Source organism: Elgaria multicarinata, chromosome 13, assembly GCF_023053635.1.
Source record: "Elgaria multicarinata webbii isolate HBS135686 ecotype San Diego chromosome 13, rElgMul1.1.pri, whole genome shotgun sequence".
NCBI lineage: Eukaryota > Metazoa > Chordata > Lepidosauria > Squamata > Anguidae > Elgaria > Elgaria multicarinata.
In genome coordinates, this window is record NC_086183.1 from 10,618,041 (window position 1) to 10,742,656 (window position 124,616).

The 124,616-nt window shown below is 46.8% G+C and overlaps 2 protein-coding genes across 2 annotated transcripts; one reads left to right on the forward strand and one right to left on the reverse strand.

Moving 5' to 3' along the window:
* The first annotated feature begins 23,540 nt into the window (after positions 1-23,540).
* EXTL1 (exostosin like glycosyltransferase 1) lies at positions 23,541-91,913 on the forward strand. Its single transcript, XM_063140703.1, has 11 exons — positions 23,541-25,267; positions 67,292-67,385; positions 68,577-68,684; positions 70,338-70,457; positions 71,270-71,402; positions 73,675-73,793; positions 81,528-81,623; positions 84,133-84,219; positions 86,602-86,762; positions 88,238-88,409; positions 91,430-91,913. Exons 1-11 carry the CDS (start codon positions 24,330-24,332, stop codon positions 91,616-91,618), a joined length of 2,217 nt encoding a protein of 738 aa, XP_062996773.1. The 5' UTR covers positions 23,541-24,329; the 3' UTR covers positions 91,619-91,913.
* Positions 91,914-101,712: 9,799 nt separating this feature from the next.
* SLC30A2 (solute carrier family 30 member 2) lies at positions 101,713-119,758 on the reverse strand. Its single transcript, XM_063140576.1, has 8 exons — positions 119,700-119,758; positions 115,304-115,518; positions 113,312-113,458; positions 108,307-108,460; positions 106,714-106,864; positions 105,658-105,763; positions 102,765-102,899; positions 101,713-101,911 (listed from the first exon to the last, which is right to left on the reverse strand). Exons 1-8 carry the CDS (start codon positions 119,756-119,758, stop codon positions 101,766-101,768), a joined length of 1,113 nt encoding a protein of 370 aa, XP_062996646.1. The 3' UTR covers positions 101,713-101,765.
* Between the last annotated feature and the right edge of the window lie 4,858 nt (positions 119,759-124,616).

The following is a 124,616-nucleotide window of genomic DNA, read 5'->3' on the forward strand; positions in this document are numbered from 1 at the left end:
GCCATATGGTTTGAATTGAATATTTCCTCTCTCTGCATACTGCATTTACTTCAATGAAGTAGTGCCATCAAGTGGTGGAATTATAGTGCAATGTGAACTTTACACAGGGCTGATTTTTCTTTTTCTTTCTTTCTTTCTTTTTTTTTTTAAAAAGCTGATTATCTCCATGTTATTTTAAGGCAGAATAATGGGGGGAAGTGCGGGAGACGTACTGGAGGTTGACAAGATAATCTAAAGGACCTGCAAACATCCATGAGTGGCCAATCATGAGCATGCAATAAACTGCTCATGTAGAAATGCTCATTATGTGTTCTACGAGGTATAAATGCGCAGGAGGGAATATAGCATTACCATGATGAGATCATAATGATTTGCCTTTTTCTGCCCCCTTTCCAGCAATACAATGTTATTTTTCTGATGCGGCCACCAGAAGTGAACACAGTACTCAAAAAGTTGTTGCAGCGTGGATCTCCATAAGGGCATTGCTATGCTATTGGCAGACCAATCTTTGATCCCTTTTCTAATTATTCCTAACACCTTTCAGGGACCCTTCTCCGCCATGGCTGATCTTCTAATGGCAGAACTCCCCTAATAATAAGATCATTTGAAAACCATAGGCAAATTGGAGTTGTTAATCTAAACCCCCGCCCAGCCCCCGAGACAGAGTTAGAAGTCTGTGTGGGCGTTTTTGTGTGTGCGAGGGAGAGAACAGGAGACAGACACAGATGCACATAAAAGCTATTAAATAAATAACTGGAATGAAATCAGACTTTCTAATCAACACTAAAGAATGCGCCTGTAGTGGAATAAAAAGCTTCAATTAAAACACGTAGCGCTCCCTGACTACAAAGGGATTCCACACTCATAAACACATTCCCCATGCCCCAACAAAAAGAGCACCACATTCATCTCTTTTAAGAGAAAGGATAATGGGACTACCAACGTTGCAGCCATGCCTTTGACAGAGGCCTGAGACTGGATCCAGACTTAGTCAGAGTAGACTCATTGAAATCAGTGGGATTTAAATCTGGATCCATTAAAGATGCAGGAGTCCTGTTCAAGGGAGGCTTCGGCACCTGGCACCTTGGGCAAATGCCTTGGTAGGGCCAAAAAGGGTTGAGGTCTCCCTCCTTGTGCGCCAGGTATGTGAGCCACTGCTTTTACCTTCCCACAATGCCTCTGACATAGTGCCACTCCAGTCCATTGTGCCACTTACACAGCTTGGGACCACAATACCTGTCGGAACGCCTCTCCTGACGTGAATATACCCGGTCACTACGTTCAACATCTAAGGTCCTCCTCCGGGTGCCTACTCTGAGAGAGGCTTGGAGTGTGGCAACGAGGGACAGGGCCTTTTCGGTGGTGGCCCCAGACTATGGAATGATCTCCCTGACGAGGCTCGCCTGGCGCCAACGCTGCTATCTTTCCGGCGCCAAGTTAAGACTTTCCTTTTTGCCCAGGCATATGGCAGCACATCTTAATCATCCACATGTTTATTTTTAACAGTTTTTAATGCTTCATGTATGTATGTTCTCTGTTTTAGAATTTTAAATTTTGTATACTTGTTTTTATATCATTTTAGAATTTCTGATGATCCCTCCATTTCCCCGGGATTTTGCCCTACCCTTCTAGCCAGGTTTTTCCGTGGTCGCGGGCTGATCCCGAGACCGCGGAACATGTGGCCAGGCATCGCGGTTTGTCCCGGCTCCTCGTGAGTAACCAGGAGCCGGGCACAGGGCACAGAGCTCCTCAGGAGATCCATGCCCATCGAAGATGGGGTGGGGGGGAGTGGAGAAATTATTATTATTTTTAAAAAACTTACTGTTTCGCAGACGAGCGCTCGTGCGCTCCTTCTCCTTTAAAAACTAAATCAAAATGGCAGCCGCGATGCCGCACGCCATGTGTAAACGAGGGCAATGATCTCGCAATCATAAAATCGCAAGATCGTCGCCCTTTCACCCCCTCGTCTAGCTGAGGCCATAGAGAGACAAATGCTGATGCCTGTGAAGTCCGGAGGGCCAATTGGGACTGACATTAGTTGCCGAAGTTCCTTTTTTCTTTTCCAAACTTTTTGGGCCCTTGGGCGGCAGGGGCTGGTAGTGCTTAGAAATGAAGGGCCGTCGTGGGTCTGCAGCAGTCTGCCACCTTCATTTCTGTGTGCTGCCAGCCCTGCCCGCCAAGTTAAAAAAGGGTTTTAAAAAGAAAAGAAGAAGGGGAGGGGGGGGAAGGATGTTGGTTCCCACTGCTGCAAGTCATCACTTGGAGTAGGGTGACCCTATGGAAAGGGGAACAGGGCTCCTGCCGCTTTAACAGTTGTACAGAAAAGGGGATTCCAGTAGGTGTCCCTTGTAGGCATGCAGCACCTGGCAAAATTCCCTTTTTATCACAAGAGTTAAAGCTGTGGGAGACTTGCCCTCTTTTGTATCTGGTCAGGAGGGCAGGGCTCCTGCAGTTTTAACTGTTGTGATGAAGGGGGAATTTCTCCAGGGGCTGCATGTGTACAAATGACACCTGCTGAAATTCCCCTTTCTGTACAACTGTCAAAGATGCAGGAGCCCGGCCCTCCTTTCCATAGAGTCACCCTAACCGGGAGGGCTTACAGGGTCACCTGAAAAGGTGACCAGTCAGGGGGGCATTGGTGGGGAGGGGCTAGAGGGCATCTTTCCCAGGGCCCCCTTAAACCTGGGAGGGGCATTGGCCGATTCCACCAGCCGCTGCCTCCTGAAGCCATCTTCCTTGGCTTTTGGTCACCCCTACAAAGCAGTCACGAGCAGGAGAGCATCAGGGGACTCCTAGGAGCAATTCAAGGCCAAGGGCTGCAGCACCAGGTTCTTCCAGGCCTCTTCCATCTCTGTCTCCTGCCCTGCTATTGTTTCCTCCCTAAGGTGGGGTGCTTTTCCCTATCCCTCCCCGGCTGCGAGTATTTATGTGGCTGGCACACACCGAAGTCATGGCGGTGTCTCCATAGATCATCCCCACAAGCCATAAAAGCTGGCAGAATGAAATGAGTTTAGTGCTCGGGAGAGGGCGGGTGGGGAGAAAAAGACGAGAAATGATTGAAAATGTTGCAGAGCAGTCCAAGGCCTCGTCTCACTTTCGCAGGGAGAGAACGACTCCCGTCTCCCATCCGCCCATCCCGGGGTGGCTTTGCTGCCTCCTCTCTGCTCTTGATTAAATCGGGCTCTGCAGCTTTTTACATATTTATTGGACCACTGAGGAAATGCTGGGGCAGGGAAGGTGTGTGTGTGTGTGTGTGTGTGTGTGTGTGTGTGTGTGGCGTTCCCTGGATAGCCCTCTAAACATCCCAAGGACATCACCGTTCGTCCTGCTGCTGAGGTTGGAAAGACGGGCAAAGCTCTTTCCTATAAACACCTGATTTCAGACAGACAAACAAACAAACAGTTCCTTTCCCCCAATCCAGGGACTAATCTGATGAATGCCCATGCTGTTTGTGGATGATGGGAGTTGTAATTCAATGCATAAGAAAAGCATAAGGAGAGCCCTGCTGGGTCAGACCAAGGGTCTAGTCCAGCACTCTGTTCACACTGTGGCCAAGCAGCCGTCGGCCAGGGACCCACAAGCAGAACACAGATGTGGGGGAAGACTGGGTTAGATCCACAGATCTTCAAAGACCTCATACTGACCCATCCAATTCCAGTTTAAAGAAAAGAACCATCAGCACTGTTGTCCATCACCAGTTAGCACCTGGACAGCAGACTGAAGAGGCAGGTAGACCAGTCCCCTGATCTTGAGATGTATTGTAGTTCTATTTACATTCTAATAATTACTTCTAAATCTGCCTCTGGACATATGGATTAGCATGTGCAAATATTATGTATACCTGTGTCTTCTTTTGTCCTCTTTTTTGGTGATGCATTTCCCTCCTCCTCCTCCTCCTCCTCCTCCTCCTCCTCCTCCTCCTCCTCCTCCTCCTTCTTGTGATTCATATGTGGTCACTCTACTTGCATTGCTCCCAAACTCTGGAATGCTCTCTCTTTGGAGTTGGGACTGGTCCCCAGTCTTTCTGAATTCAGGAAGGGGGCCAAGACACATATTTTTCACTTTTAACATTGTTGTTATGGTTCTTAAGGATGCTTTTAGTGTTTTACAATGTAAAGAACAAATGTAGAATCAGTAAGCCTGTATATACCAGTTGCTGGGGAACATGGGTGGGAGGGTGCTATTGTACTGGTGGGTTCCTGGTCGACAGCTGTTGGGCCACTGTGTGAACAGAGTGCTGGACTCGGATGGACCCTTGGTCTGATCTAGCAGGGGTCTTAAAGGCCCATCAGAACTCTTTCCCATCCACAGGTAGCACCTTGACAGCAGGCTGGACAGGTAGGCACACAGCTCACCTGGTTACAATCATACACACTGTGGTGAGATAGACTATTTTTCATATTTATTTTTTTATTTATGAATATGTTTACATGTTTATTCATTTATTAAAACAGTTAGGCCGCCTTTAAGGGTAAAACCCTCTCATAGCAATTAGCATAGTACAGTTCATTTAGTATATGCAAATCACTGCCCACTTTTGTCCACCTTTTTTGCTGCTGCTTTTCCTCATTTTTGGCAATTTGTAAGCAGGCCACCCTAGACCAGCTCCTTACTTAGGATAGTTCATGTTTCAACGTTTCCTAGTTGGACAGACTCTGTTTTCCTTATCCTAAGTCTGATAAGTTACTCTCCCTGTGCCATTTATTTTCAAGGCATGAGCCTACCCCCCCCCTTTTGCACAATGTCCCCAAGGTGGATTACAGTAAAAACATAAAATACACCTTCCCCCACCCAAAAGGACAATAAAACTACAAAAGCTGCAGAATAAAAAGCAGCAGAGTAAACCACAGAAAACAAGCCAATAAAACCGGCAGTCAAAAATGGAGTTTTTAAATGTGCATCCATCATGTCATGATTCAGCTTCAGTTTATTATTTAGCTTCAGGCCATCCAGCATATCTCTGAATCCAGGGACCAGTTCATCATCTGCATAGCCTTCTGGGAATTATTGGGCATCTAATAAATGTCTAAGGCTGCAGTCCTATCCGGATGCTGGTCAGCTCCAAACTCAGAGTCTGATGGGCATTCTATGCCGAGTAGGAGCAGCATGGAGGCGATTGTCACCTCCGTGCTTTTCCTGATGAGCGTTTTTGCTAGATGGGCATTTTTGCCTGTCTAGCTAGGGCTCTGCCGAGGGGGAGGGAAGGAGGCTGGGGATAGCTCATATCCTCACTTCCCCAGTCCCCTCCCCTCCCTCAGAACTGCTCCCTTTCCATTCTCTCTGAGCTCACTTTTGCTGGCTGGAAGGGGGAGGAGGAGCGGGTGGGGTGTTTGGATTCCTTGGTCTGAGGTCAGAGCGCTGTCTCCAACCTCGGATCCAGGAATCCGAACTATCCACACTGTCTAGGGGCCATGGTATAACTCTCTATATCTCTGTAGGTCAGGGGCCAGATGCATCTCAATGCTAGTGCAAATGTGTATTCATGTGCAAACATGGGCACAAATATAAAAATTCGGCTTCCTTTCTACCCCCACTCTCCCACATATGCTTGGACAAATCGTAAGTGCTTCTGACGGTATGTGGAATCCATTTGTGAGATTACGCACTCTATTAAAATTACTTGTGTTTTTACAGGCAGTTTAATTTACAGCAGGTGGAAAAGAAACTTCAACAATGTGCAACGGAATGTGGGAGTTAGTTTCCAAGTCACAAGAAGAAATAATTCCACTTCATTCTGTTCCAGTCTCTTGCAGGGGGTGGCAGATGGCAGGTCAGGATGTGCTGGGAGAGCCCTGGGTGGTTTGAAGTAGATTAGCAAAGACTGCTGACTCCCAATTGTTTAACAATGGGCCTATTCAGACAACACATTAAGCCATGGTTAGGGCGCTAACCCTTTTGCAGCAAATGTAAGGTGACCCTGTGAAAAGGAGGACAGGGCTCCTGTATCTTTAACAGTTGCATTGAAAAGGGAATTTCAGCAGATGTCATTTGTATGCGTTCAGCACCTGGTGAAATTCCCTCTTCATCACACCAGTTAAAGCTGCAGGAGCTATAGTCAAGTTACCAGATTTAAAAGAGGGCAGGGCACCTGCAGCTTTAACTGTTGTGATGAAGAGGGAATTTCACCAGGTGCTGCATGCATGCAAATGACACCTGCTGAAATTTCCTTTTCTATACAACTGTTAAAGACACAGGAGCCCTGTCCTCCTTTCCATATAGTCACCCTAAGCAAACGGTTAGTGAGTATGTTTAAACTGGGGTTATGTAGACTGCATGGTTAGGAATGGTTCACACGACACGCTAAGTCAGGGTTCACGCGACACCCTAAACCATAATCTTTGGGCCTGTTCAGACGACCGCGAAGCCATAGCTAGGCCACTAACCTTTTTGCAGCAAATGGTAATTAGTGAGCATATTTAAGCTGTGGTTATGTAGCCACCATGGTTAGGCATGGTTCACACGACATGCTAAGTCACGGTTAACACAACATGCTAAGCCACAATGTTTATGTCAAAATGCTTGCCCATTCTGGCTTAGCGTGTCATCTGAACCCGGTTGTAAGCAGCAACAAAATGACTCCCTGCCCACCCAAAATTATATGACCTAAATGAAGAAAGCTTGGGGTAACCAAGAGTGGATTTGTGTGTGGAAGAACAGTGAGTTCCATTCAGTTCTGGTACTCAGAACAAATTCCTGGCTTAGAATTCTTCAGTTCCAAATGGATGCGTTTTGTTCCAGATACCATTTGGTGGATCCAGTGGAGGCTGGTGGCTCTGATTTCAGTGGGGTGGTGAATCCACTCCGGGTTTCAGTTGGAACCGGTTAGAACTCTAAAGGAGCCACCAGCCTCCACTGGTATAGACAAACTGGAATGAGTTCAGAGTAGGGCAAAAAAGATGACTAGGCATGTGGAAAACAAGTCCTATGAGGAACTATTGAAGGAACGGAGTGTCTTCATTTATTTAAGAATTTATGCCCTGCCTTTCAATACAAAGTTTTCTCAAGACAGCCTACGGTAATTACAATAAGATATTCTTTTAATTTTTTTTAAACTAAAAGTAGCAGCATAAAACAATTTCAGCTGGACCAATAGAATAGAAAACATACTATCATTAAAAGCTGAGGGAAATGACATTGAAAATCCAACTTATTATTTCAATAAAAAGCAGAATGAGAGAAAAAGATCTTTAAAGCCTGCTTAAAAGCAAAGAAGGAAGGGGGGCAAGTGTACGTCTTTCAGAGATGTGGTGCCACCACTAAAAAGGCTGTGCATGCGGACCATTAAAATCCCCCCCCCATTACCCACCTCTGGTATGCTTCTCTTCCAGGTTCAGTGGTTATAGCTGGGTAATTTCCCTCCTCTGGAGTAGACCCCGCATGAGAAGGTCATGTGGCAGCCAGGTGGGCCCTCTCAATGATGAATCTGAGCCCGTTCAGAAGACACCTGGCTTTAACCATGGTGGTTAAGCCAAAAAGCCAGGCTGTGTTCAGAAGACACCCTAAACCACAGCTTTAACCACTGTGAATAAGGCTTTTTCCTTTATTCACCATGATTAAAGCCAGGTGTCTACTGAACACAGCCTGGCTTTCTGGCTTAACCACCATGGTTAAAGCCATGGTTCGAGGTGTCTTCTGAACTGGGCCTCTGAATCTTGTACCTGTTCTGCCCCCAGCCATGCTGTGGAGAGCCGCTGTGGGTGAAGGGCAAGGGGAGAGTCTGCAACCATGGCAGGGCGAGGGGTGGGGGTCCAAAGGGCTTCCCCGGAGCCACCCCCATCGAAATAGCCCTGCGATGGGATTCCGCAGGCTGCCCCATGTCTGCCATGGGAATGGGGTTTGCTGTGGCATTCCAACCCTGCTCCTCCGAAGACGTGCCCTCACGGAGCTCGGGTCGTCCGGAAACCTGACACTGCAGTGCAAGGCCTCTGAGGGTTTAGGCCGGAGTTTTGAATCACCCGAGCCAAAACGCCGGCGTCTCCATAAAACAAGGGAAAGCTTCATTCGTGGTTAAAAGAAGAGAGCCTAAACTCAAGCACTGAAAAATGTAAACACAAGGGTGGCGGGCTAGCCGCAGGAGTTGCAAAAAGTTCTTCATTGGTTTCAGGCGGCTCCTTGTTCCCACTTAGCCGAACGCAAACAGCGCCCCACCCAGCGTGGGCATGCCGGGAGCTCACATTTCTGCTTCTAGCAAGGCAGGAGCCAGGGCTGGGGCTGAGGAGAAGCACCTTCTTGTCTAAGAGATGCTCTTCAATGAGTGAAGTGTTTCTGGAAACTGATCCCAAAAAAGTCGGCTGCATTTCAAAGTAGTCAAAGAGTTGAGTGGCTGGGTGCTTTCAGGAGAGGCCACAATTGTGCCATCACCCCTCCCTGATCACAGAATTTGATGTGTGTGTGTAGCCAAAGCAGTGGAAGCTGGTGGCTGTGATGTCAGAGCTTTATCACACCAGCGTTATACTGTGCAATCACTGCGAATTGCGTGCAAACGACTCCGAAGATTTCCAGCTTGTAATCTGCTTTAATTGTGAAGTACTCCCATGCATCCTGCTTTAATTGCACTTCTTAATCAAAAGAAGTGCAATATTTTGCTACTAGTTTTCGAGCGTATCATTTGTTGTTTCCCGAGCGGCCACTGGGGCGCAGGAGCAGGATTTGAAGAAAAATTAAACAAATGCTTACATCTGCGTAAGCTTTAAAGATAAAGACATCAAAATCGGCACAGTAATAGATATTAAGGAGAGCTTTAAGCATACCAAATTTGAATCGGATTGGGTCATCCGTTGATTTTTTAATGATTTTTTTACATCCCCCCCAAACCCATTCCCTGGTATGCAAAGGATCTAGCCGCCCGGTAGCAACAACAACGGTGACAGCTTAGCGCTGTAGGGGATAATTCGAGGGAAACAGGTACATGGGATGAAGCTGTCAGTGGGCTGATGAATCTGCTCCGTGGAAGTGCCTTGTAGAGTTGTGAATGGTTCCATCTGAAACCCGGAGCGGATTCACTACCCCACTGACATTGGAGCCCCCAGCCTCCACTGTACCACAGGACTTCATCGTTGTCTTCCGCTCATAACCCTCCCATGTTTCATCACCATGTGAAGGTGTGAGACCTACAAAGGCAAGGTAATAGAGTCAGGCTTGGAAGCTTGGGTTTTTTCTGTTGGGAGGGGGTATCCCTGACAGCTTAGCGCTGTAGGGGATAATTCGAGGGAAACAGGTACATGGGATGAAGCTGTCAGTGGGCTGATGAATCTGCTCCGTGGAAGTGCCTTGTAGAGTTGTGAATGGTTCCATCTGAAACCCGGAGCGGATTCACTACCCCACTGACATTGGAGCCCCCAGCCTCCACTGTACCACAGGACTTCATCATTGTCTTCCGCTCATAACCCTCCCATGTTTCATCACCATGTGAAGGTGTGAGACCTACAAAGGCAAGGTAATAGAGTCAGGCTTGGAAGCTTGGGTTTTTTCTGTTGGGAGGGGGTATCCCTGAGAGGAATAGTTTCATTTCTCCGATTACATTTCATTTTTTCAAAGTGGGAACAGTACTTTCTGTTTTGGGGGAAGAGGGATAAAAGAGTGGAAGGAGCAGAAAGAAGCAGCTTGAAGAAGTCTAGGTGCAACTTAAGGCAAAAGAACATGCATTTCTGCAATTTTTATTTTCTTTTAATGACTAAATACCTGTAATTGTAATTTGCTCATTTCAATATCTTAGTAAACTGTTGAGTTAAACCTTAAGTTTCTGGTGTGCCAATTGCCCTATGTTTACAGCCTAAACCCCACAGTACAGGGAAGGGGAAGGTAAAAAGAAGGAAGATGGGACTCTTAAGGAGATGGAGATCCCTTAGGAGTTGCTCAAGGGGTCTACAAGATAGAAGGAACCCTGACATACTACTTTGTTAACCTCTATTTCATCTTCCTGCAAAAAAAGTCCATTAAGGAAGGAAAGATGATAGCGTATGATGCTTTTTGATTGGTCACGTGAAGAGTCCTCTATCTGGAAGCACCCACTTGAGTCCAGGAAGAAGGTAGCAAAGTGAGGCCAGTTCTACCATTAGGCAGAGTGAGGCAGCTGGTTTTGGGGGGATCATGAAAGCAAAGCTGGGGTGACCATATGAAAAGGAGGGCAGGGCTCCTGTATCTTTAACAGTTGTATTGAAAAGGGAATTTTAGCAGGTGTCATCTGTATATATGAAGAACCCGGTGAAATTTCCTCTTCATCACCACAGTTAAAGCTGCAGGTGCCCTGCCCTCTTTTAAATCTGCTCACTCTAGTATAGCTCCTGCAGCTTTAACTGTGGTGATGAAGAGGGAGCTTCACCAGGTTCTCCATATATACAAATGACACCTGCTGAAATTCCCTTTTCTATGCAACTGTTAAAGATACAGCAGCCCTGTTCTCCTTTTCATATGGTCCCCCTAAGCAAAGCAAAAGGTCCTTTACTTCATTTGTATATTCCAGGAGAGGGAAAGATGCTAGTGGGATCCCCACCCCCCATGGGTGCCAAAATAATTTGGTTGATCTTCGGTGCTAACTAATCATCCAGGCTTGAAGGGGTGGGGTGCCATTTGTCCTTCTGTCTCAGGCAGCAAAATATCTTTTCCCAGCTCATAGCAAAGGAACTACGGCTGATTGCAGTGGTAATGGTCCCAGTTCTCACATTATATTTGACTAGCTAGGGAATGCTGGGAGTTGTAAGATCCACCCCCCTCTCTAAACATGCATAGGATTGTGCCCTAAATAGACTTATTGGTTAAGGAAGCAAAACAAGTTCACATGAAGACAGATTTATGGGAAGTTAGACTGTATTTGTCACATTTTGGAACAATAGATTTGGCGATTCAGTACTTCCTTTTGGTCTGCTTGCTCCTTGCCCAGTTGTAGGATAATGTTAAGATTATACTCTTTATTTGATTACCATGGATAAAGGGAATCTATTATGAAAAGTAAATAAATAGTAAATGGACTTCGATATAATGTCGTTGAAAATAGCAGTAAATGCCGACTTTATTGTCCTCTCGGTGCCAAGCAAAGGCCTTTCTATTTTCCCGAGACTTTTAGATGCAATTTTAATCCTGCCGACTGTTTTAAGCTGCTTTTATCATTTTATGGCTTTTAGCCTATTTTATTTTGGGGGGTATTTACATTTTGATTGTTTCATTCTTTTGGTTAAGCCATTTTGGGAATATGATTGCAGGGCAGAATAAACACGTTTATAATAAATTAATAAATATAAACGTCAGAGAGTGATGATCTGGTCTCTCTTTACTAGGCACTTGGGGGTGTTTCTATTGCCTCTGTTTCCCATCCTGGACCATTCTACTCATTTCTGACTGTGCTTTGAAGTACAGCAAAGATCAGTCCAGCTGAGTGAACTGCTTCTTCTCCTGGCTAAACTTCATGGCTGGGAAAGTGGTCATCTCTCACCCAGGATGGTGCTGAATTTTAAGTAGTGGTGGTGAAGGATTCCATCCATATCTTTGCATTTCATAGTCATATTTCTTTTTCCTAAGGTCACCTTTAGTCTTAAAGCTATGTTGCAATTCTTTTCTCCTCGAATTTAGGAGCTAGGTGGAGTTCTAGGGTGCTTCCAGATGAGCCTTTTCTCTTGCCTCATTCACAGAATTTACAGGGCATCAAGGTGAGGTTGCCTCCCATGTTGTCCCATGGCTTCTTCTTTTCTTCTCGTAAAAAATATTTTCTTTAGAAAAAGATGGCTGGGATCAAACAACACACCAAACTACACTCAGTGGTTAAGGGTGGGTTGTCATTGAACTGTCGGTTATTGTGTTGATTGAACACAGTGTGTTTTCTGCAAGCTGGGTAATTGAGTTGTCTGAACACAGCACATTTTCCGCAGGGGGGCTTGTTAACCACGCAGTGTGGCTTGTTGACCATCTTGAACAACCCAATAACAAACCATGGTTGCTCAAGGTGGCTTGTTTGAGAAAAATAAGTCATGCTGCATGGCAAACAAGCTGGCTGGGGTATACTGGGAGGGCACTGATTTGGGAGAAAGCTGTGGTAGTGGCATATCAAATTATTCATAGTTTGAAGGAAATGGATAGGGAGACATCTCTCTCCCTTTCTCTCCTATAATACTAGAACCCAGGGTCGTCCAATGAAGGTGAATAGTAGGAGATTCAGGACAGCGCCCTGTTAAACTATGAAATTTGCTGCCACAAGATGTAGTGATGGCCACCAATTTGGACAGCTCTAAAAGGGGGTTAGACATTGTTACTAGTCAAGATGGCTATATAACACTTCTACTCTCAGATGCAGTATGCTTCTTAATACCAGTTCCTGGGGGACATGACTGGGAGGGTGTCCTTGCATTCACATTCCGCTCGTGGGGTTCTCATGGTCATCTGGTTGGCCACTGTGGAATCAGAATGCTGGACTAGATGGGCGTCTGCTCTGCTGCAGCACAGTTCTTACGTTCTATCGTTCCTTTCAAAGCAAATGTAAATCCAACGACAGGTGAAAAAAAAAACGCAACAGACTAAATCCATCCAAGAGCCTTCTTGAAGCTGACATCAATTCTCGACTATTTAAAATGTCTTTATTGAGCCTGAGGCTCTCTACTCGCACAAGGAGGCCATAATGCACAACTTGGCTGATACAGTCTTTTAAAATAAATCTCTTGTGAAAGTGAATTGCCCCCAGAGTGTAGTTAAGAGAATGAGAGCTTGCCAACATGCCAACAGCTTGATTATTTGAAGCATTTCAAAGATCCCCTTCCTCTTGTTCATCATGGTCTGGGGAGGAGCCAACCTGGGCTGGTGTTCACCTTTAAAGCCTTAAACGGCTTGGAGCCAGGTTACCTGAGGAAACACCTCCTGAATGTCATGTTCTCTGGTTATGAAGCTCCATATTATTCTGAGGAGGACTCTGATTCAGACAGGTCACAGGTCACCCCCACTTCAGGGACCCTTGGGCACCTCCTTCTGTAACGTTCCAGTCTGAGGATGTAGCGCTCCTGTCACCTGAGGGTAACTCCCCTGCAGCTTCTCCTTTACCTCATCCATGTGGGAGTATAAAACTGTAAAAACAGGCACCAGCAGAAGTGGAGCCAACACAAGACCAATACCAGCCTTTTTAAGGGCTCAGTTGACTGCAGTCTTTTGCTGAGACAACAGCTCCTTTTGAGAGAATACTCCAGCCACCATTTCCTGCAGTGCGCTATCCAAGGTCCTGATGTGACTCTGGCCTGGCCAGACATGACCCAGAACAAACAGTGAGTGCAATGTTACTGTCTGCTTCCCCCGGGCTTCACACCTAGTCAGGGCCCAAGACATTTGGCTGCCTGAGATGAAAAACAAGGTGGCACCAACACATTCCATCTACAAAACCAGGAGCGGACTAGACTGGCAATAGAATCTTACCTCAGCACTTGCAATGGGACCATATCCTCCATCATGGCTGACAGCAGAAGGCTACCTTGCAGGGCAGACCATAGGGCACAGAAGAGCTCCATCATCCCAACACTTTTGTGATACTTTCTGTTCACCCTCCTAACATCTACCATTTGCCTCACTCTGCCTAATGGCAGGGCCAGCCTTAACCTGGACCCTGTATATAAAAACAAAGGTAGGCTGGCTGTTAATATCTCCCTCCTGGGCAAGGTGCGAGGTGCTTGCTGATAATGCCAGGCACTCTTGGATGAAACTGGTTTTCTAGATCCATTTCAATTCAATTTCAGGCCCAGGGAGGTGGAAAACGGGTTAAAATCACCCACTTACCTGTGGGTTTCCCAGTCATGCTGCAGTGGAAGCCCCTTTGGGGGGGTTCCCACTCATGGCCCCCACTCCCTTCGACACCCCCTCTGTCCTATTTTTAAAAAAGCTTCATCCCCAGTTGTTGTTGGGTTTTTTTGGGGGGGGGAAACCTTTCCCCCAAACTGGGGATGAAACTTTAAATCCCAATGCATAGGGTTGCATTGGAATTTAAAGTGCCCCATCCTGAAAATTGTATGGGTGAGTCCACCCCCTCCCACCATGGGCCCTTGGGGGAGCAGGACCCATGGTGTGGGGGTATTCCCCCCCATCTGATTTTCAGATGGGGGGAATTTTTAAAAAATCAAATCAAATCCCAGCCCTATTTATATGCAAAACAGGCCTGGGATTATTATTATTTTTTAAAAAGGGCTCCGACCACGATGAAGATTGCGTTTAGAGCCAGGAAGAGCCAGACCCGTTTGGGCACCATTGGAGGGGCCGTCACAGGCAAGGGCAGCGACTTGGTTGAGAGGGCAAATGGTGATGGCAGCCCTGGTCGGCAAGAGTGGCAGAGGTTTCTGCTGGTCTTGCTGAATGGCTTGTTGCCAGTGAGAGCCAGTGTGGTGTAGGGCTAAAGTGTTGGACTAGGAGTCGGGAGATCCGGGTTCTAGTCCCCACTCAGCCATGGAAGCTCTAGTCCCCACTCAGTCACACACTCTCAGCCCAACCCACCTCACAGGGTTGTTGTTGTGAGGATAAAATGGAGAGGTGGAGGAGGATTATATACGCCGCTTTGGGTTCCTTGGAGGAAAAAACCGTGGGCTATAAATGCAATAATAAAAATAAAAAAATAAATAAAAAAATAAATTTATTTTTAAATAAATAAACATTTACCCATGATGACATGCCAAGGCATCATGGGTAAAACAACCCCTACTACAGATTGCTCTTTTTCAGGGTGGGTTGTTCGGGAAAAGCAACCCACCCTGATAAGAACAATCTGGGTTCGCACCACAAACTAACCCATCATGATGTGTGTGTCCTGTGAATGCAGTCTGTGAGTGTGGATCCTTATATAGCTAAACCAACACCATCCATGCCTAAGGGGAAGGTATCAGTAGGCCAAGGGGGAACCCCAAGGTTTGTAGAAGCATTACAAAAAATCTTTAAGGGGAAAACACACACCTAAGGAAGCACACCCACCCACCCCACACCCACACGATTAACAGCCCAATGAGGACTGAGCATCCATCAAGAAATGTGGATGAACTGTAGGGGTGAGGGATAGAAAACTGGGGGGTGGTTTTCTATCCCTCAGGTCCTCTGGGAAGAATCTACTTCAGTCAGCCAAAACTAGGCTGACAGGTATTACCCAGAGGACCTTCTCTTCTGCTGCTCCCAGACTGTGGAATGGCCTGCTAGAGGAGACTCGTCAAGTCTTTTAGCATTTAAAAAAGCAATAAAGACTGATCTATTCCGGCAGGCCTATCCAGTGAAATTTTAGAATGATTTTAGGATGCTTTTAGGATGTTTTAATCATGTATACTATGTTTTTAATAAGTTTTTATGTGTTTTATATTCACTGTTGTTCCCCGCCTCGATCCAAATGGGGAGGCAGATAAGAAATAGATTATTATTATTATTATTATTATTATTATTATTATTATTATTATTATTGATCTTGGAAGAGGATATGGCTGGCTACAATCCTGAACAGGAGCATTCCACGCTGCAACTTTTTGTTGCAGGGCTCACTGACATGTTTGTATTGTCCATTTCATCATCAAGCCTATTTTACTTTGGCAGATCAACAGCTTAAAGATGGAGAGCTTTATGGACAGAGAGGTGGACGTCCACCAGCAACAGGCGAGTAAATGGGCAGGCAGAAGAAGGATGGATTTCTCTATCTCTCCTCTGCTAGACTTCTAAGCAGAAGGGCATTTTTTTCTTTTCCCCCAGCCTGCTAAGGGGAGGGGGTTCCCTTCCGCTGTGGCTAGCATGGAAATGCCGGCTACTAGTCTCTTCGTTGATCCAGGCTAATAACATTTGTGGGCTTATTTAGAAGACTGGCTCAAAATGTAACATTTGCCGTGGCATATAAACCTGAGCATTGATGATGCCTTGGTACGCATGAGCATGGACACGCCATGGGTCTGATGCGACAACACAGGTTTGCTTTCTCCACCAGTGGCTCCTGCACATTTGGAATGATAATGTGAGCAGACTGCTAGTATGGCTGGCTTAGTCCTGGCTAGACGGGGCTGCCACAATTCAAACACAGGACACACAATTCGGTGTTGGCAGCTGCAGTTGGAAGCACGCTGATTTGGTAGCATGTCTCTTGATTTTAGTGAGGCTTCCAAGTAAACGTCCCCAGGATCAAGCTGCACAAGACTTGCAGAGGAATGGGAAGTTCAGCAAACACAATTTTCCCCACCACTGCAGCGTAACAAGGAGAAAAGCTGCAGAGACTGAGATTCTCCCTTCTCTGCAGTTATTCAAGGTGCAAGGGTTGTGTTTTTCATGGACTCCAGCGCTGAGCGATCCTCATTGTTGTGAAACAACCGATGCACAATTCTCCTCTCATGGCACCCCCCCACCCCCGCAACAGCCTTATTTTAGGTCCCTTAAAAACAACCAAACGCTGGTTTTGATAACGGCGTGATGCCAATTGGCAAGGATGTGCCATGTAACTCCCCTACAAATCAGGTCAATCGTGTTGCCATGGTGAAAAGGCTGTGATCTCATAAAGAATGGTATTATCAGATTATATGCAGAACTAAGAGATTTCAGGAAGAGAGAGGGGGTGGAGACGGTTTCTAGGCAGGGGCGGCAGGTCGGATGGGATGGTTTGCCCCATGCTGCTATGCTCGGCAGGAACAAAAAGGAACTCTCCCTTTCACACACACCCATCGACACCCACTTCCCTTGTCCGAGAAATCCCTTAACTGACTGATCCCTGGAATGACACACTTTTGCCTTTTCCATCAGCCAGAGAACAAAGGGCGACTGGGAGAACATAATGGCAAGGAGGAGACCGACCTATACCCATCCATCAGCCAAAGAGGGGACAGCTGCAGTAGCTGGCATGGCCCTTCCCTGCCAGAAAGAACACCTGAAAGAACTTTGAAAGTAAGAACTGGTACCCAAGTCTTGATTTTCTTTTTCCTCCTCCCTCCCAGTTCTTTTTCCTTTTGTGTCATGTCTTTTAAATTATAAGTGTGAGGGCAGAGACTGTCTCATTAGAATCATAGAACCATAGAAGAGTTGGAAGGGGCCTATAAGGCCATCGTGTCCAACCCCCTGCTGAATGCTGGAATCCACATTAAAGCATTCCTGACAGATGGCTGTCCAGCTGCTTCTTGAAGGCCTCTAGTGTGGGAGAGCCCACCACCTCCCTAGGTAATTGGTTCCATTGTCATACTGCTCTAACAGTCAGGAAGTTTTTCCTAATGTCCAGGCAGAATCTGGCTTCCTGTAATTTGATCCCATTATTCCATGTCCTGAACTCTGGAATGATTGAGAAGAGTTCCCGGCTGTCCTCTTTTTAAGCTGCTCTGCCCGCCCTTTTTTTTTTTTGCCAGAAGAGGGAAGTAAAAATACTGTAAATAAATAAATAAATAAATAAATAAACTGCTCAAAGAGCGCAAGGATAGAGACAGACCTTGCTTCTGATGGTGTTGTTAGGAAAATGCAAAGTGAGTTTACCAGTGGAGGCAGGCAATTCTGATGTCAGTGAGACAGTGAATCCACTCTAGGTTACAGTCAGGACCTTGGATAGCTCCTATAGAATTCTGACTGGTTCTGACTGAAACCTGGAGTGGATTTACTGGAAATTACCTCTAGGCTTTTGTTCACCTTGATAGTGCAGGATGCTTCACAATTGGCACAGCAGTTTAGAGAAGGCAGGTGCTCCAATGTGCATTGAGGCCTTTTGCTGACTGGTGGCTACTGGCTATTAAACACACAGCACCTACTTGGATGCAAGCTGGAAAGAAACAAGACACCTCTTGGGACCAGGATACCTGAAAGACCCCTTCTCCCATATGAGCCTGCCCAGTTCCTAAGATCTTCTGGAAAGGCCCCTTTTTCAAGCCCGCCAGCTGCAGAGGTGTGTTCGGTGGTGACACAAGAGAGGGCCTTATCGGTGGCCGCTCCCAGGCTGTTGAACTTCCTTCCAAGGCAGGTTGGTTTGCTCCTCTCTGCTCTCCTTCGAACCACAGGCAAACACCACTTTATTCAAGAAGGCCTTTGGCCTGAAAGTGGATTTATTGGGTTGGGTGCTGTTTTTATTCTGTCGTTGTTATATTTTTAATTGCATTTTAATGTATTATTTAACCAATTTTAATTGTCTTTGTAAGCTGCATTGAGTGCATTTTTTTGGTAAAAAGGCAGGGTCCAAATCAAATGAATAAATAAATAATTTTGGCAGGTTTGAATGCAGCCAGCAAAGGCGATGGGCAGTCCCGGTTTGCTTTTGGGAGAAATGCTGCTGCTTTAAAAAGTAGCGCTTCTTGTCTGGCCATTCAAATGGTTACCACAAGAACACCATCAACATTTCATTCACTTTTTGCAGAGGACACATATGACAAAAAAAAAACTGCAGTCCAGTGTATTCTCAGCCATCCCCCTGCCTGTTTTCAGATTTGGTTAGTAGCATTTTTAATTTATTTATGCAATTCCAGCACCACCCGTGGTCAATGGGGACAGGCAAAGCACTCCTGAGACTTCCTGGAGCTCCTGGGCTTTTCAGATCCTGCCTGTTCTATTTCTTCCCATTGGTTATGTCGGTGGGGTTAGTGATGAGAATAGCTTCACTTCATTGCCCCAAAGCCAGTTTTTGTTCTCCCAGAGAGGCAGGAGACGTTAAGTGCTCTTACAAGAGTTTGAGAGGTGTAGGACACATGGTGGAGTGGGTTAATTAATTGCGGTATGTATAGAAAGCAGACGTAGTCTAATCTTGAAAATTATATTGTATTTTGTATTTGTGTTTTTAGACTGTTGGTTGTTTTATTATGCCATGGTTTTAATTTTTGTGAACCGCCCTGAGAGCTTCGGCTATTGGGCAATATAAAAATGTAATAAATAAATAAATATGTTCACAAATGGCATTAGCCCACAAATGGTTTCTGGCTGACACATACCTGTATTAGTCATTTGTGGCCTACAAGAAGAAAAGAATAACTTTGTGTAAAGCTTCTATGTCTGGTCACCTGGAGAGGGATTCTTACTCCTTATTGGTGACTAGGTGAGTATCTAATTAAATATCTGTGCTATAAAACTACTGGTTTTATTTTCCATTTCTCTGCTGATTAACTCTGTTTTATCTGTGGTAGAACAAGCTGGTTTAGCAGCAGTTTTATTGTGATTTTATGTAGTTTTGTGCTATTTTGTATTGTAATTTGGCTTTTAAAAAACAAACAAAAAATACTTTGTTGTATCATATGCAGCTTTGGAAACTGGCCAAGAAGGGGAAACATTGGGCATAAATATTTATTTATGAAAATAAACATTTGTTGATTTTTAAAAATAAAGAAATATCTTTTTGTTGCTGACAGTGCTTGATAAAATGTTGCTAACCACCATCAACAAAAGAGTGCATTTGGAGATATCCTGTCATGCTGGAAGATGCTGTCCATAAATGCCAGAAAAACAGAATTGTGCCTACCAAGGCCCAGTGAACATATGATGCTTAACCATAGTTACTGGTAACCAGGTTTTGTTACTTTAACCCTGGTTAAGATTACAGAAATATCGGGCCTGTTCAGAAAACACACTAAGCCATCGCTAGGCCGCTAACCCTTTTGCAGCAAATGGTTAATGAGCGTGTTTACACTGTGGTTATGTAGCCACTATGGTTAGGAATGGTTCACACGACACGCTAAGCCATAATGTTTAGCTCCAAATGCTTAACCACCATGGCTTAGCGTGTTGTCTGAACAGGGTCACAGTGAAAACATGTTTTTCCACACGATCCTAGGAATGATTACTCAGGATCAATTGCTGGTAGATTCAATCAGACTTGCTTCCTAGTAAGTATATTTAGAATGGCAGGCTCAGTTTGCCAGGCTAAATTGAACTCCTGGAAGGTGTGGATAGGGAGATGCAAGTGTGATTGCCTGGTCACCTTGCAGGGCGACGGGAGATGCAGAGAAACTGTCTTACAGAGAAATCATAAGTGTGTATGGGAGGGTGGGGAAGAGATTGCTTGCTACTTCCAAGGCCCTATCAGCCCACGCTGACCAAGATAGGTCTCCCCTTCTTCCCCCTAGCCAGCAGATCTGAGCCTCAGGACCGCTCTGCTAACCATGGTTTCCTCTGTACAGATGTCAACCTCAAGATGGTTAATGCAAATCGTATTCTGTAAACCAGCTCCAAACCATGGTTTTGTATCCCATTTTCCAAGCAATCCTTAACCATGGTTAAGCATCATGTTTGCACGAGGTAGCTTTGCAGTTGGCCAAAATACTGTTGGGATAGCTTATCACAGAGCTAATCTGAACAGGAAACTTTGTACCGAATAGCGATAGCATAACAAAAATATACGCTCCCTATCTTTTTCCTTGACACAACCACAGGGGAGTCAGTGTGATATAAACTCAGCGTTGGATCTAACCTTAATATTTACAGACATCAAAGGCGGCAGCGCTTCTGAAATCAGGCTCATTAAAACCCTGGCTTGGTGGAATGTGCATCTCCTGTTTCAAAGGAAGTGTTGCTGTCAAGTGGTGCATTTTTAAAGACAGCCCACATGGAGCAGGGTTGTTCAGAGGGACCAGGATGGGTTCTGTGGATTTTGTGAAGGGCTGGTTGGTGCCACATGATATGGAAATAAGGAGTGGTGACTGTAGGAGGTGGGAAGGGGTGGTGGTCTTGAGTCTGTGTTTTGTGAACCGCCCAGAGAGCTTTGGCTATTGGGTGGTATAGAAATGTAATAAATAAATAAATAAATAAGCCGGCCCTCCAGAAGTGGTGGAGGCTGGTGGCTCCGATTTCGGTGGGACTGTGAATCCATTCTGAGTTTTAGTCCGAACCAGCTAGACCTCTAAAGGAGCTCTCCGTGGTCCTGAACCCCAGCCCCAAAATAGGTTCGGCACCTTGGATAGCTCCCTTTAGAGTTCCATCCGGTTCTAACTAAAACCCAGAATGGATACACAGCCCCACCAAAATCAGAGCCACCAACCTCCACTGGCTGGACTGCAACCCCTATCATTCCCAGCTAGCGAGGCCATGCTGATGGGGATGATGGGAGTTGTAGCCACCACATCTTGACGGGTGCTGGGTTGGTGAATCCTGGGTTAAATAACTGATTTCTGCAAACTTTTCCTGCTGTTCTGAGGTCGAAGATGAACTTCGAGTAGATTAGATATTTTTTCCGCTTGGACTTGGCCGCGGATGTCTTCAGAAGCTGCCTTCTACCTGCTGCGTTCTATCTTCTAGACTTGACCACTATGATTGTCAGAGGTTCTCCAGGGGCTCTGGAAGGAGGTCTTTCCCAATGACTGCTACCTAGGGACATCAGAGAAATCGGATTCTGAGGACTTCCGGACTGGTCTTTTACTTTTCGGGGCGGGGGAGTTGCGCCATGAATTTGCGCATATAGAATTAAATTCTCGTACACCCCTAAAAAATTCATCAATAAGCGGGTGACAAATGAAAGACCTCTAACAATCTATGTAACACAGATGGAATGGACTGAACAAACTCCAGCCATTCCTCCTGCTACCTGATCTATATATGGGAGAAGCCAGGGAGTGAACCTGGCACTTCCTGCATGCATTGAACTATGGTCTTCCCGGTCCCCACATGCTGTGGTGGCCCAGCAACCACAGAAATACCTCATCCCTCCCCTTCTTTCTCCAATCTGGCAAAAAAGACTAGTCAAGGGGAGTTGGACAGGAATCTCTTTCTCAGCCCTACCTGGGGCTGCCACGGACAGCACCTGGCGCCATCTGCACGTCTGCGCTTGGCCACAGAGCTAAGGCGGTGTGCGCGCACGTGGGAAACTCCCACCGGATGGACCCTGCATTCAGTGGAGGCCGGTGGCTCCGATGTCAGTGGGGCGTTAAATCCGCTCTGTGTTTCATCTAGAACCAGCCAGAACTCTAAAGGAGCTCTCCATGGCACTGAACCCATTTTGAGCAGCTCCTTTAGAGTTGCAGGGGTTTTTTTTAAAGCAAATTTTCCAGCTGCACAAATGCCTTGTCACACACACACACACACCCTGCCCCCGCCCAAGCCATATACATTATTTCTGTTTCACGACTGGACATATTATCACCAACACCAGGAGGAAGGACGACAGACCAAGAGAAAGCACTGGTTGTATCACCTACAGCCCCCAGTTGAAACCACTGCAACGGTTCATCAGTGAACTCTAACCCATAATCAGCACAGACACTTACCTCTCACAAGCCTTGGGAGGCAGACCCGTCCTGGCCTACAGACAACCTCCTAACCTGAAGCGGATGCTAACCAGCAACAGGACAGAGACACAGACAGAGGGACCAGACCGTGCAATAAACCCAAGTGCCAACTTTCACCACTTTTTTCAACTGCACATTATCAGTTTTCGAACTGCACATTTCCCCCCAACTGCACATTTTGTGTCCAACTGCACACTAAAAAAAAATCCCTGATTCATTGCCCCACTTGACATCGGAGCCATCAGCCTCCACTGCCTGCATCTTTTGGTAAGAGCCGCCGCCGCGGCCAGGCAGCCGGCCAATGAAAAGCGTTCTCCAAAGTAAAGAGGAAAATAAACAAATCTCGGCCTCTTCCTCCGCTCCTCCGGGGAGGAAAGGGTTAACGAGCAGCCGCGCCCCTTGGGTAGGCGGAGGACGAATCGGAGGCGAGGGGGCGCGGCCGGGGTGGAATGTTGTGAAGGTGGAATTGGAGCGCCGTGTGTGAGTATCAGATGCTGGTTGGCAGCCGGAGAGAGGAGGTGGATAGTCTAGCTAGCTACGCTATCCCATGCATTAAGATCAGCCGAGAGACAGGATGGAGGAGAAGGGAGAGGGGGGGAGTTGATGGCACTATTGACTGTAGCGAGGGAGCCGGTAAGTGGAGGGCAATCACGACGCAATGAATAATGGAATAGGAAGGAGGGACGAGCGGAAAGCCCGAGGCAAGTAGGTGTGCAGAGGTGGACCGGGTTCGAAGTCGTCCGCCCCCGCCGCAAATCTGATCTCTCCACCCCTCGAAGTGGAGGGATCGGATAGCACAGGGCTCAAGCAGGCAAAGGGTCCGGTTCTGCTCATCTCCGACCAAGAGGGGAAAGTGACAGACCGGTTTATTTATTTTTAAAAAAGCAAAAACTAGCAAAAAGCAACGCAGGGTTAGAAATAACTTCAATCGGAGAGAAAGGGCGGTGAGAGAAACTAACTACAGGAGATCAAGGGAAAGAGCAGGAGATTAATTTATCAAACCGCAGCTTAGTCTTAAAGGACCTTCAAAAGGCTTCCGTAATGAGGCTGAGAATGTAAGCTTGGTGTAATTTCTGAGCAACTACAATAATCAGTAATAATAATTGAGCAAAAGAGCGGGGGAAGTGGGGTCCTTGATCACCAGTGGTCAAAGATACTGGTAAAGGGCTCTCCTTTTTGCGCCGGAAAAGATGTTTGATTGGCAAGGCACCTGAGAAACAACGGAGGAAACGGAGGGAAAAGGGATACCCCCCCCCCCAGGTCGCTGCTGGGCTGTGGTCTTCTTCTGAATTCTCTCCCAATGGTTTGTTCAATGGCAGAAGAAACCTTGGCCCGTCTCTTTGATTTCTTTCAAGGTAAAGGTTCTGATTCAAACCTGGCCACAGTGGGCGAGAGGCAGGCCCCCCAGCGAGCAAAGCATCCAGTCTTAGAGAGACCATCATCTGTTGAGTGTGGGACAGTGTGAACTCCCCAGAGGGGCGTGACAAGGAAACCGGGGCAGCGCCCGGCCGAACCTGACACCAGAACTTAGAACAAAAGAGAAGCAAACTAAAACCCAACCGCAAACTGGGCTAGAGAGTTGATCAAATGAAACAACATAGCCACTTTTGTTGTTTTTTCAACGAAAGGGGAGGAAAAATAGAACAGAGTCTTTGAGGATTGAAAAGAAGGAGGGGGAACTCACCAGGAAGTTTCAGGGAAAATAATAATAATAATTAATAATAATAAATAATAATAACAGCTCAGGGTGGTGACACAGGTTGAAGTAAACATTGTGTTGTAGAGAACCGGGTGCGGCAAGCTCAGACGGCATCAAGATGTTGAAGGCTGCATACAGTAGAAAAGTTGAGTAGAAGAAGACATTGGAAGTCAAAACTGGCAGCAGGAAAAGCAGAACTTTCAGAAGAGGAGCGGCTGTCAAAACTGGGGTGTGTGCCTCCATCGTAAGATGGGGAAAGGATTTGGAAAGTTGATGCAGTCTTCCCAGGCTCTCTACAAGATGCTATTATCCTCAGAATGATTGCCACCCTTCTCTAGTTCTTGAGACTTGGGCTCCTACCTTTCTGCAGGGGGCTTCATACTGTCACTTGAGCTTGCCTGAATGTTTTCCCTTTCTGGATCTACCTACTGACCAAGCTGGCCTCCTTTTTCAAATAAGGGGTTGGGAGGGTTCTGTGTGACCCTATGCAGGCCAGGAAAAAATACTTTTTCATGACTTTCTTTGCCACTTGGCTTTTGATCTTCTTATTTGGAGGAGACCAAATCAGACGCTTGGCCTTGTTCTCCGGCAAGAAAGCCGGAGTGCTGAAGATCTGGCCCCACTGGGCGGATGGTTTTCTCCTGAAGAGCTTTGCAGATCCTGAAGAGCTCCAGGGAGACGATGGAGACGCCGACAAGCAACCGCCCAAAGCCCGGCGAGAGTTGAGGCAGAGTATTTACAAGAACAGCCGGTGCCGTATGGAGACTTGCTTTGACTTTTCCCGGTGCAGGGAGCATGGCTTCAAAGTCTTTGTCTACCCCTTGGAAAGAGGGGACCCTGTATCAGAGAGTTACCTCAAAATCATCACATCCATTGAAGGCTCGCGGTATTACACCTCCAATCCCGAAGAGGCCTGCCTGTTTGTCCTAAACATTGACACTTTAGATAGAGACCATCTCTCCGTTCAGTATGTCCACAACATCAATGAAAAAATCCAAGATTTCCCTCTGTGGAACGATGGCCGAAACCATCTCATATTTAACCTTTATTCTGGCACGTGGCCTAATTACACGGAAGATTTGGGCTTTGACATTGGCCAGGCAATCCTAGCCAAGGCCAGCTTTTATGTGGAGAACTTCCGGCCCGGTTTTGATATCTCCATCCCTTTGTTTTCCAAGGACCATCCCCAGAAAGGTGGGGAGAGAGGGTGGCTGCATAAGAGCACCATCCCGCCTAAGAAAAAGTACCTCTTGGTTTTTAAAGGGAAAAGGTACCTGACGGGCATTGGTTCGGACACCAGGAATGCACTCCACCATATCCACAACGGCAAAGATATCATTTCCCTTACCACATGTAGACATGGCAAAGACTGGGAGAAGCACAAGGACAAAAGATGCGACAAGGATAATTCAGACTACGAAAAGTAAGTGAGAGGCTTTTTCTATCCAAAGACTGCCAAGGTGAGGTGGCAGCCTCAGGTGGTAGGTTTTGGGTACCATTCACAAGCAAGCAGGGGTGGGAGGCAAGTAGAGATGACCCCCAAGGAATTTCCAAGGGGAAATTTTTTCAGAAGTCCCATTGGAATGAAGGCACCCGTTTCAACGAAGCTTGCGCAAAAGAATTTCCCAATCGGACATGCCCGGCGTTGCATGTGTGTGGGGTGCAAATTTTATTTTCCACCTCAGGCACTGAAATGTTTTGGGCGACCCCTGTTGCTGGCTGTAATTTGTTTCTGTGATGCTGAGGCGGAGATGCTCGCCCAGGGAGGAAAACAGAGGGATCAGCAAATAAAAATGCAAGTATTGTAGAATTTCTGCAACCAAAAGCAGGGGTATCTTGAAAGGTGTGTTGCTGAGTTCTGTAGTTTGACACACACACATGCAGCGTTTAGTCATGTGTCAGCATAACCCTTTATGAATCTCAGTGGGTTGTTTACCAAGGCATCTGGGGCTTAAATACAGCCATTGCTTGCTTTGATTTGTCCCTAGAACCTTTTTAATTACCTGTGCTCAGCTCTAAAATGTGTGGAAATGATAATCAAAGGGAGAATGTCTCTAAACATGTGTAGAGTGTTTTCTTTTAAATATTGAGGCTCTGCAGCCAGCAACCATCTTCCTAGGATTAGGAGTAGTGGCCTCTGTATTGGAGAGGGTTCCCACCCCACCCCACCCCACCCCACCCATATTTGAGCCTTGCTACCTCCTCATTTTAGCATGCAAACAGGCAACATCTGCAATATTTTGCAGACGTTACAGGGCATACGCAAACTGTATTGTCTCTTGCAGTATCTTGGCCTGCAGGGCAGTGGAGATGGCTTAGTGATCATTAGCTACTTCCCTTTTCTGTCCTTCTTTCTTTCATTTCTGAACAGCTAAGAATGCAAAAGAGTTCTGTGTGACCCTCAAGCTTGCTCAGAGCATTTGCAATACTGATTGACTCTAATCAAAGAAACATGTGCCTTACACAGTGCTTCAGGTTCAACACTGAAGGCAGCAGTTGGTCTGACATTTTTTAGCTAATCGATATATTTTGGTTTTATATAAATTAGCACCCTTTGCATAACATTTTCAGAAAGCTATAAATCGCCAAGCCCGAGAGATGTCTAATGCTTCATCTGCGATATCAAATTTATCCTAATTTTGGCGTTATTGATCCCCTTGAGTCAATTGTTCAAAAAGCTTTTATCAAGATTTGAAATGCAGTTGGGCTTCTGTCTACCTGCTCCCCTGCTTGGAAGTCTCTAGTGCTTATTGTCACCCTTATTTTCAGCTTTGTGTTTTCAACCACTGAGAGCCTAGAACCATGCTTTTAACTTAAAACAATTTAAAATTGTGTAGTCACTTTCTCAGTATTCTAGCAAGAGCCTTGGGGCACGAAACACATCCTTTGATCTAGATCATATAAAGCAGTTATAAGTCTCAGCCCAGTCCTATGCATGCTTCCTCAGAAGTAAACCTCACAGTCTTCAGCTGGACTTGCTCCTAAGTAAGCGCGAACAGGATTGCTACCTTACTGGTGTTGTGAGAACAAGCTAAGAATGTGGATGAGAAACTTACAAGAAAGTTTAGGGAGTACTTGACTTGACAGTGTAATCTTATGCATGATTTCTTACAGGTAAGTCCCATTGCGTTCAATGAGGTTACTCCTAGTGTTACTTTTTAGGTCTCCAGCCTAAATCTGTAATGCAATACTTAGAGAGCAAAACTCATTAAACTTGGTAAGAATTACTTCTGAGTAAACATACATAGGATCAGGATGCACCTTTGGCTGGGTTGTTGCATCCCTGGTCCAGGTCATTTGTTTTAATAATATTTGGGCTGGGTTAATAGATAATTTACTACATGCCTAATCATAAGGAGGTCTGCAAGACCATAACTACTTAAAAAAAAAAGTCTTGTAACTAACCTGTATTCATGGCCCATCTCTGATGTTAACTGCTGTTGTTTAGAACATGACTAGAAAAAACTCTTTGCTTATTTACAAGGGTTCTAGTGTAACAAGATAAATTTTCAAATAGGGTCTCAGACCAAAAAAGAAGACAAAATGAAAAAAAACTTTCTATAAATTAGAAGTACAATATGGTAAATCCCATAAAAAGTATATCAAAATAATTAGTCTACTGAGAGAATGGGTTATTTATTTATAATGAAACAGACAGAATGCAACCCTATGTAGGCTATCTTAAAGTGGGTGCAATCCATGTATGGAGCGGGGATTAGAGTCACACCTTCTGCCCCTACCACTAACTTCTCTGTGTTGATCAGACCCTGTGCATTGTCAGGGCCTCTGTGCTAGGGTGACCATATGAAAAGGAGGACAGGGCTCCTGTATCTTTAACAGTTGCATAGAAAAGGGAATTTCAGCAGGTGTCATTTGTATATATGGAGAACCTGGTGAAATTCCCTCTTCATCACCACAGTTAAAGCTGCAGGAGCTATACTAGAGTGACCAGATTTAAAAGAGGGCAAGGCACCTGCAGCTTTAATTGGTGTGATGAAGAGGAAATTTCACCAGATTCCCCATATATACAAATGACACCTGCTGAAATGTCTTTTTCAATACAACTGTTAAAGATACCGGAGCCCTGTCCTCTTTTTCATATGGTCACCCTACTCTGTGCATACCGTGTGGGTGGAGGTTTTGTTGGGCTCTGCAAGGCACTTCTGATCCCCCCTCTACACATAAAGTGACCATATGAAAAGGAGGACAGGGCTCCTGTATCTTTAACAGTTGTTTAGGAAAGGGAATTTCAGCAGGTGCCATTTGTATGCATGCAGCACCTGGTGGAATTCCTTCTTCATCACAACAGTTAAAGCTGCAGGAACCTTGCCCTCTTGACCAGATACTCAATTGGCATCTTTGAATTTCTACCTGCCACTTGAAGTACATGACCATATAAGTTCCTTTGCATATAAGACTGTAGTCTTATGCATTGGACTCCAACTCCCATCAGCTCCAGCTAGCATGGCTAATGTAGTCCAAACCATTACGAGGGGCCCAGATTGGGGAAGGGTGCTTTAAATGGTCTGGTTTTTCTAATAATATTTTATAACCTTTTGCCATGGATACCCTTAAATACAGTGTCACTGTTCTTCTTAGTGCGACTGGATTCGCACATAACAGCAATTCCTGGGTTGTTTTACATGGAATTGGCCATGGCCAAGTGAGAGAGAGCAAGCTCCCTGCCTCCCCCCGCTCATTGCTTTCACTTTTGATCGACAACCCAGGAACAACAAACCTGGGTTATTATCGTGATGTCCGAACCCAGGAAACCTAGTTGTTGTTGTTTTGGTGTGTGTGTGTTAAACAACCCCAAGTAAACCTAACAATTGACTATGGTTTGTTGTTGGATATTCCATGTTAGATAAGATAAGGTAGGGTGACCATATGAAAAGGAGGACAGGGCTCCTGTATCTTTAACAGTTGTATTGAAAAAGGAATTTCAGCTGGTGTCATTTGTATATATGGAGAACCTGGTGAAATTCCCTCTTTATCACAACAGTGAAAGCTGCAGGAGCTATACTAGAGTCACCAGATACAAAAAAAGGCAGGACACCTGCAGCTTTAACTGTTGTGATGAAGATGAAATTTCCCCAGGTTCCCCATATATACAAGTGACACCTGCTGGAACGTCCTTTTCAATTCAACTGTTAAAGATACAGGAGCCCTGTCCTCCTTTTCATATGGTCACCCTAAGATAAGGCAATCTTGTCAGTAGCTGCTTGCCTGTGGCAAGTAGGAATTGAATCCCTGTGACCAGACAAGGAAGCATTTGGAAACTGGAAGACATATGCGTTATTATGTATCAATCCTTTTTGTCTTTCTTCTTCTGCTATTTTATGATGTTCTGGCCTTCAATATGCAATAAACATAAGTGTGTGTGTGTGTGTGTGTGTGTGTTGTAATGACATAGTAGCTAGAAAGCAGAGCTGTACTTCAGTGGAGACAGGTGCTTACCTACTTACTAAACATGCCCTGACTTCAGGAGCTCTATGCATGCTGAAGCAAGTACATTATCTGTACATCCCACCTGGATGGAGACCACATGTGTAAATGGGGTCCTATATGTGCAGTTTCCCCTGTTCCATTGAGCATCAGGAGACGAGAATACGTTTCCATTCAAACTTATTAAAATTCTGCCCGTTAACTGCTTGGTAAGGTGAGTGAGGAATAGATGCCCCTTGCCCCTTACGCCTGGAACACTCTTCCAGAACATTTGAGAACTACAAGTTCAACCACAGCTTTTAAAGCTCAACTAAAAACTTTTCTTTTTCCTAAAGCTTTTAAAACTTGATGTTGTGCAGACTTCTACTGTTACTTTCTACTGTTAGTTTTTCCCTACCCTGTGCCTGCTTACCCTACCCTGTGCCTGTTGGCATTCTCTTCCCCTCCTTATTGTTTTACTATGATTTTATTAGATTGTAAGCCTATGCGGCAGGGTCTTGCTATTTACTGTTTTACTCTGTACAGCACCATGTACATTGATGGTGCTATATAAATAAATAATAATAATAATAATAATAATAGGTGATGAGGATGATCCGAGCATGTGTATGGAGCTTTACAAAGAAGTAGAGGAAAGGTCCCTGCCTCAAAGGGCTTCCAATTTAGAAAACAATATATTTATTATTTTTTAAAATAATTTCTTAGCCTACGGGAGACCAAAGAGGAAGGGGAAATGGAAGCAGGGCTAAACAGGGGAAGAATATTTCTTTATTAAGGTTTGTCCCCCCGCCCTCCCCAAATCTGTAAGACTTGGAGCAAGTGAAGCATAAAAATATCATTACGCAGAACAAAATCTCGCCACAGGATATATGATGATCCAGAAAAAAAAGGAGTTTGAATGCCCAAAGTTGGGATGAATGATCTGGATTGTTTTTTGTTGTTTTCTGACCTTTTAAGTCCGTTCAAAGCAGCAGGCTTGTGCTGTTATAGAACACGATTTCTGGTTTCGGAGAACATAACAGATGGGTAATAATTTCTTTGATCGCCCTTTCCTCTTTCACATCACTACGCAGTTTTCTTGATGGAAAAAGCGCCTAGGAATTCAGGCATTCCCAAGCAGCTTGTCATTAATAATCTAGCTTAACCTGCTTCTGTTTTTCTGGGATGAAATTCGTTTTTCACCAGAATTCCAGCTGGGATGAATCATGCTTTCATTGTGGTTGTTCAGTGGTCAACAGCTGATGAGATTCAAGCTTGAGCTGAAGTCAACCCTTCGGGGCTGGTTCACACATGCATGTACACCTCTGTCATTGCTCAACACTCGGTGACTCTTAGCCAGATGTGTGAACAGCCTCCTGCTGATACACAAGGGATATGAAACTTCTGTCTGTGGTGCTCGATCTCTGGCAGCTCATTCACACCTTCAAATCAAGCACAGGTGTGTGTGTGTGTGTGTGTGTGTGTGTGTGTGTGTGTGTGTGTGTGAACTGGCCATTTGTATTTCAAACCCAGCAGTGTAACTTTAGGTAGTGTTTGAAATCTGGATGCATGGTTAACCCACTTTTGTCCACCAGTGCCTCTGGGAATGTTGGTGTATGTAGTTTTAAGGTTGTTTTCTATGAGTAGTATAACAGTTCAACATAGAATTTTATGAAGCGGGGCAGGTGACATAGATTTGAAAAGCAGAGGCTTGGGGATTTCAGGTGCCCTTTGGCGCTAGTTGCAGCTTCTGGATTCAGTAATGCTGTGATGTCATCTATATTTGTGTTTGAAGAGATAATGGCCTGTTCCAGATGTACAGCGGTGGCCAAAATTGTGGACACTTTTTGAAATGTTCATGTTTTGCAACTTTGCATGCTTATAGAAAATGTTCTGTTTCACGAAATTCAACAGGGCTGATGGGATTGTCCTGCTCCTGAAAAAGGGGAGTCCAGTTGGAGCAGGCCCTGATGTTTCCTCCACCTGCACCTGTCCCCCTTGCTAGATGACCTGCCGCCACTCCGAATCCACCCCGGGGCAGACCCTTCGTCAAGACAAGCCGTATGAAAATTGCACCATGGCTCACAACAAACCACCATGGCCTTGTTGTGAACATGTGAACAGGGCCAGAGAAAGAGAGAGCGAGAGAGAAATTCTTCAGTATTTAGCCCTCTCCTGCAGCATTAAATGTCAGAACAGGGAGAGAGAGACTTAATCTTACCGTGTATCAGTATATAAATGTGCAAGCCTGGACACGAAATCCACACTGCTTCTTTTCTACCACCACCCTTGCTATGAGCACCTACTCAGGTAATAAATGCTGCTGAGCATGTTTCTGAGTTGTCCCTGATCAGTGCAATCAGATCTAGTGTGCACGTCCTATGACACGTCCTTCGCAAACTGTTATAGTCCGTTTACTAAAGGTGGAGCTAGATCTTAGCTTGCTGAGTGCAAATGCAGGGTGGTCACTTACAGGAGATAATTAGTGGGAGGGAGGAAAGGGTGCTTAACCTTTTCACACTCTCAGTGTCCTCTGCAACCAATCAACCAACACCCCCCCCCCCCAGTACCTGGCATTTCCCCCCTTAGTTGTGCTTACTTCTTGTTTTGGGTTCTGCTGCAGAAAACAACCCAAGAATATCCTGGGAGTAGTATTTGCAGAAGAAAATTGGTAGACAAGGAAGGGTTAAGTCCCCCATTCCTCCATTGATTGCCCCATTGCTATCCCCTGTTGCCCACTTATTAGAAGTACAAGAAAAGTACAACCCTGCTTTTTCCTTGTAATGCTCCATTTCAGCAGCCAGCACAGGGCAGGCTAGTGCAGGTATCTTTGTACTCTGCCTTGTACTTGGGTTCATCATGGGCAAGTTACTTTTCTTTTAATCTCATTGTTTTTTCTTTCTTTTGGGAAATGTGTGTTTTGTGACTGGCCACAATCATTTTGTGAATGGGCAATCCATGACCACAGCAACCATTTTGCGAGAGTGCCCACAACCCTCTCAATTCCAAATGTGCCTATCAGCCCAAAAAGCTTGGAACCGCACCCACCCACCCCTTTTAAGGGATTTATTTCCTGTGTTTAAATAAAATTCCCAGGGTGGTTTACAGTAAATTTCAGTAGACATAAATACATTTTTAACTCAAAGAAATAATAAACAACTAATAAGACAGTAAAACTCAGCATCAACACCATAACAAAATAGGCACTGGGCAAGCAAGCTTCCTTGGAGAGAACATTCCTCAACTGCGGTGCCACCACTGAGAAGGCACTCTCCTCAAAGGCTTGGGTAGGGTGACCAGTTGTGCATCGCCAAACAAGGGGACACAGATTTGCGTAAAATTTGTGGATGCTAATTTATAGGTATAGGTGTAGGTTTTGAAACTATGGTTATAATCTAAATAGAATGTATGTACGGGATTGCAGCCTGAGGTAGCAGCCCTAAAAAATCATTTTCTGCCGCAAAGTCCAGTAGCTTTATTAGGTACATGAGTTCTGTAAAGACTAAAATGATGGGCCAGTTATTAGAATTGAGGCAGAGGTAGTGGACCTCTTTTAGCCTAATAAGCTCTTGCGGGGGTAGGGGGTAGGGTATTCCAGTGGTGTGTGGGGGTCAAAGCAAGAGGGGCATGGCCAAAGTATTAAAAATATAGTTATATTTTAGCTTAAAGCTCTTACTGCCAGTAACTTAGGAGAGGGGGAATTTCAATTGTTTAGAATGAGGAAAAAATGTCAGGAAATAACCAAATAATTCTTGGTTGGGGGGCGGTGGAGGCTGGTGTCTCAGGTGTCACTGGTGTGGTGAATCCGTTCCGTGTTTCAGCCAGGACCAGTCAGAACTCTAAAGGAGCTGTCCAAGGTGGAAAAGTATTTTGGAGAGCTCCTTTAGAGGTCTGTCTGAAACCCAGAGCGGAATCGCCGCCCCACTGACATCGGAACCACCAGCCTCTATTGGCTGGGAGAATCGGGGTGGAGTGAGAAAAAAGATGAATGGCTAAGTGGGGAACCCCAGAGCGCTGGACTGGAACCCCAGGCACGCCCGCTTTACAAGAACTTATGACAGAGGGTCACCTTTTTACTTGGCACAGCAGAGCAGAATGTCCCCTCTGACAATATTGAGTCTACTTCCCAGATGTTTTAAGCCTAACGCTGTGACCAGCTCCCTGGATTTTGCAAGAAAACTCGCCTCCGTGGATTCTATGGGAAAGCCAACCTAACCTGTGCATTCGATATCCAATGTTACGATGTAGTCCTGATTTTTTTGTCCCGGCCTTTCCGCCCTTTGCATTTCCAAATATTTGCATGCTTTAAACTTCACACCACCAGATGAATGTTGGCCCTTGCCCAGAGTTTACTGTGAACCCAGCAGGATGAGAAATGTGTGTCAGGCCATCAGAGAAATGTGTCACTTTGGCCTGTGTCAGAAGAACCCGGAGCACAATTTACAATGTCACAACAGAGCAACAGAGCCAGGTATCGCTACGCTATGAGGCCTGAGGCCTTCTGAGTAACCAAAGGCAAAAGCATTGGCATCAAGTCAGAGTTTCAGCCTATATACTCACTAGGAAGCACTGCCCATTGGTGGTAAAACAGGATTGCCTTCTTCCCAGTCCACCGCACACATCAAGGGCACATCTACACGAAGGATTTGCCCCTGGATGGCTTCATAGTAGTGGCACATCATCTACATGACGCAGCCGCCATTGTGAAGCCATCCGGGGGCAAAACCCCCAGAAACTGCTGGAAAAAAGTCGGGCACTTACCCTGACTTTTTGGGCAGTGGAGACTTGTCACAACCCATGGCGCCCCCTGATTGGTGGCCATGGGCTGGACAGGGAAGGGGGCGGAGCTCAGGAGAGCCCTGTGCCCATGGAAAACGATAAATAAAAAAAATGGGGGGGGGAGGAGGAGAGGAACAGGCCCCATGCTTCTTTAAAAATAAAAAATGGGTGTGTGTGGAGGAGAGGAACAGGGCCCGTTCCTTCCCCCCCTTTTAAAATTGTTACTATCTGTATCTGTGTAACTGCGCAGATGCAGGTAATAAAAATAAAAAAGGGGGGAAGGAACGGGTAGCCAGAGAAAGATCAGAGGGAGGAGAGGTGGTTTGGCCGGCCAGCGGCCCTCTCCTGGTTGCCTCATTCCTTTTCCCCTCAGCGCTGTGGGGAAAGTTCGCCCTTGCGTTCCTTCCTGTGCAGATGCCGGTAAGGCGCCAAAGCACCACCGTCAAGATGGGGGCTAAGTCGTGTGTAAAGTGGGTGCTGTACAGTGTACACAGAAGCCTTTATGCACAATTGCCCGATTTATATCCCCTTCCCACTCAAAGGGAGGGGAGCACCGGAATGTACGAGCCAAGCCAGAAAGTTCACCGAGTTCTGGAAGCAACGACGGGGTTGCGGGGAACACAAGACAGGGCCAGCCCTACCGTTAGTGAGGAAGGACAAGCAGCATTAGAGCCAGTTGGCAGCACTTAGTATTATTGGGAGGTACTGGAAGATTAAATAATGGAGTGTGAGGAGAAAAGAGGATTGCATGAATAATCAGGCAAAGGAGATTATTAAAATGTGGTGGGTAGGTGGGTGGTCTCAAGAGAGTTCTCTGAAAGAAGAATGGTACATTGCACACTATGTGCAACACTGAGTTTTGTGTCAGGTTATTGCAGTGAAAGCGTTTGTGGACTGGAACCCACTTTTTCAGATGCATGAATGTGGTCTACAGCTGAGAAAATGGGCCCTGTCATGCTGTAAACTCTTAGGACAAAATCCTATACAAGTTTAGACTGAAAAAAAGTTTTGCACCCTTAGGCCTTAACTAGACCTAAGGTTTATCCCGGGGTCGTCCCTGCCTGCTCTCGGGATATCCTGTGTGTCATTTACATGAACAGGGATGACCCCGAGACAATCCCAGGATAAACCTTAGGTCTAGCTAAGGCCCATGTCTTTCAGGTGTCACAACACTCTTTCTTGTGTTTGCTGCAGCAGCCTGCTATGGCTTCCTGTCTGGAATTTTAAAGGGCCAGCTCTACCATTAGGCAAAGTTGGCTGCCTCAGGTGAGAAGTGGCAGCAAGCCCTGCGTCTCCTAAGCTAGCCTGCTGCCCACAAAGAACGCTGTCCCCTCACCAATGTGAGGGCCAAACTCACGTTCAGCTAATCATGTATAGCAGTGCATAGAGCTACAGCAGATCTATGCATGATTGGCTTACATACAGGGTTGCATGTGTTTGTACTTAAGTAAGTAAGCCACTCATGTACAGCAGAGCATTTCGGCCTCAAAATAAGATTTTTCTTTACATGGAATGAGAGGGGAGGATACCATCTTGTCCTTCGCCTCAGGTAGAAATAGGATTTGGGATGGCCCTGGGAATTTATCACATGCTATTAGGTTCCTAGAAAGACTTTAACCTTTTTGCATGTGTTTCTTAAGGAGGATGCGGGGGCTGATTAAATGTGCCTGAACTCTGAGTCTACAAACCTGTACCTAGTAGTGGTAGTAGAGATGGACGAAACGTGTCCATTGCAGTTTCTTTCAAAAATTTCCAGTCTTAAGTGTTGTTCGACTTGGACTTTGAGAATTTTATCAGTCTTCAGTTCAGTCCATCCCGAGCTTGAGATAAAGAAGCTTTGCATGAAAACGCATGAGCATTTTTGTGTACATTTCTCCTAATACATGCATTTTGCCTAATATTTGCTTTTTGTTAGGAGCAATTTTCCTAATATAATGCATTTTTAATGTTATTTTCCTAATATGTGCAATTTTCTACACATTTCATTTTAGAGTATTCTATTGCAAAATTCGGAGTTGAGCACATTTCAAAGGGTAATTGAGTTTCGGTTTGAAAATGAGACATTAGGTGAGTTTGCATTAAAATGTGAACTGAACCAGTTTCTCCCCTGTTCCTACCTGGGAGTAAACCCCATGGACCACAATCAGTGGAGGTTACTCTGCCCATCCTTTGTGTTTGGGAAGCATCTGTTTAGCCCTGTCTTCTAAGAGTGTTCTCCAGACGCTTTGCCCTCTGCTTCTTCACCCATCCGTGCTTGCTGGTTTTCCTCTCAGAGAGGCTGCAATCAGTTAATTGCAAAGCAAGCTTTACTTCCCGGGTCTTCTGTGAACTGTGAAACCAGTCAGATGAGATAATGTATCTGTCAGAACAGCAGAGAGAGGCCGATTCATCTTGTGCTCTCTCTGTGTGTGTGTGTGTGTGTGTGTGTGTGTGTGTGTGTGTGTGAAAGATCCCATTTGCTTGTTGTTTCTGGTGTCTGGGGCTGCAGTGCAACGTCACGACTGAGCAGCAGGCTGGAGAGCATTTGCAAGGTTCCGTGGCTTCTTAGCAACCAAAAGCAAGGACCTTTTGTGGCAGCACCTTGTAGCTGGGAGGATCCAACCGGCCTGGGAATATGGTCCGCTGTGTCACGAGAAGGCTGCAACCAGGCGGCATTGTGTGTGAGGAGGACTAGATGAAAACAAAGTACACCTTCCAGCGTTTTGTCAAATGGAAGATGTTTTATATTTTGCCAGCTGGGCAGAAGAAATGGCCTGTGCCCTTTAGCAGCAGCTTAGTTAAAACAAACCGAAACCAAACAGTGGTTTGATATCTTGGTTTGTTAACTAACTTTGACTTCCTAGTTTGTTAGAACAAACCATAAGTCCCTGATTTCATGTATAATGTGGAACTGTGAATTGTTCTACAGCAGTCTTTCTCAACCTGCCGCCCCACAGATGTGTTGGGGATGTACAACTCCCAGCATTTCGGACCATTGGCTATAATGGCTGGGGCTGATGGGAGTTGAACTTCAAAACATCTGGAGGGCATCAAGTTGGGGGAAGGCTCTTCTAAACTGGAACATGATGCTTTCACTCTCGTTCTCTCATGTGTGAAGGAGGACAAGGGAAGAAGGGAGTAGCTAGCCTGAACTTCAGTGTAGCTTATTCCCAATCATCTAAACCACAGGTGTGTCCTAGGCCGTGCTGGCTTCAGTCCCCATCAACCCTGACCATTGGCCGTGCTGGCCAGAGCTGATTCTTTTTAGTTGGATCCCAACAACACCTGGAGGGGCACAATTCCCTTCTTCCCCACATGGGTTAAATAACCATCTGAACTGGGCCGTACAGACAAGTGAAGGCTGAAGCATCATCTCTAAAAAGGAAAGCTCAGACATCTGGGTATTATTTTGTTTGTTTGTTTTAGTTTAGGAAAAATGTAGCTGAGGGGTTTACAAAATTCTACATGGTGTAGATCAGCCTTCCCCAACCTGGTATCCCTCAGACATATTAAACTACAGCTCCCATGGCATGCTGGCTAGGAGTTGTAGTCCAAACACCTCTGAGGGACACCAGATTGGGGAAGGCTGGTGTAGATAAAGTTGACAGAGAGGAATTTCTCTCAGTAAACTAGAACTCGGGGCTGGCTCTACCATTAGCCAGAGTGAAGCAGTCACCTCAAGCAACAAATGCTGGGAGGCAGCAGCAAGGGGTTGGAGGAGAAAACTGTGGGTCATGGGGCCTGCTCTGAGCCCCCTAAGTTAGTCTGCAGCCTTCAGGCACAGTGGAGGATATTGTCCCATTATCAGTGTTGAGGGCAGATCCACTTGCCAGTCCAGTTGGCTTTTGTACATGGATTGGGAGGGAGCGCCATCTTGTCTTTTGCCTCAAGCAGCAAAAGGTCTTGGGAGCTTCATCTCATGGGGGGAGGATTATTATTATTTAATTATTCCATATCTATACTGCCCAACAACCTCTGGGCGCTTCACAGAACTTGAAACCCTAAAAAACAACCATATAATAAAAATAATGTATCAGACGAATCTCTTAGGGCTGGAGCCAGGCTTCTGGGGCTAGGCCTCAGGCCTGTCATGTGACCGAAGACGCTGTCATTTTGAATACAAATTGAATTCCAGGCCCCGACGATCCTGTCAGAAGCCCCGGGGAAGAGATACAAAATGCTCTCACCCCCCAGCCCTGCCCTATCCCCCCAAGCGGATGCCCCTGAGGGGGGAGAGAGGCGGTGGGGGTTGTCTTAACCTCCCCCCTGCCCTCTGGCAGGCTGTGCCTGTTCCCCAGAGGATGCTAACCACATCTCCCTGTACCTATTTTGGGCTCCCTCGTACTCCCAGGAATTAATTAAAGGCAAGGCTGGAGTGAAGGGTTTTTTATTCCCTTCGCGTGACGGAGGCACTGGGAGAAGCAGCGCAGAGACAGCTTGCCGCCTCATGTATTATGAAACGGGTCCTTGCCCTGTCGTATCTACCAAGCCGCTCGCTCGGTAATTGTCGTTCTGAGAATTAAATATAAATGGTGTGTTCTTTAACAAACAAAGCCAAGAAAGCGATTTCCCTCAGTCTGTGTAGCCGGAGGGAGGCGTGTGTACATGTTTGTGCGAATGAAGACGAGTTGATGTGTGAGGGACAGCTGAGTGTGTGCATGGTATCAAGAGCCTTCTCCAACCTAGTGGATGTGGAATGATGGGAGTTGTAGTCCTGGAGGTACCCGGTTGAGAAAGCCGGGCTTAATGTGAAGGAAAAACAATAAAGGGTCTCGTGGCACCTTAACAGATGCATTATGTATGGTAGAGAGGCCGCTGCTGTTTCATTCATTCAAGGTTTAATTCTATCGCCAGAGGCATGAATCAGGATAAAGGCTTTTTTTTTATCACACTATGGTATATCTATTTAATTTTTTACATTTCTATACAGCCCAATAGCTGAAGCTCTCTGGGTGGTTTACAAAGACTAAAAACCTTTAAAATACACATACTACAAAAAAACTATTTACCTATGAGCATATAAACAGACTGTGCACACAAGACACCCATATATCTAAACATTTTAAAACATTCAACAATAAGAAAAATCCAGGAAGCTGATTAAAAGCTCATCGTATGCTGCCTAATGCTTGGCAGAAGGTCTTAACCTGGCGTGAAAAAGATAACAATGTTGGTGCGAGACGGCCCTCGTTGGAGAGATCATTTCAGAATTGTGCTTGGGGGGACACCACTGAGAAGGTCCTCTCCCTTCTTGCCATCTTCCTAGCCTTGCTTGGAGAAGGTACCTGGAGTAAGGCCTTCGATGATGAACACAGTGTACAGCTAGTTCATGCCAGGTGCGGTGCTCTCTCTGGGTTTGCAGGTATTAACATGTGTTTACTGGTTTATCTGATGCCAGAGTTTGCGTTATTAGCAACTACTACACTGTGTAGAACCACTTTCAGCTGGAGGGCTGAACTCCATTTTGGAAAATCTTCCATGGCTCGCATTCCAGTGTTGGGCTAAAGGCAAAGGTAACTGGGCCAAGAATACCAGCATATTTTGCCTGAAAGCTCTTACTGTCCGTAACTAACCCTTAGAGGCATTTCAACGTTTTAGAATGGGGGTGGGGAAGCGCTGCACAAAATCCAGGAAACCATCAAACGATCCATGGTTTGGGGAAGGGGGTGGGGCCAGAGGAAAGGGGCGTGGCAACCCAGAGAACCTTGGAGGGGAGGATTTGACCCCCCAGGCCTGAGCTTGTACAACCCTGGTTTAAACTTTAAAACAAGGCAACTTCAAACTATGTTTTCTGAACCTGGCTTGTTTAAGCTAACCATAGTTCAGGTTAACCACAGTTCTGAGTCTGAAGGACAGAGCAAGCTACTGGGCCTGTTCAGACAACACGCTAAGTCATGGTTAGGCCACTAACCCTTTTGCAGCAAGTGGTTAGTGATCATGTTTAAACCATGGTTATGTAGCCCCCAAGGTTAGGAATGGTTCACACGACACGCTAAGTCATGGTTCACACAATGAGCTAAGCCATAATGTTTAGCTCCAAATGCTTAATCACCATGGCTTAGTGTGTCGTCTGAACAGGGGTGCAGTTAACCAAAGGAGGAGAGCGGCGGTGGGGGGAGTGTGCAAACCCAAGCTTGTCGTGGCTCATTCCTGCTCATGCGAGTTGACCTAAACCAGTGGTTCCCAAACTTTTTCAGGTCACTGCCCCCTTGGTTCCACAAACTCATGCCCAGCGCCCCCTAACCTACACTATAAAAATCATTATTCAGAATAGCCATTTTCAACGACCCACGAAGGAAGATAATAACGATAAAATTCAAAACAGTAACAATTAATTGAATATTTATTCAAAATCCGAAGCACCAGGCTTGCCGAGGGGGGGAGGGAAAAGAGAGCGAACGCCTCTGTTTTGCAGCCGGCGTGGCAGACCAAACCAAGCAGGGTATGTCTCTTCATTAGCGTTTTGGTGCTTTTGAAACATTTCAATTCACTGTTAAAAGGACTCTTCTTAAACGGTATTAATACATGTGTGGATTCTTCCCCTATATGGCTTGGGACCAAACTACCTTCTCCCATAAAAATGTCCCTGGGTTTTAAGACCTTCTGGAGAGGCGCTTCTCGGAAAAGACCACCTTGAGTGCCCCCCTGCCGCCCCTTTGCCTCTTAGCGCCCCCCTGCTGCCCCCTTGCCTCTTAATGCCCCCTATGTAATCCTACCACCCCCAAGGGGGCGGTACCGCCCACTTTGGGAACCACTGATCTAAACCATGGTTTAGAGAGCAATCCTATGACCCTTAGACAGCATCTGTGGGGGTGGGCATAGGACATTTTGGATTCCTGGTTCCGAGGTTGGGGACCTCAGAACCAAAAGTCCATGCTCCCCACCCCCTTTCCCTCGCAACCGGCATGGAGAGAACTGCGCTGACTGCCTCTCCAAGATTTCAAAAGCAACTTTGGGGAGGAGAGAAAGGGGACAGTTTTATGAGAAGGGACGGGAGGGGACGGGTGGAAGCCGGCTTCTGAAGAATCCTACGGCCTCCCCAGCTTCCTTCCCTCCTGCTCCACAGAGCTCCAGCTAGATGGCCGAAAACACACATTGGGCAAAAATGTAGAGCGCACTACATAGGATTCCCATCAGCGTCTGAGTTTGGAGGCTGGCAGGCATCCCGATAGGATTGTACCCTTAGTCACGAATCTTTAGTGTGACGTGCTAACATGGCTACTGAAACCCCCAATGCAACATGGAGTCCTTTCTCTGTTTCACCCTCAAAACACCCTTTAGTCCTAACTAAGACCTAGCTTTACATTTTGCCTTGTTTTGATTCATGTATTTCCCCCTTTGGATCCTGGTTACGACGGGAGAGATACACAGATTGATAGCAGGGTGACAATGTGTCTGCAGCGGTGCTGTAGGAATGCTGAGAAAATAGATGAACTCATTAATAAAAACATCTGCATCCCGATTCATATCGCAGTACATTAGGCCCGAGCACGCCTGGCGGTGCATTTTTCATATCTGTTTATCTTTGCATGAAAGGCCCAAGAGGAGGCTAAGACTCATCATTGCAAAGAGGAGATGAGTGATCATGTTGCCAAGAGCCGAGACAGACACTTGGTGATGCTGCAATATGAGCAGAGATGCCATTTGTGAATGCGCCACATATGTCACCAAACAGCTGCCAAATCAAGAGCATCAAAATGAGCAATGGCCTTTTTGTCGCTTGTGCAGCTTTTCAAGTACTGGATGCCTGCTAATTCTCTCTTTCTAACTGTCCATTGATCGCAGGCCACACCTTGGGGGTACCTTCACGGCGCTGGGTTGGCGCTGCCTCCCTCTCTGACCCCATGCTTTCCCTCTCCTGGGGTGGCATCAGGTAATCCGAACTCTGAAGAGGGAGCACAGGCACCACCCCCAGGTTGAACCCAGATTCTCCCCGAAGCGACCTCAGAAGACGGAAGGAGCATATTGATGTCACTCTGATTGAAAAAGTCGGGGTAAATCCCCAACTTTTTGAAATCACATCATTGCAGGGCAGCCCTGAGCTGGCTGTGCAGCTGCGCTTGCATTGTCTAACCGATGCAGCACAGATCCACAGCCACTGCGTGGATTTCTCCGCATGTAGACAGCCCGCTTGTATGCATATACATGAGCTGGTGTGTTTGTTCTACGCTTGCACCAAATGCTCTTTAATTGGATATTTGCTTCTAAATCGTAATCTGCTTCGCAGTGGCAAGCTTACGTGATTTTCCATTTGGGCATCCATGATATGACTATGCCAAGCAAAGCTTTTTGACTACAGATGGTTTTTTTTTGTTTTTGTTTTGAGAAATGTGTTCGTTTCCCATTTCCATGTGAATCTACCTAATTTGTACTCCCTGAACCCGTGTGCGACTGAAATGCAGCGTTCAAACTTTCAGTGACGCAGTTCTCCGGTTGCAAAAATTGGAGTATAAAAATGCACATATTAGTGGAAATAACTGACAAAAATGCAATATATTAGGAAGATCCCTTGCAAAAGAAAGCGCATATTGCTCAAAATTGTGAACTCAAAAGTGTGTATTAGGAGAATTATGGACAGAAATGTGTACACATTTTTGCGTGGACTTCTTTTAAACATTGCAAACTTGATGCGGTAATGGGATGGAAAGAATGTAAAATTAGAAATGGAAACTGACATATTTGTCTATCCTTAATTGTGACATCATTGGCTGTAGCAGCCCATGTGCCTGTCAAGGTGCCCTATCCTTCCTATGTATTTTTTTTTTAAAAAAAATCAATGCATTTTTCTTAACAGGAGCTGAGATTGCTGTGAAATAGGATTCTGTTGGTGCTGAGAACTGTGGGTTCAAAGTATCTGTTTAGCATATCGGGGCTCAGGCCCAACCTCTGCATTGTACTCAGGCTTTGGGGCAGGTGATGCATCCTTTGCCACGGCTCCCAGAGCAGCCATTTTGTGGAGGTGCCCAGGAGACTTTCTCAAATTGCCTGTGGCCCAAAAAGGTTGCCTACCCCTGAAACAGAGTATGGCTTCCAACAAAGGACTGTCCTCTGATCGCCCTTCAAATAGAGATCTGTCCTTGATAAAGTAGGACACATGACCACCCTATCCTTTTGGGTTCCAGATGGCAAATCCCACTCTCCTTGCACTGCTGATGGGAGAGGCTGATATTGAGGCTTTACTAATGGCATCTCTTCCTCATCCTTTATACATCTGAGTGGAGTGTGGTAGAAGAGGGTGCCATGGTGAATCTGCTCTGGGTTTCAGTCAGAACTCTAAAGGAACTCTCCACAGTGCGTTGCCAAGTGCTTAGCACCTTGGAGAGCTCCTTTAGAGGTCCAACTGGTTCCGACTAAACCCCAGCGGATTCACCGCCCCACTGACATTGGAGCCCCCAGCCCCCGCTGGGGGTCTCAAAGGGCCGGACGGTGGTGCCCCCAGGGCTGAGGCAGACCTGCTCTAAAAGGCTGACAAGATGTTATGGCTGGCTCAGTTGACTGGGAAAGGGAGTCGGGGGAGCGGGTCTTCTGGAATGATCCGTGAGGGGGACGAGGAGGGGTGACTTATTTCTGAATAGTCCCCCAGCGAGTCCTCTTCCTGCTAATTGCGCTTCACTCGCAGATGCAGCCGTGGGTATCGCTTCCGTGGCAGCTGGTCCCTCAGAAAGGAGAAACCAGCCAGATTTGCCCACCTTCTGTCCAGCCACCTGCAGGAATCGGGAGAGTAGTTAAGAGCTGCCATATGGCTTTTTAATGAAAACATCACTTCCAGTAGATTTGCTTCGGGATATACGCTGTGGGCCCTGTAAGGAAGCAGGCAGGCGGCATGAGATCAAGAGCCACTAATCTCCAGGTCAGGGGTGGGGGGAAGCGAATTCTGATTAAAAGGGACTGACCTGTTGGCCCAGAACAAGATATTTTTGAGATGAGGGTTTCTTGATTCCCTGTCTGCGTCTTAATGTATCTGAGCCTCCCAGTGGAAAGATGTAGGGGTGGGTGGGATGGAGTGTGTGTGTGTGTGTGTGTGTGTGTGGGGAGAGATGGAACGCTTTCTGCTGCTCTGTGAAATCCATATGGACTCTTCCTCTGCATAGCACAAAATTATGTTTGAAGAATGTATGCCCTAGATACCCTAATGACTCCTGCATCAAATATTAATACATATATGAGATACACATCAAGTGTCCAAAGATTTGCCTTAGAACAGGGCCCCGACACAATGCTCTCCCATTGTGTTGAACTACAATTCCCACCATCCCCAGCCATGTCCAATGTCTGCATTAGAGCAGCCCCCAACCCAGTGCTCTTCCAATCTGTTGCACTACAACTCCCATCGTCCCCAGCCAGCATAGCTAACCCTGATGGCAGGCTGGCTTCAAACGTTATGAGCACGCCTCAATGTATGCAGCTAGTAAAACGCTGCTGTGTGTGTTTCAGTTGCAAATGTTCTGCAAGCTAATAGCAAATTCGTTCTCTGAATGCCGAGCAGACTGGGTGGATTTGGGAGAACCCCGAGCTTCACAGCGGACCTGGGAGAACCCCACTCTTTGCTGAAATATATTAAAAAACAGGAAATTACCCTATTTCTTCGATTCTAAGACGCACTTTTTTCCCCATATAAACATTTCTAAAAATAGGGTGTGTCTTAGGGTTTTTTTTTTCTGTTGGTGGTACTGAAATTAGTGTGCGTCTTACAATCGATGGCATCTTACAATCGAAGAAATACGGTACCATGGGGTGGGGGGTAGGTGGGAACTCCACAGAGTGCAATGAGAACTGAACATGCTCAGTGGTTATCGAATGCTGGCTTAATGCACAATCCTATGCATGTTTAGACCGGAAAAAGCCCTGCAACTCGCAGCATGCCCCAGCCAGCCATGCATAGAATGAGCCCTTAGCGTTGGAGTGGCAGTGTGTGTGTTTGGCCACCAATTTGGACGGCCTTAAAAGGGGGTTGGATAAATCTCTGGAGGCGAAGGCTATCAATAGCTACTAGCCCTGATGGTTGTGTGCTATCCCCAGTATTCGAGGCAGTAAGCTTGTGTGCACCAGTTGCTGGGGAACATGGGTGGGAAGGTGCTGTTGCACCATGTCCTGCTTTCATAGAATCGTAGAATAGCAGAGTTGGAAGGGTCCTACAAGGCCATCGAGTCCAACCCCCTGCTCAACACAGGAATCCACCTTAAAGCATCCCTGACAGATGGTTGTCCAGCTGCCTCTTGAAGGCCTCTAGTGTGGGAGAGCCCACAACCCCACCAGGCAACTGATTCCATTGTTGTACTGCTCTAACAGCCAGGAAGTTTTTATTGGTCCTTGGTCGACAGCTGGTTGGCCACTGTGTGAACAGAGTGCTGGACTATATGGACACTTTGTATTTCTTATGTTCTTATGTGTGTGTATAAGAGATAGAAAAATGTGTGTGAATGTGAGTTAATGGAATGGTGTATGGAAAGGGTCTGGCTGGCTGGCGCCTTCAACAGAAGAGCACTTTGCACTGCAACATTTTGTTGCAGGTTCCATTTGTTCTATAATAAGAACGAACCAGAGCTGTTGTGAGGTTCAGGGCGCAATCCTTTGCATTTTCAGACAGAAAAAAAGTGCTACAGACATAGGATTGCACCTTAAATGTTCTGAAATGTTTATACAAGGAAACGGTTACAGTCAGTTTGCTAATTCACAGTGCTTCAGAAGCTAGTTGCTGCATGTAATAGCATGTGCGTGTGTGCATATAAGAGAGAGAGAGAGAGAGAGAGAGAGATATGCTAGCATTAGATCTTGGTGTAAGAATAATGGTGTTACGAATGCCTCTATTTTCTTGAGCAGAGTGTTGGATAATAGGATACTGTTGTGATTTACACAAGGTCTTTAGTTGTTATAGTCTTGGATTATTTCAGCCATCAGCACCAAGTTCATGTTTACAGATGAGCTGTTTAATTCTGAAGTTTAATGGCAAAGTTTGCATTCGTTGAAAGAAAGCAATAAGCAAAATGTGAAATGTGTCAGGAATAAAGGATACAGTCTTTCTACCCAGCTGTTTTTAAACTTCTCTTATGCGCTTTTTAAAGCTGCTTGATTCCTTGTTGCCTCAATTCAGTGTTATTATCCTGACATTACATTTGAAGCGGCTGACAGTGAAAGAGAAATAGTTTGTCTGTTCTAAGACCACCTAGTAAGTTGGTGGTTGACGACAGAACTCTACAGGCAGCAGAGTGAGATGGCAGAGTCCTTAATTGGTAGACTGGCCTATACCACTTTAAATGGCAGGGTTGGAGATGCCATTTTTCTGAACGCTCCCCCGTGTAAAAAAAAGAAAAGAAAAAAAGCCAAAGTTCTTGCAAGTAGACAACTCATTTATTTATTTATTTATTTATTTATTACATTTTTATACCGCTCAATAGCCAAAGCTCTCTGGGCGGTTCACAAAAGTTAAAACCACGAAAAGCACAATAAAACAACCAACAGTCTGAAAGCACAAATACAAAATACAATATAAAAAGCACAACCAGGATAAAACCACACAGCAGAAGTTGATATAGATTAAAATATGGAATTAAAACAGCAGGTTTAAATTTAAGTTAAATTAAGTGTTAAAATACTGAGAAAATAAAAAGGTCTTCAGCTGGCGACAGAAGGAATACAGTGTAGGCGCCAGGTGAACCTCTCTGGGGAGCTCATTCCACAGCCGGGGTGCCACAGCAGAGAAGGCCCTCCTCCTAGTAGCCACCTGCCTCACTTCCCTGCATCTGGTAAAAAAGATTCTTGCTCAGACCTTCTCCTGCTGCATTTTTATTGTTTTATTATTTTTTTTGCAGGAGGGAGGCTGTTTGCATACAGGGAGATTCCAAAGTGCAATCTCCCTCCTGCAATTTGCCTGAAGTGGTACAGTCCAACCTGCCACATCAGGACACTACCATTGCATTCTGCAGCATATGTAGATCCAGCTGTGTTTGCTTGCTTCTGAATTAGAAAGAGCTGGGGTTCAGGGGAGGGGGGAGGCCTGCGGTGAGGGATGTCAGCGTCCTCTACGCCTCCTGACCCACGAGGCCCAGTGTCTTTTCTGCCATCATGTTTCACACGACAAGAGAGCCACATGGAAAATGCAAATATCCAAACATCTGGACTGGTGCGCCGGGGATTTGACCTGGTGCGCCAGCTCCAAACGGATGGCATGCTGACCTTCCCAAGCAAGATGTGCGTGGCATTGCAAAAATTTCTGTCCTATGGAAAACAACAACAATGCTAAAATAAATAAATAAATAAACAACCCAGACCAGACACGCTTTCCTGAGCACTTTGAAGTCATACTGGGTTAATCGAGTTTTAACTGGTTCTTGCAGCTTAAAGGCTGCTAGAGAACAACAGTATCCAGATAGTTTGGTGTGTGCGCATGGATGTGAGATGTACAGACCAATTATTTCCTAACTTCTAAATTAGGCTGCAGGGATGGAGGAAAGCTTGCACGGCAGGGGGGGGGACCAGGAGTGCATTTTCTTCTGGGGCAAGGACAGTGAGTTCAGTTCTCATACTGAAAACAAATTCTTCTGCTGAGCCTGTGCTCAGAGGAACACTGGTTCCTTAATTCTAGTTGTAAATCTGCCCTGGTGAATCACTATTTTGCACCTGACTCTGATAGGTAGGCTTCTGAGTTCTAGCAAAGACACATACCAGTAGATCCCACAAGCCTGACAAGTGACCATCCCTGGAGCAGGGGTTGTCACTGGTAAATAGGGAGATTTGGAGCATATGAAAGTTGGGAACAGAAAATCACGTTTTAGTGGTAATTACAAGATGGATTAAAAAAGAAAAATGGGGATGATGATGATGATGATGATGATGATAATTATTATTATTATTTTATTTATTTATTATGCGCCTCTCCCTCTGGATCGAGGCAGGGAGCAACATAGAAAACAAAAATATAAAAAATACAAAAAACCTATAAAACTAATACATTATTAAAAAATGGCATCCAGTACAAATGTTATGTCTACTGGGCCATGATAGATTCCCCTGTGTGATAGGTCAGTGTCCATGTCAAAACAACACCTCTTAAAAAAGATAGAAGTGTAGGATTAAGGGCATCTATACCTGTGGAGATTGAACTGCCCTTCTGTCCTTCTCAATAACAGAGGGCCTTCTGAAGTAAGAAAAGGGGTGGAGGATGGACTGGAAAAAACATAGGAGGGTTACAAATGGTTGACAGTGTCAAGGGCAACCCCCACTCCCCCATAAAGACCAAAGAATGTTGATTCCACAATAGTATGGAAGCCACCGTAGAGATGAGGTAGAGATTGAGGGGGGGCAGCCTACAGTTCTGAAAACTATTAGTCACTGTGGGGCTCTGTCATAGAACAGTGGAGTTGGAAGGGGCCTGTAAAGCCATCGAGTCCAACCCCCTGGTCAATACAGGAATACACCTTAAAGCATCCCTGACAGATGGCTGTCCAGCTGCCTCTTGAAGGACTCCAGTGTGGGAGAGCCCATAACCTTCCTAGGTCATTGGTTCCACTGTTGTACTGCTCTAACAGGAAGTTTTTCCTGATGTCCAGCCGGAATCTGGCTTCCTGTAAGTTGAGCCCATTATTCTGTGTCCTGCACTCTGGGATTGTCAAGAAGAGATTCTGGCTCTCCTCTGTGTGAAGACCTTTCAAGAACTTGAAGAGTGCTATCATGTCTCCCCTCAGCCTTCTCTTCTCAAGGCTAAACATGCCTAGTTCTTATAGGCTTTGTTTCCAGACCCCTGATTACCCTCGTTGCCCTCACATCCTAACCTTTTGGAGAAAGCCTTATTTGCTTGGCATTGGCAACTAGATGGCCACCACTCTAATTTAATACCAGGAAGTGAAGGGGAACTGTACCTCCTTGGTCCGAGGCAGGGATGTACAGATTTTGTTCCATCCATTCCATCTGTGCTTTGTGAATTGCCAGGTGTCTTTTCTTCCGTCCTTCGCTCACTGACGGAATCGGATCTTTTTAGGACTGTACGAGAATTCTGTTCTGCTTGTGCAAGTGTTAATGCACATTAGTGCGGTTGTGCCTCTACACTAATATGCTTTAATGCAAGTGTGCATGCGTGGTAGTGCTCATCACTCATGCTAATGTGCACCTATGCTACTGTGAATTAGGGAAAATCCTCCCCCAAAGTAAAAGAAAAATGGTTGGCATAATCTATGCGATTCAGAAAAGGCTCCTCTGCTGAGGAATCCATAGGGCGGATGCATGGGAATTTCAACTCATTTTAATCCGTTTCGGATTCCTTTAACATGCCAAGTGAGAGATCCTTAGTTTTACCTCTCATAGCAAGGGAATGACGCTTAAACTTTCAGAAATCTGAGGTTTTCCTCTTAGTATTTAGGAATTCTCTTTGCCGTTGTCTCTGTGTTGTCGTCCCCGCCCCGATCCATGTGTGAATGCACATGTGGCTCTTTCTACAGACTCTTCTCCTGGCATAATCAGGTTGCAGCCCGGACGAGGATCCATCCATCATGTCTAATGAGAGAATTTGCCGGGTCAGAAAATCCCACCTGAGTTAGCAAAATGCCATGTTCCCACTTTGCTTCTGTGACAAAATAATAAATAACACCATTTCCCTCGTATTACGTTTTCTCCCCTTCAGCAATCGGCAGTTTATTTATTTCTTTTTAGAGGTGCACGATCGTTTGCACAGCCATTAGCATTTAATGATGGCCCTGGGGAACCGAAGCCTGATGGGGTGCAGATACTGGCCTCTGAATACCAGTTTCTGGGAGCTATTGCACTCAGTTATCTTACATGTGGGTTTCCCATGGACATCTGGTGGGCCACTGTGTGAGCAGAATGCTGGCCTTTGCTCTGATCCAGCAGGGCTCTTCTGATGTGCTAGTTTTCTACATACAGCGAAAGTTCAAGTTATTTTATTTATTACACAGGGGAGCACTTGCAGTCCCATATTTGCATTCTGAAGTGGTATAGTCCCATGCTGTGTGATTGCCGGCTCCTGCAGAAAACTAGAAGGTATACGACACTTAAGATGCAGGCTAGCTGCAGTCTCTGGTGCTTTGGTCTTGATTTGTGGCAGCCTTGTCATGCGCATGGCCCAAAAGCATGGGGAAGGGGTGGCTAGTTGAGTGGAGGAGGAGGAAGAGGAGGAGGATTTTGTTACATTTCTATACCACCCCATAGCCAAAGCACTCTGAGCAGTTTGCAAAGATTAAAAACATTGAAAACAATATGCAAAATTTTAAAATATAAAAAACACACGACAGATAGAATACACAGAGACAATGTACATCTAGAAACAACTTTGATTAATCAGTCAAACCATAAAACAAATCCGGGATTGATTAAAACTCATCACATGCTTCCAAATGCCTAAAAAAAGAGAGAAAAGTCTTGACCTGGCAGCAAAGGATAGCAATGTTGGCGCCAGGTGGGCTTCATCGAGGAAATCATTCCATGATTGAGGGGGCCACCACCAAGAAGAACCTCTCGCAGTTAGAAGGGTCAGGTAGCAGGTGTCGGGAAAGATCTCTGGCCAAGAGCCTAGAAAGCTACAGCCATTTGGAATCGAGAAAACTGGTTGGATGGGCAAGTAGTCCAATGTGGTATAAGGCAGCTCCTAGGATGGGCAAGCAAGCGACGTTTGTGACTGCTAGGATACTGCGTGCATCATCCTGCCACTCGACTCCTGCCTTATTCTTGTTCGTGGTTGTAGCTTGCTCTGCGTCAGCTTGCGCAAATCGAGCAGTGACCGAACGGCAGATTTGTGCAAATTTCCCCAAACTAGCACCAATTTCCTAATGGGCACAACTTTCTTCCATAGATTAAAGTGGGGCTGTTCCAGCCCACAGAGGGAATTTGCGCAGATTCGGACACTTGTGCAAATCGAACTGAGGATCAGGAATGAGACGAGCGCGACCGCGTGTTCGACAAGTTGTGAATGTTTTTGGCAGGCATGTGCTTGGGTTCAGAGCTTCGAACGGGGCACCTTTGCATGCTTTGCGAGCAAAACTGAAATTCTCATGCATCGCGTGGAGGCTGATGGATCTGCTCCAGGTTTTAGTCAGAACCAATCAGAACTCTAACGGAGCCATCCAAGATGCTAGCTCCTTTAGCGTTCTGACTGGTTCTGACTGAAACCCGGAGCAGATTTATCACCCTACTGACAGGGGACCATCAGCCTCCACTACATTCATACCCACCTCCTGATGTTCCTAACATTGGCTACCAGTGTCCAAATGCATTGACTCATCCTTCCGATATCCACAGAAGAGCAGTGCAGAGCCTAGGCCTGGGATGAGGTCTCTATTGCCTTCAGTGACGAATGAAGCCCTAAGACGGTGGAAATGTCCCACAGGCTTAAAAGGCCGGACATCTGCCAGCCTATGAGCAGCAGGGCATGACCCAGTGAGAGCTGCTGTAAACCCCTGATTGCACTCGGATACCCTGCTCAGCCTTAGCTTTTCTGTGAGTGACCAGGATTTGCAGGGTTAAGCCAAGTATATTCATGGGAGGTGGTGGTGGTGGTGGACGAGCTGAAGATCTGGTGTCTTTTACTTTTTTATTTTATTTTATTTCATTATTTACAATGCTTACAGAAGTATGCAAATGAATAATTGGACCAAAATATTAACAACAATAGAGAACGTAACAGAGCCTACAAATATCACAAGGTTCCTAATAGCAAAAAAGGTTGCACGTTCTGTTGATTTTTGTTACACCTACAGTATACATTACAAATAAGGACCATTTTGCTATAAATCTGTTATTTTATTTTATTTATTTATTTACTGCATTTCTGTACCGCTCCAATAGCTGAAGCTGTCTGGGCGGTTCACAAAAAATTAAAACCATCAAGAACAATTCAAGGGATAAAACAAACCACAACATAAAAATCGCAATATAAAAGTATAGAAGTACAATAGAAAAGCACAACCAGGATAAAACCGAGCAGCAATGCAGAGATTTATACAGCTTTAAAATACAGATTTAAAACAGCAAAGTTAAAATTATTATTATTATTATTATTATTATTATTATTATTATTATTATTATTATTATATTTATTTATATCCTGCCTTTTCCCCAGACTAAAATGGTAAACTAGCAGCTGAAAAAGTACTAGTGTAATGTAGTTTCCTTGGCCAGTCTGTGTTAACAATCTTGCTGTGCTGTTTTGTACCAGCTGAAGTTACAAAGGCAGCCCCACATATAACGCATTGCAGTAGTCCAGACGAGAGGTTATCAGAGCATGGATAACTGTAGCTAGGCTATCTCTGTCCAGATAAGGGCGCAGTTGGTATAGCAGCCTAAACTGTTGTCTTCCCTCTCTGACTCTTACTATGTTGGTATGTATATTATTTCTCATAATTTAAGAATCCAGTCATCAGTTGTAGAGATTTTTGCTTTTCCCTCCAGTTTACAGATCTGAGCATTGTAGCAACTGTTAGTAAAGATCTGTATCTTTGAACACAGGCTGACAGTACACACCAGCCTTCCCCAACCTGGTGCCCTCCGGCTGTGTTGGACTGCCACTCCCATACTTCCAAGGCAGCATGGCCAATTCCCAGCCAGCACAGCTGGAGGGCACCAGGTTGGGCAGGACCAGCCCAAGGTGAAGAACAAGATGGCACCCTCTCCCATTCTACGCAAAAATGCCACGTGGAGCGTTTCTTCAACACTGACAACAGAAAAGCATATTCCATGGCACCTGTAAGTAGCAGAGTTCCTGCATTTGCAGGGGGCTGGACTACATGAACTTTGAGGTCCCTTCTAGTGCTGATTTTATGGTTCTACTGCCAGTCAGTTTCACAACTGGTGACCTCGTGTTCCAGTATGATGAGAGGCTGCTTCCCGGGCAAAGGGTTTCCACGAATGGGTTGGGATTTGCCTCTGACATCTACTAGAAGAGGGCGGTCATGGCTTGGCAGAAGCCTGATCCAACTTTTCAGGATGAACTTTGCCTAACACTGAAACCTTTGTCGGAGTGGAGGAGCTTGAAACCCCCACCCCCACCCCCATTCCACCCACCACCCCTGCCCAGGGAACTGCATTAACAAACAGGTTCCCTCAAAGTACAAATAAAGAACCCTTTTGTAGCTGCAAAAAGAACATTTGTAGGAAATCTATCACTATGAACCGAAATAGAATTTGGAGGGGGGAAATGTACCATTCCGCTAAAGTCAAAGCACATTCTGAAGTTGGGGGCAGCACTTAAGTAGCTGTATTACTTTGGCAAATTCCATTTGCTCTCAACTGGCACAGCCGTCTGGTCCTAACTGCGATGTTATACAGGCCCCACATTTTCTTGGGATATGTGTGCTTCACTCATGGTCACCCTGTGCGTCATGGGTTTCATAGTCTGTGGTTGACTACGGCACCTATTGTGCAGGGCAAGTGTGAGTGAAATGCACATGCACACAGCCGTGCAAAAGGGAGAAGATAGAATCCAAGGGATCAGTGGAATTCCTCCCACAAATCTGTGGGTCTTGTAATCATATAGTTGGAAGGGACATCAAAGGTCATCTAGTCCACCCCCTGCCAATGCAGGAAATCTACAGCTACGGCATCCCTGGTAGTTGCCCACCCAGCCACTGCTTAAACACATCCAACAAAGGAGAATCTAACTGGGATTTTTTTGCAAATACCTAATTGTAATCCACACCTTTAATGCTCTCTTGCTGATTTCCTTAGTCTTTCTTCTCCAACCTTCCCCAACCTGCTGCCTCCCTGATGTGTTGGACTGCAACTCCAGTCGACCATAGATCACACTGCCCAGGGATAATGGGACTTGTAGTCCAACAAATCTGGAGGGCATCAGCTTGGAGAAGACTGATTTACTCCATTCCCTTCTAATAAGGGGTTGGGAGGAAGGAGGGCGGCGAGAGAGCAGGCCCTTAGTCTAGCAGGAAACAAGTTGCTAAGACTGAAAGCCCCAGCCTCAGAGCTTGCTGGGAGTCCTGATTCAAGAGACAATCCTCTTCCCCGCCCCCCAAATACCCCACTGCCTCCTCCTCCTCCAGCAGTCAGGAGCTGCTGGGGCTAGAATTGGGAACCTTCCATTCCATATGCAGCTATCAGAACTGAAGCTTGGGGCATCTTTGTGGCAAGGAAGGATTCTCAAACTCCTGATTGGTCCTGCCAACTCAGGTCAGACCTGTCTCCCTGGACAGGTCTGTACATGTGCCTGCCTGAGCATCCTTGGGCTAACTCTATTTATAGCTCAGTTCTGACACCCTCTTAGGCTGGCCCTGTGTCCTCTTTTACAGATGGCAACCCTCTTTTTGAAGGTTGGCCGAAGGACCACCCTCTGTTTGAAGGGTCGTTCAGTCCAATTCTGGTTTAAAGTTAAAGAGCCCTAAGAATGGTTGACCATCCACAATGATCACCGGAACTGGCAGGCTTTGCAATCTACAAAGACCCGAGATGCAAGGAAAAAGGAATGGGGAGGAGAAAGGAGAAAAGAGAGTTTTTCAGCAGGGGTGATGAGAAGGCATTGCTTCCCCTCTCAGCTTTCTCTGCTACAGCTAGGGATGTCGGTTGCGGGGAAATCCATCCCTTTTGGGGCTCGCCTGATTCCTCCAGCACTCCCAGCCCGGCTAGGATTGCTGGGGCTTGAAGTTGCCCATCAGTGGCATCTGGGCAGCGCTTTGGACAGGCAGACAAACCGTTCACCTGGCCTCAGTCTTCCCCACTATGGTGAGGTAGGCTGTATTTCAATTCTAAAAATGATTCCAATAAGCATATGCATGTTTTAAAGCAAGTCGGTGTCCTCTTTTGTCCCCTCTCTTGGCATTTCACAAGTTGAATATGTCCTGAGTGAAGAAATGCTTCCTCTGCCTGTCTTGAATTTACTACAGTTTCATTGGGTGACCCCAAGTTCTAGTCAGGAACTTTTCGCTAATTCCTTGAAGCACCCTATCTATGTACATGCATGTGTTTTGTACCCCGTCTTTGTAGCACGAAATGGCGCTCAAGGCGGCTAACAATAAAATGCCAACATTTTTTTTTAAAAAAAACCCATAAATTTAAACAATCCTAAAACAAATACATTAAAAACACAATTTAAAACACCACCACCACCACTTACAACGATAAAAGAATCAATACAGCACCCAACCCTGCAGACCGACTTACATGCCAAAGGCTGGCTTGAATAAAAACGTCTTTGTCGCTACTGCGGCCCCACATACAGTTCGGGAATTTCTGCTTTGTCTGGCCTGCCCCGGAGGTAAACCTCACCCTTTTGCCTTGACACTTATTCAGGCAGCCCGAGTGGAGATTTTGCATCTTCCGTTTCTTTTCTCCTCTTTTTTTTTAGGGCTAGACAAACAAACGACGGCCTACATCCTTGTTGTAGTCTCCTTGGGGCCTGCAACAGCCAGGAAAGAATTTAAGGGTTTTTTCAGGGCTTTTTCCTTTCTGTTAAAAAAAAGCATGGGAAGGCATTGCTGGGGCCTGTTACGGCTACCACGGATGCCTTTGCTAAAACTTAGACATGGCTCTGAAATGGGCCGCAAATGACTAGGATAAACCAGGGAAAACACTCCCCTTGGACACCGGGGTCTTGCACAAATCTGTTCTGGCCTTGCAGAGCTGTGTGGCAAAAGCGGTTGAGCTATTTCTTCATGTATACTGGGTGCCCTTGGTGTGAGTCATAGTCTATGCTTAGGGGAGGAAAGGCATTCTATTACGCAAACACAGTACTTGTGACCGGGTTGCTAATTCCTCCTGGGGCTCAAGGAACTAGGAGTGTTACTCTTGTTCTAAACCAGGAGCGGTAAACCCTTTTTTTTCTGTCGAGGGTCACATTCCCTCGGGTGGAATCTGTCAGGGGCCAGATGCTGCTGATGGGTGGGGCTGAAGCCAGCAATGGGTGGAGGCAAAGAACATAAGACGTGCCCTGCTGGATCAGACCAAGGGTCCATCTAGTCCAGCATTCTGTTCGCACAGTGGCCAACCAGCCATCGACCAGAGATGAACAAGCAGGACATGGTGCAACAGCACCCTCCCACCCATGTTCCCCAGCAACTGGTGCACACAGGGTTATTGCCTTGAATACTGGAGATTGCACACAACCATCAGGGCTAGTAGCCATTGATAGCCTTCGCCTCCAGGAATTTATTCAACCCCCTTTTAAAGCCATCCAGATTGGTGGCCATCACTACCTAGGGAGGTCGTGGGCTCTCCCACACTAGAGGCATTCAAGAGGCAGCTGGATAGCCATCTGTCAGGTATGCTTTAGGATGGATTCCTGCATTGAGCAGGGGGTTGGAATCGATGGCCTTATAGGCCCCTTCCAACTGTACTATTCTATGATTCTATGAGTTCCATAATTTAACTATGCACTGTGTGAAGAAGTCCTTCCTTTTAGTTGTCCTGGATCTCCCACCATTCAGTTTCATGGGATGACCCCGGGTTCTAGTATTTTGAGAAAGGGAGAAAAATGTCTTCCTGTCCACATTCTCCACACCATGCATTACTTTGGAGACCTCTATCATGTCTCCCCTTAGCCTCCTTTTTTCCAAGCTAAACGATCCCAGTTCTTCTTCTGATGGCTGCTGGTGCTGATGTAGCGATCTGCCATGCCTAAGAACATAAGAGCCCTGCTGGATCAGACTAAGGGACAGTCCAGCACTCTGTTCACACAGTGGCCAATCAGCTGTCGACCAGGAACCCACAAGCAGGACATAGTGCAACAACAGTCCCGTCCCACCCAGGCTTAGTGCAAGTGGGCGGACGCCCATGTAGTGAGCTGTTTGTGTATCTTGTGGCCATGAGATAGAAGCATTGTTCAGGAGCCGGGATGTAAAATGTGAATTTGGCCCTTGGGTCATACCTATAGCCTTATCAGTTTAATTTATAGGAACACAGGAGGGCCAAAACTCAAACTGTAGGATTCGTTGCATGGAGGTTCACCTTCTTCTTGTTTTGGTGCAGGCTTTTTAACAGTGGTGTGATAAGCAGAAAATCAACAGGTGAAACATGTGCCTATATGCAAGAAAAAAACATCACCAGTTGAATTTCATCCCTTCACATATCTGTTAAAGGCCTCAGAGATCACCGAGGGAGGGAGGGGGAGGAGGAGGAGGAGAAGAAGAAGAAGAAGAAGAAGAAGAAGAAGAAGAAGAAGAAGAAGAAGAAGCCAATAATACTACTACTAATAATAATGCTGACCGGCAGAGCAGTGAAACAGGGCCACCCACAGAAAAGTTTTTGCATACCCAGCAGACCACACCAGTGTGCAGAAAAACATTAACTGGTGTTTTTTTTTAAAAAAGGGAAGTTTGAACTCCTCCGTAAAAATCCTCCTGATGAGAGCTGCGCTTAAACATGGGGAAAGAACATTAGCAACTCTGCAGTTTGTTACACATCCAGTCCAAAATATTTGCTTTGGGGGAGAAAGGGAACTACTGCCCCCACCCCCATGTATTCTTGTGGGCTCCAAATTTATATCCCCTGATTTCCAGATGTGCAGAAGTTTATTGTGGTTACCTATAGGGCAAGGAAACGAATGCCTTCTCTTCCTCTTCCTCTCTTCCTTCTCCTCCTCCTTCAGTGATGCACTGAAGTGGTTTTAATGTGGAATACTCATGTGTATACAAGGGTCAGATGCTTCCTAAGCATCTACGCAACAAGAGGGACTTTTCACCTTGATCTTTACCTGTGGGATTAGAGACAGTATTTAGGCTACCCAGTGCTGTAATATTTTAAAAGTACATTGCCAAATTACTTGTTTGTGGCTCCTGTTGGTTGTGGGTCGAAGATGAAGGATTTGGGAGGGGGAAGGGGATGTGCCCTTGCCAGGGGCTCCCTTGACACAGATGTATGACTTGCACAACCCTTTTGACATGTGAGATGTGGGCGGCCACCAAACTAGTGAGCCTCGATTCCGTGGCAAAGCAATCCTCTCCGTTGCTTCCCTCTGTCGCCGCAAAGGTGGCCTGGGCTTACTAAGCGACATAGTAACTTATCATGGAGTTTGTCATCCAGGAGTTTGCCAGGGAGTCGCCGCTCACCACTAGGTGTGACAGCTTTGGAACTGCGTCCTGTAGCTGTCCCTTTAAGAGCAGAGTACTGGGCTGCCTTCAGCAGAGGCGGAGGTTACAAGGGGCTAATGTTGCAGCTAATGTTGCTCATAAGGCTGCTGCTAAGGACACAACCGCAGCGCCCTCCCAGTCAATTGGCAACCTTACTCCGGCCCACATCTCAGGACAAGAACACAGTTGCAGGAACTGGTTCAACCAAGCCGCCGAGAAACCTTCCGGAGTTTTGGCACTCTTGGGAGAAGCACAGCTCCTTGCAGGAGGCCCAGGGTGAGGGTCCTTTTCGCCCACACAGGACGCTGCGTAGAGCAAGACCCGGGTTTCTCAACCCCTTTAGCAGGCTTGGAAGCCCGTGAGCAGCACCAGCCAAAAATCCAAAGGAACTGCTCCAAAAGAAACAGAGCATCGGGCCTGCCAACCGCAGAGCTAGTTCACTGCGAGCGCTCTGGGATCCCTGTGGAATGTGGGACACAGAGCCAGCGGCTTCAGGCGCTGCTGGACGTTTTGTTCTGCTCGGGCAGATACACCCAACCTGGCATCTGCCAGATGCGTGGGACTGCAAACCCCATCAGCCCCAGCCAGCACGAGCATTGGCCGTGCTGATTGTGGGTGATGGGATTTGCAGGGTGACGTATCTCGAGGGTGCCAAGTTGGGCAAGGCTACGCCGTGCCGGGTGGGGATGATGGGTTTTTTAGTCCAACGTATCTTGAAGGCGGCAGGTGGGCATGTCTGGGCCATGCTGCCTGTGGATGATGGGAGTTGGAATCCAACATAACTTGAGGGCGCCAGGATGGGCAAGGCTATGCAAAGGGTCTCTTAGCCACAAACTGCTCTCTGCTTCTACCCAGGGCTGCGTGGGCACTGCCAGAAGGCCTGCTTGCAGGAGCATCCTGGTTGTATCTTTGTACTCTTCCTCCTGGTTTTACAATTGTAGGCTCATCCCTCCGAAAGTTCCTCTGGCGATACACTGGTGATTCTTCCAGGTGTGTCACTCAGGTTCCCCCTTGCTGCCTCCCATGTTACCAAGCTGGGAGTTGGGCCGGGGATGTTCGAGTGCTTAGCTGTATCTTTCTGTGAAGGCCCTAGACGCTCTGCCCACAGTAATGAAGCCTAGATGTAGCGGCTAAGAGACTGAGCTGCAAAGCAGGGACGCCCTGGTTCGAATCTCGCCTCTGCCATGAGTTTGCCAGGTTGGCCTTAGGTGAACCACTCTCTCTCTCTGAGCCTCACTTCCCCCTATCTGCAAGATGGGGATAATTATACTGACCTACCTCGTGAGGTTGTTGTAAGGATTGTGGCTAGATAACGCCTATGAAGAGCTTTGAAAGCACAATAGAAATGTTTACTATCGTTGATGTTGTTCTGCTGTTTATCATAGCTCTGCTCTTACTTGGGAGGCAGCTTCAGGTGGACTAGGGAGAGAGCCCTAAAGGAGCTGTGGTCTGGAAAGGAAGAAAACTCTATGGAAGAGAAGATCCTAGTTTGTGTTTGATTGACAAAGATGGCCTGTCTTCCTTGAGGGCAAAGATCTCTGCCCAGACGCTGAAATGGATGAAGGACAGAAAATAGAAATGCTGACTAGGCTATCTCTGGGCTAAGACAATGAAGCTGTCCTCCTACTCTGTGTAAAGTGGCAGGTACAAGGATAGCCTCAAAACAGCTCCTACTGTTATTGTTACTAGTAATCTTGTGAATTATCTGCCAGACGTTGCAAATCCACGAAATCCCCCGAGAAGGAAATGGGGCCGGATGAGCTCAGCAGTGGTCTTTATGTATTAACAAGTCCGGCTTGTTCTACCCAAATTTTTGTAAACCAGGAGCATTGAACCTCTGTTTTGAAGAAGCTCCAGAGGGCAGCATTCCATTAGTGGGTGGAGCTGAAGGCAAAAGGGGTGTGGTCAAAGGCAATGGGGCGGGGCCAAAATTCCTGAGGCTAGTTCCCAGTTTGCAAACTGTATTTGCCCTTCTTTTTATTTATTTATTTAAAAACATTTTTATAGCGCCTCCTCGCCATTTCAATTCTCAGGTTGAGGTGGGGTTTCTCAAAGATTAAGGGAGACAATTAGTGTCTCTGATTCCTTGTTAACTCAGTTTAGGATGTGTGGGCGCGTCAGGATCAGGCCTGTTCTCCCTAGTGTGTGTGTGGGGGGATGAGATTTCAGGAAGTCAATCAGACTCAGAATCTGAAGGAGGAGGAGGAGGAGGAGGAGGCCCCTTCCAACTATACTATTCTATGATTCTATGAGTAGCTTACTCCATGCCTGTATAGGGCTTGTTCTGGAACATCAGGTGGAGAAAATCTGATCTGGGCACCCTGAGTCATGGGCTGCCGGTAATGGGGCCCAGTCCTCAGAGGGAGATTAATTCAGGCCGAACTGGAATATCCCAAATTCCGGATGGAGGAGGTCTCCACGGCCTCTTTTGCTGGGATGTGGTTTATTTCTGCTTTCCCCACCAGGTATAAAGGGCAGGAGGCAAACTGCATCCACACATAAGAATGTGCTTCTGGTTTGCAACAGAGCAAAGCAAGCTCCTAGAGGGGTGAAGAGATCAATGTGTGATGTTGCCCTCCAAACCCTGAAGCAGGAGCGTGGTCCGAAAAAGCCAATGGTCCAAGCCAGGGCACCCAACGAATCTGGCACATTTGCTACTAAGAGAACAAGTGTGATTTAAAACGCATATATTTACACCCCCCCAACACCCCCACCCACCCCCCAAAATATGTACACAAGAAACTAGGTTTTCTACTGTGCCATGAGACTGCAGGCTGGTAGCTATTTAGATTCTGAATTTATAGCATCTGGGTGTGGAATGGTGGTTAGGGAATGGTGTAACTCAACGATCCGTTCAGCCATACACTCCCCTTGATGTTTGGTGCAGGCGGGAGCGTCCCTCCTCCCTGAAATCCATGGGTCCCGTTCCACACTGCGCTGTGCCCCACACTGGCTCCTTTGTTCTCTTTGCCCCATTTTGCTACTCATCGGTGGTGCACGAGGTAGAAACACAAGACGGTGTGTCCAAAATGAATGTAAATATTGGATTTTCCACTGTGGTTATAGGCAGGCTGCAGTGAATTTACCTCTCCTTGAGCAGCGTTCACAGAGGCGTCTTTCATCTCCTGCGAGGAGGCATGGCAGTGGCTGCCAAGTCCCAGGTGTTTCAAAATCAGGACATGGAAGGAACCAGGAGCAGAGCTGTTTGTGCACAACGCAGAGTTCCAACTATGGAATTCACTCCCACAAGATGTCGTGATGGCCACCAATTTGGATGGCTTTAAAAAGGGGGTTGGATAAATTCCTGGAGGAGAAAATGGCTACTAGACCAGATGGTTATGTGCTACCTCCAGTATCAGAGGCAGTAAGCCTATATACACTAGTTGCTGGGGAACATGGGTGGGAGGGTGCTGCCTGTGGGTTCCTAGTCGACAGCTGGTGGGCCACTGTGTGAAAGAGCCCTGGACTAGATGGTCCCTTGGTCTGATGCAGTCAGTCTCTTCTTATGTTCTTATGCACTGGGGGAAATTCAATAAGGAACATGGCAACATTGTTTATTTATTTACAGCGTTATATACCACTCCACTTCTAAATAGATTCCGGAATAGTGAACAATAAAAGATTAACTGATACAAAGATAAAAGAAATAAAACATCGTATTAAAATAGTTAATTTTGAACACAAAGTACCAGTAAAAACTGGCTGGTCAGTCAAGGAATGCTTCCTGGAATAAAGACATTTTCAGGAGGCCCTGGAAACAATACACCGTTGGTGCCTGCCTGACCTCCAGAGGCAGGGCGTTCCATAGAAAGGGGGCCACCACACTGTAGGCTCTTCTCCAGGTGGACTCCAATTGGGGCATAGGTGAGAAGCTGCCTTATAATGAGTCAGACCCTTGGTCCATCTCGCCCAGTATTGTCAACACTGACTGGCAGCAGCTCTCCAGGGTTTCAGCAGGAGCTTTTCCTAGCCCTCCCCGAAGATGCCAGGAATCAAACCTGGGACCTTGTGTATCAGGATGTATGATAATTTTGTTTCAATTTTGTGAATCGCTCAAAAATGCCCCTGTTTGCAACCCAAACGGGAGCGCACATTCTCAGGAAATGCCTGCCAATTCCCGAACTTGTGTTCCTGTTTGGAAAACGTGCACTTCTGAAAATGAACACTTTAGAAAATGCACACTTTGAAAAACGAGAAGAGGAGCAGACCAAGTTCCTGTATCTTTGAAGTGCCTGGCAATGCCCCGACCATTTCAACACTCCGAATTCTGAATTGTGGTGAAGTCCGGAGAATGTCAGTGAGCTAGAGCAACTCTGGGCCTCCCATCCCTAGCTCAGCATGTAAAGCAGGCCTACGATCTCTCAATGAGCCCTTGCCTGACATCAAGACATCCCTCTTGTTTTTCAGCGGATTGGGAGAGTGGACTGGAGGCCAGGCTCAGCTGCTGGTCTTTGTATGAGGCCATCCAAAGCGAATGTTAACACAGGGAGCTACTGGCAGTGGTGCCCTCAGAACAGCACTCTGGGCAGAACTCCAGGGTCCCACTCAGAAGAATGAGCATCGCATCACACACACACACACACCCCCCTCAAACTACTTCATTGTTGAGGGACAAACTAAGGATGAAGAGAACCAACGGAGGCTTGTGACTCCGGTTTTGGTGAACCGCCCAGAGAGCTTTGGCTGTGGGGCGGTATATAAATTAGGGTGACCATATTTGGGAAACCAAAAAAGAGGACACCTAGTGTGTGTGTGGGGAAGCAGCTTTCTGAGTCCTGCAAAAAGTACGTTATTCCCCCGCCACCTGAAAGAACCCGATTGGAGTGGAGGAGGGGAAAGGATTTCATTCTGCACCACCACCATCCACTCCAATTGGGGCCTTTTCTATAATGTCCACGAATGACCCACTTTCCCCTTTAAGACCTCAATTGGAGCTCGGGGTGGGGGAATGATGTGCCTCAAGAAAGCATGTCATTCCCTCCTGCCATGCTAATGGCAACCTTAAAGGGGAAGGTGTGTCATTCCAGGACATTATTGAAAATTATAGAAAATCCCCCCTGACACTATAGAAAGAACAAAAACCAGGACAAATCTGGGGAAATCCTGACAGTTGGTCACCCTAATATAAATGTAATAAAAATAAATAAATTACCAAAGGAGATATTCTCCCCCTCCGTCAATTACTGCATTTATTCAAGATCCATTATGTGCAATTAATGAATCTACTAACATATTGAAATCACAATGAGTATTTTATATATGAGGCATATTAAAATAGATTTCTGGCTCTGCAAACAGATAAACTGGCAGGATAGGTTTCTAGAAAATGAAATGTGTTATGACAGAAAGCGTTCCCAGAAAGTTTGAGTGCAGTAGAAAAATTGGACTGTCTTCACCCATATCAGCCTGCCTGCATTTTAAGATGAGCAATAGAGGCCATTCTCACTTGCCTACCTTTGAGGGTAGTTAGGTGGCCAAGTAGTCAAGACAGGGCCTTTTCCTCAGTGGCCCCACATCTCTGGAATAGGTTGCCCTCAGAGGCCTCATCATTGCAGGCCCTGAAGACTTACATTATCTGACTGCTTTGCTCTTAGCTGCAGTTACGTTGTAGGTTATTAGTAAAGTTTTATTATTGGCGTTTGTTGTTTGATGGATGTTTATTGTATCGATTTATTATTATATGAATTTTATTGTAAAACCGCCCCGGGAGGGCTTCTGCCACAAAAGGCAGCTGAGAAATGTTTTCAATAAATAAATATTAAGAGGCATTTGTAAGGTGAACGAGAGCCAGTGTGGTGTAGTGTCTAAAGTGTTGGACTGGGAGTTGGGAATCCGGGTTCTAGTCCCCAGTCGGCCATGGAAACCCACTGGGTGACTTTGGGCCAGTCACAGACTCTGAGCCCAACCAACCTCACAGGGTTGCTGTGAGGATAGAATGGAGAGGAGGATTGTATGCCCCCTTGGGTTCCTTGGAGGAAAAAAGGCGGGATATAAAATGCAATAATAAATAAATAAATTCAGCCCCATGTGTAGGTCAGCCTTTCCCAACCTAGTACTCAACAGATGTGCCGGGTCTACAACTCCCATCATCCCCAGCCAGGAGAAGCATTGGCTGGGGATAGTGGGAATTGTAGTCCAACACAACTGGAGAGCACCAGGTTGGGGAAGGCTGGTGTAGGCTTTACATCCACACCTTAGAGACCTGACCGAAGCTGGAGCCACTTTGAGCCATGTGTGGTAACACCCTTGCACTCTTGTTCAGGAGCCAAACAGCTCTCGACTTGGTAGAGAAACCGTGAAGGATTATGCGCACGCATCCTGTGGGAAATCCTTCAACGGACAAAGCTGCTCTGTGGTCCCCTCGCCATCACTGCTTCGGATATTTTTATGTGTGTAGTAAGGGAAGCTCAGTGCTGTTAACTGAGCTGCGTGGAAACTTCTGTCTCTCTTCAGCTCCCTCTGCCCTCTCCCTCCCTGAGCGGTGTCACATTCTGCACACACGGCTCTCTCTGTTGGTGGTTCGCTGGGCCGTGAGTGCGCTCTTTGTTGCGTGGTGCCTTAAACTCGATGTACGTAATGGCGGCACCTTAGACCTGACCTGACGCGGCTGCACATCCAGCGTGCTTCCTTAGAACGATGGAAACAGAAGGGACTGCTTGAACTCCGTACTGGTTTTGAGGCCTTCGCTGTGGGCAAGTTGTTCACCCTTTAAGTCAGCTGCCTTACAAGCCCCTCAGGAGCACAGGAAGCTGCCTTGAGTTTGCCAGAGTTTGTCCATCTAGGCCAGGGCTGGCCCTAGCATGAGACAGTGTGAGGCAGCTGCCTCGGGCAGCGGATTTAAAAGGGCAGCAAATTGTGAGCCGTTCAGTTTGTTAGTATTGTATTTTTACTGCTAGAGATGGATTTTGAACCAGAATCGCCTTCAGCAGCATCCTTTTAACTTCTGCCATTTTTAGATAGCCTGATTTTTATTCTCACTCGGTTCTTGATGACACTCGCTCCCATTTCAGCTCCCATTGTTCCGCCCACCCTTTCTCTTTTGGGGATTCTCCTCCCGCGACACACGTTGACTAGGTTTTCCAGCAGTATGCTTTTAATGCGAGGGTTACTTTGACTTGACATTGCTGCACGTGGTGTACAATAATCACTAATGCATTATTTTGTAAGAGTGTTCTTTGAGCGCATCTTAATCTTTAGGCTGGTGGGAAATTGCTGTGAAATGTGTATTTCAGGGGGTGGTAACACATGGGCTAGATCAGTGGTTCCCAAACTTTTTCAGGTAACTGCCCCCTTGGTTCCACAAACTCATGCCCAGCGCCCCCTACCCTACGCTATAAAAATCATTATTCAGAATAGTGGTTTTCAACGACCCACTAAGGAAGATAATAACAATAAAATTCGAAACAGTAACAATGGAATATTTATTCCAAAGCACCCGCTGCAGGCTTGCAGAGGGAGGGAGGGAGGGAGGGAAAAGAGAGCAAATGCCTCTGTTTTGCAGCCGGCGTGGCGGGGCACACCAAGCAGGGTATGTCTCTTCATTAGTGTTTTGGTGCTTTTGAAATATTTCAATTCACCGTTAAAAGGACTCTTCTTAAATAGTATTAATACATGTGTGGATTCTTCCCCTACATGGCTTAGGACCAAACTACCTTCTCCCATAAAAGTATCCCTGGGTTTTAAGACCTTCTGGAGAGGCGCTTCTCAGAAAAGACCACCTTGAGCGCCCCCCTGCTGCTTCCTTGCCTCTTAACGCCCCCCCCTATGCAATCCTACCGCCCCCAAGGGGGCAATACCGCCCACTTTGGGAACCACTGGGCTAGATGAAGCTTCTGTCTAGCTGCTTTTGAGCCGCCGCCCCTTATTCCCCTGCCGTTGTCATATTTGTTGCCGTAGCAGTAGCCAAAATTGTGCCGAGTTAGCAAGGAAACAAGGGGCTGCAGCAAATTCAGCAACAGCCATTTCAGTGGTGGTTTCTGGGTGGGCAAGGTGATGTCCCAGCCACCCTCTGATGTATTTGCTGACTAAGTCGCTAGTTCTCAAGGGGTGTCATTCCCAGCTTTTTATTCAACATTATGCAAAATGCCATTGTGTGTCCTACCAGGTATAAATATGCAAGAGGGAGATATTGTTGCCATGATAGGATTGTAATGATTTGGCCCAAGGGGCAGATCTGGTCCTGCTAAAAATAAAACAAGGAATCTCCTCTGTATCCGTCACTGTGAAATCCAACCCTTTTTGGACTCGTCGTACTACCGCTGAACACCTGGCTCGGATCTCATTTGCAGGCCAAGCAATGCAGCTTTTCCTGAAACCTGGGAACTTTTCTGTTTTGTTTTTTTATGCATAAAAAAACACATATCTGCAATTTGCGCAATTTATGCAAAGTTTGGTTGTGGTTTGTTTTACGCCATTTCTTTAAAAAAAAAAAAAGACACACACAGAAAATCCGCAAACTGGCTCAATTTGATGCTGATCAAGTCAGGCCAGCTTGCAGGGAAATGAGCTGAAATCCAGGGGTCTGGACGGATGCCTCCGCACCAGTTCAACCATGTGTGCTGTTGAATCATGGGTTGTAAGGGGGTTGTGGTGTGCCTTGTAGAGCCAGGAAGGGGGAGTGGCATGCAAAAGGCTTCAAAATGCAGCGAAGCCGCCGCAGAAAATGGCTGTGCTGGTTGGGAACGATGGGTGTTGTACCTACACATCTGGAAGGCACCAGGTTAGAGATGTCTGTTCTCTTGGATCTCTCCCCTTAATAGCGGATGAATTGAATTTCCTTTATTCCACAAAGATCTACACTAGAGGCCTTCAAGAGGCAGCTGGACAACCACCTGTCGGGGATGCTTTAGGGTGGATTCCTGCATTGAGCAGGGGGTTGGACTCGATGGCCTTGTAGGCCCCTTCCAACTCTGCTCTTCTATGATTCTATGATTCTACTGAATCCAACAATTCAGAGATCAATATGATCAGAGATCATATTTGTTGCCATGGCAGAAGCAAAAGTTGTGCCGAGTTAGTAGGGAAACAAGGGGCTGCAGCAAATTCAGCAATAGCCATTTCAGTGATGGTTTCTGGGTGGGCAAGGTGACCTCCCAGCCTTCAGAACTTGCCCACCCTCTCTGATGTATTGGCTGACTAAGTCGCTAGTTCTCAAGGGGTGTCATTCCCAGCTTTTTATTCAACATTATGCAAAATAATGTTGCCACCGTTAACAACCTCCAAAAATAATCTTTGTGTCTTTTGTTTCCTAGGTTTGATTACCAGGAGCTTTTGCACAACTCCACTTTCTGCATCATTCCCCGAGGGAGGCGTTTGGGATCCTTCCGGTTCTTAGAAGCATTGCAGGTATAATGGGAAGTGCCTTTGCTATATCATCACAAGCATAAAATGGATAGCAATTCCCACTCCTCATTCTCAGTTAGTAGGGGGTGCTAGGGAACTCTCTATCTCTGTGTGTGTGTGTATTTTATTGAGGGTAAGCCACCTTCAGGGCCATCAAGTGGCAGAAATCAGGATGCCACCACCACCACCATCTACTGAGATAATGCCCATGAAGTACTTTGAGCACTTGTTATTATATAGGTCAGCCTTGAAAATAAGGTCACAGAAGTTACTAACAACGGGATTCCAAAGATTGCAACCTTAATGTTGTAGGATGGGAAGGATGGGGTGGGTGGGCTGTACAAGAGAGGGTTAACGGATTGAGGGGTACAGCTGAAGACTGCCCTAATAGCCCTGGCAAAGTTGCCAAGCTCCTTCTCTGTTAGGGAGTTGGGCTGATTGCTATCAACAGTTGGCCTTCGCAATGGCTAGGAAATGCCAGGGAAGGGGATTCCTCTCCTCCTCCCACCTGACGTGATCTGGATGTCAGGGCCGGCCCTACCATTAGGCAGAGTGAGGCAATTGACTCGGGCAGCAGGTGCTGGGTGGAGGCAGGAAAGCATTGGAGGGGAGAGCTGTGTGCCTCACGGCTAGCCTGCTGCCTTCTAGCGCCGTAGAGGTTACCGTTCCATTGTGACTGGTGAAGAAAGAACCCAACTGCCAGTCCAGTCCGCTTTCGGACATGGAACGAGAGAGGCTGCCATCTTGTCCTTTGCCTCAGGCAGCAAAATCCCTTGCCTGTGAAGAGAAAGGGCAGCGAATCTTCAACTATCTGTTGGAGCGTGAAATTGGCGACCTCCACTTTATGCTAAACCCACATAGTTGTGAATTCTTGCAAATCTTACAAATACCCACCCTCCTCCTTCCAAAGGCAACCAAACCTAGGTAAGTGTTTACACCCCCAGAATTTCTCACTATTTAGAGACGCGGGGCGAGGTAACGCTGCGCGCACTTACCTGGGAGTAAGCCCCACCGAACACAGTTTGATGTACGTTTTTGAGGAGGAAGCCTGCCTGAGATCAGTGGAGGCTGGTGGCTCCGATGTCAGTGGGGCGGCAAATCTGCTTCATGTTTCAATCAGGTGCAGAGATCCTAAAGCTGCCCCTGTCAGCGCACGGCTCACTTTCCCGGGTCTCTTTGATCTTTGCTCTCCAGGCCGCTTGCATCCCCGTGTTGCTGAGCAACGGCTGGGAGCTGCCGTTTTCGGAGGTGATCGATTGGAGCAAATCAGCCATCGTCGGGGATGAGAGGCTGCTTCTGCAGGTAACAATGCCTGCACTGTCTGAACGAGGGTGGGACAGAGTCCAGCCAGCCTGGTACAAGATGGCGCCGCCTCATCACTAGGCCTCTGTGCAGCAAGGCTCTGCTTCTCCCAGAGAGCACTGTGGGGTTACTGTATCACAGGCACAGTCGTGAAGTCATCTGGCGTGCTGGGATGAACAGGCTCTCGTAGCAAGGGCATGTGGCACGCACAAGTTTTCATAATAATAATGCTTTGAAAAACCCTTCAAATCTGTATCTATTTCTTACATTTCTGTACCGACCAATTGCCAAAGCTTTCTGGGCGGTTCACAGAATCGAGGTTCAAACCCACAAAATAGAAGGAGATCTAAAATGTAACTTCAAAACAAAACAGCTGCAGAATAAAACCAAAGTGAAAAGCAGCTGGAGGGGAGCAACAGCCATGCAACGGTCTAAAAAGCACTAACACGGCTTAAAAGAACAGACAAAACCCGGAAGGGCTAAAAAGCGTGGGAGAATAAAGGGGGTCTTCACTTAGCGCCAAAAGGATCACAACTTAGGTTCCCGGCGAGTTTTCCTGGGGAGGCCATTCCGCAACTGAGATGCCACTGCTGAAAAGGCCCTGTCCTTATTAGCCAGCCGCCACACCAGCCTTTGGCTTTTTCTTTCACTCCTTTGTTATTTCTGCTAGGGGTACCTAAAAATTTGATTCAAAGGGGAGAAGCAGATCTGGTGATGAATGCATATGGAATTGCCCTGGGGTCCCTGGGGTAGATTTATTTTGTGGTGGCAGCGGCAGATGGCCTTGGTAAGCCAGCAGTGTATATCAGGATCGTAAATAAGCAAATAAAATTCCTACAGATAACTGGCGGGCTGCACCCTCTACCTCCCAGGAAGAATATCCTGGCAAGGGGAAACCAACCTGGCTGTATCCATCAGCCGCAGAAGGAACACCTGCAGGGAGGTTGCTTCACATATCCTTGCCAGAAAGAACACCTAGACCTTTGTAGCTGTGCCTGAGTTTGCCTTCCCCCCCTTCCTCCTTCCCAATCCGTTTTCCTTTCAAGTAGTTTCTTTTAGATTGCAAACCTGCAGCTGCCTTATTATTCATGTTTCAAAGTCCCCTTGCAGAGCAGGGCAAAATGCTTTAAAGTAAATATAGGGTGACCCTATGGAAAGGCAGACAGGGCTCCTGTATCTTTAACAGCTGTATAGAAAAGGGACTTTCAGCAGGTGTCATTTGTGTGCATGCAGCACCTGGTGAAGTCCCCTCTTCTTCACCACAGTTAAAGCTGCAGGAGCCCTGCCCGAGTGACCAAATACAAAAGAGGGCAGGGCTCCTGCAGTTTTAACTGTGGTGATGAAGAGGGAATTTCACCAGGTGCTGCATACATACAAATGACACCTGCTGAAATCCCCTTTTCTGTACAACTGTTAAAGATACAGGAGCCCTGTTCTCCTTTCCATAGGGTCACCCAAAGTAAATATCTAATATAATCCATGTGAATGCAGCTATTAAGCAATACTTCCATTGCACCTTGCTCGCTTGGCTCAAAATTGTTATCTTTCATCCGCAAGGACTTCTTGTCCCTTGGTTCAGGCCCTAGATGCTTGGATGGCTCCCTTGGTCATAAATCACTTTCTCTCCTTTGCGCCCCCTCCGCCTCCTCACAGATTCCATCTACGGTCCGATGTCTCCACAGCGACAAGATCCTGGCTTTCCAGCAGCAAACCCAGTTCCTGTGGGAAGCATATTTCTCCTCCGTGGAGAAGATTGTGCAAACCACTCTGGAGGTAAGCCACGAAGGCCTGGGCAGCCGTTTCCTCTGCTGGCCCAGCCGCTTGTCTGAACGCCAGACAAGAAAAGCCGTCCTGGTTTGCTCCTGTCTCTTTAAGAGGGGCTTGATCCGCAAGAGTCAGCAATGCAGCTTCTCAGGTGGGGTGGCCAGATGTAAAAGGCAACAGGAGATCTGGGGCCTTGCCCTTGGAGAGCTCCTTTAGAATTCTGGCTGGCTGTGACTAACAACCGGACCGGATTTACTACCCCACGGGCATCGGAGCCACCAGCCTCTACTACAAAGTAGGGCACATCGCAGGAATGCACTGAGAGCTCAGTGTGGCCCGAGGACTCAAAACGTTCTCCACCCCCGCTCTCCTCACAAACTGCACCTTGCACAAGCTTTCTTTGAGCCGAGAACAGCTGGGCCAACGCCTTCATAACACCTAGTGCTTTTTTTTAAAGAAAAACTCTTTAGAGCTTTCAGACGGCTTTGCCTACTCTATTCTGATAACGCTTACAACGTCCCTGCGAGGTAGGCCAATATTATTGTCTCCAGATTGGAAGTGCAGGGTCTGCGGATGAGGCCCAGAGAATAATAGGCGTGCCTAAGGGAACCAAAGTTTTGCCTCTTGGCACAGGCAAACTTTGAACTGGGATTTCCTTGCTCACGATTGACACCCTTAGCTAATATGCCTGCTTGAGCTTGAGGTGAGGCCTGTCTTTGGGGTTGATCTCAGAGCCCGGATGACGCCTATTCCTCCATCAGCTGCTGACAACTTCAAGGGCGGAGTGCTTGTGCAATGACAATTTTCTTTCTCTTCGTTAGATAATAAAGGACCGGATATTTCTTCAGGAATCCCGGCCGAAGTTCTTCTGGAACGTGCTTCCCGGGGGGCTGTTGGCACTGCCGGAATATTCCACGCATCTCCATGACTTCCCTTTCTACTACCTGCAGCACGGTGGGTGAACCCTCGCCCTGCCGTCTCTCCCACTCGTTTCTCAGTGGCTGTGCTTTGGCTGCTGTCCTGTCGGCACGCACCGGCTGAGTTCGCTTTGAACGGGAGCGGTTTTTATTACCACCCCCATCGGTGTACAGCCTTAAAGAGTTACATGGGCAACACAGACAGGTCTCTGCTCCCAAGGAGCTTCCAATCAGAGAGTGGAGAAACAATAGAAGGAAGGAAGGAGGGCCAAGCAAAGGGAGCGAGGGTAGAATGGGCACAAATGCCGTTTCGTGTACAGAAGAGCTCCCTGGCTGCCAGCCATGCCCTACTGCGCCCTTATCTGGACAGAGATAGCCTAGCTACAGTTATCCATGCTCTGATAACCTCTCGCTTGGATTACTGCAATGCGTTATACGTGGGGCTGCCTTTGAAAACGGGCCGGAAGCTTCAGCTGGTACAAAACAGGGCAGCCCGTTTACTAACAGGGACTGGCTGGCGAGACCACATTACGCCAGTCCTTTTACAACTTCATTGGCTGCCAGTCCAGGTCCGGGCCCGATTCAAAGTGCTGGTATTGACATTTAAAACCCTAAACGGTTTGGGGCCAGGTTATATGAAGGAACGCCTCCTCCCATATGTACCTATGCGGACCTTAAGATCATCTACAGGGGCCCTTCTCCATGAGCCCCTGCCAAAGGAAGTGAGGCAGGTGGCTACTAGGAGGAGGGCTTTCTCCGCTGTGGCACCCCGGTTGTGGAATGAGCTCCCCAGAGAGGTCCGCCTGGCGCCTACACTGTACTCCTTTCGTCACCAGCTGAAGACCTTTTTATTCACTCAGTATTTTAACACTTAATTTTAACTTAAATTTAAATTTTACCGTTTTAACTCTGTATTTTAATCTTATATCAATTTTGCTGCGTGGTTTTATCCTGGTTGTGCTTTTTATACTGTATTTTGTATTTGTGCTTTTAACCTGTTGGTTGTTTTATCATGGTTTTAATTTTTGTGAACCGCCCAGAGAGCTTCAGCTATTGGGCGGTATAAAAATGTAATAAATAAATAAATAAATAAATACTGCAGAGAGACGGAGCTTTCAGCCATTGGCTGCATTTGCCCCACCAGGCCATCCCATCTGGCCCCTCTGACCACATCCTCCGTGGGAGCCATTTTGTGGCGGTGCTCACAGCAGTCAAATTCCCAAATATGCCCACAGGTTCAAAAAGCTTGAGGACCCCTTTTGTAAGGTCCTTGGGGCAGGGACTAGTTGTCTTCTTGGACTTTGCAAAGCTTCCTGCACGCTAAAGCTGAATCCCGATAAAACAGGGGCCTGTGGGTTGGTGGTTCCCAGGTCTGGGAATTGGGGTGGTTGCCTGTTCTGGATGGGGTTGCATCCTTCTGAAGGAGCAGGCCCGTCGTTTGGGGGTGCTCCTGGATTCATCTTTGTCATGGGAGACCCAGGTGACCTCGGTGGCCCTGAGCGCCCACTGTCAACTTCGGTTGGTATGCCAGCTACGTCCATTCCTGGATAGGGATAGCCTAGCCACGGTCCTTCATGCACTGGTAACCTCACGATTAGACTACTGTAACACACTCTATGTGGGGCTACCCATATGTGTGGTTCAGAAGCTGCAGCTTGTGCAGAACGCAGCAGCTAAGGTGCTCACTGGGACACCTAGCTCTGCCCACTTAAAACCTGTGCTAAAAGAACGGCACTGGCAGCCTGTTAGCTACCGAGCCACATACAAGGTTATGCTATTATCCTATAAAGCCCTAAACATCTTGAGACTAGGATACTTAGCAGATTGCCTTCCCTTATATAAACCCGGACAACATTTACGATCATCATTCCAAGACAAACAGAATGTCGTCATGAAGAACCTCGACGGCAAGGCCTTCTCTGTAGTGGCACCCAGCCTCTGGAAAATCCTCCCTCGTGCGGTTCGGGAGGTGGAAAATATAATATCGTTCAAACACCTCCTGAAAACGTATCTTTTTAGACAAGCTTTCCGTGGACTGTAACTTATTCTGGTTTTATATGACATTTTTAAAAGTTTTAATCTTGATTTTTGTATACAGCAGTTTTAATTGTGAACTGCCGAGAGAGCCCTGGCTGTTAGGCAGTATAAATATGTAATAAACAAACAAACAAAGGTGCTAGATAAATGATAAAATAATAATGAATTTGGGAGTGAAGATTTGGAGGATAAGCCAGAGGGCACATAGCAAAGGTAGGTTTTGAGCAGGTTTTTTTTAGCATCCAGACTCATCATGTCTCTCCCTGAAACAGGATCGAACCCTTCCAGCAAGTTTACAGCGTTCATCCGGGCTGTCTCACCGGTCATCTCCCTCTCCCAGCCCATCCTGAAGCTCATCCAAGCTGTCTCCAGGTCTCAGTACTGCGCTCAGGTAAAGAGGAGGCCTAGCTTGTCCCGGCATCACGTGGCAGGGATGAGGAAAAGTTGCAGTTGGCAATCTTCACCCTTCTGCGCACAGCTGTTAAAACGTACTGGAGCCGGGTCCTGCATTGCAGCTGGACACTCTGCTTGCTAGGAGCAGAGTAGCTCATTTACACTGTCAGTTGAAGATGCATAAAGGCAAAGGGTCTCGTACCTCTTTCAGCCCGAGGGCCGGATTCCATTTCAGAGAAGCTCAAGGGCCGCGTTCCAGGGGTGGGCGGGGCTGAAAGGGAAAGGGGCGGAGCAAAAAGTACTAGCCCATTTCCATGGCCACCCAGAGAAGGGGCACAGAGAGGTCAGGTCCTTGGTGTGAACACGTTGCACACTCTCTTCTATTTGCACACCCCAGACGTGGGAGATATGGGGGGCAAATTTGCACATCCCAGATGTGCAAACATCTTAGCTTAATTTGTACAGATGCTTTTCAATATGAATGCGCTACATTTGACTTGCCTCTTTAATTCCCTTTATTATGCTCTTTGTCTCAGACCCAGCCTTACACATGCATCAGGATGTGATAGAATCCGGAGGTGGTGGTGTGGGCTGTACCATGCTGATCTGCTGGGGGTGGATGGGTTGAAAATCACATTTTCGAATTAAACCAAAACAAACGAACACCTACAATATTTTTTCCTAGCCCTCTTTCTGCATTCTAGTGTTGACTTGCAAGTTGTTTGTTTGTTCGTTTGTTTTACATAGGGGAGCAGTGATTCCCCACCACCACCTGCAGTCTGAAATGGTACAACCCATTCCATCACTTTGAGATTCTGCAACCTTTCCCCCTCTTCATTCAATGGGTGTCTGGGAGCTACTTGTTGTTGTTGTTGTTAATTTTTACTCTAGAGTAGGGATAAAAGCCCAATCTGGATTGGGATCCTAAAGTGTGGGGGAGATGGCGAGAGATTTTAAGATTTGGATGACCCCCTCCCCTGGCCGCCCTTTCACACACCTGCTTCCCCTTAATCCAGCCTACCCAAACTTCGGACCCTTCAGTTGTTTTGAACTACAATTCCCATCATATTTGACCATGCTAGCTCAGGCAGATGGGTGTCAGAATCCTCTCTCCAGGGATATGTGTCATTCCTCTACGCAACCCCTGTTTAGCAGCTGTTGATGGCAAAGTATGGATGATGGCTAACCATTTGGCAGGCTAGGGAAACATCTGGGTGGGCGATGTGCAGTTTTACCTGCCAGCAGGTGCTCACCTGCCTCTTCTTCTGATTACAGGGCAAGGCCTGTCAGCAACGGTGTCTTGCTTAAGAACTCTGCCAACAGGGCTTTGCCCATTTCAGACCACCCTGGGTGCTTTAAAGGGCAAAGCAGCCAATTAACCAATGGCAGCATGATGCGCTTGCATTTCGGATCAGCACCACCTTTATTGGGAACTCAGGACCTTTTTAGTTCTGAAAAGCCTGCTCCATTTCCCCCTGCTTAAACTTGACTCTCAAACACACCAGCAGCGAGTCAGTGTGGTGTAGTGGTTAGAGTGTTGGACTGGCTTCAGGATGCCTGGAGCAGTAGAACTTTTTCTAGCTAAACGTGCATAGGATTGCTCCCTTACTGCATTTTTATTGCATTTTAGGGTGCATGTTTAGACAGGGGATGCTGGGAGTTGTAGGATTTTTCTCCCAGAAAAAAAAATCCTACAACTCCTGGCATCTGCTAGCCGACCATGCTGGCTGGGGGATGCTGGGACTGGTCGGACTTCTTTCTGTCTAAATATGCCTAGGATTGCACCCTAAAAAAGCTAAAAGGTTTGGGTAAATCAAAGCTGTTCACTGCAGAGGGTGCCACCACCGAGAAGGCTCTTTGCTCTGTCACCACCCACCTTACCTCTGATGGTGGGGATACCACGAAAATGTCAGGTGATGGAGATCCTAGTGCTCCAGCAGATGGATAGGGCACTACACGTGCCCGGGGCCTTTCACAGTGACAAGTAGGGATGTCCATTGCTGGAAATCGGGCCATTTGGGGGCTCGCCAGACTTCCACAGCATGCCTGATTCGGCTTGCTTTTGCGAGCCGAGCCACATGGTCTCCCCAAGTTCCTGAGACTTTTAATGGATTTTGTTGTCTCAGCCGTAATTTGCACCAAGAGAGTCGCCATCGGCGCATTGGCTGTAAATGGTACAAATTTGCACAATTTGCACAAATTACGACTGCAATTTGTGCAAATAGTGCAAATTTGCGCAAATTATGCAAATTTGCATAATTTTTAGTAACAATTTGCGCAAATGCTCCTTCATGCAATTTTTTTTTTAATTTACCAAAATTCCACCAGCAAGCACAGAACAGGCCGGCAGATGGCGGAACAGGGTCTGCTGGGGTGTGTGTGTGTGTGAGCTGATGAAACCTCATCAAGTCCCCCCCCAAACCAGATTCCTCCAACATTCCTCGTGACAAGCACTTTACCCCCAAGCAACAGTCAGAAGGAGTTTGTGAGGCACATTTCTAAGCCAGCCTGGTGGCCTCCAGATGTGTTGGACCTCAATCCCCATCATCCCCAGCCAGCATGGGAATGATGGGAGTTGCATTTCAACACATTTGGAGGCCACCCGGTTGAGGGAAGCTCTTCTGTGTCCTGGCTGTACAATTCATATTTGTTGCAGGAAGTGGCTGCCATTTTGGAATCAAGAATCCCCACGTATTTAGAACCTCAAGCTGGGCCAAGAACTGTCACTAGGAGAAAAGCGCCCAGCAGTATTTGAATATATATTTGTGACCCAAGAAGGTACCAGAACGGTGACGGCTTTGGTGCCTTCATTAGCCGTGTCCCCCCCCCCTGTCAAAGTCAGCATCTGATTGGCTCACTGATACTCAGGGTTTCCTTTAATGTAGTGCATTCTGGGGGGATCTGCAGCTGTGGCGCTTCCTTTAAGCAGTGGGTTAGCACCCCTTTTCAGGAGGTTGTTTGGGGGTCCTCCTAGTCTAACAGGCTTCGGACCTCCATCTGTTGGTCCATCCCCAGGGGCACCTTTGTGGCCATTGGCTGTCAAAATTGATACATCAAATTAAAGCTGCTAAGTGGCTTGACAGAATGATTTCTTGGCATCTGGCTCCCTGTTTCTAGCTCGTGCGGAAGGCGGAAATAGGAGACGAAAACCACTGGAGAAATATAAAGCCTCCTTGCTATATTGAGTGGAATAGCCCCATCGCAACACTTGCTCTTCCACCTGAGAGTCTTTTATTAGCAGTGATACGTAGTTTTAATCATGATATTGTGATTCCATTAGAACGTGTACAAGACCCGGGCGGCAGAACTGTAATTGCTTCTAACACTGTAATTATATATATTTATATATTTTTATTTATTTTTATTTTTTCAAATTTCGTTGTGAATATCAACAAACAAAACAGAAACTACATCGTGAAAACGGGGAAAACACACACACACCATAGATTGTGTATATAGAATTATCATCATTTCCATCATATAAACTTTAAAAAAAGGGAGAGAAAAGCAGACCAAATATCCGTATATTTATCCTCTTGCAAGTTACGTCTATATAACACTCGTTCAAAAGTTGATAATGTTATTAGGTTCTCGATCCAGTAATTATATTTTTTACATTATGTAGTCTTTCTTTTTAATCTTAGAAATACAAACAAATAAAATAAAATTCTATTCTTATTTTTTTTTGCATAGGAAGAGGGACAGGATGATGAGTTGTTTGAATACAAGGACATTTGCCCCCAACCCAGAAAAAAATAGTCATAATTAGGGACGAGGGAGAAATTAGTTTGGCATTTTAATATGAACTCCAGATTAATCCACTTCCAGATTAGTGCAGAAACCCGAACACAAGTATGCTATTGCTTCGGTAGTATATGCACTTCTCCAAAAAGCTGTAATGTGGTTCTCTCATCAAACAGATGCATACAAACATGTGTACGTTAGGGGAAATTGCCTACAAGAATGCATACATTAAGGGCGCAATCCTACGACCTGCTGGGCTGAAGCTGGCAGGCTGGGAGGCGCGGTGGAGGTGATCTTCACTTCCCCGTTCTCCGTCTTCCGTGATTTTCGCTAGACAGACTTTTTACTCGTCTGGCAAGAGCACATTGGAGGGGAGGGGAGGAGACTGGAGTAGGCTCAGGTTATCTTGTATCCTGGCCTCTCCAGTCTCTTCCCTTCCCTGCCCAGCAGCACACGCCCTTTTCTACCACTCCAGGGTTCTTTTTCCAGCCTTGGAGAGGAAGAGCCTTAGCGTTCTCTCTGCACCGACTGCGAAGGGGAGGAATCCGACTCTCCCTTCCGAGGTCAGAGTGCCATCTCCTCCCTCGGAAGGGGGTTTCCTAAGCTATCCGATGGTCCCTGAGATGCTTGCTGAGGGACCATAGGATTGCTCATTAAGGGCTCATCTACATCTAACAGCTATCTGGAATGTGGGGGGAGGAACCCAGGCTTTCCTGCTTCCCCCAGCGTGATGTTCTGGAAGTCAGGAGGGATGCTTTGGCACCACGTGTGTGTGTTTTTAAAGCAGGAGCCAGTTGTGCAACTGCACCGGTGCGATCCTGCACAATATGCAAGTAAAAAACAACACCCCCCCCACCAAAAAAAACTCAGCGCTGAAAAGAGCCAGCAGCCATCCTGGGGGTGGCAAAACTGTTGTCCCCCACCTCCCATGGGCACAGAGCCCCCCTACAGCTCCACGCCCATTTGCAAAGCCCCACTACTAGTGGGGAGGAGGGAGACCCGGGAGCCTGCACCACAACACCCTCAGTCCTTGGGGTTATCCCGGGACTGCGGGGAAAACCAGGATAAGCGCCGTCCATTTTATCCCAGGGAAAGCGAAGGGTTGTCCCCAGTTGACCCTGGGAATCAGCTGTGCATCATTTGGACTGCAGACATTTTTAAAGTTCAAGATGAACCAAACTGATAATTGGATGGATGCAAAACTTAAGGGAACCCAAAATTGACAGATTCATCCATTTCTATGTTTGAACCCAGGACTCCTGAACTTTTTTGGCCCTGTGAGTGCTTTTGGAATTTGGGGAGTGTTGTGGGCAGTCTCACAAAATGGATGTCATGGGGGGGCCTTGCCCATTGACAAATGTCTGCTGTGATGGTAGTCACAAAAGACAAACTAGTGAGGCTAAAAGTGCACGCATCATGTGGGGCTCAGATGCATCCTAGGAAATAAAGATGGCACTGGAGACCAGCAAGCCAACCTTGATGATGATGATGATGATGATGATGATGATGATAATATTTTTTTTAAAAGAAAATCAGGAGTGATCAGCAGGCTCCAGGGGAGATGTGTGAGGGCACTGTGGGCATGGCCGTAGGGCACGACCTTAGGGACCACAGCTTTAGACAGTGCTAACTCGATGATCAGTGGTTTAAAGCAACAGAACTCCTTGCCCTTGGCTTGGGAGAAAGTCCCATTGGGCTCCATAGTATTTCCGGCTGAACATGCATAAGTCTTTGTTGATTGATCTGTGGCTTGGTCGGAAGCTTTCCTGCACGCGAAGTTCTGGTTCCCCTCTATTTGGCACTGGTTAGGTCTCATCTCCAGTACTGCGTCCAGTTCTGGGCACCACACTTCAAGAAGGATGCAGACAAGCTGGAGGGAGGTCAGAGGGGGGCAACGAGGATGATCAGGGGTCTGGAAACAAAGCCCTATGAGGAGAGACTGAAAGAACTGGGCATGTTTAGCCTGGAGAAGGTAAGATTGAGGGGAGACGTGATAGCACTCTTCAAGGACTTGAAAGGTTGTCACACAGAGGAGGGCAAATCCCTTCTTGATCCTCCCAAAGTGCAGGACATGGAATTATGGGCTGAAGTTGCAGGAAGCCAATTTCCAGCTGGACAGCAGAAAAAACTTCTGGTGGACAGGTGTGCTGTCAGGTGGATTCCTGCATTGAGCAAGGGATTGGACTAGATGGCCTTACAGGTCCTTTCCAACTCCACTTTTCTATGATTCTAAACTAATCAGCATCTGTCCCAAAGGTTAGTCCTTCCCCAGATTTTTATAACCAGCCACAGGCCAAGGAAAGGCAAGTTGCATAGACATATATTGTTAACAGAACATCCTCCCTTTAAAAGTCCTGATTAGAAGTTTGAATTCTTGGAATCCTTTTTTCTTTTCTTTTTTTTAATTAAAAGCTCCTTGGCGTGCAAATTAGAACCCGTTTAAGTACAAAAGTAGATCTCAAAAACAGCGGTGCGTGAGTGATTTGGCCCCTGGCGACTCCCAAGCCTATATGGTTTAAAGCTAACGTGGAGGCGGGTACCTTATTTGAACTTTTTGCAGATATAAGAGGGAGGGTTGGTGCCTGGCTGTGTGTTTGTGAGGGAGGCACCCTCCACGCACGAGGAAAACACACACCATCCTCCCTATACAAGTACACATGTGCAAACACACCAAACGCCCAACACAGGCTCTGCGGTAACGCACAGATCAGATTGCCAACTTTAGGGTAAGTTTTAAGAGCCGTTTGATTTCCAGGAGCTCAGGGTTTAATGCCATGATGTATCACAAATCACTTGCTGATTTGTACACATTAGATCTCCTCTTAAATGCACAAGAGCAGATCTCTGGTGAGTTGGTAAACCTACATGCACAGAACTTTTTAAATAATAATAATAATAATAGTAATAATAATAATAATAATAATAATAATAATAATTTTTGTTTCGCAAACATACATGACATAAAAGCATTACATAGAAACATTACATCCAGGGAAAATGAAAAAGAGAAAAAAGAAGAAGAGGGGGAAAAAGAAAAAGAAAACACACACAAAGGTTAGGTTAAGTTGTACTTTCGGCTCTCTACACATCCCAAATGTGAATTATATTCTCTCTTTGTTTAATTACATTTAAGACAATAATCAAATTCCTTTCTTTCTTCTAAGTTAACTATATCTCATACACTGAATCCATAGACAAATACATCATTTTTCTCTGTTTCTTGCAAAAATTCTATCAGAGGTTTCCATTCAGATGTGAATGTGGATGTTGTTTTATCTCTCATTATCGCTGTAAGTTTTGCCATCTCTGCCAACTCCAATGTCCTCATTTCTCCACTTCTGTGCGTATAATAGTCTCGCTGCCATTGCCATATATAAAAATTAAGTTCCCCTCTTCTCTTTCAGTTGATTGTCCATTAGTCCCAGTAGAAAGGCTTCTGGTTTCATTTGTATATTAGCCTTTAATATTTTTGGAATTAAGGAATGTATTTGTGTCCAGAATGCCTTAGCTTTTTTACAAATCCACCACAGAACTTTTTAAAGCAGAGGTGGGTAACCTTGGGGTGTCTGGGGCCATTTGGGCCCTCTGCATACCCCACTTCCTGTGGGATGCAGCTCAGAGCCAAAAACAGCAGCAGCAACAACAAGGCAAGTTTGGCTTTCAGAAAAAAACACAGTGGCCCTTTGGGGGATTTTTTTTCCTAGATGGTCGTTCTGACTTAAATTCCCGTCTTACTGTTATTATAAAAAACTGATCTCTTCCGGCAGCCCTATCCAGTGGAATTTTAAGATGTTTTTAAAATGTTTTTAGGATGTTTTTAACAATGTTTATTATGTTTTAATTGAGTATTATGTATTTTATCATTTATTGTTGTTCCCTGCCTCAATCAAAATGGAGAGGCGGGCAATAAATAAATTTATTATTATTATTATTATTAACAACTTGGGATTTCCTTTGTTTTCCCTGGTCGTCTTCTTTGTCGATATAGATTTTGGTTTTATGGAGCTGTGAGAAGCCACCGCCACAGAGCACCAAATGGCCTCAGACGTCAGTTCCTTTGACCGTCATCCGTGGCAGCAACAGAGTAAGCAGAGTGTTGAATTGTCTCTGGTTGTGGGCGAGGATGTTGCTCCTTGGAAAGAGGGGCGCAAGGCGGGTGAAACTCCGAGATGAACACCAACAGGGAGCACAGTCACAGGATGCTATAAACGAATTTTATTAGGCCTTCAAGGGGTTGTAACAGGAGAAATAGAAGAAGACGCGGACCTCAGTTTCATATAGGTGCATTTCAGCTCTGACAAAAGAAAATGTGTTGAAAGTTACACAGAGATGGCATTTATGCCCTGTCCAACTTTCACGCTTCTGTAAAAATATATCCACGATTTATATGACAAATCAAACAACACATTTTCTGGGGGAGCTGCTATTATTGACTATGTTTCCTGGACAAAACGACCAATTAAGATCTAAAGATTTGATTGGATTTCTTCTTGCTGTGGCTAGATCCCAAATTGTCCGATGGTGGAAAAATTTAAATGGACTTACGAAGCGCATCTGGTTAAATACAGTTTGGACAACAGCTTTATTAGAAAAACTGACAAATTAAAATATGCAGAAGGAGAAAGCCATATGGATTATTTTGTAGAAACGTGGTTCCCTTTAATTTCGGTTGTAAATATAGAAAATTCCTTGTGTAATCCTCCAGAACATCATTTGAGCTATTGAAAAGACACATTGATGGATTTCACATCAAAGTAAATACAAAATAAATGGAGTTTAAGAAGAGCCTTGATGCTGGATCAGACCAGAGGTCCATCTAGTCCAGCACTCTGTTCACACAGTGGCCAACCAGCTGTCGACCAGGGCACCACGAGTTTAGGACCTGATACTTCTATTAGATAGTCTAAATCAGTCTTCCTCAACCTGGGGCGCTCCAGATGTGTTGGACTGCATCTCCCAGAATGCCCCAGCCAGCTGGGGCATTCTGGGAGTTGCAGTCCAACACATCTGGAGCGCCCTAGGTTGAGGAAGGCTGGTCTAAATGGTGATGATTCCTGGCACAGTTTATTACTTATTGTTGTAACATATAGTGAGAAGAATTTTGTGTAAGTCTTTGGTTTTGTGTGTGTGTGTGTGTGTGTGTGTGTGTGTGTTGTTTCTTTTGTCGTTATAGTTATTTATTGTGTGTAATTTGTATCATTGAATTTAATAACAACAACAACAACCCGATATCTGCAGAAATTATTTACAACAGATTGTCTTGCTATAAACACCAGGGACTGTAATTTCTGCAGACATTGTTTTAACCCCTTGAAGAAGGCCTAATAAAAAAGTAAGAAGCCAAAACGCATCACGCTTTCCCCCAAATAAATTCATTTATAGCATCCTGAGATTATTCTCCATTTTTGTGCTCATGGGAAATAGACCCAGTCATACATCTCTTGAAGGCAGGACCGGTCTTAGTGGTTTAGCACAGCAGTCCCCAACCTTTTTGGCACCAGGGACCGGATTCGTGGAAGACATTTTTTCCATGGACCGGGGGCGGGGGAGGCATTGAGGGGATGGTTTTGGGATGATTCAAGCACATTACATTTATTGTGCACTTTATTTCTATTATTATTACATTGTAATATATAATGAAATAATTATACAACTCACCATAATGCAGAATCAGTGGGAGCCCTGAGCTTGTTTTCCTGTAACTAGACAGTCCCATCTGGGGGTGATGGGAGACTGTGACACCCGAAGTGTGTTGCTTATGTCCAGTCTACTCCGTAATCTCGTTTTGGTTATTGTCATTGTGTGGCCCAGGGGTTGGGGACCCTTGGTTTAGCATAACTGGGCACCCCCCAATGCCCACATCATAGTAGGATGCCCGCTGCCCACTGCTAGAACTCCCTGACTCTTACTCTAAGAAGAGCCATGCCAGATCAGACCAAGGTCCATCTAGTCCGACCTCGGATCTAGGAATCCGAACTCTCCTATGCCCACCCCCACCCTGAAACTTTCCAGGGGCAATAAGATCTTGGAATCCTCTCTAAAAATTCTCCATGTGTCAGTAAAAATCTGCTGGTGGCACTTTGTTCCGAGGAAATGGGACGGGATGTGATACCTGCTGATCCATGATCAGGCTAAATACAGACATCTCGTCTCATAGAATCCCTGGGCAACGACAAATCCAACACACGTTTTGCTTTTGGCCCTGCCCACCACGGGAATCTAGCCCTTAGAGAGCTCCTCTGAAATGGAGTTCGCTGAAACAGGGTAACCCAGCCCTGCTGTAAGGCCTCTGCCCATCAAAGCAAAATGCGCTCTGCAGTGGAGGCTGATGGCTTCAATATCAGTGGGGTGGTGAATCTGCTCCAGGTTTCAGTCTGAACCAGAGAGAACACTAAAAAAGCTATCCAAGGTGCTTGTAACTTGGAAAGCTCCTTTAGAGTTCTGGCTGGTTTGGACTGAAACCCGGAGCGGATTCACTGCCCCGCTGACAGTGGAACTGCCAGTGTCTGCTGGCGCTCTATAATTCTCAAGGGGGAAGGCTCCTTTCTGGCCTTTCTGCTCACTTCCCTCTTCTCTCCTGTCTTCTGCTGAAGGTGAGCGACCGGTTTTTGCCTTACTCAGCCATTGGGACAGACGCGGTCCTGAGCTTGGATGAACACACCAGCCTCTCGACTAGTGAGGTGAGGCAACTCTTTGGGGCCCTTTAACCTTCTAATCGCACACTCACACAGAATGACCACTTCAGACGTCACGCTAAGCCACGATGGGTAAACACTTTCAGCTAAACATTATGGCTTAGCGCGTCGTGTGAACCTTTCCTAACCATGGTGGCACATGCTGATGGGCAGCCAACCCAGGGCTGGAGCCAGGGCAAATTAAGAGGATATAGTGACTGTTGGCCTGAATCCCAAAGCTTGAGATTGCCCAATGAAGAAGCGGTTAAATCACACTTGCCTTGAGGGTGTTTTCTGGAGGCGCTTGCAAAATTTGGTTGCGCATACAGATGATAGATAGATGAATGTGAAAACGGGAAGAGACTTCTGGGTGAACACACATGAAAGAGACACTGGCCCGATTCAGACGACACACTAAACCATCCTGCTTAACCACAAAGTGGTTAAGGGAATCCTTAGCCATGGTTTAGCATGTCGTCTGACACACATTGTGGCTAAAATTTGGTCCGTTAACCACATTGTGATTAGGCTCACTAACCACGTTCTGTAATGTGGTTAGCGGCACTAACCATGGCTAAAAGTGTCATCTGACACTTGAATGTGGTTAACTGGCCAAAATCATAGAGCCTGAAGTATAGAGTGGCTGAAATTGCCATGGTTGCTCTGTACTTTGGGCTCCGTGCCCATTGGGGGGTATCTGGGCTGGGGGGAGGGAATGGGGTTGTTTGTTTTTAAAAAAGTATACACTTCGGCAGAGGAGTGTTCCTGCGGTGCGTCCAGCCCCCAAAATCCATTCAAAATGGCAGCCATGATGTGCTTCTCCCTCCAGGCACATCGTGTAGAATGAGGGGGTGGGCCCTCATTCTACATGCACATGGCCGTGGTTACATTAACCACAAATTCCAAAGTGTTGTTTGAACCGGTGAGAGAGGGTGGGGATACTTTGGACCTGCTCAAGACACTCTTGCATACAACTCCCCTGTTAAAACAGTTCCACTGGCTTTCAGTCTGTTTCCGGGCACAATTCAAAGTGCTGGTTATGACCTATAAAGCCCTATACAGCTTGGGTCCAGGTTATCTGAAGGACTGTATTCTCCCTTACGAGCCTGCCCATGTTTTGAGATCTTCAGGAGAAGCCCTTCTCTCAGTCCCACCACCATCCCAAGCATGCCTGGTGGGAACGCGGGATGCCGGGACAGGGCCTTCTCGGTGGCCACTCCAGTGCTCTGGAAGTCCCTTCCCAGGGAAGCTAGACTGGCTCCCTCTTTGATGTGTTTTCGGAGGCAGGTGAAAACTTTCTTATTTCGGCAGGTTTTTACGGAATAAGGTGGACCATCTATATTTTAGACTTTTAAAATGTAAAGTGTATTTTAAATGTTGAAATGTTTTAATATTGAAATTTATTTAATTATATATTTTAATCTTTGTATATTTTTACTTATAGCTTTTACTTGTATATGTTTTGATTTTGTAAAGCCGCCTTGAGGCCCAGCATTGGGCAAAAGGTGGAATACAAATAAAGGCAATAATAATAATAATAATAATAATAATAATAATAATAATAATAATAATAATGGCTAATTCCTGCTCTGGAGCCTTGGCTTGGGTCACGCCCTGCCATCTGGGCACCAAATCCAACCGGGCCAGGCAAGTGCATGAGAGTAGAGACCTCTGGGGAAGCTCAGATGGCGCTGCGCCACCTCCTAATTTATGGCCTCCTCTCTAGCTGCGTCACCCGACTTTTATCCTCCCAGGCCCAGCCCGGCATTGCTTCCCAGCATAAAACGGGTGGGATCCTGGTGCCAGCCAGAATGGCCTTGGGCTTGTGATTTGAGGCTCTTGCATTTAATTGTTTTAGGGAGTGGTGAGCAAAGGAAAAGTCCCTTTCTCTCAAAGCAGGGCTCAGATGAGCAAGCGGCTCAGGGTGGGGCGAAAGGCTTTGTTTCAGGGTTTGTTTTCCTCACAGGCGTGCCCTGCTTTTCCCAGGGGACAGGCAAGGGAGGCGAAATGTCTAAGAGGTCACATCGCAGACGCCCAGCGAGTATGCCACTGCATCTTGTATTCTCTTCTCTGGATGGATCCCACAATCAGATTAAACTGGGATAGTCCCCCAGGGACTGTACCACTTGGAAATAAGAGGGTGGGTGGCGGGAGGCATAGCTCTTTGGCAGAAAGCATTCTGAAGATTCTAGATTCGATCCCACCGGCTCTCCCATGGTTGAATTGGCTCACCTCCGTTGGTTTCCTTTCCCCCCCTTTTTTTAAAGGATTCTACTAAGAATCCACAATCAAAAGGGCCAGAGACGGATGCTGGATGGGAAGTCCCACCGTCCTCTTGCGCAGTTGCCTTCCTCTGATGGAGGCTGCATCTCTTCCTCCTTTTTCCAGGTTGACTTTGCCTTCGTGGTATGGAGAAATTTCCCCGACCGGATTGTAGGGTTCCCCATGCGCAGCCATTTCTGGGATACCGGCAAGAGCCAGTGGAGCTACACCTCAAAGTGGACCAATGAGTTCTCCATGATCCTCACCGCAGCTGCATTCTACCACAGGCACGCTCCCTCTGTCAGCGTTATTTGGAATTACAAAATGTTGCAGTGCCCAGTGCTTCTTTCAGGGTGCCCGCCAGCCATGTCCGCTTCCAAGATACTCCATTCCGTTGCCCCTCCCCCTCCCGCTTTTCCATTGCGCTTCCTCCAAGAGCCAGCCAGCATTTCTTGGGCACTGAGCAGGCTCAGTCTTCACTGGTTGGTTTTGGGTTCCTCTCTCCACTCTCAGGACATTTTTTTCTAAAGTTTTTTTCAAAAAAACTTCTGCAGACCTTGGGGTTTCCCTAAACCTACTGAAGCCTTCATCTTATGCATGCTTGCACAAGAACATTCACACTCAGAGAACTGAGTTCACTGTTAAAGTGTGTGTGTGTTTACACACACACACACACACACACACACACACACACACATGAAAGGGGGTGAAGCAGCAATTATTGTAAGGTAGGGTGACCATATGGAAAGGAGGACAGGGCTCCTGTATCTTTAACAGTTGTATAGAAAATGGAATTTCAGCAGGTGTCTTTTGTATGCATGCAGCACCTGGTGAAATTCCCTCTTCATCACAATAGTTAAAGCTGCAGAAGCCCTGCCCTCTTTGGTATCTGGTCAAGAGGTCAGGGCTCTTGCGGCTTTAACTGTTGTGATGAAGAGGGAATCTCACCAGGTGCTGCATGCATACAAAAGACACCTGCTGAAATTCCCTTTTCTATACAACTATGAAAGATACAGGGGCCCTGTCTTCGTTTCCATATGGTCATTCTACGTAATCCCTGCCCCATCAACTGAAAAAAAATGGCATGGTTTCCTCTGATTTACTGCCATCTTCGGAGGTTAGGCAGCCAGTCACCAGAGAGAGGGCCTTTTCTGTGGTGGCCCCTTAGTTGTGAAACATAAGCCAAGGAACAAAGGGAGTGGAGGAAAAGAGGTGGGAAAAACAATGACTGCTGAGTCTTTTGTTTGACTAGATTTAAAGGCATTTTATGTGACTGTTCTTTAACATGGAGGCTTCACTGTAGCATTTTATTTATTTATTTATTTATTTATTTAATTTATATCCCACCATTTTACCTCCAAGGAGCCCAAGGCAGTTTACCTGATGCTCTTCCTCTCTGTTTTATCCTCACAACGACCACCCTGCGAGGTCGGTTGGGCTAATAGTCTGTGAGTCGCCCAAAGTCACCCAGTGAGTTTCTATGGGCTAGTGATTAGAACCCCGATCTCCCAACTCCCAGTCCAATACTGTAACCATTATGCCATGCTGGCTCTTTAATGCATTTAACTCATGCTCCAAAGGAGGGATGCCAGCCCTCTGGAACTGTGGTCCATGGCTCTGTGCCCTGATTTGAGTGCTAGGAGCACAAAAGTTTCCACTCAGCTTGACCACTGACTCCCTGAAGAGTCTTGCATGAGGCCTTGATGGGTCTGTTTCTTCTTTCTGCCTCTTCCCCCTCCCCCATTTTTTTTTTGATCCACAGGTATTATCACAGCCTCTTCACCAATTATTTGCCTGCTACACTAAGGAGCCTCATCGATCAGTTCACCAACTGTGAGGACATATTGATGAACTTCCTGGTTTCCGCTGTCACCAAGCTACCTCCCATCAAGGTGACCCAGAAGAAACAGCTCAGGGAGAGCCCCCCACAGCAGGTACAGGCTAGAGAGGAGCCAACATGGGGACTGTCGAAACGAGGGATTGTTAACGCGACGTCAAAATAATAGAACCTGGGGTTATCCAATAAAACTGAATGGTGGGAGATTGTGGACAGACCAAAGGTAGGACTACTTCGCACAGCACATTGTTAAACGATGGAATTCGTTATCACAAGTTGTAGTGAGGGCCACCAGTTTGGATGGCCTTAAAAGGGGCTTAGATAATTCATGGAGACTAAAGCTGGCTCTGTGTTACCTCCAGTATAAGAGGCAGTATTCCTCTGTTTACCAGTTGCTGGGAAACATGAGTGGATGGATGGGTACTATTGTGCTCAAGTCCTACTTGGGGGTTTCCCACAGGCAACTGGTCGGCCATTGTGCGAACAGAAGACTAGACTAGAGCCAGCCTTCCTCAACCTGGGGCGCTCCAGATGTGTTGGACTACAACTCCCAGAATGCCCCAGCCAGGCTGGGGCATTCTGGGAGATGCAGTCCAACACATCTGGAGTGCCCCAGGTTGAGGAAGGCTGAGATAGACCCATGCTCTTCTTGTGTTCTTAACTATTCTCCAGTAAAAGATGTCAATGGAACTGGTAATTACCTGGTTTGGAATACCAATTTGCCTGTTCCCAATACTCTAAAACCATACAAGGAAGACAAACATGATTTCCATGGACGTTTTTCAGCCGCTCTCAAAATGACGAATGAGATTTCACATGTGCATAACATCATTATTAATTTAAGTCTGCTCTGGGTGAGAAGCTACCAGTGTCCAGGACAGTCTAAAAATAGATGTTATTTTAAGTGAATTTAATATAGTGCGACCAATGTTAGGATTTAATTTATAATTCTCAGGAAAAATAGTTATATCTTTTTTCTCTCTCTCCTGAGTTTGTAGTTAGTGTCCCCTTTCTGAATGCAACTGAGGGCAAGTCAGTCATCATTATTCTCCAGCTATTCCAGCACTGGATTTCAGTATTTAATATTTGTACTTGGCTGTTGTAGATTTATTTATTTATTTATTTATTTATTTTATTACATTTCTATACCGCCCCACAGCCGAAGCTCTCTGGGCGGTTTACAACAATTAAAAATAGTAAACATTAAAAGTATACAAAAATTTAAAAAACATAAAAACAGTATAAAAACAACAGTATCCGTTTAAAAACAACAATTCTGGGGTCCATTAAAAACAAACTTAGCATGAAATAGCAGAGCATGATTTAGCATGAAATAGTAGAGCATTAGCCTTCCCGAGGAGGCCTTCCTGATGGGATACCTAGAGTACTATCAACATTTTCTTTTTTTGTAAGATAGATAGATGATGGGAAAAGATCTCTCTGATCCTTAGAGAGAGGCACAGCCAGTAAACACCATACTGGGCTAAAGAAAAGAACAGTCTGAACTGATATAGGGCAGTGGGAGAGCCAGCGTAGTGTAGTGGTTAGAGTGCTGGATCGGGACCAGGTTCTAGTCCACACTTGACCATCAAAGCTCACTGGGTGACTTTGGGCCACTGACTCTCAGCCTAACCTACCTCACAGGGTTGTTGGTAGGATAAAAAGGGAAGGAGGAGGAAGATTAGGTAAGCCACCTTGGGTTCCTTGTGAGAGGAAAAAAAAAGGGGGGATATAAATGTAATAATAAATCAATAAAACAGGGCAGTTTCCTATGTGAAATTCAGGGGGAACGCCCCCTCATCCTTCAGCGACACACTTATTGGGGCGTTTATTCACAACAATGCCTCTGAAGCTCTTTCTCTCTCGATCAATCTTTATTTGCTTCAAACCAAATGCCATCACAAAACAGGAGAGAAGCAGGCGGGGTGGGTGAGCGGGAACCACACCCACAATAAAAGGTCAAACCTGACCATGTCCGTTACTAATAAATACGATTATGCGTAATTCCATCTAATTATAAAAACAGATGTTGCAAATAACGCAACTTGATACATAACCTATTTGTTCTGATCTGTCAAAAGCGTACACCGTTTCTCAAAATCTGACATCTCAAAGCATAAAAGGAAACTGGCTAAAAAAATCTCAATAAGGCACCTGAGGTCACAATGGGCCGTAGAATCAGTATTGCCAGATATCGTCCATCTCTCCCAACCCATAGAGGCGTTGGTTCCCATGGAACTTTAAGGAACCTTCTTTCCAAATAAGCAGAAGGCATAATCTGAAAGAGTAGCTTGGTAAAAGCCTTCCTTCTTAAGGGAAGCGGAAGCTCTTATAGATACTACAAAGTGTGATTAAGGGTGCAATGCTATGTGTGTTTAGATGCAAAAGTGCCCTATAACTCCCAGCATGCCCCAGCCAGCAAGCTGGGAATTGGAGGGGGGTTTCTGGCTGGCTGGGGCATGCTGGGAATTGTAGGGCTTTTTCTGGCTGGCGGGGGCATGCTGGGAATTGTAGGACTTGTTTTGGCTGGCTGGGGCATGCTGGGAATTGTAGGACTTGTTTTGGCTGGCTGGGGCATGCTGGGAACTGGAGGAGGTTTTCATGGCTGGCTGGGGCATGCTGGGAATTGTAGGGCTTTTTCTGGCTGGCTGGGGCATGCTGGGAATTGTAGGACTTGTTTTGGCTGGCTGGGGCATGCTGGGAACTGGAGGAGGTTTTCCTGGCTGGCTGGGGCATGCTGGGAATTGTAGATTTTTTTCTGGCTGGCTGGGGCATACTGGGAACTGGAGGAGGTTTTCCTGGCTGGCTGGGGCATGCTGGGAATTGTAGGTTTTTTTCTGGCTGGCTGGGGCATGCTGGGAACTGGAGGAAGTTTTCCTGGCTGGGGCATGCTGGGAATTATAGGGCTTTTTTCTGGCTGGCTGGGGCATGCTGGGAACTGGAGGTTTTCCTGGCTGGCTGGGGAATACTGGGAATTGTAGTTTTTTTTCTGGCTGGCTGGGGCATGCTGGGAACTGGAGGAGGTTTTCTCTGCCTCAACATGCATAGGACTGTGCCCTGGCCCGCTTCCTTTGCCTCTCTCCACCGCGTTGACTGCCTCCCTCTGTTTCTCTGCAGCTACTGAAGAGCGCTCCCCCGTCCAACGGGAACCTCCACTTCTCTCAGCGCCAGGAGTGCGTCAACCAGTTCGCAGCCTGGTTTGGGTACATGCCTCTGGTGCATTCTCAGTTCCGCCTGGACCCCGTGCTCTTCAAAGACCAGGTGTCTGTGCTGCGGAAAAAGTACCGGCATCTAGAGAGAGACTAGCCCGGGAAGGCAGCGAACCTCTACTTTGTCAGAGCAGAAGAGGCCGCCGCCAGAAGCAGCCTGCCCCCTACTGGACACCGGGAGCCCTGCAGCACGGCGGCAGAGCTTTGCTGCGAATCTAGGGTCCCTCCGCGTAGTCGGTGATACCACAGAGATGCGGTTCACACCCGCTGCATCAGATTCCTCCTCGCTTTGGATACCAAAAGGTGGAAACTCGTCTTGCTGGTAGCTGTGCAGATGCCAGATGAATTTTCAGTCTTTATTGGGTTTTACCAGTACAAATAAAGGTTTGCAGGAAATGACCGTCTCTCTCTGCTCGCTTTCAATGGGACTCTTTGCACTCTTCGCACGTTGCAGCATTTTTGCCCTGACGTGGCTGAGTTGCAACCCTGGCTCGAAATCTATTGATCTGGTCTATAATTTCATCCTCCTGCTCAGTTGCTGGAAGAAGAGGCGATTAAGCCAGAAAAAGGCTTATGTCTTCGATTTCTTTGTTATTTTCCTACTTTCAAGAACCTTCTTTTTTTAAAAAAAAATGCTGTAGCTTTTGGAGGAGGAGGAAGCTCTCTGCATATGCTCATAGCACTGTGTCCTGATGTTGGTTTCTTTCCCGGTGTTTGAATTGTTCAGGAAAAGGTGAGGGAGGGCTTTTTAATGAAATCTCCCAACTTTACCTGCTGAACCCTGCAATGTTAGCCAAATCATGCCCCTCCTGTAGCTTTCTAAAAACAGTGCATAATGGTGCAATCCTATGCATGTTTAGACAGGAAAAAGCCAGCTGGGGAATGCTGGTAGTTGTAGGACTCTTTCCTGTCTAAACATGCATAGGATTGTGCCCTTAAAGGGTTCATGAGAAAAGTAAGAGGATCAGGCCGTCTCTGGCCCTCTCTTATGTGAGGGCCAGAGTGCAGGACACAGAATAACGGGCTCAAGTTCAAAGAAGCCAGATTCCGGCTGGACATCAGGAAAAACTTCCTGACTGTTAGAGCAGCATGGCAATGGAACCAGTTACCTAGGGAGGTTGTGGGCTCTCCCACACTAGAGGCCTTCAAGAGGTAGCTGGACAACCATCTGTCAGGGATGCTTTAGGGTGGATTCCTGCATTGAGCAGGGGGTTGGTCTGGATGGCCTTACAGGCCCCTTCCAACTCTGCTATATTCTATGATTCTATTACTGTCATTTTTAACTGTTTACTATCAGAAAGTTACTCTGCAGATGATCAGAAGCACTTTGTCCTTCCAACAAAACTTCACCCTCTCCTGCTCAATAAAAAGTTACACATGTTCAGAGGCAATCATACCAGGGCTCTTGCCTCCATTAACAGCATCACAACAGCCAGAAATTCGATAGGGGAAGCTTCCCCCAGCATGCAGATGGAACGAGATGTTCCAGCTGCTGAATTCCTGCTCATCACACAGAAGAGATTTGGGGAGGGAGAAAGGGATTTTTAATAACTCTAACTTTGCAATAAGAACCTGTTTCCATCTATGTCCCTTCAGATTAGTAGGGATACAGTTTTAATTTTAGGCTGGCTGTTTGCAAAAGATTGCTGTTGCTGCTGCAGTGTAGACAGGAGGAGGAAAGCTTCACAAACATCCATTTTGGGGAGTGGGGGAAGGGGGGGGATGTAAGCCAGAATCCATTCCATGAGTCAAGATGAAGTGGCTGGCCCAGATGAGGGATTTTGGGTGCCATTACAGGCAGCAGAGTTGGAGGGAGGCAAATCTGGTAACTTAGCTTTTGAACTAACCATAGTAGCTTTCCCTTTTCACATCAGATTGATCTACTGCAGCCTTCCTGAACCCAGTGTCCTCCATTTTGGATGGGGATCATGGGAGATGTAGTACAGCACCCCTCCACATGGCACTAGGTTGGGGAAGGCACGTCCTCTGAACTGGTTGAACTCACTGGCTGGTTTCTGCCTATCAAACCTCTGTTAAAAGCTCTCGAATAGGGCAGGCTGCCTGCCTGTGGTTCTCCCCACCCCAGCCTCAGCTGGCAACCCTACTAGCCTACCAAGGCTATCAGCACAATCTACTGTTCATTTCGACAGGGCGTGTGCAGGAGGTTTTTCCAGCAGCCCGTGTTAGTTAGCGGCAGGAGGAGCCACCATTTAGATGTTCCACCTGAGGCACCCAAATGCCTTAACCAGCTGGTTCAGCCCAGCCCATCAAATTCCACCTAATCTGATTTGTACTCCATGTTGCCATGGGTGCTAGAAGCCTGAGAGTGAAACATACTATTCCTTGACTCCTGCTATGTCAGGCCTCCGGAAGCTGCATGGAGGTGACTTTCCTTCAACACAACTGAGGACTTCTGGCCAGGGCCAGATTGAGGCCAGCTGATGCCCTAAGCACAGCCCCAAAATGGTGGCCTCCTGGCCCCTCCATTGCTTAGCCGGAAAGACATTAAGATTCAAGAAGTGCTGAAGGTGAAATAAGACATTAAAAACTCCATTTTCTTCAAGGCCACCCCCCACGCCAGAACACACAACTGTATTAAATATAAACTGTTTTTTATTATATTTAACACTAACAGCAAGCAATATAAGCCAATTACGTATAACTAGGGCAACAGAACCCCCCCCCAAAATTTTCATTACTGTTTTATGCATTTTTTTAAAAAAAATAAAACTGTTATAAGGGGGGGGGGGAAATGAAAACGCAAAAAAATTCTTAGAATATGCCACTAGGCCCTTTCTATGAATCTGGAATTCCTTAAAATTAGATGGTTACAGCTATGGTATCGGTACTCTGTGGTGCCCCCTTTCCTTGGTGCCCCTAAGCATGTGCTTATATTGCTTAAAGGTTCGCCCAGGGCTGCTGCTGGCCCTCGCTTCCTCACACCCTACACAGCAGAATGGCGTTCTCTTCTTCCCTCAATCCTCCACCCCACCTCCTTGCCTCTTCCCTCACATTTAAAAACCCAGCTTTTCCCCAGGGTTGCTTCTTTTCCTCCACTGCCACCATCTCAGAGTATCCTCTCTCTGCCATTCCCAGCACCAACCTTGCTGCCAATATGGCCGCTCTGAGAGTGGCCTCGATTCGCAAAGACCAAGGCCGTCCCTCCATCCCTGCCGAAGTGTTTTTTCTCCCCCATGTGCCTGCGTGGCACAGAGATATGTGGGAGCTGTAGTTCCCCGACCGCCTCAGGCTCCTGGCCAGGGCGCGGAAACATACTATTTAGCTATTAAAGCTCAAACTCTGAACTTTTTCTAACTTTCAAATTTTTCTGCTTGTCTACATCGCACAAGGTTCAGTTTAAAACAAAAATGAGCAAAATCGGTCTGGTAAATCTCGAGTAATAAGCCTTACACTACCGAATTCTTATATAAGATGATGGGAAACAAATTTCAAGGTGGGAGAAGAGCAACAGTTAAAAGGAAAGTGCTTCTTCCGCCCTTTATAAGCCATTGATTTGGTCCAGGCTTCTCCAACAGGGAGATCAGATGAGACAGGAATGTGGAGGGAGGGGCTAAGATGAAGCTGTTACTATGTCTGCTAAAAAGACTAGTGAGGCTTTGGGGGAAGGATTTGATTAATATTCTCCTGGCAATAGGCTGCGAAAAATAAAAATAAAAATGACTTGCTTATCAAGATGGGAATGAAACCGGAGGAACAGAAGGGAGCCATGAATCATTCCTTGGCACGAGTATTTCCTGGTAGAGGTTTTGAAGGCACTGCAGAGCATTTCCCACATCCGAACATTTGATCCCATCAGAATCTTTAACTGGCAGAAGCCAATCTTGCACAATCGGGAGATTAAGTCAGGGGAGATGACACTGAGGGCTGTATCTGGTTTTTGAAAAACGGAACTGTTGTTTAGGGAGAGGTTCTAGATTGATAACGAAACCTAACAAGTTAGACAGAGAGCTTTTCTAGGACAGGCTTTTATTGTGCGCTCGTCATTCCTCACTTATGGTAGCTTATGGGTGCTTTAGACCAGTGGTCTTCAACTGGTGGGTCACGACCCAAATCGCAAGATCAGTCCAGATGGGTTATGGTAAATCTGTTGCTGCCATGTTTGGCAGTTGTGAAGTTGTAAAAGTGGGTCCCATGTTGCAGTTTGGGAGTCCGAGGTTGAGCAGTTTCATGGGGCAGGCAGCGGTGGGGGTTAGAGCAGGGAAAATCCAGTATTATTTATGAAAGTGAAACAAAGAACTATTTATGAAAATGAAACAAAGAACTCCGGTATTTGCATTATTTTGCTGTACCACAGCACCACCTAGAGGTTATGTAGCTGAAAGTACAGAAAGGAAATTAATCCATTTAGAACTCTGCTCTTAGAAAGAGTGGTTAACAGCCTCATCTAGAAAAGTTCATACTGGCAAGCCTTTGCATGTCTATCAGAATGACTTCAAAGGCTCACTCCCAAAGTGCTCAAAGAGGCATCCATGGTTCTCCTCCCCACATTTTGTCTTCACAACAACCCTGTAAAGTAGGCTTAGACTGAGAGATAGTGACTAACTCAAGTGAGCTTCTTGACTGTGTAGGGCTTTGAATTAAGATCTCACTCCTAATTTGATATTCTAACCACTACACCAGACTGTCTCCTAGGTGGTCCAGCGAAGAGACTTTGGCACATAGCAAGCTGCCTTATACTGAACTTGAGCATCAGTCCATTTAGCTCAATATTGCCAGACTGAAGTGAGCCTGTCCTTGCGCCTGAGCAGTACCACCAGTGAGCAAGATTGTGACAAGGCAGGAGAAGCACACATCCCAAGGTCAAGTTACAGCGGAAGCTGGTGACTCTGACGTCAGTGGGGCGGTGGATCCACTCCAGGTTTCAGTCAGACCTCTAATGGAGCTGTCCAAGGTGTGGAAACACCTTGGATAGCTCCTTTAGAGGTCTGACTGGTTCTGAGTGAAACCCGGAGCAGATTCACCGCCCACTGACATCGGAGCCACCAGCCTCTGCTGGCAAGTTGGGAAGGAATGCGTTCCTTTTCATCTGCTGCTACTGCAGCAAAAGTATTGCTTTAGGGGACAGCCTCTGCTCGCTTCTTGGGGAGGGTGGCCCTGCCTGCCAGTCAATCTAGGCATCATGCAGACTGTATCCAAAACCAAACCAAACACTCTGCATAGAGGAGTCCAAGGGATCTGGGAACTGTTCTTCCGCCAACCCAAGTCCCTTTCTCAGCAATCATTCCATAAACAGTCTCCGGCAGCCGCCGCACTGTAAATATAGCACCGGCAAACATGGTGTAAGTAAGAGCTTTGATTTGCGAGTTGCCCCTTCCGTGCCATGAAATTGATCATTCCTGCAAGGCGACTTTATAGCCCTGCTGTCCGTAAAGCATCAAATATACCCTGCTTGGTTTTCGGGTGTCTTTTAAAGGGATGTCAAGCAGCCTCGGGCTAACATAAAACTCCCTTTAGCAGGATGGAGGACGATGTAAATCCCCCCCCCCCAATCTAACCATCCCTGGATCGAATTAACATCCCTCCAGCACTTTACTGGCTCAGATAGGTGGATGGAGGCTTGGATGCCCCCGTGGCATCTCAGAATGGCTGGCATTTGGAGAGAATCACCTGCTTCATGAAAATCCTGCTTACCTCATCTTTTTAAAAATTACCATTTAATTTATATATGAAATTACTACACTGACACACTACACAACACATGCGGAGCACATTTCTACACGTCATTTAAAAGGGCTTACAACAACAACAAAATTATTGCAATCTCCCAAGTTCTTGCCGTTTGTAATTAATCCGTGTTTTATGATCTGCAATGCCAACATTTCATTTTCCTTATCAAAATCTAACTTAATTGTTGATCACTGGAGCTCTACTTTTCAAAGTTGTTCATATTTCTCTGGGTTTCCCAGAAGTGCTGTTTGGTTTAACCACTTCTACTTAACAGCTGGTAACTTGGGTTTTGGTTACTTTTCCATGTTTATATTAATCATGTCCTTAGCCCTCTCTAGGTGCTAGACCTTCTCAACCATCCAACTAACCTGTTTTCTACTTTGGCAAGCACCAAAAACAGAGGACAACTTCATCGACAACCATAATGCAATCCAATGCCATAAAGGACACCATTGGCATAACCTATACACAATCGACAATCCCCAGTTAAAAAGCATTGCTCTAATTTGTATCCCACAAATTAGGATACAACCAGCTTTGGGCAGCATGCATGGAAGAACCGTTCCATTTTATCCTCACGACAACCCTGTGAAGCAGGCTATGATGAGCAATTGTGACTGGTCTTTCATTTCCTTTTATTATATTTCTATACCGCCTCATAGCTGAAGCTCTCTGGGCAGCTCACGAAAATTAAAAACACACATTAACATATATTATATAAAGTATAAAACCATTCGCGTAAGGACATAAAACTGACAGCACACACAATAACATATATCTCAAACAATTTAAAAACCATCAGCCAGAGACAATCCAGGCCCTGATCAAAAAGACTTGTTATGTGCTGTCAAATACCTGAGAAAAGGGGGCAGTTTTAACCGAAGAGTTGTGTTAAGGTCAACCAGAGAACTTCATGGCTGAGCAGGGATTTGAGCCGAACTTTTAGGAAACAGCCACTCCTGGCTGATGGCAGGGAGGGAGATGAAATACAGCTGAGGTGGGGAACCTCAGGCCCGTGGGCCAAATCAAGTCCTGAACTGTCCCTCTGGGGAATCCCTTTGGTTTGTTGTTTTCGTGCCTTTTGAAGTCTCTCTCCCCCCCCCCCCCCATTTCCATTTCCCTACTATTATAAGCCATTTAAATTCCAGGGCCCAAAATACAATTGAAGCAGACCCAATGAGGCATGCTTTATCTCAAACCAAGCTGGATCGTACCAGGAATGCATTAGGGCCTTGACCTGAGCGGCAGCGTCAATTCCCTTCCCTCACCTTTCTCTCCTCTCCTGCGCTGCCGTTCGTCAGAGCTGCAGGACGCGTCACCATCTGCTGCTCACACCATCTCTGAAATCCAGTGCCAACATTTTGCACTCAGTCCCCAAATCAGAATCCTTCCAGAGCCAACAACCAGCACTTGTAAAAACAAACAACGCCCCCCTCACCCCTGATGCTGTGGAGAAGCATTCCATATGATGCAGCCTCGGGCATCTCTGGCTTCCTGTCCTCTTTGGGACCTCAAGCTGTCATCCCAGCACCAGGAGGGAAGTCTCTGCACTTCTCTACTTCTTTGCACAAAGCACGCAAAAAAGGAGCGCAGCCCTGCAAGAGAGAGATTTTCACGTAAACAAGGAAGTCTTATGACAAGCATGGATCGGATCGCTCACCCAGAGGTCCTACCATTTCATCTGCAACGCAGCACAGAGAAGATCTCCCAGAACCTCCGCACCGTTTAAAATGGCCCACAATTTTAAATTGCCCACATCGTGGGCTTTTCTACACAAGGCTTTTAACCTGCAGTTTTACAGAGGCTTTTATTTCCGGATTCTTTGTGGGATTACGATGACCGTTACTTAATTTCCATGAAGAAGGGAAATAATTTAAAACAGTATGTATGTACGGCCTTAGCTAGACCTAAGGTTTATCCCAGGATCCTCCTGGGGTCGTCCCTGCCTGCTCCCAGGATATCCTGTGTGTCATTTACATGAACAGGGATGACCCCGGGACGATCCCGGGATAAACCTTAGGTCTAGCTAAGGCCTACATCCATGAATATTACAGACCGTTCCAGTTGCAACATTTTTCTGTGTAATAACTTCCCCGCAAAGAGAAGCAACTACTGGGCATTGCCAAAACACATGTTTAAAAGAAGCGTTAGCTGCATTGCACTTCTAGCAATTAGCTGAATTAAACAACCCCTTATTAAAGACACATTGTGGCATCCAAAAGACAGGAAACAAAACTTTTTGCTGAACAACACGCAGCCTAAGATCCATAGATGCAAAAGGCAGATGCCAAAACAGCGATCCACTGATGAGGCATTTTGTGGTGCAGCCCATAGCAGTTTCTCAAATTCCCAAATGTGCCCACTGGTCCAAAAAGGTCAGGACCCCTGGGGTAGGTATTATCGAGATCATGTGTGTGAAATGCTTGGCGTATTATTAGTAATAGAGGACAGAAATTAAAGCAGCAAATCTTCTTTCACCTGCCAGAACCAACATTGCTTCTAGAGGAAGCATTTATGGTGCAATTGCCCTGCATCATTTATAGATTTTTATAAGGATCAGGGGCGGTGGTGGGTTCCACATTATGGCACTGTCAATTTGTAACTGTCCTGTTTTTCCACCATTTTTTCCATCCTTTTTTACACACACAAAAACTGTTGGGGAGGAAAAGATGGAATAGCTACCTGCACAATGTTTTTCCATTGTTACCGCTAGGGCCCTAGCTGAGAAGACACCCAAGAAGCAGAGATCATGGTGCTTCACCTAACTATAGTGGAACAGAAAAAAAACCATTTGGGAGGTTGACTCATTGCTACGCACTATTATCCATTGATGGTGCTATATAAATAAATAATAATAATAATAATCAGGGCGTGGTGAGAAAAAAACCTGGGTCCTAAAGCAAATTGAATTCTGCAGCTCCCTTTCCTAAAAGTAACATCTGAGTCTTGTTTACCCAAGCAGCAAAAGAAAAAAAATTAAGTGTAGTTTGCTCATGCTGATCCCACAACACACGTTAAGTGAGCCTCTGAGGCCCTCTAGTGGTTGGCTAGTAGTTTAAACTAAACTCAAATCTCCCAACAACTGATATCGGATTGGATCAAGATTCAGTCATGGTTAGAGTGGACTCATTGAATTCCACGGGACAAGTAAGTCATGTCTGGTTTAAATCCCATGGATTTCAATCGGTCTGCTCAAAGCATGACTGGATCCAAGCCATTCCTTCTTTCTTTTTTAACAACCCACCTAAGTCATATAATCATAGAATAGTAGAGTTGGAAGGGGCCTATAAAGCCATCGAGTCCAACCCCCTGCTCAATGCAGGAATCCACCCTAAAGCATCCCTGACAGATGGCTGTCCAGCTGCCTCTTGAATGCCTCTAGCGTGGGAGAGCCCACAACCTCTTGTGATCCCTTAAAGACTACCAAATTTGTTAAGGCATAAGCTTTTGTAGACTACAGCCCACTTCATCACAAAAGCTTATGCTGTAATAAATGTGGCAGTCTTCAAGGTGCCACAAGACTCTTTGTTGTACTTGCTGCCAACAGACTATTTGAAGTGCTGTCTTATCCAACTCCACTTTAAAGATAAAGAACCACCAGAACTGTTGCCCATCTACAGGTTTAGACAGAAGAAAGTCTTCCGCCTCTCAACATGTCACAGCTAACAGTTAAAATCTCCCATAATGCCCTGGAACAGGGATAGGCAACTGGCGCCCTCTAGTCTTTCAGAAGAGAATCAAACAGCAGCAAGGTTTACTCATTGCTACATGCTATTTATCTATCAGGCTGCGATGTGAAGAAACTAGCTTCTAATCCAAATTTAATTCTGCGGTTCCCTTCTCTAATAGTACAGAATGAGCCTTGTATACCCAAATAGCAAGACTACTTGGGAATTTCTCCCATAATTCCTGATCATTGAGTATGATAGCTGGAGCGAGTTGGACTCCAAAACATCTGGAATGCACCCAGTTGTGTTTCTCTCCCCCCCCTAGGAAGTAACACTACACCGGGCTAGGCATTCCAGGGCATTGTGGGAAATTTAGATGACCTTCTGTTGCTAGATAAGCCCATGGTTGGAAGAGCCCCAAAGATGTAGAAGGGATCCAGCAGGGGACACATTGCCAGCAGCCCCCTCAAACCAGCTCTGAACTCTGGATCCAAATACGTCCCCATGGAGGAAGAAGAGACCCCTGCATGAAGTAGACACCACAGCCAAGTCAATAAATAGGCAGAGAGATCCCGCTGTTTTATTTTAGGTTCATATAAAACTACACTTCTTATTGGAATTTAGGCCAAAGGACAAGCAAACAAACAAAAAGGAGGTGGAAGAGAGAGAGAAAGAGAGAGAGGAGAGGAAGAGGAAGGAAAGACAGCCGTTCTTCGCTTTGTTCCCTAAACAAACTAGGAATTGGCACTTGGGCGAGTAGAGAGGATTACAGGGCCATGAGGGCTTCGTAAGTCAGGTCGCAACGGCAGGACCTCTGAGGTAGCAGCTTCGACAGGGCCGAACAACAATTCACAGGTTGCTAAGTGACTCTCCTCAGCAAGCAAGCAGTCAGTCCAAGGGGCTCTGGCACGCGTGGCAATCTTTCATATCCTCGGAGTAGTTCTCTATCTGGATGGTCGTGGTATGGAACTTGAAGGCTCTTTGCAGCCGAGAACTCGCTTCCTTCAAGACAGCCTGTGCATCTGCGTCTTCATCTGGGACAGAAGACAAGAGCAGGCCGAAGGAGAAGCACCGTTAATCCAAAGCGAAGAGCGGGAGCGTTTTGGTGGTGGAGCTAGGGACCCCCATCTATCCCATGTCAGAAGTGGCCTTACTGTGAGGGAAAATGGGGTGTGCATTTTAGCCACCCTTAAGGCAGCAGAGGGAGAGGCAGACAGATGGTGACCCCTCATGGGACCCAATCCACAAGTAGCGCCCCACGGCAGGGCCCTTGCACAAATCCCATTTCTTTCAGCGGGGCTGGCACAAGAAAATGTCCTGGTGGATTTGCTCCCCTCCCCACAATGTTACTTCATGGCATGCACATTTCCTGCTTTACCTTTTCACCTCAGACATCAAATATCCACGGCTGGCTCTACCAGTAGGCAGAGTGAGGCGGGAGCCTCAGGCGGCAGATGCTGGGAGGAGGCAGAAAGGTATTGGGGGAGGGAGCTGTGTGTGCCACCTGTCCTGTCTTGTGCCCCCTACGCTGGCCTAATGCCCTCAGGTGAGGTGGAGGAGACTGTCCCATTGCCAGCGTAGAAGAAAACTTCAACTGCCATTCCAGTCGGCTTCAATAAATGGAATATGAGGGGCCACCATCTTGCTGTTTACCTCAGGCAGCAAAATCGCTTGGTCTGGCAGGCCTTCCCACAATACAGGGGTTTTGCTCAATGGCAAGTCATGGGACTATAAAGAAGAACCACCGTCAGGCAAAACACAAGCCAAATTTTGCCACAGTCCGACTGCCGGACTCCCTCACACAACCAGCTTCTTTGCACATCTTGAGATTTTTCTCTCCCCACTGTCCATGCCCCCCCAAGTACGCACCTCAGAGATGTAACTTACTGATTGCAATGTGGACAGACAGCACTGGATGAGACACTGTTAGAGCCCATATATGGAGGCTGTGAAGGTCTTTCACCCCATTTATAGACAGGAGGATGGTCTTCACAGCGTTGAAATCCACACCCTTTGGGGTACCTGTAGAAATGGGGGGTCGGGGAAGATGCTAGCAACAGATGATGGACTTCCCCTTACATGGGTGACCTTTCATCCCTCTTGCTTCCTTTCATTGTGGCAAAGTGAAAACATGGCTTCTACCAGAGCTAAAACCGCCATTGTGCTTCCTTTGCAGCAGCTGAGGGAAAAGGGAAATGCCAATAGATCGGAGTAGCGGCGCGGAGGGAGAAGAGGTTTAACTCCCCGCCCCACTGCCATTTTCCTGACAGAAATTGTGCCCCCACCCAGGAGCTGCTATTAGCCCTGGGGGCACAATGATATGTATCATCATCTTATTTATTTATTTATTTATTTATTTATTTATTTATTTATTTATTTATTTTCCATATTTAGGCCCTAAAATAGATGTCTACCCTCCCCAGGAATATTTCAGGCCGCTTCTCTAAATGTTCTGCTTTCATTAAAACTGAGGTGATGAACCTCTTTCAGTCTGAGAGCTAATTCCATTTCAGAGAAGTTCTTGGGGGGCGCATTCCAGGGGTGGGCGGAGCCAGAGGAAAAAAGGGGTGGGTCCAAAATACCAGCATATTTTAGCTGAAATCTCTTACTGACAGTAACTTTTCCTTTGGAAAGGCATTTCAACTTCTTAGAATGGGGAGAAGGCTATACAAAAATCAACAAAAGATCAGGGAAATCAACAAAAGATCAGTGGTCAGGAAAAGGGGAGGGGCCGGGGGAAAGGGTGTGGCCATCTGGAAACACCTCCCCCCTCAGGAGTTAGATTTGTCCTCCAGGTGGGCCCCTAGGTCTGAGGTTCTGCATCCATGCTTGAAAACAATAACAAAGTTTTTGTGAACCGCCCAGAGAGCTTCGGCTATTAGGCGGTATAAAAATGTAATAAATAAATAAATAAATAAATAGCTAGAGATATGAAGAAAACTATCAAGGCATCCCAGGGCAGCTGACAGGGCCCCAGGGCCCCCCACTGTTGACACCTACCCTGGCTCTCCATTAAAAACTAACTCTGCCAAGCAACCTGACCAGCGCTGGATCTAGCAGCCATATTAATTTCCCACAATGCCGTTTATATAGCATTATTCTGGAGCACTGTAGGAAATTAAAATGGAAGCTTGACTGAGTAGGGTCGTCATGTATCCTACTTCACAGAAGACAATCTGAAGGGCTGACAGAGGGCAGTCCTCCCTTTGAAGGGCTGTCCAGTCTAAGTCCAGGTGAAAGATATAGACCCATAAGTAGGAAGAGCAGCCAGGGCTTTGAAGTAGACCAGCAACACTGAATACCAGGACAGTGGAGTTAGCAGCAGGAACAAGGTCACAGTCTTCTACACTAAGGCGAGATGTATTGTATTTCTCTTTAAATTTTGGTGATTATTTCCAAAGCTGAGTCTATACATATAAATGAGCATATGCAAATCTTATGCGAACCGGCGTCCTCCTCTGCCCTCTTTTTCAGTGCTGCCTAAACGGACTCTACGATTCAGTCACCTGGTCCTGCTTCTAGCTCTGCCCAGAGAGAACTGGAAACAAAGCCCTATGAAGAGAGACTGAAAGAACTGGACATGTTTAGCCTTTAGAAGAGAAGACTGAGGGGAGACATGATAGCACTCTTCAAATACTTGAAAGATTGTCACACAGAGGAGGGCCAGAATCTCTTCTCGATCCTCCCAGAGTGCAGGACACGGAATAATGGGCTCAAGTTAAAGGAAGCCGGATTCTGGCTGGACATCAGGAAAAACTTCCTGACTGTTAGAGCAGTACGACAATGGAACCAGTTACCTAGGGAGGTGGTGGGCTCTCCCACACTAAAGGCATTCAAGAGGCAACTGGACAGCCATCCGCCAGGTATGCTTTAAGGTGGATTCCTGCACTGAGCGGGGGGTTGGACTCGATGGCCTTTTAGGCCCCTTCCAACTCTACTATTCTATGATTCTATGATCCTATGAACTGTGGCCAGGGGTCCCTCAAACATGGAGGCAGCCCTGAAAATACCCTACGTACGCATATATTAGGATATCTAGAAGCTGAAAAGCAGTCATACAACATGTGCTGTGAGATTAAGTGGGTGTTCAATAATTTTAAAATATATATTTAAATTATTTAGAGAGCAATCCTATGCATGTTTAGACGGAGGGAAAAACCTTACATCTCCCAGTATCCCCCACCCACCATGTTTTCTGATGAAAGCTGGGAGTTGTAGGACTTTTTTTTTTTTATCTAAACATGCATAGGATTACACCATTAATAAATAAATGCTTTCAGTGGCTGCCTCAACTTTTAAATTATCAACTCTCTCACTCTCTCTCTCTCCCCCTCTCCCTCTCCCTCCCTCTCTCTCCCTCCCTCTCTCTCTCCCTCTCTCTGACTTTTTTATTCAAACCAGCTTTTGTTTCCCAAGGATAGTGAGGATAGGATAAAATAACATTACTTCAATAAAACTGAGAGAAGCATAAAAACTATTAACCAATTAGAAAAAATGCAAGTCCGATTAAAAATTTAAAACTCCTGGGCTTATTACAACCTAGTCCAAACTTTGGGGCAGGATAGAATTCGAATAAAAAATAAATAAAATTTAAGACCACTTGCATTTTATGTTTTTCATGGGCTGGTTTGACTTACAACACCTAACCCCTGTACCCTTTTAACACCCACCCCATCACACCTGCCAAATCCGTAACTATTTGGACTTGCTTTATTCATAGTCCAATCTAACCATCTCAATCCCATTTCCCCCCTCCTCCTCCCCCCATAAAGGGATTTACCTTCCATTAGTACAAGGACAACATCTCGGAGGATGCTCAGTGTTGTTCCGAGGACCAAGATGGAAAACAGGAAGGTACAGATGGGATCCACATATTTGTACTCCGGCTGGAAGGATAAGAATGTGTAGAGCAGGGTGGGAAGAGAGTCAGTGAACAGCCCCAAAGTCATCCAGTGAGCTTCATGACCAAGTGAGGACCCAGATCTCCTGAGCTCCAGTCCAGCACCCTAACCGCTACACCATGCTCTCTCTGCATGTTAAACATTTTGTGACTTGATGTGTGGTCTACGGATGGGATGATGGGCTTGAATCATTGGCTCTGCACATTTTTCTGGTTCTTGTTTTGTGTTTGTGTCACACTGGAAGAGTCTGGATTAGGGTAAATTAACAGCAATGGCCTCAAATCATCCATCGGGTCGGGTAATCTAGGAAGCTGCCTTATACTGAGTCAGTCCCTTGGTCCATCTAGCCCAGTATTGTCAACACTGACTGGCAGCAGCTCTCCAGGGTTTCAGGCAGGATATTATTATTATTATTATTATTATTATTATTATTATTTACATTTATATATCGCCCCATAGCCAAAGCGCTCTGGGTGGTTTACAAAAGTTAAAAACAGTGAACATTAAAAAGAAATATACAAAATTTAAAACCATAAAAAGCATAAAATACAAACAAAAACAGACAATATCCATTTAAATCCATTTATTGATTGATTGATTATCCCATCTTCCCCTGCCCCCTTGCCCAAGGTGGCATACATAATCCTCCTCTCCATTTTATCCTCACAACAACAACCCTGTGAGGTAGGTTGGGCTGAGGGTCTGCGACTGGCCCAAAGTCACCCAGAGAGCTTCCATGGCCGAGCGGGGACTAGAACCCGGAACTTCCGGCTCCCAGTCCAACACTCGAGCTACTACACCACACCGGCTCTACCTGGAGAAGCCGGGGATTGAACCTGGGACCTTCTGCATACAAAACAGGGGCTCTGCCACTGAGCTACCATCCCTCCCACTGAAGGTCTACCATATACTCAAGCTCAAATTCTGCCCCTTACCTTGAAATAGATTATGTAGGCTGCCACCAAGACTCCAATGCTCTGTAGAAGATCCCCAACCACATGGATGAAGGCAGCCCGGACGCTGGTGTTCTGCCTCCCATTGTCATGGCTGTGACCGTGCCCTGACTGGTGAAGGGCGATTCCCATTCTATGGGGAAAGATGAAAGGGTCAGAACACAAGAAGAGCCCTGCTGGATCAGACCAAGGGTCCATCTAGTCGGCACTCTGTTCCCACAGTGGCCAACCACTGCAAGCAGGGCACGGTGCAACAGCACCCTCCCACTCATGTTCCCCAGCAACTGGTGTAAGGAGGGTGGAACCAAAGGGAACCAAATATAAGCCACAAAGATTCTCAACTCCTTTTGCATTCTGTACTCAGTGTGATAAGGCACTTCTTGCCACTTGGCGTCCTCGTGGGCATGGAGGGCAGTGCAAGCCCATTCCCTGCCGTGCGTACAGAGCAGGGTGCTCAAGACGACTCAAGAAAGCGAGCCAAGCTGCGTGGGGAGGCAAAACCTCAGAGATCCCTTCCATTCCTTTGCGGTTTGCATCCCTGCTCTACAGTCCATCCCTCCCTTGTGATATTTGCCACTCTCGGCACAAACAGAAGGAGGGAAATGCAGCCCTGTTGGGAAGTAAATACACACACACACACACACAAAAGCAAAGTTGTTTCTCAAAGTTGTCAAAGTAGTATCAAGGTAAATTGCAGGTGTGGGGGCTGCCCTAATTTGGAACTGGATCACAGCGGGGGGCTCAAAGGGTTAAAGTCCCCCCACCCCACAATATGGTCCCCATCTGGCCTTGGGGTGGGGTGGGGAGAACACCTCTACTCAAGGCCGTAATTACACATGTAGTAACATGTAGTCCAGTCCTACCTGGCCATGTCGCCTAGTATATTATTATTATTATTATTATTATTATTATTATTATTATTATTATTATTATTATTATCCCACCTTTTGCCCAATACTGGGCTTCAAGGCGGCCTTACAAAATTTAAAACTTATACATTTTAAACCTAGGAAAAGAAATATACCCCCAAAATCTTTTTTACAATATTAAAACAACCTTTACAAGTCCCTAACATAGATGGAGGACCAGATTATTCTCCAAAGGCCTGCTGGAACAAAGAAGGTTTTGCCTGCTTCCGAAAGCCCATCAAGGAGGGAGCCAGTCTAGCTTCCCCAGGAAGAGAGTTCCAGAGCACTGGAGCAGCCACCGAGAAGGCCCTCTCCCATGTTCCCACCAAGTGTGCCTGTGAAGATGGCGGGACTGAAAGAAAGGCTTCTCCAGAAGATCTCAAAGCACGGGCAGGCTCATAAGGGAGAATCCGGTCTTTCAGATAACCTGGCTTTCCAGGAGGGCCTTGTCCCACCACTTCCTTCCCGATCCTTTTAACTGCACCTGCCAGAGACTGAACCTAGAACCTTCTGCATACAAAGCAGACCTTCCACCGCTGAGCTATCTCACAACCCACCCACATGGCTTCCTTGACCCTCTGCCAGAGGCAGCTCCTGTCAGGAGAGAATCCCCAGTTCATGGCCGTTTCCCAGACCATCACTGGAAAAGTACTCCGAACTTTCGTACATGATGTTTACTGCCACCGCACAGCCGGAGGTGATGAGCATGGCATCCCCTTCTATCTCGTAATCGCCCGAGAGCAGCCGTTGCACCGCCAGGTACACCAAGACGCCGGTCACCACCCAGATGGACAGCACAGACAGCAGGGCTCCCAAAATCTCTGCAAAGAAAGCCAGTCACGCTCAGTTAGGTGTCCAAGGCTGGGGGCAAAAAAACAAAGAAAAGCCAGGCAAGTGCTGGCTGATAAACTGATCCAAAGTTCAGTTACTGAGTGAGGGCGCAGCTGTTTGGGGGGCAACCTGGATGGTTAGAAGCCCCTGATCTCCGAGGCTTCCGTTCATCCAATGCATTGTAGGAGGAGAGGCAAAGGTAATCTTCACCCTCGTCCCACCACCCTGCATTTCTTGCAAGACGGGCTTTTTTTGTTCTAGAGGAAGAGTGAAGGAGGCTGAAGAGGCCTCAGGATAGCTTGTATCTTGGCCTCTCTGGTCTCCTCCCCTTCCCACCCATCAAAACACCTCCTCCTCCTCCTCTCCATGCTTGCTTCTCTGAACTTGTAGGGCAGCCGATGGAGTTCTTTCCATGCTGGCTGCAAGGAAATGGGGAAAGGGAGGGGGGGTCAGATCTCCAACTCTTCTTTCCAAGTCATATTGCTGTCTCCGACTTCATAGGACGGGTTCCCCAGTATCCTAGAGCCCCTCGACAATGTCTAGGGGCCACAGAAATGCTCACTAAATCTGCCAGGTAATGCTCCCCAATTAAACTACTTTCTGCAGAAAGACTCATACCGCAATTGCATAAAGATGCCAGTGTTCCAATCCAGCCCAACTTTATTGATACCGGTGGCCTCAACCCAAAGATTATATCACAAGAACTATGGATGCCAAACACTCCTAGGAAATCTCCGAGGACAGTTGCCCGAGGGAGATCAGAGATAAATGAGGAGCAGAGAGTGGCAAAAACAGAGCTTGGCTGCAGTGAGAAACATACCCAGCAGACTTTCTTCCAAGTCAACATGCTTAGGATCGAACTGACAACTATCAGATTGAACTAGGGATGTGCTCCGCTTCTAATTGGACCAGCGAATTAGAAGCGGAGCGGGGGGCTTCGCCTGCCCTTAAGGTGGAGGCAAAGAGGATTGGGGGGCTGGCGGAGCGTGGCGAAGAGGATCAAGGTGAAGGCAGATCCTTCGCCTCAATCCGGAGCTCCGCCGGAAAGGTAAGTGGGGTTTACCGGGCCCTGCCGCTGTCGCCCATGCCCGGTAACCCCCCCCCCCGCCCTCCTCTCCCTTACCTGCCTCCGTCGGCGTCTTCAATTGAGCCCGCGGTTCAACCAGGAAGTCTGGGCCGCTTGCTGGTTGAACCGCAGGCTCAATTGAAGACGTCGACGGACCGCGGACGGAGGCAGGTAAGGCCCCCCTCCCCCTTGGTCCCTTACCGGGCTCTGCCGCCGTCGCCGCACGGGCGGCCATGGCGGCAGGGCCCGATAAACCTCCCGCCCTCCTCTCCCGGCCTTACCTGGCGCCACTCCCCTTCACTGCGGAGCTCCGATTCGGAGCAGAGTATGGGCGGAGCGGCGCTGATCCGTGCACACCCCTAGATTGAACTGAGAGCTCTGTGGTTTGTGGCTTCACTTGATCCGTCCAACCTACTCGGATGAGACCGAACATACTTGGGGCTGAGGAAGGTCAGGGGTTGGGTTGGATGCTGGCTGCATTCAAGGGTTAAAATCTTTTGGCCAGCTGTAAGTAGCAATTGCTGTTTTGGGATGGTTTGCAGGATAGGATGGGGGGGAAAGGGGTGTGGGTGTATACACCAAAACAGAAATTAATTTAAATCTGTGTCCAGCAGGTAAACTTTTTATTTTTACTTTAGAGTAGGCACAGGGTACCCAATTCGGAGCAGTACTCTAACGGGGTAGTAGAAATGGGCTTTAACATCCTGGATCAGGACCCCTGCACCTACTCTAGAATAAAAATGAACAAAAGATGTAGCTGCTATACCCAGATTTAAAGTAATGTCTACTTTGACCAGGGACACATCTACATGAAGGATTTGCCCCTGGGTGGCTTCATAGTAGTGGCACACCATCTACATGACGCAGCCGCCATTGCGAAGCCATCTGGGGGCAAACCTCAGAAATTGCTGGAAAAAAGTCAGGCGCTTTTACCCTGACCGTTTTGGTCGCCATAGGCAGCCCTGCACCTCTAGAAAAGTAAAAATAAATAAAAATGGGGTGGAGAGGAACGGGAACGGTCCTCCTCCTCCCTATTTATTTAATTTTATAATCTCTATCTGCGGAGCTCTGCAGATACATATAATAAAAATAAATGGGGGTGGGTGGGGAGGAATGGGCAGCCAGAGGGAGGAGACGTGGGTGGTTCGCCCAGTCCCTCTTGCATCCTCCTCTGCTGCCTCATTCCTCTCCCCGTTTTTATTTTTATTATATGTATCTGCGGAGATCTGCAGATCAAGATTATAAAATTTTTAAAAAGGCGGGAAGGAACGGCCCGGTTCCTTTCCTCTCCCCACCCCTGGGCTTTTTTTTTTCTTTTACTTTTCCAGAGGTGCAGGGCTGCAAAAATCGCACTTTCCTTCCTTCCCGTGCAGAGGCCAGGAAGGAAGGCGAGTGTCGGTGCAAGGCCCTTCCGTAAAGGCAGGGGCCAGGAGAAAGACGAAGAGAGAGGCGTGTGTATATGCTTGTATGCATGTGCACACGGCAAAAGACAGAACCTGAGTCTATAATTACATCCCATAATGTTATTTCTGCTACAACGAATGGAATAGCATAATGCTCAGCCAAGATATTCAGCCCAGAGGAGGGGTTTGTGTGTGTGTGTGTGTGTACACGTTTCAGGGAGCGGCGGTGGAGTGAAAAATATGCCTTAAATATTGGATCAATCTTCAGATGGTGTGGGTGGAATTCTAGAGATGTTTTGGTGGGGATAAATAAAATAATAATAATAAAAAAAAGGTTTGATGCAGCCTGGAAACTCTGAGCAGCTCAGCTGTGTTCCTTGGCTAAGGGACATTCTTGGGGGAAAAGATGGGGGCAGCTTTCTCCCCTCCACGAATGCCCCTTGGAAAGCCGCGATGTTATGACTTAGCTCGTTCCGGGGGCACTGTGTCCCAGGAACCCAGCTAAGCTGCTTAGAGCAGCCAAGCCAATGTGTGAAGGAAGAAAAGCCTTGAGCTACCACAGCCAGGGGGGCAGGTAGGCGGAATGACCCAAGCAGCCGATGTATTTAAAGCTAAGGCTACCACCAGAAAATCTTTAGGATTTCACCCACAAACATCCCTGGATATCCTCCCTAACTTTCATACGGAATAAATGTTCCTGTGGAAGTGGAAGTGATGAATATGGGGGCGATATTCAGCCCCATTTTGGTATATATATTGTCAGCAATACTACTAACAGAATAGCCTGTGCTGCAGCAAAAAAAAACCCACCCCAAATCTGGCCACCTTGGGTGATGCAGCTGCACCATGTAGAAGAAATTAATTTCAATTTGGTTCCGATCAGGATTTTCCCCAGTTTGCACCTTCTGGACCAAAAATGGACTCGGATGCAATCTGCGGTGAAAGACCATACATTTCTGAGTTTGCAATGATATCCAAGGAGCCCCAAAATTGCATTCAACAGCATGCATACTTTTGAAAACGCACATGAAAAAAAAGCACGCTTTTGAAAAAAAGCACACAAATATGCTTTAGTCAATGGGAGAAAAAAGCATGCATAATCTTGGTGCCACAACAAAGACATTGCATCAGACCTACAGGCACCCATCAGAGTCCATGTGCCCAGTGGTGGGCTCACCACTGGAGTGGAGGCTAATGGCTCTGATGTCAGTGGGGTGGTGAATCCACTCCGGGTTTCAGTCGGAACTCTAAAGAAGCTGTCCAAGCACCTTGGATACCTCCGTTAGTGTTCCAACTGAAACCCGGAGTGGATTCACCGCCCCACTGACATCGGAGCCATTAGCCTCCACTGGCTCAGTGGTGTAGATTTGACACCTGTTTTGGTTAACCCCTCTCCCTCTGTTCCCCTGACCGTGAGCTTATCTGGCTGCAGTGGGTGGATCTGGGAAACCCCAAAGGGAGGTGCTCCGGTGGCATTTTTGTTCACTTTTTGGGTCGTTTGTATAAACAGGCCAATTTGCATCTTTTTTGAATGAATAGACATGGGTTGATTAAATTAATTAATTTGATAAGGATGACTTGGCTGCAATACCATTTCTAATTTCTTGGGGGGGGGTGTGGGTGGGTGTGTGGGTGTGTTTTAAATAAATTCTTGGTAGCCTTTTGAATGTTTTTCAAAATAGAAAAGCAGGGTAAAAAATGATTGGGGAGGGGGGATATTTCCATGGAGCAGTCCATGGAAATTTTTGGGCTCATGTAGGATATCCATACGTATGGCAGTTCTACGCAAGTTGGTGCAGCAAAATGTACCTCTCCAAACGCAGCCCCGATTGCAATATTGGGTTAATAGCAATACTTGGCCTACTTTGTGGGGCCGTTGTACGTGTCACTGAGATGATGTACATGATGCGTTTTGTGTAACTGAAAGGTGCTATATAAAGGGTTAGATATTATTACTGCTTGAAAAAGGAAGAGCTTTAATAGCATCGACACTGAGAGAGTTCTGTTCCAGGTTGGGTGGTGGTGGTGTTTTGCAAGAAATATCCCAAATTTTATGATCCATCTGCAGGTATTAGCATGGAATCCACTGTTGACCCAACTCTTCTCAGCTGACAGTCATAGAATCATAGAATAGCAGAGTTGGAAGGGGCCTACAAGGCCACTGAGTCCAACCCCCTGCTCAATGCAGGAATCCACCCTAGAGCATCCCTGACAGATGGTTGTCCAGCTGCCATCCCGCGCATGTTTACTCGGAAGAAGTAGAGTTCAGTGGGGCTTAGACGCTACAAAGTACGTTTATTTATTTAAAACATTTGCAGCCCACCCGCCCTATATCACTACGATCTCAGGGCGGCGTACAAGGATCCAGTTACCTGCTCGATGCCAGCCGAAATTCATGGTCTTGGTGGGTGGCCGAGACGACATCCAGAGAGAGAAAAGACTGATCATCATGCTGGCGAAGTCGGTCAGTAGATGGGCGGCATCCGTCATAATGGCCAGGCTGTGGGCGTAGTATCCCCCTGGGGAAGAGGCATTACAGGCGACTGGTGACTTTCAGCCCTGAGGCCGTGCGCACAACATGCTAACCCAGACGCAGGGCGGGTTCGGACAACCGCAGCAAGGGAAGCAACCATCATGGCTGTTCCACTGCCCCCCCATGCACGTGGCTGCCATTTGCATTATCCCCTGTGCTGCAGTGCAGGCTGGGGTGTTGCTTGCACCTTGCGCACCAGCAAAATGGGGGCGTATCCACCCTACAACTCCTATTGCGCATTGTAGGTTGCAAGGTGCATATGCCCCCCTCCAGCCACACGCTGGGTTTGGATGACACGTGGACCCATGCTGCAGCACAGGAAATCATGCAAATGGCGGCGACATGCACCGGGGGTGGTGGGGGTGGAGCAGCCACAATGCTTGCTTCCCTCCCTGCAATCATTCGAACCCAGCCTCAGTGGTTGAGTTTGGGTTGTTTGTTCAACAACGGATTAGCGTGTTGTCTGAACCCAGGAGATTTCCCAGAGTTGCTTCTTAACCATGCAGTGTGGCTTGTTCACCACCCTGAACAACCCAACAACAAACCATGGGTCCTCAAGGTGACTTGTTTGAGGAAAAATAAGCCACACTGCAGGGTTAACAAGACACCTTGCAGAAAATGTCTTGTGTTCAGACAACATGCTAACCCGCATTTCAACAAACAAATCATGGTTCAACAATAGCCCACAAACCACTGAGTGTGGAGTAGCATGCTGTGTGGACCCAGTAACAGATTTCTCTCCTTCCTATGTCAAGAATCTCAGCCTGAAGAGAGCTAGTATGTTCCAGTAGGGTTCTAGCCTAGCCTTCTACCTGCCATGCTGGATCTGTATGTGCCTGGAGTTTTCTCCCTCTCTCCCAATGAGGAAGCTGCCACATATGTGATACCCCTGCAATGCATTCACAAGTGGTACAGTCCCAAGGAGGCTGTGCCACATGTTATTTCCACATTGGGTACTGAATTCTAGGGATGGATGAGAATTTTGTTTCAGTTCGATTTGGGGAAGCATTGACCAAAATTCGCAAATTTCTTCACGTTCAGGCTAGAAAGAACATGAGGTGTTGTTGTTGTTGTTTTAAAAAAATGTATGTGGGAGAAACTGAAGCTGACAGATTGATCCAACCAGGCCCTGGGCTTTGAGTGCTAACTTTCTTTTTAAAAAAATAAATAAATCTGGATGTTAGTGCTGAATTATGGTTGCCACTTCTTCTCCTCACCACCCTCTAACAGTAGGGTGACCCTAGGAAAAGGAGGACAGGGCTCCTATATCTTTAATAGTTGCCTATAAAAGGAAATTTCAGCAGGTGTCATTTGTAGGCATGCAGCACCTGGTGAAATTCCCTCTTCATCACAACTGTTAAAGCTGCAGGAGCCTTGCCCTCTTTTGTATCTGGTCACTCTAATATAGCTCCTGCAGCTTTAATGGTTATGACGAAGAGGAAATTTCACCAGATGCTGTATGCCTACAAAGGACACTCACTGAAATTCCCTTTTCTGTACAACTGTTAAATATAATATAGGAGCCCTGTCCTCCTTTCCATGTGGTCACCCTACCTAACAGGTTCTTCAGCAGCCAAAGGTACAACATGGCCCTCCCCACGGTATCCCTCTCCAGAGGTATAGTTGTACCTCTTGAATTTGGTGCAGACGGGCGAGAACGTAGTTTCAGTTCCGTATTGGAGAAGAATTGATCATATGAAGAATTCTTCATATTCGGGAGAGTCAAAACTTCAGTGTTGTTGTTTTTTTAAAAAATCCCAATGTGGGAGAAAGCGAAACCAACAGACCCACCCAGCCCTACTAAATCCGGGGCTGGCGCCAGGAGCCTTACCCACAACCTCCCCCGTCATGAAGACCAAGCAGATGCCGGAGGCGAGGTAGAGCTTCCGCCGAGCTCTCTCCTTCTCAGCATCGTAGCCGTTGCCCAAGGCCCAGCTGGAATGGCAGTGCTGGCTGCCCTTCAGGCCCAGTTCGATGGAGGCGAGATCCGGAACGCAGCCAACCACTGAGCCATGGAGCTTCACCCCCGAGACGCCCAAGTACGACCTGCGCCACAACGAGAGAGCAGCTATATAAAGACGACAAGGGCAGCGAGGGCGGAAGGCAGCTGGCGCCATCTCCAAAACTCTGGCATAGCCTTCCCCGACCCAGTGCCCTCCATGTGTGTATTTGGAGTACAACTCCTAGCATCCCCTGCTAGAGTGCTAAGAGTCAGACAGAAAGAGCAATTGCACAGGGTGAGATGTGGGATGCATTTCTCCTTTCAGCATAGAGGCGCTTATTTTTATTTTTTATTGCATTTATATCCTGCCTTTTTTCCTCCAAGGAGCCCAAGGCAGAGTATATAATCCCCCTCCTCCCCATTTTATCCTCACAACAACAACCCTGTGAGGTGGATTGGGCTGAGAGTCTGTGACTGGCCCAAAATCACCCAGTGGGTTTCCATGACCGAGTGGGACTAGAACCCGGATCTCCTGACTCCCAGTCCGACACTTTAGCCACTACACCACACTGGCTCTTTATGAAGTGGGGTGGGGAGGAAGGTTTCTTTATGCCTGGGGTGATTCCAGATGGCGGGATCCTTGAGCTAACAATGAGAAGGCCCTCGTGCACCTATTCCATCCTTTTTTCTTCCTCCCCCCTAATGGATTTTCCACGGTAAGAGAAAAGACGGAAGAAGCACGGCAGGGTCATGAGCGGAGGACAGCAGTGGCTGGATGAAAAACCTCACCTAGAAGCCCCCCAAAACGTTTGACTCTGGAAATGGTTTTGGGGGGCTTCCAGGTGAGGTTTTTCAACAGAAAAAGCAAGTTGCGACTTGCGAGGAGCCTGCGTCATCACGTTCTCTCTCCCCTTGCTGCCCCCCCCCCCACATCTGGCTTTAGGTGGGGCTGCAACCCTGAGTGAAGACACTCGCTGGAAAGTCAGTCCCACTGAACTAAGTCAACATGGCTAGGACGGCTCTGTGGGACCCTGGCTGGATTATGTCGGTTTCACTGATCATAGAGTTGGACAGGGGCAGGGGAAGGTCTTGTAGGCCACCTCCCCATTCTTGAAGCAGGAAATCTGGTGCTCCAGGGAGGGAAGCCCACCATACCCCCAGGTAATTGTTTCCATTGCTAACCTGCTATTACCCTCGAGACGTTTCCCCTAATGTTCCACCGAAATCTACCACCTTGCAACTAGCACGTTAGAACTTCTCTGTCCCCTGCGGCAGCAGGACAAGTCTTTGGCCTCCTCCAGGCGACATATACCTAGCTCCATCAATCTTTCCTCATAGGACTTGCTTTCCATATGTCTGACTATCTTCGTTGCCCTACTTTGAACCCAGCCCAGTTTGCCCATATGCTTCTTAAAAGCGTGACGCTCAGAGCTTGGGCACAATACCCCAGATGAGGTGCAGAATAAAACAATACTTTCTGTGCCTTGAAAACAACGTTTGAATTAAAGCAGCCTAAAATCACGTTAGCCATTTTTGCCGACTTAAGTTCAGCTCACGATCAACTGCAGTTCCACAAACCTTCCCCCCATGTTTTGAGAGGGGCATGTGGGGATCAATTGAGTATTGCGGCCACACACCGGCCTTGGAGAATGGGATGAAAAGCAATGGCCATTAAGCTGACATATTACAATTTCCTCTTTGAGTGCACTCATGTGTCCTGGGGTGGAAAGAACTCTTCCAAATTCCTAGGAACTGGTATCATGGTAGTTATTTGTTTAAAGTACATATATCAATGTATCGGTCTCAAATTCTGTACTACAATGTTTAAGGAGCCAGAATCAAAACCTAATTAGAGAAATAGGACAGCAATGTTCAGAGACAGCATGCCATTGAGCAGGGGAGGCTGGTGGCTCCGAAGTCAGTGGGGTGGTGAATCTACTCAGTGTTTCAGCCAGAACCAGTCAGAACTCTAGAGGAACTATCCGCAGTTGTGTCTGATTTGGTTTTGGAGGAGTTGAATTTTAATAAAGCCATGGGCAATCCCAAGCATGAGATTCAAAGACACATTTAGGCCCAATCCTATGCATGTTTAATCAGAAAAAAACTCCTACTAGCTCTTAGAGTCTTACTTGAGGAATGAATCAAATACTCACTTCACTTGGTCAGTAAGAAAACTTTACTGACAATAAATACTTTCCTTTACATATGGTCATAGAGATTTACAGCATACTTCACCAACAAAGATAATAACGACAACAACCTGACAATAACCTGACAACAAGATGTCTTTAAACATTGACATCTTAAATACATTTTCCCCTTGGCTCAATTAACCAATTGCCTCTATTCCAGGTCTTGCACGTAGACCAAACTGCCAGGCTCCGGTCTGGACCCCTGCTGGCATTCCAGAGACAATTCTGCCAAGCACATTTAACTCCATAAAGTCCTTTTCTTTCTTCTGTGGATAAAAATATCCCCAAAAGGCCCCTCCCGTGGGAGCTCAGTGCCTCTTTCTGCATGGAGAAAGGAGTCCAATGACGCCAGAGGGTGAGGCTGGGGAAGGGAGAGGCCCTGACATCCTCTAGCCTCCCAGAAGGCAATCCAGCCCCTGGGCCAGAACCGTTCCCCACTGCTTGCCTTACACTGATTGGCAGGGTTCTTTCCAATCCCAACCCTGCCTGTACTTGCCAGGGATCAAACCCAGGCCTTCTGCATGCAAAGCAGGCGCCACGGAGCTATGGCCTTTCACAAGTTCCCCTGGGTTACAACACAATTAGAAGATGCTTGCCCCCCAAAAGATAAGCAGTAAACATCTGTGTCTAGGTGTTGGTGGGGGAGGTTTAAACACTCTCTGGCCACTAGGCAAGACTACCCTACTATTAACTCTTGAATTCACCACCTAAAATTAACCTCTAGTTTGCTAATATAAAGACCATCACAGACCCTGTTCAGACGACACGCTAAACCACGAAGGTTAAGCATTGTGAGTGAAACATGGGTTAACATGTCCTGTGAACCATGGTTTAGCGTGTCATGTGAACTATGGCTGGGGCATTCTGGGAATCGCAGGACTTTTTCCTGTCTAAACATGCATAGGATTGCATCTACCCTTCACATTGCTACGGGTGCAAGGCATCCATGGCTTGACCATACTTTTTAAAATACCCACATGATATTGCAGCGTTCAAGGATGTCCAGGTTACTACTTAATAGCAAAGAACTGCGTTTTGAGCCTGCGCCCTGAGAGGGCTTGTGGCAGAAGCTGCCATCTTTCTTTAGGGATAGCTTTACTCTAGGGCACTGAACCTCTTTCAGCCAGAGGGTCGATTACATTTCAGTGAAGTTGGGGGGGAGGGGTGCATTCCAAGGGTGGGCGGGGCTAAAAGCAACAGGGTGGTTCCAAAATATCAGCTTAAATTTTAGCTTAAAACTCTTATTGTCCGTAACTACGGCTTAGGAGAGGCATTTCGACTTTTTAGAGTGGTGGGAAATTGCTCCAAAACTAGGAAGCCACCAAATCATCAGAGCTTGGAGGGAAGGGCAAAGGCCAGAGGAAGGGTATGCCCACCTGGGGAACAGCGGGGAGCCATATAGGGACTGTCGGAGGGGCAGATCCAGCCACTGGCTCTGCGGTTTTGCACCCGTGAGGTAGAAATTCAACAGATAAAGTTTCCTGGGTCCTCGGAGCAGTTTCAGACCCCCCAAGAGTGTCCCCCTATGGAATGTCTACCAGCTATCCATCTGTTCTGGATCACTGTGAAATAAATGGATCCCTAAGGGTTGAGGGAGTGGTACTGGCGGAGGCAGCGCCGGCTTAAAGAAGTCTGGACCAGCAGGATCTACACTATTGCTTTTAAAGCGCTTTGAAAACGTTTTGAAAACTGTATATGCAGTGTGTCCTGGGCCCCAACAGTTGTCAAAACTGTTATAAAGCGCTTTAAAGCAAAATCTCCAACCGGAACCCAGGAGACCTCACGCCCGAGGACGCGCCCGGCGAGAGGATCGGGCTGCTGCCGCCCTCCCACCCCCCGCTACAATTCGACACGCATTTCCCTGCGCGCCCCTCCTATTGAGTTTGGTGGGGGCTTCCTCCCGAGTAAGCACAGCCTTAGGATCGGGCAAGGAACAGCTGCTTGGAAGAACTGGCCGCTTGGAAGCAACCCCGATGACGAATTGGGGACCGGGGGGGGGGCTTGGAGACAGTGCCCGAGATCTGTATTGCCTTCGGGGCGAAGACCCGCAAGAGAAATGGGGCGGCGGGCGCTCGAGGCCCCGCTCTCCTCACCTGCCTTCCACCCCGTTGAGGAGGTGGCTTTTCTCTGCCCCGCCCGCGCGCGGCTCCATCCTGCGCCTGCAACAGGTGTGTGTGTGTGCGCGCGCTCAGCCGAGCCCCCCCTTGTAGATCCGGCCCGGCTCGTCGCCCCCTTTTCTCCGGCCGCCTGATTTGCGCCCCGCGATTCCTCCAGCGCCGCTCGCAGCTGCCTCTTATCTCGGCAGGGCGAGCAGCAGCCCGTGTGAAAACGCCGCGGACTCGTGCGCAAAGGCCCGGGGGGAGGTGGAGGGAGCAGGCCCCGCGGGCCCGGACCGGCTGCAAAGTTTGCGAGCGCCTGTTTGCCTCGTGCGGGAGCGGATGTGGCAAGACGTCTCCCCCCCCCACTCCCTCCATCCCTTTTTCTTTTTGCAAGGGGCTCCAGCCGTACAAGAAGAGGGGTGTGTGTGTGTGTGTGTGTGTGTGTGTGTGTATATATATATATATATATATATATATATATATATATATATATATATATATATATATATAGGGGGGGGATAGCTGCTTATGGGGAGAGAAGTCGAAACTGGAGGTTCAGATTCAGCATGGATCACCGAGTTCTATTTTTTTTTTTTTTAGCAGGGATCCGCCTCCCCCCTCCCAAGTCTATGATCAGATTGCAGCTCAGCTGCACGCTGTCCACCCTGCACCGTTAAAAACCACACATCTGTGGCTTCGTGGCTCAGCAAGGGCCTTTTGGAGCATGGAGCTTTATGGGTTGTTGTTTTTTTTTACAGGGAGTTCCTCCTCATCAAAGACACCACCAAATCACAGCTCATCTGTGTCTGCTGACTGCATTGCTGAAATCATGGGACGACCCAGGTGCTAAAGTCACAGACGTGGGTTCTTGCGGATTTGACAGGGAGTCGCCTCAAATCCCCAGTCTGCATCCATATTTGCAAGATCGAGAACCCATGGGCCACAGCGGTGGAGGAATGTGAGACTGAACCCTAGAATCTGCTGGACCCTGGTTTATTCTTTTTTTAAAAAAATGCACAAAAGTACTATATTGATCTGTCAAATCAGACGGCATATTCTTGGACTCAGGATCCCAGCATGCCAAATCATGGAACAGAATCACAAATCCTCGTGGATCCTGGTGTATTTTACACTGACAAACAACAGCTCACACCCATTTCCATCAGAGGGTCCTGAACTTTTTGTTTGTTTGGGGACCCTCAGGGACAATCAGCACATGCTCCCAGTAGGTGGGGCCAGAGCAAAAATGGGAGGAGCCACAGCCAAAGGTTGTGCCAGAACCCAAAAGCCAGAACCCAACGTGAGCACAGTTCTACCCCATCTCTCTTCCTGCCACCCCCTGCTCTCTCTCTCTCCCTCTGACATCCTCTCTAGCTCCCTCTTTCTACCGCCCTGTGGTCATTCTCTCTATCTCTCTCTCTCTCTCTCTTTCTGCCTGCCGCCAAACCAGAGCCAGGAGCAAAACACAGATACTTAAAGGACAGGCTGCCCCTGAGCGCATGCTGAGCCCAGAAATTTTGATTTAGAATTCCAGAACTGAACTTTGCTCATGGTCCTTTTACTCAAAACTCCACTCCTGGTTACCCCAAGCTCCATTTGTTCCAGCAACCTAATTTGGGGAAAGTCGTCTTGTTGTCACTGCTGTAAATCCCTGGGCAGCCAGAAACTTTTGCCAATATACTGCAAAACTTCCAGAGATGTACTCGTACTTTCTGGCAGGGCTGTGAACTGCTTCAGCTCCGGATCGAAATTCCAGATCTGAATGTTTAAAATGGCAACTCCCTTGAAGAGGCCCAGAAAGCTGCAGACCCTCATGGCGGGTTCTGGTAAGGGGCAGAGGGCTTACTCGGATTGGCACCCAAGGAGCAGCTGCCCCCACTCATGCCCCCCTGGGGCACAAGCCCCCTACCCCTTACCTGGATCTGCTTCAAGTATTTCCCAGATGCCTGCCGATCAGGTGCGCCCCACCCCTGCCCTTTACCTGGACCTGCCATGAGTGCCTGCAGCCATTGGGGCCTCTTCAAGGGAGTCACCATTTGAAAAACCAGGATCTGGGATTCGGAAGCTCCAAATCAGCCTCTGAAGCGGGTAGTGGGGACTGTACACAGCCGTACTTTCTGCTCTCCTTTCTGCCCACCTCTGCTGTATCCTTTGAATCCAGATTATTTAGGGGTAGGAACTCCAGTAGTTTCCTAACTGTGATGCCTGTCCCTTTTGGTTGCCTTGAAGCACAAGCTCAGCCCTCTGGCTCGGCTGCCCCTAGACTCTTGGGTAGTAGCTTTCTGTCTGGGAATATCTTGTTTTTTTCCCTTTAAGGAAAAAAAGCCCTAATGTTGTGGCACATACGGTTTCATCCTTAGCGCAAGGCGTGCTGGGTAATGTAGTTTGTGCTCCCATGCGGAGCAAGTGAGTGGCTTCGCCCACGCTGCCTCCTGAGGTTCGTAGTCAGGTACAGTCAACACAGCAGGACCGGCGGTGCTCTTCGGGCGTGTGATGCGTGAGGCTTGGAGAGATGATGTGTGTGGAATTGGCGTGGTGGCAGAGAAAGGGCTCTAACGGAGACAGTTCTGGCAGGAATTTCTACCAGTTTTCTGGCACCCTAGTATCCCTCTCCATTCCTGGTTACTTCCTAATTTGTCCAACTGGTTTTGCAAGGCAGCGGCAAACAGGCATGAATGGATTAGAACACATTGGTTCCTTTTGAATGGCCATGGGAGAAGTTGTTGGTGTTCGTTAAGCATTTGGTCATAGGGTGATCATCATGTGTCCTCTTTTACAGAAGACGGTGTTCTCTTGGAATGGCTGCCGGAGGACTATTTAGTGACTTTTACTTAATGGATCCAAACTAATCTGTGTTAGACTAGTTTAAAGCCCATGTCACCATGGGTGCTAGAAGCCTGAGGCCGAAACATATTGGATGCATTCGGACAACACTTTTGTCAGTGGAGGGTTCATGAGTCAACTCACAATTGGGATTTTGGGGTTACTCCCCAGACAACATGTTTCCACGCACCCATGGAGTGGTTGAGGCTCCCGTTGAGTGGATTCCTATGCAACCTGGCATTTGATTGACAGACAGACTGCCCACCCGTTTCCCCACCCTCCCTCCTCCCTCAGTTCTCCAGGTGCTATCCCAGAAGCCACTGCAACTTGTGCTGGCTGCCTGGGAACTCTGTAGCCAGGTGAAAATATCAACTCAACAGATGGAAAACTTACTGGCTTGGTTCGGATGACACAAAAACCACAGGTTGTGCGAGAAGTCAACTCTGCAGCCAGTTGTGTTTCTTCAGTTGTTGTTTTTTTGAAGAAAAGGTCGTCCGTGAGGTGGAACTTGCCCGACAGATGACACAAATAGCAACCGTTGACAGTTCGACTGACAGTTGACTCGCCAAAACATCGGTGGTTTTTGTGTTGTCCGAATGCAGCTATAGTTCCTTGACTTCCTCTATGTCAGTCCTCCAGAAGCTGTATGGAGGTTACTTTCCTTCAACACAACTGAGGACTTCTGGCCCTTGCTTCTTCACACCCGTCGCTGCTGAATGACATCTGCTTCTTATCCTCAGGCCTCAAGCCGACCTCCTTCCCTCTTCCTCCCACATTTTAAACCCAGCTTTTCTTAGGATTGCTTCTTTTCCTTCTCTGTCATCACCCCAGAGTGTTTGCCATCTTCTCCGCCATCTTCTCCACCGTCTTCCCTGCTGCCAATATGGCCACTTCGCGAGCAGGCTTGGCTCACAAAGCCCAAGGCCCTCCGTCTGTCCTCAACGTTGTGTTTTTCTCCCTGTACGCCTGTGTGGTGCCGGGCTACATGGGAGTTGTAGTTCCCTGACCGCCTCAGGTTCCTGGCCAGGGTGCAGAAACATACTGTTTGGCTATTAAAGCTCGAGCTTTGAACTTTTTCAATTTTTCAACATTTTCTGCACATCTATGCCGCTCAAGCGTTATATATTTTTTAAAAAACTGAGCAAAATCACTCTGACAGATCTGAAGTAATAAGCCCTAGACTACTGCATTCTTATATAAGAAGATAGTTCTTGATGAGAGAGACATCCCTCTGCTAGCAACTTTATCACTTGCCCTACCTGCTGTTGCATCCTAGATTGGCCATGTTTCCTTTTTTTACCAGGAACAGTCCTCTGTTTGAAGATCTGCCAGAGGACCATCCTCTATTTGAAAGTGACCTTGATTTCAAAATCTGTCCAGTCCAATCCTTGTTTAAAAATCAAGAACCATCAGAATGGTTATTACTATTATATTAATTTGTATCCTGCCTTTTGCCCAATACTGGGCCTCAAGGCGGCCAGTGGTTGTCCATCCACAGTTAGCATCTGGGCAGCAAACTGAGCAGGCAGCCATACAGGTAGTTAGCTAGTCACACTCTGGTGAGAAGTACTGTTTTTCTATTTTCAATGGCGTCATTCTTTCTAATTAGCATATACACCTATAATTTAGCATATGCAAATTTTATGCAGATTGCCATCCTCTTTTGGGGGGTTGCATTTCTCTCTCTCTCGCACGTGAGTTAATCATAGGTGTCTTCTCTAGTAATAGTATTTACTAAAGGTGTGAGTTGGCTGGCTCCCAGAAAGATCCCACTATCTCCTTAATACACACACACATCCACCAATGGGGTACGCCCACCGTATAACGTTTGCTGTGCACCGAGGAGTTGTGGTGATGGCCCTTAGCAATAGGTGACATTTTATAAAGATGTGGACCGATTCATGGAAAACAGTCCTATTGTTAGCGAAAAGTAGAACCTCCATTTTCAGGGGCAGTATATATCTGGATAAGATGTCTGGGGCAGTGGGTAAACAGTTGAGGATGCCCTGTACTTTCATGCCTCGCTTGTGAATGCCCAGAGCTATCAGGCTGGCTGTTATTGGATTAGATTCAGGGCTGGGCAGATGT

Coding starts and splice junctions, on each gene's coding strand:
- EXTL1 (XM_063140703.1), top strand. CDS start 24,330: ATGCAGGCCAGGAAAAAATACTTTTTCATGACTTTCTTTGCCACTTGG. Junction 67,386..68,576: donor GGTTCTTAGAAGCATTGCAG/GTATAATGGGAA, acceptor TTTGCTCTCCAG/GCCGCTTGCATCCCCGTGTT. Junction 70,458..71,269: donor TTGTGCAAACCACTCTGGAG/GTAAGCCACGAA, acceptor TCTCTTCGTTAG/ATAATAAAGGACCGGATATT.
- SLC30A2 (XM_063140576.1), bottom strand. CDS start 119,758: ATGGAGCCGCGCGCGGGCGGGGCAGAGAAAAGCCACCTCCTCAACGGG. Junction 108,461..113,311: donor TTTCGGCTGGCATCGAGCAG/GTAACTGGATCC, acceptor CTTTCTTTGCAG/AGATTTTGGGAGCCCTGCTG. Junction 101,912..102,764: donor GTCTGTCCACATTGCAATCA/GTAAGTTACATC, acceptor CTTCTGTCCCAG/ATGAAGACGCAGATGCACAG.